The 144,179-nt window shown below is 45.5% G+C and overlaps 2 protein-coding genes, 2 long non-coding RNA genes, 2 other non-coding genes and 4 pseudogenes across 22 annotated transcripts; 2 read left to right on the forward strand and 8 right to left on the reverse strand.

Moving 5' to 3' along the window:
• Window positions 1-10,387: 10,387 nt before the first annotated feature.
• On the reverse strand, window positions 10,388-12,105 carry LOC125548080 (zinc-finger homeodomain protein 9-like; annotated as a pseudogene).
• Window positions 12,106-26,715: 14,610 nt separating this feature from the next.
• On the reverse strand, window positions 26,716-29,844 carry LOC125548081 (uncharacterized). 2 transcript variants are annotated; one of them, XR_007300893.2, is made up of 4 exons: window positions 29,528-29,844; window positions 29,126-29,222; window positions 28,309-28,397; window positions 26,716-27,462 (listed from the first exon to the last, which is right to left on the reverse strand). It is a non-coding gene; the product is annotated as an uncharacterized LOC125548081 (long non-coding RNA). The 2 variants fall into 2 exon arrangements; XR_007300891.2 differs by having other exon boundaries at window positions 29,126-29,844.
• Window positions 26,975-27,060, reverse strand: LOC125549733 (small nucleolar RNA Z102/R77). Its single transcript, XR_007301459.1, has one exon. It is a non-coding gene; the product is annotated as a small nucleolar RNA Z102/R77 (small nucleolar RNA).
• LOC125549732 (small nucleolar RNA Z101) lies at window positions 27,133-27,212 on the reverse strand (annotated as a pseudogene).
• A 23,447-nt stretch (window positions 29,845-53,291) lies between the features above and the next one.
• Window positions 53,292-58,796, reverse strand: LOC125543120 (uncharacterized). 16 transcript variants are annotated; one of them, XR_007298303.2, is made up of 6 exons: window positions 58,302-58,796; window positions 57,799-57,895; window positions 57,055-57,175; window positions 56,297-56,375; window positions 55,140-55,284; window positions 53,292-53,762 (listed from the first exon to the last, which is right to left on the reverse strand). It is a non-coding gene; the product is annotated as an uncharacterized LOC125543120 (long non-coding RNA). The 16 variants fall into 16 exon arrangements; XR_015618319.1 differs by lacking the exon at window positions 57,055-57,175 and having other exon boundaries at window positions 53,292-53,580; window positions 53,702-53,762; window positions 58,297-58,796; XR_015618317.1 differs by lacking the exon at window positions 57,055-57,175 and adding an exon at window positions 53,910-54,094 and having other exon boundaries at window positions 58,297-58,796.
• LOC125549738 (small nucleolar RNA Z102/R77) lies at window positions 54,597-54,680 on the reverse strand (annotated as a pseudogene).
• Window positions 54,793-54,878, reverse strand: LOC125549736 (small nucleolar RNA Z102/R77). Its single transcript, XR_007301460.1, has one exon. It is a non-coding gene; the product is annotated as a small nucleolar RNA Z102/R77 (small nucleolar RNA).
• Window positions 58,797-71,813: 13,017 nt separating the features above from the next.
• On the reverse strand, window positions 71,814-73,040 carry LOC125543121 (glutathione S-transferase 1). Its single transcript, XM_048706372.2, has 3 exons — window positions 72,856-73,040; window positions 72,721-72,769; window positions 71,814-72,611 (listed from the first exon to the last, which is right to left on the reverse strand). Exons 1-3 carry the CDS (start codon window positions 73,003-73,005, stop codon window positions 72,121-72,123), a joined length of 690 nt encoding a protein of 229 aa, XP_048562329.2. The 5' UTR covers window positions 73,006-73,040; the 3' UTR covers window positions 71,814-72,120.
• A 13,135-nt stretch (window positions 73,041-86,175) lies between these two features.
• On the forward strand, window positions 86,176-89,659 carry LOC147978799 (uncharacterized; annotated as a pseudogene).
• A 6,819-nt stretch (window positions 89,660-96,478) lies between these two features.
• LOC125543122 (glutathione S-transferase 1) lies at window positions 96,479-97,766 on the forward strand. The gene is given in 7 exon segments (XM_048706374.2): window positions 96,479-96,724; window positions 96,811-96,859; window positions 96,969-97,453; window positions 97,455-97,484; window positions 97,487-97,536; window positions 97,538-97,568; window positions 97,570-97,766. Coding segments are annotated over 7 exon segments (879 nt in total). The 5' UTR covers window positions 96,479-96,574; the 3' UTR covers window positions 97,654-97,766.
• The last annotated feature ends 46,413 nt before the right edge of the window (window positions 97,767-144,179 follow it).

The following is a 144,179-nucleotide window of genomic DNA, read 5'->3' on the forward strand; positions in this document are numbered from 1 at the left end:
TCATGCATTATTAATAATTAACTCATGTATAGAAATGTTTGTACTCACTAATTTTTTTAAAATTATTTAATGAACATTCTTATATAATCCATGACAAAAATTATATGCAGACTAAAAAGGACCAGAGGGAGTAGGGTAAAACCATAGCCCATAGCTGGCAATTGTTGATACCCCCGGTCCCTCGGGTACAGGGACCTGCTCCTCGGAATGGTGAGAGGGTTTCTGGAGACCCTGGGTCTCTAGACTCGCTGACTTCTGGGTAGCCGGAGTCCCCAGATCACAAGAGGATGGTTCTCTGGATAGACCGGCTCTCGAGGGCCATGAACCCATGGGTCCCTAGAGTGGGTTTTATCCTACTAGATACCAGTGGCACCCAAAGTCCCTACTCTGGGCACTCAAAGCCTCTTGTGTGATGGCGCTTTAAAGATCCTGGACACCAGGGCACATAACCTGGGCACCCAAGTTCCCCTCTAGAAGAACGATCAATTTGGCCCTCGTTCTACCAACCTCTTAACTCCAACATTTGACTTGAGCTTGCTCTACTGTTCCCAAATCATAAAAGATCGATTACTTCCTATCCCTCCACCCAAACACTTTGATTCTTTGGGGTCCGGAAAAAGTTCACTCGATATACACTTCCACAAGACCCGCTCGTGATTCCCCAACTCGTTCTTCACCAATACTTGTTACTCTTGGAGATTTGGGTTCTCATTAACTTCTTAAGTTCAAGAATATCACCTGAACAAGATTTGATCCATAAAGGTACTCATCACACGAGGTACATCATACAATTCAACTAATCATCAATGCAAAAGATCTTAATCATGGTGGCAGTTCTTACGATCAAGAAGAGATACATGACACACAACTACTAGCACAAATCGGTAGCCTTGAATAGGAACTATTCCTAGTGTTGGGGAACGTAGTAATTTCAAAAAAATTCCTACGCACACGCAAGATCATGGTGATGCATAGCAACGAGAGGGGAGAGTGTGATCTACGTACCCTTGTAGATCGACAACGGAAGCGTTAACTTGGTTGATGTAGTCGTACGTCTTCACGGCCCGACCGATCAAGCACCGAAACTACGTCACCTCCGAGTTCTAGCACACGTTCAGCTCGATGACGATCCCCGGACTCCGATCCAGCAAAGTGTCGGGGAAGAGTTCCGTCAGCACGACGGCGTGGTGACGATCTTGATGTACTACTGTCACAGGGCTTCGCCTAAGCACAGCTACAATATTATCGAGGACTATGGTGGAAGGGGGCACCGCACACGGCTAAGAATATGATCACGTGGATCAACTTGTGTCTCTAGGGGGTGCCCCTGCCTCCGTATATAAAGGTTCAAAAGGGAGGGGGGGGGGGCGGCCGGCCAAGAGGAGGCGCGCCAGGAGGAGTCCTACTCCCTCCGGGAGTAGGACTCCCCCCTTTCCTAGTTGGAATAGGATTCGCGGAGGAGGGGAAAGAGGAGAGAGAGGGGGAAGGGGGGCCGGCCCCTCTCCTTGTCCTATTCGGACCAAGGGGGGGAGGGGCGCGCGGCCCATCTCTGGCCACCTCTCCTCTCTTCCACTAAGGCCCACTAAGGCCCATATACCTCCCGGGGGGTTCCGGTAACCTCCTTGTAATCCGGTAAAATCCCGATTTCATCCGGAACACTTCCGATATCCAAACATAGGCTTCCAATATATCAATCTTTATGTCTCGACCATTTCGAGACTCCTCGTCATGTCCGTGATCACATCCGAGACTCCGAACAACCTTCGGTACATCAAAATGCATAAACTCATAATATAACTGTCATCGAAACCTTAAGCGTGCGGACCCTACGGGTTGGAGAACAATGTAGACATGACCGAGACACATCTCCGGTCAATAACCAATAGCGGGACCTGGATGCCCATATTGGTTCCTACATATTCTACGAAGATCTTTTATCGGTCAGACCGCATAACAACATACGTTGTTCCCTTTGTCATCGGTATGTTACTTGCCCGAGATTCGATCGTCGGTATCCTATACCTAGTTCAATCTTGTTACCGGCAAGTCTCTTTACTCGTTCTGTAATACATCATCCTGCAACTAACTCATTAGTTGCAATGCTTGCAAGGCTTAAGTGATGTGCATTACCGAGAGGGCCCGGAGATACCTCTCCGACAATCGGAGTGACAAATCCTAATCTCGAAATACGCCAACCCAACATGTACCTTTGGAGACACCTGTAGAGCTCCTTTATAATCACCCAGTTACGTTGTGACGTTTGGTAGCACACAAAGTGTTCCTCTGGCAAACGGGAGTTGCATAATCTCATAGTCATAGGAACATGTATAAGTCATGAAGAAAGCAATAGCAACATACTAAACGATCGGGTGCTAAGCTAATGGAATGGGTCATGTCAATCAGATCATTCAACTAATGATGTGATCCCGTTAATCAAATAACAACTCTTTGTCCATGGTTAGGAAACATAACTATCTTTGATTAACGAGCTAGTCAAGTAGAGGCATACTAGTGACACTCTGTTTGTCTATGTATTCACAGATGTATTATGTTTTCGGTTAATACAATTCTAGCATGAATTCTAAACTTTTATCATGATATAAGGAGATAAATAATAACTTTATTATTGCCTCTAGGGCATATTTCCTTCAGTCTCCCACTTGCACTAGAGTCAATAATTTAGATTACACAGTAATGATTCTAACATCTATGGAGCCTTGGTGCTGATCATGTTTTGCTCGTGGAAGAGTCTTAGTCAATGGGTCTGCAACATTCAGATCCGTATGTATCTTGCAAATCTCTATGTCTCCCACCTGGACTAGATCCCGGATGGAATTGAAGCGTCTCTTGATGTGCTTGGTTCTCTTGTGAAATCTGGATTCCTTCGCCAAGGCAATTGCACCAGTATTGTCACAAAAGATTTTCATTGGACCCGATGCACTAGGTATGACACCTAGATCGGATATGAACTCCTTCATCCAGAATCCTTCATTCGCTGCTTCCGAAGCAGCTATGTATTCCGCTTCACACGTAGATCCCGCCATGACGCTCTGTTTAGAACTGCACCAACTGACAGCTCCACCGTTTAATGTAAACACGTATCCGGTTTGTGATTTAGAATCGTCCGGATCAGTGTCAAAGCTTGCATCAACGTAACCGTTTACGATGAGCTCTTTGTCACCTCCATATACGAGAAACATATCCTTAGTCCTTTTTAGGTACTTCAGGATGTTCTTGACCGCTGTCCAGTGATCCACTCCTGGATTACTTTGGTACCTCCCTGCTAGACTTATAGCAAGGCACACATCAGGTCTGGTACACAACATTTCATACATGATAGAGCCTATGGCTGAAGCATAGGGAACATCTTTCATTTTCTCTCTATCTTCTGCAGTGGTCGGGCATTGAGTCTGACTCAACTTCACACCTTGTAACACAGGCAAGAACCCTTTCTTTGCTTGATCCATTTTGAACTTCTTCAAAATCTTGTCAAGGTATGTGCTTTGTGAAAGTCCAATTAAATGTCTTGATCTATTTCTATAGATCTTTATGCCTAATATGTAAGCAGCTTCACCGAGCTCTTTCATTGAAAAACTCTTATTCAAGTATCCCTTTATGCTATCCAGAAATTCTATATCATTTCCAATCAGTAATATGTCATCCACATATAATATCAGAAATGCTACAGAGCTCCCACTCACTTTCTTGTAAATACAGACTTCTCCAAAAGTCTGTATAAAACCAAATGCTTTGATCACACTATCAAAGCGTTTATTCCAACTCCGAGAGGCTTGCACCAGTCCATAAATGGATCGCTGGAGCTTGCACACTTTGTTAGCTCCCTTTGGATCGACAAAACCTTCCGGTTGCATCATATACAACTCTTCTTTCAGAAATCCATTCAGGAATGCAGTTTTGACATCCATCTGCCAAATTTCATAATCATAAAATGCGGCAATTGCTAACATGATTCGGACAGACTTAAGCATCGCTACGGGTGAGAAGGTTTCATCATAGTCAACCCCTTGAACTTGCCGAAACCCTTTTGCGACAAGTTGAGCTTTGTAGACAGTAATATTACCGTCGGCGTCAGTCTTCTTCTTGAAGATCCATTTATTCTCAATTGCTTGCCGATCATTGGGCAAGTCAACCAAAGTCCATACTTTGTTCTCATACATGGATCCCATCTCAGATTTCATGGCTTCAAGCCACTTTGCGGAATCTGGGCTCACCATCGCTTCTTCATAGTTCGTAGGTTCATCATGATCTAGTAGCATGACTTCCAGAACTGGATTACCGTACCACTCTGGTGCGGATCTTATTCTGGTTGATCTACGAGGTTCAGTAGTATCTTGTTCTGAAGTTTCATGATCATTATCATTAACTTCCTCACTTATTGGTGTAGGTGTCGCAGAAACAATTTTCTGTGATGTACTACTTTCCAACAAGGGAGTAGGTACAGTTACCTCGTCAAGTTCTACTTTCCTCCCACTCACTTCTTTCGAGAGAAACTCCTTCTCAAGAAAGTTTCCGAATTTAGCAACAAAAGTCTTGCCTTCGGATCTGTGATAGAAGGTGTATCCAATAGTTTCCTTTGGATATCCTATGAAGACACATTTCTCCGATTTGGGTTCGAGCTTATCAGGTTGAAGCTTTTTCACATAAGCATCGCAGCCCCAAACTTTAAGAAACGACAACTTTGGTTTCTTGCCAAACCACAGTTCATAAGGCGTCGTCTCAACGGATTTTGATGGTGCCCTATTTAACGTGAATGCGGCCGTCTCTAGAGCATAACCCCAAAATGATAGCGGTAAATCAGTAAGAGACATCATAGATCGCACCATATCTAGTAAAGTACGATTACGACGTTCGGACACACCATTACGTTGTGGTGTTCCGGGTGGCGTGAGTTGCGAAACTATTCCACAGTTTTTCAAATGTACACCAAACTCGTAACTCAAATATTCTCCTCCATGATCAGATCGTAGAAACTTTATTTTCTTGTTACGATGATTTTCAACTTCACTCTGAAATTCTTTGAACTTTTCAAACGTTTCAGACTTATATTTCATTAAGTAGATATACCCATATCTGCTTAAGTCATCTGTGAAGGTGAGAAAATAACGATATCCGCCACGAGCCTCAATATTCATCGGACCACATACATCTGTATGTATGATTTCCAACAAATCTGTTGCTCTCTCCATAGTACCGGAGAACGGCGTTTTAGTCATCTTGCCCATGAGGCACGGTGCGCAAGTACCAAGTGATTCATAATCAAGTGGTTCCAAAAGTCCATCAGTATGGAGTTTCTTTATGCGCTTTACACCGATATGACCTAAACGGCAGTGCCATAAATAAGTTGCACTATCATTATCAACTCTGAATCTTTTGGCTTTAACATTATGAATATGTGTGTCACTACTATCGAGATTCAATAAGAATAGACCATTCTTCAAGGGTGCATGACCATAAAAGATATTACTCATATAAATAGAACAACCATTATTCTCTGATTTAAATGAATAACCGTCTCGCATCAAACAAGATCCAGATATAATGTTCATGCTTAACGCTGGCATCAAATAACAATTATTTAGGTCTAATATTAATCCCGAAGGTAGATGTAGAGGTAGCACGCCGACTGCGATCACATCGACTTTGGAACCGTTTCCCACGCGCATCGTCACCTCGTCCTTAGCCAATCTTCACTTAATCCGTAGTCCCTGTTTCGAGTTGCAAATATTAGCAACAGAACCAGTATCAAATACCCAGGTGCTACTGCGAGCATTAGTAAGGTACACATCAATATCATGTATATCACATATACCTTTGTTCACCTTGCCATCCTTCTTATCCGCCAAATACTTGGTGCAGTTCCGCTTCCAGTGACCAGTCTGCTTGCAGTAGAAGCACTCAGTTTCAGGCTTCGGTCCAGACTTGGGTTTCTTCTCTCGAGCAGCAACTTGCTTGCTGTTCTTCTTGAAGTTCCCCTTCTTCTTCCCTTTGCCCTTTTTCTTGAAACTAGTGGTCTTGTTTACCATCAACACTTGATGCTCCTTCTTGATTTCTACCTCCGCAGCTTTCAGCATTGCGAAGAGCTCGGGAATAGTCTTATTCATCCCTTGCATATTATAGTTCATCACGAAGCTCTTGTACCTTGGTGGAAGTGATTGGAGAATTCTGTCAATGACGCTATCATCCGGAAGATTAACTCCCAGTTGAATCAAGTGATTACAATACCCAGACATCTTGAGTATATGCTCACTGACAGAACTGTTCTCCTCCATCTTGCAGCTATAGAACTTATTGAAGACTTCATATCTCTCAATCCGGGTATTTTCTTGAAATATTAACTTCAACTCCTGGAACATCTCATATGCTCCATGATGTTCAAAACGTCGTTGAAGTCCCGGTTCTAAGCCGTAAAGCATGGCACATTGAACTATCGAGTAGTCATCAGCTTTGCTCTGCCAGATGTTCATAACATCTGGTGTTGCTCCAGCAGCAGGCCTGACACCTAGCGGTGCTTCCAGGACGTAATTCTTCTGTGCAGCAATGAGGATAATCCTCAAGTTACGGACCCAGTCCGTGTAATTGCTACCATCATCTTTCAACTTTGCTTTCTCAAGGAACGCATTAAAATTCAACGGAACAACAGCATGGGCCATTTATCTACAATCATACATAAACAAGCAAGATACTATCAGGTACTAAGTTCATGATAAATTTAGGTTCAATTAATCATATTACTTAAAGAACTCCCACTTAGATAGACATCCCTCTAATCCTCTAAGTGATTACGTGATCCAAATCAACTAAACCATGTCCGATCATCACGTGAGATGGAGTAGTTTCATTGGTGAACATCACTATGTTGATCATATCTACTATATGATTCACGCTCAACCTTTCGGTCTCCGTGTTCCGAGGCCATATCTGTATATGCTTGGCTCGTCAAGTATAACCTGAGTATTCCGCGTGTGCAACTGTTTTGCACCCGTTGTATTTGAACGTAGAGCCTATCACACCCGATCATCACGTAGTGTCTCAGCACGAAGAACTTTCGCAACGGTGCATACTCAGGGAGAACACTTCTTGATAATTAGTGAGAGATCATCTTATAATGCTACCGTCAATCAAAGCAAGATAAGATGCATAAAAGATAAACATCACATGCAATCAATATAAGTGATATGATATGGCCATCATCATCTTGTGCTTGTGATCTCCATCTCCGAAGCACCGTCATGATCACCATCGTCACCGGCGCGACACCTTGATCTCCATCGTAGCATCATTGTCGTCTCGCCAATCTTATGCTTCCACGACTATCTCTACCGCTTAGTGATAAAGTAGAGCATTACATCGCGATTGCATTGCATACAATAAAGCGACAACCATATGGCTCCTGCCAGTTGCCGATAACTCGGTTACAAAACATGATCATCTCATACAATAAAATTTAGCATCATGTCTTGACCATATCACATCACAACATGCCCTGCAAAAACAAGTTAGACGTCCTCAACTTTGCTGTTGCATGTTTACGTGGCTGCTATGGGCTTTTAAGCAAGAACCAATCTTACCTACGCATCAAAACCACAACGATAGTTTGTCAAGTTGGTGCTGTTTTAACCTTCACAAGGACCGGGCGTAGCCACACTCGGTTCAACTAAAGTTGGAGAAACTGTCACCCGCAAGCCACCTATGTGCAAAGCACGTCGGGAGAACCGGTCTCGCGTAAGCGTACGCGTAATGTCGGTCCGGGCCGCTTCGTCCAACAATACCGCCGAACCAAAGTATGACATGCTGGTAAGCAGTATGACTTATATCGCCCACAACTCACTTGTGTTCTACTCGTGCATATAACATCAACATATAAAACCTAGGCTCGGATGCCATTGTTGGGGAACGTAGTAATTTCAAAAAAATTCCTACGCACATGCAAGATCATGGTGATGCATAGCAACGAGAGGGGAGAGTGTGATCTACGTACCCTTGTAGATCGACAACGGAAGCGTTAACTTGGTTGATGTAGTCGTACGTCTTCACGGCCCGACCGATCAAGCACCGAAACTACGGCACCTCCGAGTTCTAGCACACGTTCAGCTCGATGGCGATCCCCGGACTCCGATCCAGCAAAGTGTCGGGGAAGAGTTCCGTCAGCACGACGGCGTGGTGACGATCTTGATGTACTACTGTCGCAGGGCTTCGTCTAAGCACCGCTACAATATTATCGAGAACTATGGTGGAAGGGGGCACCGCACACGGCTAAGAATATGATCACGTGGATCAACTTGTGTCTCTAGGGGGTGCCCCTGCCTCCGTATATAAAGGTTCAAAAGGTGGGGTGGGGCCGACCAAGAGGAGGCGCGCCAGGAGGAGTCCTACTCCCTTCGGGAGTAGGACTCCCCCCCATTCCTAGTTGGAATAGGATTCGCGGAGGGGGGGAAAGAGGAGAGAGAGGTGGAAGGGGGGTCGGCCCCCTCTCCTTGTCCTATTCGGACCAAGGGGGGGAGGGGCACGCGGCCCATCTCTAGCCACCTCTCCTCTCTTCCACTAAGGCCCACTAAGGCCCATATACCTCCCGGGGGGTTCCGTAACCTCCCGGTAATCCGGTAAAATCCCGATTTCACCCGGAACACTTTCGATATCCAAACATAGGATTCCAATATATCAATCTTTATGTCTCGACCATTTCGAGACTCCTCGTCATGTCCGTGATCACATCCGGGACTCCGAACAACCTTCGGTACATCAAAATGCATAAACTCATAATATAACTGTCATCGAAACCTTAAGCGTGCGGACCCTACGGGTTGGAGAACAATGTAGACATGACCGAGACACGTCTCCGGTCAATAACCAATAGCGGGACCTGGATGCCCATATTGGTTCCTACATATTCTACGAAGATCTTTTATCGGTCAGACCGCATAACAATATACGTTGTTCCCTTTGTCATCGGTATGTTACTTGCCCGAGATTCGACCGTCGGTATCCTATACCTAGTTCAATCTTGTTACCAGCAAGTCTCTTTACTCGTTCTGTAATACATCATCCCGCAACTAACTCATTAGTTGCAATGCTTGCAAGGCTTAAGTGATGTGCATTACCGAGAGGGCCCAGAGATACCTCTCCGACAATCGGAGTGACAAATCCTAATCTCGAAATACGCCAACCCAACATGTACCTTTGGAGACACCTGTAGAGCTCCTTTATAATCACCCAGTTACGTTGTGATGTTTGGTAGCACACAAAGTGTTCCTCTGGCAAACGGGAGTTGCATAATCTCATAGTCATAGGAACATGTATAAGTCATGAAGAAAGCAATAGCAACATACTAAACGATCGGGTGCTAAGCTAATGGAATGGGTCATGTCAATCAGATCATTCAACTAATGATATGATCCCGTTAATCAAATAACAACTCTTTGTCCATGGTTAGGAAACATAACCATCTTTGATTAACGAGCTAGTCAAGTAGAGGCATACTAGTGACACTCTGTTTGTCTATGTATTCACAGATGTATTATGTTTTCGGTTAATACAATTCTAGCATGAATAATAAACTTTTATCATGATATAAGGAAATAAATAATAACTTTATTGTTGCCTCTAGGGCATATTTCCTTCACCTAGATCACCATGGGAGCAGCAATAGTTGATGTACATGTTGAAGATGAAAGTTCACCCCTCTGCAGAGTGCCAAATCAGAGAGAAAATGAAGATCGCCTCAGAAAAACGATGTGGACACACCAAAAAAATCATCGGTAATTAGGATAGGAGTTTGGAGGTATATAAAGACTATCGGGCATCGGATCCACGTGGGAGGACGCCCCAGGCTGTAGGTGCCCAGAGGCCCAGGGCACCATCGCTAGCTGCCTACACACCGGTGGAGGCCCTTGGGGCCGGGCCTTGGTTCCTAGATCTTCTTTTGATGTGAAACTGCCCGAACTATTTTTGAATTATTTTTCCTCCGATTTTTATAGGGATTTTCCTAAAAGTGAAAAAACGGCAAAAAATAACTAGCACTTGGCACTTGATTAATATGTTAGTCCAATAAAAGTTGATACAAAGTATGTACAAAGTGTATGTAATTGATAGCAATATAACATGAATCATATAAAAATTATAGATATGCTTGAAACGTATCAAGGAACAACCGACCCACGGCATTGTCGATCTGGTTTATTTTGAACTGCTTCCTCTGCCACCTCCAGGCATCCCGTCAACTCCTCGACAGTGAGTGTGTCGAGGTCGACGAGCGTCTCGATTAACATGGAAATCTGTGAGTACTTCTTAGGATCAACGCATAGGAACAGGAACTTACAGACAATGCGCTTCCCCTGGGTCGTCTCGTTGAGCTGCACCATTTGCACCATCATGCCCGTGATGCGCATGGCAAAGTTTCCACCATCTCGCAGTTGGTGAATCGGATGTTGCTGTAATGCTTGGACAATGTCGTGAGTGTGGCCTCGTAGACATGTGCCACTCCAAGGCGGATCGTCCTCAGGGTGTCCCAGGTGTCCTTGGCGTGGGCTTGGTGGTGAGTATCGTCATTATTTCTAGTGAAATACCATCGAGGACTACCTTAGGGGCTAGCCGGTCGTCGCTTTGGATGGTGGTGCCGATCTTGATTGCCTCCCAACAGCCCTCGAGCATCACTTGCATCAGGAGGGCCCAATGTTTGTAGTTGGTACAGGTGGGCATGGGACAGGGAGTGCCTCCCCCACCCTCGCACATCACCCGAGTCTTCACGATCCACCACGACTCTTCGTCGGCACTGGTCATCTTAGCTCACGGTGTTGTCGAGGGGGGTTGTATGGTCGTCTCTCATCACGCAAGAAGGCTCCGATGCCAATTGCGGCAATCTCCTCTCACACACAAACAACTCACACTCGCTCGATGAACACGGAGAACAAAGAGACACAGATAGTTTTCTGCAGCGCATGCAATTGCGACCTTTCTCATTTCTTTCACCTCCTTTTATTCTGGTACAAGGGAAACTTGTAACGCCCACGGCCTCGACAGGTTCGTGACATCTCACGAACGGATCGAGCGCGCCACAAAAATTGCTCAAAGTAGTTGAGCCTACCAGCAAAAAATATTAACATAAAAAAGGCTTGTCATGGCAGCCGAAAAACATCCCATGGAAGCGGAATGGATAAATGCTCCCATGGTAGCTCAATGTTGCCATGGCCAAGAAACTAGACGCACAGACAAGATTTATTCTAGCACTAGTGGTGTGATGGTGGTGGGGAAGACGGAGACGGGATGGTCAGACGGCGGAGGAGGCTGCAGCGGAGGCGTTGTGGCCGTTGGGCTACTTGCGCTTCTTGTTGTTCATCCAATTCCTAAAGACGTTCTTGCGGATGCTGATGTCGTGGCACCTTGCTTCGATGATGTCCTTGTCGCGCTTCTGCAGACGCCATCCCAGGTGCTCCGACAGCTCCTGCATCCGCAACTTCTGGTCAGCTGTGAACATGGTGCGAGACCGCTTCCTCTCCGACATAACCCCATGGGGCGGTGGTGCCGTCGCCGGTGAGCGCTGGGCGGTGAGCCTCTGAATCTGCAGTTCCCCTAGCGGGCGACTGTGTCGCGCAGGAGAGATGTACGCTGGCGGCTGCTGTGCCACCGGCGCCGGATGATACGCGGGTGGAGGCTGCAGTGGTCGGGACACGGAGCGCTCATCTTCATACTTCGTGCCTTCCAAGTCGTACTCTGTGGCATCCGAGTCATACTCCGTGCCATCCGAGTCGGTGTCAGAGTCGACGCCGGGAGCTGGTCCTCCAACATCTTCTCCCTGCGCTGCGGCAGGCCATGGAGCACGGTTGCCGCCATGGGCGGCGGCGGCGGCGACCTCTCCGTCATCACCTTGCGGTGAAAGTTGCGGTGGCAGCCGCAGGCCGCACACTTGTACGAAGACGTGTCGGCGGGGTTGTGGTCCCCCAGTGGCATCCACTCCCCGCAGCCGTCCACAACGTGCCCACCGCTAGCCAGCGCATGGTTTCTGCCGCACTCCATGTACGTCACCTCTTCCACACCCGGCGCCGCCTGCCTCACCTTCTTGATGGAGCCGTTGGGGCACTTGACGTCCATGGCCTCCGTGGAGTCACTCGGCTAGTGTCTAACGCTCACGGATTTAGTTAGGTCAACGAAGGAGAGGGAAGCTCGTAAGATGTGAAAGGAAGGCTTGAGGTTAGAGTATAAAAAGAGCAACGGCGACGCTAAAAACAGATATTATTAATCCTGTAATTAGAAGTGACTACGGAAAAGAGAGAATATCCAAAAATTGTGCGATAAATTAATATTGGATCATTTGAAACCGCACTGTATATCCCGCGTCGCCGCCTGGGGGTATACATGCATGGAAACCCGGCCGTTTTTGGTTTGACCTCGGTCATTTTTTAGCTGTCAATTTACTACTACATCATCAGATAGATGGACACGAAGTGTGAAGATCACTATTGTACATTTGTGGCCCGTGTATTTTTTTTAACACAGTATAGACGCAAGCGCTCATATATATACTCATACACTCACTTTTATGAATGCACGCATACACTACCCCTATGAGCACCCTCAAAAGACTGAGCCGGCATATAAATCTCACGCATGTGCAAAAAAATAGCCTAAAATATTTCCACAAGGCATAACAAATCCCACTAATGCAACACAGCGAGAAATTTTACTCGATAAGCTGAAACATACTGATAATGAAATTTTGTATGATCTCTAAAAGACCCAGGCAATGGCAATGCCCTAACATCATTATAAAAATCTTCCTTAATTTTATCATGATGAAGACTTTTGAATATCCCTCCTCGCTCAACACACCATCAAATAGTTAAACACAGCCATCGAACATCATGTTCCACAACTCGGTTTTAATGATTTTCATTGCTGAGAATGCTCTTTCAGCTATTGTCCTCATTACCGGTAGTAGCAATGCCAACTCAACGGGGCGATAAACCATAGGAAACATGATGTGTCATTCAAGTTCAACTATCTTTTAGGATTGCAATATCATGACAAGTATTCAATTTTTCTCATATGAATAATGAATAGCTCAAGGTTATCTTCTATGTGTTTGCGTTCATACTTGGAGAATACTCTTGATAAATCTCTGTGAGTCTCAAGCTTTTCCACATTGAACCTAGAAAATGAGTCTCTTGGGTCAAGGCAAGAGAAGTTCTCGACCAGCTCTGAAGATACCTCATTAAAATGATGATCAAACTTTGTGGTGATAGAGTCTATAGTAGTGATACGTCTATTTTGCATCATGTTTTCCTACTATTATTTATAGTGTTTTTATGTAATATAACAATTTATGGAGTAATTCTAATGCCTTTTCTCGCATAATATGTAAGGTTTACACAAAGGGAAGAATACCGGCAGCTGGAATTCTAGACCTGGAAAAGCTATGCCAGAGATGCCTATTCTGCACATCTCCAAATGAGATGAAATTTTACGGGGAATTATTTTGAAATATATAAAAAACATTGGAATAAAGACATACCAGAGGGGCCACCCAGGTGCCCACTAGGCACCAGGGCGCCACCCCCTCCAAGCGCGCCCTGGTGGGTAGTGGGGTGTTGGGGAACGTAGCAGAAATTCAAAAATTTCCTACGTGTCACCAAGATCTATCTATGGAGAGACTAGCAACGAGGGGAAGGAGAGTGCATCTACATACCCTTGTAGATCTTTATGCGGAAGCGTTCAAGAGAACGGGGTTAATGGAGTCGTACTCGTCGTGATCCAAATCACCGATGATCCTAGTGCCGAACGAACGACACCTCCGTGTTCAACACACGTATAGCCCGACGATGTCTCCCACGCCTTGATCCAGCAAGGAGAGAGGGAGAGGTTGAGGAAGACTCCATCCAGCAGCAGCACAACGGTGTGGTGGTGGTGGAGGAGCGTGGCAATCCTGCAGGGCTTCGCCAAGCACCACGGGAGAGGAGAAGGACTTGGGAGAGGGGAGGGCTGCACCAAAGGCAAAGGTGTGTGTTGAGAGGCCCTCCTTCCCCACTATATATAGGAAGCCCAAGGGGGGGGGTGCCGGCCCTAGGAGATCCAATCTCCTAGGGGGGCGGCGGCCAAGGGAGGTTTCCCTCCCCCCCAAGGCACCTAGGGGTGCCTTCCCCTTGTGGGACTCTTCCTTTCTTGAAACCCTAGGCGCATGGGCCTCTTGGGGCTGGTGCCCTTGGCCCATGTAGGCCAAGGCGCACCCCCTACAGCCCATGTGGCCTCCCGGGGCAGGTGGCCCCACCCAGTGGACCCCCGGGACCCTTTCGGTGGTCTCGGTACAATACCGATGACCCCGAAACTTGTCCCGATGGCCGAAACAGGATTTCCTATATATAAATCTTTACCTCCGAACCATTCCGGAACTCCTCGTGACGTCCGAGATCTCATCCGGGACTCCGAACAACATTCGGTAACCACATACAAACTTCCTTTATAACCCTAGCGTCATCGAACCTTAAGTGTGTAGACCCTACGGGTTGGGGAACCATGCAGACATGACCGAGACGTTCTCCAGTCAATAACCAACAGCGGGATCTGGATACCCATGTTGGTTCCCACATGTTCCACGATGATCTCATCGGATGAACCACGATGTCAAGGACTTAATCAATCCCGTATACAATTCCCTTTGTCTAGCGGTACGATACTTGCCCGAGATTCGATCGTCGGTATCCCGATACCTTTGTTCAATCTCGTTACCGGCAAGTCTCTTTACTCGTTCCGTAAAACATCATCCCGTGATCAACTCCTTGGTCACATTGTGCACATTATGATGATGTCCTACCGAGTGGGCCCAGAGATACCTCTCCGTCACACGGAGTGACAAATCCCAGTCTCGATTCGTGCCAACCCAACAGACACTTTCGGAGATACCCGTAGTGTACCTTTATAGCCACCTAGTTACGTTGTGACGTTTGGCACACCCAAAGCACTCCTACGGTATCCGGGAGTTGCACAATCTCATGGTCTAAGGAAATGATACTCGACATTAGAAAAGCTTTAGCACGCGAACTACACGATCTAGTGCTATGCTTAGGATTGGGTCTTGTCCATCACATCATTCTCCTAATGATGTGATCCCGTTATCAACGACATCCAATGTCCATGGTCAGGAAACCGTAACCATCTATTGATCAACGAGCTAGTCAACTAGAGGCTTACTAGGGACATGGTGTTGTCTATGTATCCACACATGTATCTGAGTTTCCTATCAATACAATTCTAGCATGGATAATAAACGATTATCATGAACAAGGAAATATAATAATAACTAATTTATTATTGCCTCTAGGGCATATTTCCAACAGTCTCCCACTTGCACTAGAGTCAATAATCTAGTTCACATCGCCATGTGATTAACACTCACAGGTCACATCGCCATGTGACCAACATCCAAAGAGTTTACTAGAGTCAATAATCTAGTTCACATTACTATGTGATTAACACTCAATGAGTTCTGGGTTTGATCATGTTGCTTGTGAGAGAGGTTTTAGCCAACGGGTCTGAACCTTTCAGATCCGTGTGTGCTTTACAAATCTCTATGTCATCTCCTAGATGCAGCTACCACGTTCTATTTGGAGCTATTCCAAATAACTGTTCTACTTGGAGCTATTCTAAATTGTTGCTCCATTATACGTATACGGTATCTCTACTCAGAGCTATCCGGATAGGTGTTAAGCTTGCATCGACGTAACTCTTTACGTCGAACTCTTTATCACCTCCATAATCGAGAAAATTCCTTAGTCCACTAGTTACTAAGGATAACTTTGACCGTTGTCTTGTGATCCATTCTTGGATCACTCTTGTACCCCTTGACTGACTCATGGCAAGGCACATTTCAGGTGCGGTACACAGCATAGCATACTGTAGAGCCTATGTCTTAAGCATAGGGGACGACCTTCGTCCTTTCTCTCTATTCTGCCGTGGTCGAGCTTTAAGTCTTAACTTCATACCTTACAACTCAGGCAAGAACTCCTTCTTTGACTGATCCATCTTGAACACCTTCAAGATCATGTCAAGGTATGTGCTCATTTGAAAGTACCATTAAGAATTTTGATCTATCCTTATAGATCTTGATGCTCAATGTTCAAGTAGCTTAATCCAGGCTTTCCATTGAAAAACACTTTCCAAATAACCCTATATGCTTTCCAGAAATTCTACGTCATTTCTGATCAACAATATGTCAACATATATTTATCAGAAATTCTATAGTGCTCCCACTCACTTCTTTGGAAATACAAGTTTCTCATAAACTTTGTATAAACCCAAAATCTTTGATCATCATCAAAGCATACATTCCAACTCCGAGATGCTTACTCCAGTCCCTAGAAGGATTGCTGGAGCTTTGCATACTTATTAGCATCTTTCAGGATTGACAAAACCTTCCGGTTTGTATCACATACAACCTTTCCTCAAAAAAAATGTCGAGGAAACAATGTTTTTTGACATCCTATCTGCAAGATTTCATAAATAATGCAGTAATCGCTAATATAATTCCAACAGACTCTTAGCATCGCTACGAGTGAGAAAGTCTCATCGTAGTCAACTCCTTGAACTTGTCGGAAAACATCTTAACGACAAGTCGAGCTTTCTTAATGGTGATACCTACCATCATTGTCCGTCTCCCTTTTAAAATCCATCTGCACTCAACAGCCTTACGACCATCGAGCTGTTCTGCCAAAGTCTACACTTTGTTTTCATACATGGATCCTCTCTCGGATTTTATGGACTTGAGCCATTTATCGGAATCCGGGCCCACCATCGCTTCTCCATAGCTCGTAGGTTCATTGTTGTCTAGCAACATGACTTCCAAGACAGGATTACGTACCACTCTGATGTAGTACGCATCCTTGTCATCCCACGAGGTTTGGTAGTGACTTGATCTGAAGTTTCATGATCACTATCATAAGCTTCCACTTCAATTGGTGTAGGTGCCACAGGAACAACTCTTTGTGCCCTGCTATACACTAGTTGAAGTGACGGTTCAATAACCTCATCAAGTCTCCACCATCCTCCCACTCAATTCCTTCGAGAGAAACTTTTCCTCGAGAAAGGACCCGATTCTAGAAACAATCCCTTATTGCTTTCGGATCTGAGACAGGAGGTATACCCAACTGTTTTGGGTGTCCTATGAAGATGCATTTATCCGCTTTGGGTTCGAGCTTATCAGCCTGAAACTTTTTCACATAAGTGTCGCAGCCCCAAACTTTTAAGAAATGACAGCTTAGGTTTCTCTAAACCATAGTTCATATGGTGTCATCTCATCGGAATTACGTGGTGCCCCTTTTAAAGTGAATGTGGTTGTCTTTAATGCCTAACACATAAACTATCGTGGTAATTCGATAAGAGACATCATGGTATGCATCATATCCAATAGGGTGCAGTTATGATGTTCGGACACACCATCACACTATGGTGTTCCAGGCTGTATTAGTTGTGAAACAATTTCCACAATGTCTTAATTCTGTGCCAAACTCGTAATTCAGATATTCATCTCTATGATCATATCATAGATATTTTATCCTCTTGTCACGATGATCTTTCAACTTCACCCTGAAATTACTTGAATCTTTCGATAATTCAGACTCGTGATTCATCAAGTAAATATACTCAACATCTACTCAAATCATCTGTGAAGTAAGAACATAACGATATCCACTACATGCCTCAGCACTCATTGGACTGCACACATCAAAATGTATTACTTCCAACAAGTTGCTTTCTAGTTCCATTTTACTGAAAACGAGGCTTTCAGTCATCTTGCCCATGTGGTATGATTTGCATGTCTCAAGTGATTCAAAATCAAGTGAGTCCAAACGCTCCATTTACATGGAGTTTCTTCATGCATATACACCAATAGCCATGGTTCGCATGCCTCAAACTTTTCAAAAACGAGTGAGCCCAAAGATCCATCAACATGGAGCTTCTTCATGCATTTTATACCGATATGACTTACGTGGCAGTGCCACAAGTAGGTGGTACTATCATTACTATCTTATATCTTTTGGCATGAACATGTGTATCACTATGATCGAGATTCAATGAACCATTCATTTTAGGTGCAAGACCATTGAAGGTATTATTCAAATAAAGAGAGTAACCATTATTCTCCTTAAATTAATAACCGTATTGCGATAGACATAATCCAGTCATGTCTATGCTCAACGCAAACACCAATCTCGATGGTAGAGGGAGCGTGCGATGCTTGATCATATCAACATTGGAAACACTTCCAACACATATCGTCAGCTCACCTTTAGCTAGTCTTCGTTCATTCGTAGCTTTTATTTCGAGTTACTAACACTTAGCAACCGAACCGGTATCTAATACCCTGGTGCTACTAGGAGTACTAGTAAAGTACACATCAACACAATGTATATCCAATATACTTCTATCGACCTTGCCAGCCCTCTCATCTACCAAGTATCTAGGGTAATTCTGCTCCAGTGGCTGTTCCCCTTATTACAGAAGCACTTAGTCTCGGGTTTGGGTTCAACCTTGGGTTTCTTCACTAGAGCAGCAGCTGAATTGCCGTTTCATGAAGTATCCCTTCTTGCCCTTGACCTTCTTGAAACTAGTGGTTTCACTAACCATCAACAATTGATGCTCCTTCTTGATTTCTACTTTCGTGGTGTCAAACATCGCGAATATCTCAAGGATCATCATATATGTCCCTGATATATTATAGTTCATCACGAAGCTCAAGCATCTTGGTGGTAATGACATCGGAGAACCATCACTATTTCATCTAGAAGATCAACTCCCACTCGATTCAAGCGACTGTTGTACTCAGACAATCTGAGCACAAGCTCAACAATTGAGCTTTTCTCCTTAGTTTGCAGGTTAAGAAAATCGTCGGAGGTCTTACACCTCTTACGTGGGCACGAGCCTGAAATTCCAATTTCAGCCCTCGAAACATCTCATATGTTTCGCGACGTTTCAAAACATCTTTGGTGCCTCAATTCTAAACCATTTAACTGAACTATCACGTAGTTATCAAAACGCGTATGTCAGATGTTCGCAACATCCACAGACGACGTTCGAGGTTCAACACACCGAGCGGTGCATTAAGGACATAAGCCTTCTATGAAGCAATGAGGACAATCCTCAGTTTACGGACCTAGTCCGCATAATTGCTACTATCAACTTTCAACTAATTTTTTTCTCTAGGAACATATCTAAACAGTAGAACTATAGCGTGAGTTACGACATAATTTGCAAAATCCTTTTGACTATGTTCAGGATAATTAAGTTCATCTTATGAACTCCCACTCAGATAGACATCCCTCTAGTCATCTAAGCGATTACATGATCCGAGTCAACTAGGCCGTGTCCGATCATCACGTGACACGGACTAGTCAACGTCGGTGAACATCTTCATGTTGATCGTATCTTCTATACGACTCATGCTCGACCTTTCGGTCTTTTGTGTTCCGAGGCCATGTCTATGCACATGCTAGGCTCGTCAAGTCAACCTAAGTGTATTGCGTGTGTAAATCTGTCTTACACCCGTTGTATGTGAACGTAAGGATCTATCACACCCGATCATCACGTGGTGCTTCGAAACGACGAACTGTAGCAACGGTGCACAGTTAGGGGAGAACACTTCTTGAAATTTTAATGAGGGATCATCTTATTTACTACCGTCGTTCTAAGCAAATAAGATGTATAAACATGATAAACATCATATGCAATCAACTAATAGTGACATGATATGGCCAATATCATATAGCTCCTTTGATCTCCATCTTGGGGCTCCATGATCATCTTTTACACGAACATGATCAATCTCATACATCACATATATCATTCATCACATCCTTTTGGCCATATCACATCACATAGCATACCCTGCAAAAACAAGTTAGACGTCCTCTAATTGTTGTTTGCATGTTTTACGTGGCTGCTATGGGTTTCTAGCAAGAACGTTTCTTACCTACACAAAACCACAACGTGATATGCCAATTGCTATTTACCCTTCATAAGGACCCTTTTCAGCGAATCCGATCCGACTAAAGTGGGAGAGACAGACACTCGCCAGCCACCTTATGCAACTAGTGCATGTTTGTCGGTGGAACCGGTCTCACGTAAGAGTACGTGTAAGGTTGGTCCGGGCCGCTTCATCCCACAATACCACCGAATCAAGATAAGACTAGTAACGGCAAGCATATTGAACAAAATCAACGCCCACAACAACTTTGTGTTCTACTCGTGCATAGAATCTACGCAATAGACCTAGCTCTGATACCACTGTTGGGGAACGTAGCAGAAATTCAAAATTTTCCTACGTATCTCCAAGATTTATCTATGGAGAAACCAGCAACGAGGGGAAGGAGAGTGCATCTACATACCCTTGTAGATCGCTATGCGGAAGCGTTCAAGTGAACGGGGTTGATGAAGTCGTACTCGTCGTGATTCAAATCACCGATGATCCTAGCGCCGAACGGACGGCACCTCCGCGTTCAACACACGTACGGAACGGAGACGTCTCCCATGCCTTGATCCAGCAAGGAGGAGAGAGAGGTTGATGGAGATCCAGCAGCACGACGGCGTGGTGGAAGTAGCGGGATTCCAACACGGCTTCGCTAAGCGCTGCGGGAGGAGGAAGATGTGTCACGGGAGGGAGAGGGAGGCGCCAGGCCTTAGATTGGTTTGCTCCTCCTTTTTCCCCACTATATATAGGGCCAAGGGAGAGGGGGAGGCGCAGCCCTTTCCCCTTCCTCCAAGGAAGGGTGCGGCCAAGGGTGGGGAGGAGTCCATCCTCCCCAAGGCACCTCGGAGGTGCCTTCCCCCTTTAGGACTCTCCCCTTTTTCTCTTCTCTTGGCGCATGGGCCTCTTGGGGCTGGTGCCCTTGGCCCATATAGGCCAAGGCACACCCCCTACAGCCCATGTGGCCCCCGGGGCAGGTGGCCCCACCCGGTGGACCCCCGGGATCCTTCCGGTGGTCCCGGTACAATACCGATGACCCCGAAACTTGTCCCGATGGCCGAAATAGCACTTCCTATATATAATTCTTTACCTCCGGACCATTCCGGAACTCCTCGTGACGTCCGGGATCTCATCCGGGACTCCGAACAACATTCGGGTTACCGCATACTAATATCTCTACAACCCTAGCGTCACCGAACCTTAAGTGTGTAGACCCTACGGGTTCGGGAGACATGCAGACATGACCGAGACGTTCTCCGGTCAATAACCAACAGCGGGATCTGGATACCCATGTTGGCTCCCACATGTTCCACGATGATCTCATCGGATGAACCACGATGTCAAGGACTTAATCAATCCCGTATACAATTCCCTTTGTCTAGCGGTATGTTACTTGCCCGAGATTCGATCGTCGGTATCCAATACCTAGTTCAATCTCATTACCGGCAAGTCTCTTTACTCGTTCCGTAACACATCATCCCATGATCAACTCCTTGGTCACATTGCGCATATGATGATGTCCTACCAAGTGGGCCCAGAAATACCTCTCCGTTTACACGGAGTGACAAATCCCAGTCTCGATTCGTGCCAACCCAACAGACACTTTCGGAGATACCTGTAATGCACCTTTATAGCCACCCAGTTACGTTGTGACGTTTGATACACCCAAAGCACTCCTACGGTATCCGGGAGTTGCACAATCTCATGGTCTAAGGAAATGATACTTGACATTAGAAAAGCTTTAGCATACGAACTATACGATCTTTGTGCTAGGCTTAGGATTAGGTCTTGTCCATCACATCATTCTCCTAATGATGTGATCCCGTTATCAATGACATTCAATGTCCATGGTCAGGAAACCGTAACCATCTATTGATCAACGAGCTAGTCAACTAGAGGCTTACTAGGGACATGGTGTTGTCTATGTATCCACACATGTATCTGAGTTTCCTATCAATACAATTATAGCATGGATAATAAACGATTATCATGAACAAGGAAATATAATAATAACTAATTTATTATTGCCTCTAGGGCATATTTCCAACAAAAGGACGGACAATATAGCATGCCAAAGCAAACGTAAAATTAAATAGAAAAAAACACTATGCATTTCATTACCTAAAGCCCGGCTACATATGCACCATATTGATGATAGCACCAAAAGACTATTCAACTGCAACAACACTAGTTACTACTCCCTCCATTCGGAAACAACTGACATGGTTGTGCATCACAACAACCAAGCTCAATGGCCAGCACCATCTCAGAGAGCAAGAGAGAATCTCCATAGGCTTCATGTTCTTAGCACATTAAGGCTATAAACTTCAGGAAAACAGTAGGCCAAAATCTCTATGATTATGGATGGATAATAAGTTGTGCAAATGTCCATGTATTGTGCCGCATCATTCAGGTTAGTGTAGTACTGACTAAACCATGTGAATAGGGTTGTGGTTTCCATACCTATGTATAAAAAAAGTTGCATTTTAAACTATGGGGTTATTTTTAGCATGCTGTGCAGCAAGCTACAATTAAGGTAGTTCAGAAGCACAAACCATACGTTCATTTTAAACTGTTTAATTTATTTCATGGAGAAAGAAAGAGGGTAATGGAAGCATGGGACCTGCATTCAGTTTAATTTCTTTCCAAAATAGAATTCGTGACATTCTGAAACTGAAGAAAGCTTAACAAAGTCAATTACTTCTCATAGAGAGCCAAGGAGGATGGTCAGATTCGGTTCAGTATTTATGCCATCATGTTGGCCCATCAAACCAATAGGGGAATTAATCATTGATGTGACGCCCCCGATTTGACCGTACACTAATCATACACGCAAACGTGTACGATCACAATCAGGGACTCACGAGAAGATATCACAACACAACTCTACAAATGAAAATAAGTCATACAAGCATCATATTACAAGCCTGGGGCCTCAAGGGCTCGAATACAAGAGCTCAATCATAGACGAGTCAGCGGAAGCAACAATATCTGAGTACAGACATAAGTTAAACAAGTTTGCCTTAAGAAGGCTAGCACAAACTGGGATACAGATCGAAAGAGGTGCAGGCCTCCTGCCTGGGATCCTCCTAAACTACTCCTGGTCGTCGTCAGCGGGCTGCACGTAGTAGTAGGCACCTCCCGAGTAGTAGTAGTCGTCGACAACGGTGGCGTCTGGCTCCTGGACTCCAACGTCTGGTCGCAACAATCGGATATAGGAAAAGAGAAAAGGGGGATAAAAGCAACCATGAGTACTCATCCAAAGTACTCGCAAGCAAGGAGCTACACTACATATGTGTGCATTGGTATCAAATGGAAAAGGGGTATCATATGTGGACTGAACTGCAGAATGCCGGAATAAGAGGGGGATAGCTAGTCTTATCGAAGACTACGCTTCTGGCCACCTCCATCTTGCAGCATGTAGAAGAGAACAGAAGGTAAGTTCACCAAGTAGCATCGTGTAGCATAATCCTATTCGATGATCCACCCCTCGTCGCCCTGTGAGAGAGCGATCACCGGTTGTATCTGGCACTTGGAAGGGTGAGTTTTATTAAGTATCCGGTTCTAGTTGTCATAAGGTCAAGGTACAACTCCAAGTCATCCTATTACCGAAGATCACGGCTATTTGAATAGATTAACTTCCCTGCAGGGGTGCACCACATAACCCAACACGCTCGATCCCATTTGGCCGGACACACTTTCCTGGGTCATGCCCGGCCTCGGAAGATCAACACGTCGCAGCCCTACCTAGGCACAATAGAGAGGTCAGCACGCCGGTCTAAATCCTATGGCGCAGGGGTCTGGGCCCATCGCCCATTGCACACCTGCATGTTGCGAGGGCGGCCGGAAGCAGAACTAGCCCCCTTAATACAAGAGCAGGCTTACGTTCCAATCCGGCACACGCCGCTCAGTCGCTGACGCCACGAAGGCTTTGGCTGATACCACGACATCGAGTGCTCATAACTGTCCCCGCGTAGATGGTTAGTGCGTATAGGCCAGTGGCCAGACTCAGATCAAATACCAAGATCTCGTTAAATGTGTTAAGTATCCGCGAACGCCGACCAGGGCCAGGCCCACCTCTCTCCTAGGTGGTCTCAACCTGCCCTGTCGCTCCGCCACAAAGTAACAGTCGGGGGCCGTCGGGAACCCAGGCCCACCTCTACCGGGATGGAGCCACCTGCCCCTTCAGCCCCCAACTCCGAACAGTACCACAGGAAATGTAACAGTGTAAAGTATATAGTATATGCCCGTGATCACCTCCCGATGTGATCACGGCCCAGTAGTATAGCATGGCAGACAGACAAGAGTGTAGGGTCACTGATGGAACACTAGCATCCTATACTAAGTATTTAGGATTGCAGGTAAAGGTATCAACAGTAGTATCAAGGACAAGCTATGCATCAGGATAGGATAACGGAAAGCAGTAACATGCTACACTACTCTAATGCAAGCAGTAGAGAGAAGAATAGGCGATATCTGGTGATCGAAGGGGGGCTTGCCTGGAAGCTCTGTTGAAAGGGAAGAAGGGTCGTCGTTGACGTAGTCGATCACAGCGGCATCGGCAGCGGTCTCGGGGTCTACCGGAGAGAAGAGGGGGAAGAAACAATAAATACAGAGCAAACAAGTGTAATACTAAACATGACAAGGCAACAAGCAGCGCTATGGGTGTTCTAACGCAGGGCTACCCGATACCGACGAAGGGGAATAACATCCGGGAATGTTTTCCCGAAGTTAGGCATTTTCGGACAGTTGAAACGGAGGGGGAAAGTTCCATGTTCACTATGATAGGGGCATGTGACACATGAACGGACCGCGTGTTTGGATTCGTCTCATCATTCCGAGCAACTTTCATGTAGAAAACTTTTTCATCCAAGTTACGGATTAATTTCTATGATTTTTCAAAGTTTTAGCAATATTCTGAAAATTCCTGAAATTTTGCTAAGTCTGAGAATTTGTTAGTTTTAAACATCTTTTAGCTGTTTTCAAAAGGCTACAACTATGAATCTGTACCTCCTATGATTATATGCCTTATATCAATTTTGAGCGTTTTTCTGTCATATACAAGATAGTAGCACTTTCGTCCAAATTAGAGTTCATTTGCTTGATCATCAACAGCTCTAAAGTAGCTATGAAAATAAAGTTGTTTTCGGGTTTTTTCACTTAACAAAACTTAGCATTTTGTGATTTTTGTAGGATTTAAACCATGCATCGAAAGGATTTGGTCCAGTGGGATAAAATGAAGTTTTTCAAGTATACTTTCTACTCATATTAATTTCACCCAAGTTAACAGCTGTTTAGACGTTGTTTAGAGGATGTCTAGAGGGTTAGTCAATGTATAATCAGAAAAGCTAGCTAGTAGCCGCTACAGTAACTAGCATCAGCAGTACAGTAAGCAACGGCGTGGCTCGGGCGCTGCAGCCGAGCGAGGCGCAACAGCAGCCACAAGCAGAGCAGCGCGGGGCACGCGAGGGCACGGGCGAAGCCACACGTAGGCAGGCACAAGCGGGAGCGGCGATGGGCGCAGGTGGCTGCAGGAGACGCGCACGAGCACGCGATGCACGCACAAGGCGAGGCCGCGACCGATGGAGCTCGCGAACGGGGCGGCCGCAGCAGCAGATGCAGAAGCAACAGCACCGCGCGTGGGACGGGAGGAGGAGTAGGGGGCGCGCTGGGGCGAGTGCAGCAGCAGAGCAAGCGGGCGGACGCGGGCAGGGCGCCGGTGAGCCCGAGTGCCCGCGAGGCGAGGCAGAGGAGAGGGCTAGGGACGACGCGGGTCGCGGCGCTCGCGACGCGTAGGCGGGCAACCACGACGGAGCAGCGGCACAGGAGCAGCACAACACGCATGCACGTACGCGTATGCGTACGCGGGGGGCTCGGATGAACTCGGGGACGGCGGCCTGCGGCGCAAGAACGGGAGGGGAGAGGAGGTGCTCACCGAGCAGGCACAAGGAGGCCCATCGAGTGGCTTAGGAGCAGCTGAGGTGGCCGGCGTCGAAGAAGGCGGCGACGATCTGGGGCGGACGGAGGTTGAGGACGGGGAGGCAGCGGGCACATGGGTGGCTTTCGGCCCGAGCTCGCCCACGTAGTCGAAGTAGGCGACGAAGGCGGTGCCCCTGGCGCGGTCTCCGGCAGCGGGGAGGGCAACGGCGATGGCTACGCCAGCGACGCGTCCATGGCGGAGCTCGGGAAGGAGGGGATCTGAGGAGGGGAGGTAGAGGGTGAGGGAGCGAAGGGGATCGAGCTAGGGTTCACAGTGGGAGAGAGGCGTCGAGGGAGGCACTTATCCACCCCGGGGACCCATGGGATGGCTGACACGGTGGCCTCGGCGGGGTGGATGTCCGCCACGCCATGCTCCTGCTCTGTAGCGAGGGAGGAGGTAGTCTAGGCGGGCTGGGTTGCACTGTATCACTGGGCTTAAAGTGCATAGCGCATAATAGTTTTAATCTTTCCCTATCTACTAAATAATATAGCTCGTTATCTCTTAATTGAGTGGGCAAATGATTTTTGTTACTGACAAAAGATGGCACTTAGATTCAAGGAAACATTTTGAGGCCACACACAAAACTTTATTTTATTTGTAAATGTTTAAATTATTGTTTATTTTAAATTCCAATTTTAAATGTTGTTGGACCACCTAAAATATCTCTAGGGTCAATTTAAGAATTCATTTGATGTGGGTTTCTTCATGACAAATACCTATTGAATATTAGTAATATTATGAACTATTTTGTTTGCATGTTTGAGGATGTAAATATTTGACTTGTACTTTAAATTTGAATTACTTGGGTTTGGATCAAAGTGATTTTTAGAAAATTAATTGCGATGACATGGCACCATTAGTGTGTGCTTACTTTAGCTTAATTATTCGGGTGTCACAATTGATCATCGTATACTGAACAAGAAAATAACCATTCATTGATAAATGAAATAACTCTACCAAATACAAAGCCGGGAAAATAATGAAATTAAGATGCAAACAAAAACAGATGCCTTTTTGTGAAAACAAGAGGATCATCAGATTCAGCTCAGTATTTGGGCCATCATATCAGCCAATCAAACCAATAATGAAATTAATTGCATTCATAATCTCATCTCTCGCACATTAAAGCCCAAAACGAAGATTTTTTGAAAGAAAGAAATTGCTAGTACAAAAGACATCCATGGTGGGGATGCATCAGATCTTCAACGTGAAAAAGAGTGGCATCACTGAAATGCCTCGGACGCAAATTACCACACGTTGCATAACCACATAACCGAACCCTAAATCATTGGCTCAATGGCCAGTATCACAACCGACTCCATGGCTGGACCATCTCAAAGCACATGGAGAGAGAGGGGAGACCAGGGACTCACCAGAACCAAGCGGCAGTCACCACTGGCACGGTTGCAGCAAAACCATTGTCGTCATGCTGTGTACGAAACCAAGGTAGTGGCTGAGGAGGTAGTCCATCAAGCGCCATAGTAGCCACTAGCCAGACATGAAGGTTGTGATGCAGCTGAACATGGCAATCACAAAAACAAGTCCGAGATTATTAACTATAAGATTTAGTTACAGAAACATGACTTTCATTTTATAATTCTGTTAGAAGGGACAGGGTTGCTCGAGAAACTCATGATGTACACACATATACAGTAGAATCATAGACTGATCTATCAAACATGTGATTGGCACTTAAAAATATTATTTTAATATCCATTAACATCTTCACATCAGGCTGTGTACAAGCAGTCAGTGCCTTGTAAAAGAAGGCAACCAGACAATACCTCCATATTAAAAATTAAGTACTCCCTCCGTAAAGAAATATAAGAGCGTTCAGATCACTAATTTTAGTGATCCAGATGCTCTTATATTTCTTTACAGAGGGAGTAATAAACATGTAAGGCACAAAAATAGTCTCAAGCAGCCCCACGCGCAATCATAAAGCAGCAAATACAGTGATACCATCAACAGAGAAATAGCCCAACTTTTTCTAAGCATGTAGATGTATACAGAGGAAAAATAGCCCTAGTAGGTACCAAACAATCATATCACTTCATAAAAGCAGACCATGGTAAGCATAAAATTCTTCAAATGGCAGCAATACAGGGAAACTGTCATAGCATGGAGTAGGCAGAGAGAGAAATTGAACACTGCCTGATAACAAGAAATCCGACCACCGGACTCCAGTGTCATCCTCATCTAGCCTGACTACCCTCTCGGTAGTTATACAATTTGAAATTCACTAGTTTTGCACCAATCGACAATGCGTATTGCAGTAAGAACTAAGAACCAAACATTACTTGTTTGTACATCATGACCATCAAACTATGTTATAGAGAGAAGGAGAATTGCTTAGCAATACCAGTAAATGGCACATACTTCCCCCACATGCTTGGCATCACCGAGCATGCATACCCGCATCTTGGGGGGCGGGACGCCGGACTGCCTTGCCTGCATATATGAGCATATAGGTTAATTAAAATAAACCATTTGATGTGGACATTTATGTGCTTAATTACTAGATGGATGTCAAAGTTAGTTCAAATCTGCTTGTTATCCAAGAAATGCTATACTGGACTGTTGAACGCATTCTGAATTCTGACTATGTAAGGGCATCGGTTGATTTGCCAGAACAGATAAACACTATCAAGTCTTAACAGTTAACAATCATAAAGAAATTCCTACACTTTTGGCCCTTAATCACAGATCAAGATCACAATTCATATGAAAAGAAAAATTGTAGTTCGGTGTAGATATCACTGCGATGTTACAAAAAGGGTAAGAATACTCAAAAGCAGAAAATGCTACTCCTTCCGTTCCATAATATAAGAGTGTTTTTTACACTAGTGTACTGTCAAAAAGACTCATATATTATGGGATGGAGGGAGTACTGGACAAGTAACAACATATGGGCTGGCACGCGTAGGAAAAAAGAGGTCAATGGGGTGTAACTGATCATCAAGTGCGACAGAGATTATAAAGCATTTTACAAGCAAATAGACATGTTGGGTTTCCCTAATCAATTTAACTTCTATCGTTGCAGGACTCAATGCGACATACTGTTGCCACGGCTCGATGGCCATGGGCACACAAAGCATAAGAGAGAGCAAAGGAACAGGAACCGAGTGGTTATGTATGCATGAGGAAGTAGTGGCTTGAGGCAACCAGTAAGAGCATACATGTGGATAAGCTCTTGGCAGACATTAGGAGCGGTAGGCGTTGGTGAGCACCACCTGGTCAACCGCCTGGCACTCATGAACCAGCTTCTGCTCCGGGCTGCAAGCACACAACTACAGAGTCATATCACCAGCTAAAGCACCAAATCACGACAGAATTCAAACATCAAAACAAGGTAAAATCTAAGGGATCAAAAGCTGAAGAAAAATATAAGATTTACCATCTTCCAGACATAGGTTGCAATCTTTGTTTCTCTCCAATTTAACAACAAATCTAATCAGTCAGCAGGATGGTATGAAAGTAGCATCCTAGCGAACTTCCAGTATTTTGCATCATATCTAATCAGTTATCACACATAAAACATAAATAAGGCAATCAACGTCTAAAGTTGGTAACAAGTTTACTTTTTTACTTCGAATGCCTTCAGACTATGCTTACAGTCTTCACCACAGCAAGATTGTTTGCTATACACACACGCATCTGATCATTAAGGGTTACAGAGATTTTCTGGTTCTCAAAGCAAATAGACATGCCGGGTTGGCCTAATTACTTTAACTTCTATATATGGTTGCAGGACTCAACCCATGACGTACTCCTGCCATGGCTCGATGGCCATGGGCACACAGAGGATAAGAGAGAGCAGAGGAAGAGGAACCGAGTGGTTATGTATGCGTGGTAGCAGCTGGAGGCAGCCAATAAAAGCATACATGTGGATGCGCTCTTGGGAGCCAATAGAAGTTGTAGGCATTGGTGAGCACCCCCAGGCCAGCCACCTGGCACTCGACAATCAGCTTCTTCGTCGGGATGCAAACACACAAGGACAGAGTCATATCACCAGCGGAAGCGCCAAATCGCGGCAGAATCCAAACATCAAGACAAAGTAAAATCTAAGGTATCACATGTTGAAGAAAAATGTAAGATTTGCAATCTTCCCGCATAACATAGGTTGCAATCTTTCTTTCTCTCCAATTTAACAAGAAATCTGGTCGGTCAAGTGGTATGAAAGTAGCATCCTACCGAAATTCCAGTATTTTCCAGCCAGCCACAACCAGTCATCACACATAATAAAACATCCCATAAATAAGACAATCAACATCTAACGTTGGTAGAGGTTTATTTGAACTATGATTGTGCCTTGAGACTATGCTTATAGTTCTCACAACAGCAGGATTGTTTGCTATACATTACACACACACATTCGACAGGAAGGGGAAGGAAGGAGAGGGGAGTGGATACCTCACCCAGGACCTGCAGCTTGTGCCAGTCGGAGATGCTGCGGGAGGCCGAGGCGACCAGCAGTCCGCCGGCAAGAGGGCGCAGGTGGAGCCCATGACGGCCCTTGTGGTCTACCTCGCCGGCTCCCTGCTCGCCGCCGTCAAGGTGTTGGGGAACGTTGCAGAAAACAAAAAATTTCCTACTCGTTTCACCAAGATCCATCTAGGAGTTCATCTAGCAACGAGTCATCGGATGCATCTACATACCTTTGTAGATCGCGTGCGGAAGCGTTCAAAGAACGGTGATGATGTAGTCGAACACGACGTGATCCAAATCACCGATGACCAAGCGCCGAACGGACGGCACCTCCGCGTTCAACACACGTACGGGACGGGAGACATCTCCTCCTTCTTGATCCAGCAAGGGGGAAGGAGAGGTTGATGAAGATCCAGCAGCACGACGGCGTGGTCGTGGATGCAGGGCGTCAGAGTAGCAGGGCTTCGCCTATACTACGAGAGAGAGACGTAACGGGGAGAGAGGGAGGCGCCAGGGGCTGGTCTATGAAGTCCCTCCTCTCCCCCACTATATATAGGCGTGCTAGGGGGGGCGCCGGCCCTAGGAGATGGAATCTCCCAGGGGGGCGGCGGCCAAGGGTGGGGGGCTTGCCCCCCAAGCAAGGGGGCGCCCCCTTTAGGGTTTCCCCTCAACCCTAGCCGCATGGGCCCTAGGGGAGTGGCGCCCCAGCCCACTTTGGGCTGGGTTCCCTCCCACTTCAGCCCATGGGGCCCCCCGGGATAGGTGGCCCCACCCGGTGGACCCCCGGGACCCTTCCGATGGTCCCGGTACAATACCGGTGACCCCGAAACTTGTCCCGATGGCCGAAACAGCACTTCCTATATATAATTCTTTACCTCCGGACCATTCCGGAACTCCTCGTGACGTCCGGGATCTCATCCGGGACTCCGAACAACATTCGGGTTACTGCATATACATATCTTCACAACCCTAGCGTCACCGAACCTTAAGTGTGTAGACCCTACGGGTTCGGGAGACAAGCAGACATGACCGAGACGACTCTCCGGTCAATAACCAACAGCGGGATCTGGATACCCATGTTGGCTCCCACATGCTCCACGATGATCTCATCGGATGAACCACGATGTCGAGGATTCAATCAACCCCGTATGCAATTCCCTTTGTCAATCGATATGTTACTTGCCTGAGATTCGATCGTCGGTATCCCAATACCTCGTTCAATCTCGTTACCAGCAAGTCACTTTACTCGTACCGTAATGCATGATCCCGTGACCAGACACTTGGTCACTTTGAGCTCATTATGATGATGCATTACCGAGTGGGCCCAGTGATACCTCTCCGTCATACGGAGTGACAAATCCCAGTCTTGATCCATGTCAACCCAACAGACACTTTCGGAGATACCCGTAGTCTACCTTTATAGTCACCCAGTTACGTTGTGACGTTTGGTATACCCAAAGCACTCCTACGGTATCCGGGAGTTACACGATCTCATGGTCTAAGGAAAAGATACTTGACATTGGAAAAACTCTAGCAAACGAACTATACGATCTTGTGCTATGTTTAGGATTGGGTCTTGTCCATCACATCATTCTCCTAATGATGTGATCTCGTTATCAATGACATCCAATGTCCATAGTCAGGAAACCATGACTATCTGTTGATCAACGAGCTAGTCAACTAGAGGCTTACTAGGGACATGTTGGTGTCTGTTATTCACACATGTATTACATTTCCGGATAACACAATTATAGCATGAATAAAGACAATTATCATGAATAAGGAAATATAATAATAATGCTTTTATTATTGCCTCTAGGGCATATTTCCAACAGTCTCCCACTTGCACTAGAGTCAATAATCTAGTTACATTGTGATGAATCGAACACCCATGGAATTCTGGTGTTGATCATGTTTTGCTCTAGGGAGAGGTTTAGTCAACGGATCTGTTACATTCAGGTCCGTATGTACTTTACAAATATCTATGTCTCCATCTTGAACATTTTCACGAATGGAGTTGAAGCGATGCTTGATGTGCCTTGTCTTCTTGTGAAACCTGGGCTCCTTGGCAAGTGCAATAGCTCCAGTGTTGTCACAGAAAAGTTTGATTGGCCCCGACGCATTGGGTATGACTCCTAGGTCGGTGATGAACTACTTCACCCATATTGCTTCATGTGCTTCCTCCGAGGCTGCCATGTACTCCGCTTCACATGTAGATCCCGCCATGACGCTCTGCTTGCAACTGCACCAGCTTACTGCCCCACCATTCAAAATATACACGTATCCGGTTTGTGACTTTGAGTCATCCAGATCTGTGTCGAAGCTAGCGTCGACGTAACCCTTTACGACGAGCTCTTCGTCACCTCCATAAACGAGAAACATTTCCTTAGTCCTTTTCAGGTACTTCAGGATATTCTTGACCGCTGTCCAGTGTTCCTTGCCAGGATTACTTTGGTACCTTCCTACCAAACTTACGGCAAGGTTTACATCAGGTCTGGTACACAGCATGGCATACATAATAGAACCTATGGCTGAGGCATAGGGGATGACACTCATCTCTTCTATATCTTCTGCCGTGGTCGGACATTGAGCTGAGCTCAATTTCACACCTTGCAACACAGGCAAGAACCCCTTCTTAGACTGATCCATATTGAACTTCTTCAATATTTTATCAAGGTATGTGCTTTGTGAAAGACCTATGAGGCGTCTTGATCTATCTCTGTAGATCTTGATGCCTAATATATAAGCAGCTTCTCCAAGGTCCTTCATTGAAAAACTCTTATTCAAGTAGGCCTTAATGTTGTCCAAGAGTTCTATATCATTTCCCATCAAAAGTATGTCATCTACATATAATATGAGAAATGCTATAGAGCTCCCACTCACTTTCTTGTAAACGCAGGCTTCTCCATAAGTCTACGTAAACCCAAACGCTTTGATCATCTCATCAAAGCGAATGTTCCAACTCCGAGATGCTTGCACCAGCCCATAAATCGAGCGTTGGAGCTTGCACACCTTGTCAGCATTCTTAGGATCGACAAAACCTTCCGGCTGCATCATATACAATTCTTCCTTAAGGAAACCATTAAGGAATGCCGTTTTGACGTCCATTTGCCATATCTCATAATCGTAGAATGCAGCAATTGCTAACATGATTCGGACGGACTTTAGCTTCGCTACCGGTGAGAAAATCTCATCGTAGTCAACCCCTTGAACTTGTCGATAACCCTTAGCGACAAGTCGAGCTTTATAGATGGTCACATTACCATCCGCGTCTGTCTTCTTCTTAAAGATCCATTTATTTTCTATGGCTCGCCGTTCAACGGGCAAGTTAGTCAAAGTCCATACTTCATTTTCATACATGGATACTATCTCGGATTTCATGGCTTCTAGCCATTTGTCGGAATCCGGGCCCGCCATCGCTTCTTCATAGTTCGAAGGTTCACCGTTGTCTAACAACATGATTTCCAAGACAGGGTTGTCGTACCACTCTGGTGCGGAACGTGTCCTTGTGGACCTTCAAATTTCAGTAGGAGCTTGATCAGAAGTATCTTGATCATTATCATTAACTTCCTCTCTAGTTGGTGCAGGCACCTCAGGAACATTTTCTTGAGTTGCGCCATTTTCCGGTTCAAGAGGTAATACTTCATCAAGTTCTACTTTCCTCCCACTTACTTCTTTCGAGAGAAACTCCTTCTCTAGAAAGGATCCATTCTTGGCAACAAAGATCTTGCCTTCGGATCTGAGGTAGAAGGTGTACCCAATAGTTTCTTTTGGGTATCCTATGAAGACGCATTTTTCCGACTTGGGTTCGAGCTTTTCAGGTTGAAGTTTCTTAACATAAGCATCGCATCCCCAAACTTTTAGAAACGACAGCTAAGGTTTCTTCCCAAACCATAATTCATACGGTGTCGTCTCAACGGATTTCGACGGAGCCCTATTTAAAGTGAATGCGGCAGTCTCTAAAGCATAGCCCCAAAAAGATAGCGGTAAATCGGTAAGAGACATCATAGATCGCACCATATCTAATAGAGTGCGATTACGACGTTCGGACACACCGTTACGCTGAGGTGTTCCAGGCGGCGTGAGTTGTGAAACTATTCCACATTTTCTTAAGTGTGTGCCAAATTCGTGACTCAAGTATTCTCCTCCACGATCTGATCGTAGAAACTTGATTTTCCTGTCACGTTGATTTTCAACCTCACTCTGAAATTCCTTGAACTTTTCAAAGGTTTCAGACTTGTGTTTCATTAAGTAGATATACCCATATCTACTTAAATCATCAGTGAGCGTGAGAACATAACGATAGCCACCACGAGCCTCAACACTCATTGGACCGCACACATCAGTATGTATGATTTCCAATAAGTTGGTTGCTCGCTCCATTGTTCCTGAGAACGGAGTCTTGGTCATCTTACCCATGAGGCATGGTTCGCACATGTCAAATGATTCATAATCAAGAGACTCTAAAAGTCCATCTGCATGGAGCTTCTTCATGCGTTTGACACCTATGTGACCAAGGCGGCAGTGCCACAAGTATGTGGGACTATCATTATCAACCTTAAATCTTTTGGTACTCACATTATGAACATGTGTAGTATTACGTTCGAGATTCATAAAGAATAAACCATTCACCATAGGAGCATGACCATAAAACATATCTTTCATATAAATAGAACAACCATTATTCTCGGATTTAAATGAGTAGCCATCTCGAATTAAACGAGATCCCGATACAATGTTCATGCTCAAAGCTGGCACTAAATAACAATTATTAAGGTTTAAAACTAATCCCGAAGGTAGATATAGAGGTAGCGTGCCGACGGCGATCACATTGACCTTGGAACCATTCCCGACGCGCATCGTCACCTCGTCCTTTGCCAGTTTCCGCTTATTCCGCAGCCCCTGCTTTGAGTTACAAATGTGAGCAACTGCACCGGTATCAAATACCCAGGAGCTACTACGGACACTAGTAAGGTACACATCAATTACATGTATATCACATATACCTTTTGTTTTGCCGGCCTTCTTGTCTACTAAGTATTTAGGGCAGTTCTGCTTCCAGTGACCGCTTCCCTTGCAATAAAAGCACTCAGTCTCGGGCTTGGGTCCATTCTTTGGCTTCTTCCCGGCAGCTTGCTTGCCGGGCGCGGCAACCTCCTTGTCGTCCTTCTTGAAGTTCTTTTTACCCTTGCCCTTCTTGAACTTAGTGGCTTTATTGACCATCAACACTTGATGTTCCTTCTTGACTTCTACCTCCGCTGATTTCAGCATCGAGAACAACTCAGGAATGGTCTTTTGCATCCCCTGCATGTTGAAGTTCATCACAAAGCTCTTGTAGCTTGGTGGAAGCGACTGGAGGATTCTGTCAATGACCGCATCATCCGGGAGATTAACTCCCAGCTGAGACAAGCGGTTATGTAACCCAGACATAGTGAGTATGTGCTCACTGACAGAACTATTTTCCTCCATCTTACAGCTGAAGAACTTATCGGAGACTTCATATCTCTCGATCCGGGCATGAGCTTGAAAAACCATTTTCAGCTCTTCGAACATCTCATATGCTCCATGTCTCTCAAAACGCTTTTGGAGCCCCGGCTCTAAGCTGTAAAGCATGCCGCACTGAACGAGGGAGTAGTCGTCAACACGTGTCTGCCAAGCGTTCATAACGTCTTGGTTCTGTGGGACGGGAGCTTCACCTAGCGGTGCTTGTAGGACATAATATTTCTTGGCAGCTATGAGGATGATCCTCAGGTTCCGGACCCAGTCCGTATAGTTGCTGCCATCGTCTTTCAGCTTGGTTTTCTCTAGGAACGCGTTGAAGTTGAGGACTACGTGGGCCATTTGATCTACAAGACATATTGTAAAATATTTTAGACTAAGTTCATGATAATTAAGTTCATCTAATCAAATTATTAATGAACTCCCACTTAGATTAGACATCCCTCTAGTCATCTAAGTATTACATGATCCGAGTTAACTAGGCCGTGTCCGATCATCACGTGAGACGGACTAGTCAACATCGGTGAACATCTTCATGTTGATCGTATCTTCTATACGACTCATGCTCGACCTTTCGGTCTTCTGTGTTCCGAGGCCATGTCTGTACATGCTAGGCTCGTCAAGTCAACCTAAGTGTTTGCATGTGTAAATCTGTCTTACACCCGTTGTATGTGAACGTCTGAATAAAACACCCGATCATCACGTGGTGTTTTGAAACAGCGAACTGTCGCAACGGTGCACAGTTAGGGGGAACACTTCTTGAAATTATTATGAGGGATCATCTTATTTACTACCGTCGTTCTAAGTAAACAAGATGCAAAACATGATAAACATCACATGCAATCAAATAATAAACGTGACATGATATGGCCAATATCACATAGCTCCTTTGATCTCCATCTTGGGGCTCCATGATCATCTTGTCACGGGCTTGACACCATGATCTCCATCATCATGATCTCCATCATCGTGTCTCCATGAAGTTGCTCGCCAACTATTACTTCTACTACTATGGCTAACGCGTTTAGCAATAAAGTAAAGTAATTTACATGGCGTTTCTCAATGACACGCAGGTCATATAAAAGAATAAAGACAACTCCTATGGCTCCTGCCGGTTGTCATACTCATCGACATGCAAGTCGTGATTTCTATTACAATAGCATGAACATCTCGTACATCACATATAGATCATTCATCATTCATCACAACTTTGGCCATATCATATCACAAACCACTTGCTGCAAAAAAACAAGTTAGACGTCCTCTAATTGATGTTGCAAGTTTTTCGTGGCTGAATTTAGGGTTCTAGCAAGAACGACTTCTTACCTACGTTAAAGCCACAACGTGATTTGTCAACTTCTATTTACCCTTCATAAGGACCCTGTTCATCGAATCCGCTCCAACTAAAGTGGGAGAGACAGACACCCGCCAGCCACCTTATGCAACTAGTGCATGTTAGTCGGTGGAACCGGTCTCACGTAAGCGTTCGTGTAAAGTTGGTCCGGGCCGCTTCATCCCACAATGCCGCTGAAGCAAGAAAAGACTAGTAGCGGCAAGAAAGTTGACAAATCTACACCCACAACAAATTGTGTTCTACTCGCGCAAGAAGAACTACGCATAGACCTAGCTCATGATGCCACTGATGGGGAACGTTGCAGAAAACAAAAATTTTCCTACTCGTTTCACCAAGATCCATCTAGGAGTTCATGTAGCAACGAATCATCGGATGCATCTACATACCTTTGTAGATCGCGTGCGGAAGCGTTCAAAGAACGGTGATGATGTAGTCGAACACGACGTGATCCAAATCACCGATGACCAAGCGCCGAACGGACGGCACCTCCGCATTCAACACACGTACGGGACGGGAGACGTCTCCTCCTTCTTGATCCAGCAAGGGGGAAGGAGAGGTTGATGAAGATCCAGCAGCACGACGGCGTGGTGGTGGATGCAGGGCGTCAGAGTAGCAGGGCTTCGCCTATACTACGAGAGAGAGACGTAACGGGGAGAGAGGGAGGCGCCAGGGGCTGGTCTATGAAGTCCCTCCTCTCCCCCACTATATATAGGGGTTCTAGGGGGAGCGCCGGCCCTAGGAGATGGAATCTCCCAGGGGGGGCGGCGGCCAAGGGTGGGGGGCTTGCCCCCCAAGCAAGGGGGCGCCCCCTTTAGGGTTTCCCCTCAACCCTAGCCGCATGGGCCCTAGGGGAGTGGCGCCCCAGCCCACTTTGGGCTGGGTTCCCTCCCACTTCAGCCCATGGGGCCCCACGGGATAGGTGGCCCCACCCGGTGGACCCCCGGGACCCTTCCGGTGGTCCCGGTACAATACCGGTGACCCCGAAACTTGTCCCGATGGCCGAAACAGCACTTCCTATATATAATTCTTTACCTCCGGACCATTCCGGAACTCCTCGTGACGTCCGGGATCTCATCCGGGACTCCGAACAACATTCGGGTTACTGCATATACATATCTTCACAACCCTAGCGTCATCGAACCTTAAGTGTGTAGACCCTACGGGTTCGGGAGACAAGCAGACATGACCGAGACGACTCTCCGGTCAATAACCAACAGCGGGATCTTGATACCCATGTTGGCTCCCACATGCTCCATGATGATCTCATCGGATGAACCACGATGTCGAGGATTCAATCAACCCCGTATGCAATTCCCTTTGTCAATCGATATGTTACTTGCCCGAGATTCGATCGTCGGTATCCCAATACCTCGTTCAATCTCGTTACCGGCAAGTCACTTTACTCGTACCGTAATGCATGATCCCGTGACCAGACACTTGGTCACTTTGAGCTCATTATGATGATGCATTACCGAGTGGGCCCAGTGATACCTCTCCGTCATACGGAGTGACAAATCCCAGTCTTGATCCATGTCAACCCAACAGACACTTTCGGAGATACCCGTAGTCTACCTTTATAGTCACCCAGTTACGTTGTGACGTTTGGTATACCCAAAGCACTCCTACGGTATCCGGGAGTTACACGATCTCATGGTCTAAGGAAAAGATACTTGACATTGGAAAAACTCTAGCAAACGAACTATACGATCTTGTGCTATGTTTAGGATTGGGTCTTGTCCATCACATCATTCTCCTAATGATGTGATCTCGTTATCAATGACATCCAATGTCCATAGTCAGGAAACCATGACTATCTGTTGATCAACGAGCTAGTCAACTAGAGGCTTACTAGGGACATGTTGGTGTCTGTTATTCACACATGTATTACGATTTCCGGATAACACAATTATAGCATGAATAAAGACAATTATCATGAATAAGGAAATATAATAATAATGCTTTTATTATTGCCTCTAGGGCATATTTCCAACACAAGGCCCACCGCAGCAGCGAGCTTTCCAGCATGCGCCGCGCCGAGAGAAGGGGGTGGATCGGGATTGAGCACGAGAGAGAAACAGAGACACCGGATCGAGCACGCGTCGATGGCCTTGCTCAGCGGTTCCTCGACGAATCGCTCCTCGCAGGTGCAGGAGGTGGGGGTGGGAGAGGGGAGAAAGTGGTTTGGATGCATGGGAGATTGCAGGAGGGGCGTGGTCGGCGAGGAGGAGGCGGAGGCAGAGGCGGAAGGGGCGCCATCGCCGGAGCGGGAGACCTGACGGCGGTGTGACGGGGAAGGAGAAGGGGAAAGGGAGGGAATAGGTTTTGCGTGGGTCGGGCCTGATTTTCTTTTTGTTTTTCTTTTTCCTATTTTGGGCCGAAATTTTTGAACAAGAGGGGCGCCATTGAAGGACGCGAACCAAAATTTCAAAAGTATTCTCGGGATTAAATTCTTTGCTTGCCTTAGATAGACTATATATAGACGCGCGTTTTCAAGACGTTAATAAAAGTCTGAATAACATTTTTATTGTTAGTATTAAAGATAAGATTTTTTAATAAAGCATTTCAAGGTGGCAAACCACTTTGTCCCGCATCATGTCGGATAATCGCAGATGAATATACCTTCTTGGGGCAAACCACTTTTCCCCGCATCGTGATGGACAACTCAAAGGCCTTCTCTCTCTCTCTCTCTCTCTCTCACGCACACACAAAATCACACAGTTGTCCTTCCAAGTCAACAGGATTGATCATGCTTTCAAAACTGACCTTGCGCCTTTGAGATTTGGTCATGCGCCACATGGTTCTGGAGCGTCATCTTCTGCTGAGGATACAGGCAAGGCACTACCTGTGCTTCCGACTTTCCCTGTAGTGCCAGCAACCACACCTTCTACATTACCTTTGGATGAGGTATGCATGATGTTGTTGCTTGATGTTCAGTTTACTTCGCATGATCTTACTGTTATACTAAATAATATTGTACTATATAAGTTTCATAGCTGAACACTCCTATCTCTGCCTTCAAAGGGAAAGGTGAGGCTCATATGCCTAAAACACCTAGGCACCAACCCCTCCTTTGTCCTTTGCTATGTTTTCTAGGCTCTCTTTCTTTACAAATGTCTAATGCACTTCCACATGTCAATCTAGCAAATCACCATGCCTCAAGAATGCCCGTCGCAAGCTCTTTGCCTCAACTTCTAAGGACAAAGCTGCTCAGCTGCCTTTCCACATGTTTTCAAAAAAGATGCTCAGCTGCCTGGTTCTGTGCCCAAGCTTTGTTGTGGCCGAAGAAACTGCATCTTCTGTAAATGTTGAAAATCATGCGTCCAAACCAAATGTAGGTGCCTACATTCATAATGTACTTTATTTCCTGCTCTGTGCGCTATCCATCCTTGGATTCATGGTTATCTCAATGCAAAAAACTAAACAGGTTACTGAGGAAGCTCTTGCTGCACCTCTTGATGATCCAAAGAATGTTGTGTCGGACCACGGTAAACCCAAGAGGTATGTGCTCATAGCCTGTGCCATTAACCAGTTTCTAGTAAAATGTATGTCTGCTTCTCCACTTGGTGTAGGAAGTGTTCTTGTTGTTGGGGAACGTAGTAATTTCAAAATTTTCCTACGCACACGCAAGATCATGGTGATGCATAGCAACGAGAGGGGAGAGTATAATCTACGTACCCTTGTAGATCACAACGGAAGCGTTGACACAACGTAGAGGAAGTAGTCGTACGTCTTCTTCCCGATCCGACCGATCCAAGCACCGTTACTCCGGCACCTCCGAGTTCTTGGCACATGTACAGCTCGATGACGCTCCCCGGGCTCCGATCCAGCAAAGCTTCGGGTATGAGTTCCGTCAGCACAACGGCGTGGTGACGATGATGATGTTCTACCGACGCAGGGCTTCGCCTAAGCACTACAACGATATGACCGAGGTGGAATATGGTGGCAGGGGGCACCGCACACGGCTGAGGAACGATCACGAGGATCAACTTCTGTGTACTAGGGTGCCCCCCTGCCTCCGTCTATAAAGGATCCAAGGGGGGTGCGGCCGGCCTAGAGGAGGGCGCAGGAGGAGTCCTACTCCTACCGGGAGTAGGACTCCCCTCCCGTTTCCTTGTCCAATTAGGAGAGAGGGGAGAGAGAGGGAAAGGGGGGGCGCCGCCCCTCCCTCCTTGTCCAATTCGGAGTAGGGGGAGAGGGGGCGCGCGGCCTGCCCTGGCAGCCCCTTCCTCTTCTCCACTTTAGGCCCATGAGGCCCATTAACCCCCCGGGGGGTTCCGGTAACCCCCCGGTGCTCCGGTTTATCCGATACTTCTCCGGAACCCTTCCGGTGTCCGAATATAGTCATCCAATATATCAATATTTATGTATCGACCATTTCGAGACTCCTCGTCATGTCCGTGATCACATCTGGGACTCCGAACTAACTTCGGTACATCAAAATGCATAAACTCATAATAACTGTCATCGTAACGTTAAGCGTGCGGACCCTACGGTTCGAGAACAATGTAGACATGACTGAGACAAATCTCCGGTCAATAGCCAATAGCGGGACCTGGATGCCCATATTGGCTCCTACATATTCTACGAAGATCTTTATCGGTCAGACCGCATAACAACATACGTTGTTCCCTTTGTCATCGGTATGTTACTTGCCCGAGATTCGATCGTCGGTATCCAATACCTAGTTCAATCTCGTTACCGGCAAGTCTCTTTACTCGTTCCGTAATACATCATCTCACAACTAACATATTAGTTGTAATGCTTGCAAGGCTTATGTGATGTGCATTACCGAGAGGGCCCAGAGATATCTCTCCGACAATCGGAGTGACAAATCCTAATCTCGAAATACGCCAACCCAACATCTACCTTTGGAGACACATGTAATGCTCCTTTATAATCACCCAGTTACGTTGTGACGTTTGGTAGCACCCAAAGTGTTCCTCCGGTAAACGGGAGTTGCATAATCTCATAGTCATAGGAACATGTATAAGTCATGAAGAAAGCAATAGCAACATACTAAACGATCGGGTGCTAAGCTAATGGAATGGGTCATGTCAATCAGATCATTCAACTAATGATGTGATCCCATTAATCAAATAACAACTACTTTGTCTATGGTTAGGAAACATAACCATCTTTGATTAATGAGCTAGTCAAGTAGAGGCATACTAGTGACACTCTGTTTGTCTATGTATTCACACATGTATTATGTTTCCGGTTAATACAATTCTAGCATGAATAATAAACATTTATCATGAAATAAGGAAATAAATAATAACTTTATTATTGCCTCTAGGGCATATTTCCTTCACTTGTTCCTTTAGCTTGTATGTTTTATACTCCAGGGCACGACCTTTTCCTTTCTCGCAATAATGATCTCATTTATCTTATGTTTTCCTACTTATAGCTAATGTATGTTGGCTGATTAGCAGCGCAATTAAATGAAGCGATATACCTTTTTTATGTTGTCTTACCAAGCTCTTATATTCATGTTTCCTTTATTCCACTTTACGCCTCTAGGTTAATTATACAAAAAACAAAAATATAGGTTGCCATGTATTTCTGCTGATAATTCTGTCTCAGGGTCAGTGCTTGTGGAAAAGGCAACACTGCTCCAAAGAAACCAAAGTGTCATGCACCACATGGTTCTGGAGCGTCATCTTCTGCTGAGGATACAGGCAAGGCACTACCTGTGCTTCCAACTTTACCTGTAGTGCCAGCAACCACACCTTCTACATTACCTTTGGATGAGGTATGCATGATGTTGTTGCTCGATGTTCAGTTTACTTCGCATGATCTAACTTTTATACTAAATAATATTGTACTATATAAGTTTCATAGCTGAACACTCCTATCTCTGCCTTCAAAGGGAAAGGTGAGGCTCATATGCCTAAAACACCCAGGCACCAACCCCTCATTTGTCCTTTGCTATGTTTTCTAGGCTCTCTTTCTTTACAAATGTCTGATGCACTTCCACATGTCAATGTAGCAAATCTCGCAATAATGATCTCATTTATCTTATGTTTTCCTACTTATAGCTAATGTATGTTGGCTGATTAGCAGCGCAATTAAATGAAGCGATATACCTTTTTTATGTTGTCTTACCAAGCTCTTATATTCATGTTTCCTTTATTCCACTTTACGCCTCTAGGTTAATTATACAAAAAACAAAAAAATATAGGTTGCCATGTATTTCTGCTGATAATTCTGTCTGAGGGTCAGTGCTTGTGGAAAAGGCAACACTGCTCCAAAGAAACCAAAGCAGTAGCACTTCTATGCCCTAGGATGGACGTGTACGTATGGTATGGTCATCACTGCCTAAGCTCTCTCTCTCTCTCTCTCTCTATATATATATATATATATATATATATATATATCATTGCTCTTTGTACTAATATATCACCTCTTTGTGGTAGAAGTTCAAAATGTTCATCTACTATGAGAGAAGTTTCTCTAAAATTGACACAATTTAGGTCGTAATCTCACCTCTCAATTGGAAAAGGCCACCACAACTCCTATCCACCCCTTATCCCTCAAACCAAACACATAAATGGCTATCTCTACCTAGTTGAGATCCATTCGAACCCCATGGGCGTTGTAGCTTGTAAGCTCTTCCTTCAAGAACCTTAGCGAGAAGAACAAGTATTGGGAATCTAAAGGTCCTTAATAAGCCCAAAATGCACAGGAAAAAGTAGAGTAAATAGAAACATACATCAAGTGCATTTGTTCCCTTGTCCATCAAATCAAGCTTAGTCAAGACGGCAAAGGTCCTTTCACCTAAGAAGAATAAAATGATCCCTCGGGCTACAAATATGGTAGGTGCATCAAACAGTTATAATTTTTTCACTGTCGGGAGCATATTCTAATCAAATATGAACTAGCCATAATGTTTGAGAAATGAAAACTAGTAGTCTAAGCCATTGGAGTGAATGTACATATGGTACATGGCTCGGTATTTATTATCGACCACAATAATCTAGAGTTAGAGCCAAACACTTGCTGAATTGTGCATGGGTTTCTCCTAAAAGATATTTTGTCACAAAAGTACATACTAATTATTTAACATCATACTGAAGGATGGTATTATCACTTATCAGATAAAAGAATTAGTACATTGCAGCAAAATAAGTGCAGAATTTTGGTTCATACCAGTTGGATCAGCATCCCGAGCAAGCTTAATGGTATCCGATGTTGCTCTATATCTTGATTAGCAGGAGATGTAGCAAGTATAATGCAGTTTGGCTACAAAAGAAGATAGGAATGTGTCACTCCATAGGTAAATATCAACATGCACATCATATCCCAGTGAGGAAATAGCAGTACCTTCTTAATGTATAAGCACATCATATTTTCAATATCCTAGGCAATGTTTTCAAGCTGCCAACTCTGAAAAAGATGGCAACGTGGTGAATGAGAATTGCTGTGAACATTGCCTAAATTAGAAAATGTGGGAAAATAGACACTCCCATACCTATCGCCACCTTAGTTAGACCCCACAGACCAATCAATGTTAAGTGGACAACTGCAAATAGTCAGCTGAATACAAAATATGACTTGTCAAGAAGATTCGGAAGTAAGGCCTCTCCAGAAGAAAAAAAATTAAGACACAAGAAGATGCAGGAGCTGCATGAATGCTATTGTCTATAAATTGAGATCTTTATATAAACACCACCATAAAAAATGAAATCAGATATACAAGGCTACTTATATAAAATGTGCAAACAACTTTGAAAAAAATGAACAAACAATGAAAGACAAACGATTAAAGTGTTCGACACAAATGGCTTGGTCCCAAATAAAAGCAGAACATGTCCCCTGCTTGGATGTTGTGGTACCCATGAAACCTAGAGCACTACTCGCCATGGAACGAGTCTTTCTTGACCCTTTCTTCACATTTTGCCTCGAAGCACACAATGTCGTCAGTCGCATAGTTGAAAAGATCCCTTGCACATCAAGGGATAATCGAGCGGCGATAAACAAAAAGATAAAAACAAACATGATTAAAAGTATCTGATAGATGACTAAACATGACTAATAAGTAATGATTGAACTGGTAACAAAGAGAATATAGACTGATCAACTAGAAAATGAAAGACTAAACACGAACATACTGATATATGAATGATGACCAGTGATCTAAATTTTTGGAAGTTGTGTTGCAAGAGAGATATTTGGTACTAACTAACACCTGAACACTGATGGATGGAAAAACATGTGGAAAGATGACTAAGAACACACACTTAATCGTAATGAGGAAAGATATTGGAGAATAGACTAAACACAAACATAGTGATAAAAGAATGATGACCAATGATCTAAAAATAATACCGAGAATGACTCTAAAGAAAAGAAATAAAACTGTAGAGAGCCCGAAGGTTTCATGTGAACAAGCATGACTCAAGGGGAAAAGTAATGATGAGTGAACAATTAATACTAAAAATAAGTTGTTGTCGTCCTACAAGAATTGTGCAGACTTAGAACCAAGGAATTAATAACTAAGAAATGAACAAGTAATATTGAATCACAGGGAAGAGAACGCATTGCCTAATAACTGAAAACAAGAGTAAAGACTGAGATACAATTATTAAAAACAATAGTAAAGACTGAGATACAATTATTAAGAATGAGTGTAGTGTTTTTGAAGGCCTCGACAAACCAAATCTTAAACGTAATACTAAAGCAAAGCAGAATGCCGTATGTAACACATGTGTTGAAACAACATTTCAGTGTAGGTCAAACATCGACTTATCAGGAACCTCTCATGTCCAGATAGTACTAGACGCTTGTTAATTACATTTAGATGAAAAAACTAGATCAAACAACAACATTGAATAGCAGTTACACTAAACCAAAAGTAAGTATATACTCTCTTAGAAGACTTCATGGCCTATTGCCTCGATTATACATATATATTACTGGAAAGATTCACCACATTTGTTACAGGTTTAAAATCAAGAGATGTGGTGATAGTAAAGCATGTTTACACATGAAAGGAAGTGTCGAACAGATGTTGATGCATATAAGTGTTTCCCACTAACCCACTTTCATCTGAACGGAACGACATGGCACAACCATCGTCTGTTGGCTGCACAATGTACTTGTAGTGGATGAAGCGATATGTTGCGTTGGGGAGAAAGGGGGAGGTGGTGGATCTTAGCCCACGCGGGAGGAGCAATGTGTGGGCGCGGTATCGAGAGGCAAGAGCACAAGGGCGGCCATTTATAGAGTCTTTCTTGACCATTTCTAAAAGTTTTGCCTCTGTACACACAGAATGTCGTCGGTCGCATAGTTGAAAAAAATCATGAGAAAAGACAATATAGCAGCGACAAACAAAAAAATCAAAGCCTAGCGGCAACAAATAAAATGAGTAAAAATATCTGATAGATGACTTAACATGACTAATAACTAATTGTTGAACCGGTAATAAAGACAATATAGACTGATCAGAAGAAGATGGAAGACTAAACACAAACACACTATCAAATGATGACCACTGATATAAAAATTTGGAAGCTGCTTTGAAAGAGAGATATTTGGTACTAAATTAAAACCTGAACACCTATGGACTGAAAAACAAGGAGAAAGATGACTAAAAAACACAGACCAACATCATAATGAGAAAAGACATTAGAGACTAGATTAAACACAAACATACTAATATAAGAATGATAACCAATGATCTAAAAATAATACCGACAATGACACTAGAGAAAAGAAATAAAACTGAAGAAAGTGAGAAGGTGTCCATACGCACAAGCAAAAATGAAGGGGAAAAAGTAATGATGAATGAACAATGAATACTGAAAATAAGTTGTTAGAACTATGCAAACATACCTCCTCTAGTTTGTAACAAAGGTAAAAAAAGCATTGCCTACCCAACAACACACTTTGTAGACGAGAGAAATAAAAGATCCCGTTGATTTGTAGTAGGAGAAGTGCATTGAAGAATATAGGGGGAAATTAATGACTAAATAATGAACAATAAACAAGAGAACAAAAAGAACACTTAAGTGATTGCTGACTGTTGTTAAATATTGACAGACTGAAAAGCAATTTCTTGCCTTGTACATGCAAAGGGTTCTTGTGGCTCCTGGCCACAAACACAAAACCCGACACAAAAATAAATATAGGTTCGTTTGCCAAGTAGAATATTTTTGGAATAACAAAAAGAAAAAGAAACTTGTAAACAACAACAAATTAGGACCATATGAACTTCTCACAGCTCATGGAAGGCGACTATCATCTCCAGCAAGTTGCCGAGGTTGGTTTCAAATGTCATGAGTACATCCTTACAAATATCGAGTCATCTTCTTGGTGGAGTAGCAATGGATCACACAACTTGATGATCTGGTCATCCTTTAGATGGACAGAGCTAGTGAGGAAGTGGTTTAAAAAGTAATGATGAGGCCATGGAATAACTTTGCAAAAATGTGTAAACAACTTTGAAAATAAAAAAAGAATAATGAACAAACCATGATAGACAAACCATCAAAGTATTCGAGAGAAATGGATTAGTGAACACAGTTCAATCCAAGGCTTCATCAAACCAGATCTTTGTCGTTGCAATTTATATATGCAAGGGACACATTTGGCGATAAATCTAGACCTAGTATGCATGCCTTGGTCTCCAATAAAAGAAGATCATGTCCACTGCTTGCATGTTGTGGTACCCAAGAAACCTATAACAATTTTCACCATGAGTACGAGTCTTTCTTGACCCTTTCTTCAGGATTTGCCTCATAGCACGCAGAATGTTGCCGGGCACGGTGTTTAAAGAATACCTTGCATATCAGGGTGAAATTTGGTGGCAACAAACAAAAAGATAAAAACAAACATGGGTAAAAGTTGATTGAAAACCCATGAGAAGTTTCCGAAAAAATGAATGTGGCAAATGTCATGGATGCTTGATGGAAAAGTAAAATGTTACCAATGATGTTATGAAGCCACGTCTTAGGGAAACATAGAATGATAAATTAAAAGGAGAGTAATGATATGGACATCATAAGGAATGCAAAAAAGCATTGATAACTGATACTGATTAATGATGCAAGACAAACAAAAAAACGAATACCAAAGAAACTGGACTAATAATCTGAACACAATGAACTAACTAAAGATATTGATAGATGACCAAACATGATCGGTACTAATGAATGAATTGTTAAGAAGGCAATATGTACTGATCAACTAGAAGATGGCAGACCGAAAATAAATACAATGATAACCTATACAATGATAGATTAAACACCAACATACTGATATCTGAATGATTACCAATGATCTAAAAATTTGGAAAGCTGCATTAAAAGAGAGATACTTGATACTAAACTGAAATCTAAAGACCGATGTACTAAAAATAGGGAGACTAAACTGAAATCTGACGAGTAAGGAAAACACACTAAATCATAACGACAAAAGACATTGGGACTAGACTAAACACAAACATACCGGTATGTGAATGATAACCAATGATCTGGAAATAATACCGAAAATGACTCTAAAGAAAAGAAGTAACACCAAAGAAACTGAGAAGGATACCATACGCACAAGCACAAATTAAGGAAATAAAGTAATGGTGAATGAGCAATAAATACTGAAAAATAAACACTTAAAGGTCAAACAAGAACTATGCAAGCTTAAAGTTCAAGGAACTGATAACTAAGACATGAACAAGTAGTCCTGAATAACTGGAAAGAAAAATCAGGTCATGTACAAGGGCATGAAAACGCACTGCCTAATAACTGAAACAAGAGTCAAGACTAAGATACAGTTATAAAAAATGAACCCAAAATAAGTACATGTCCTATTATACATATTACTGGAAAAAATCACCACGCTGTTATAAGTTTAAATCAAGAGATGTAGTGATAAAAAAGCATGTTTGCACATGAAAGGCAGCATCAAACAGATGTTGATGCATATATACATTTTATAGTAACCTGCTTTCATCTAAATCCGAACTGCATGTCACAACCTTTGGCTGTAGATGAAGTGATATGGTTGAGAAAGGAGGGGGTAGAGGATCTTAGCAGATGCAGAATGAGCAATGTGTGGGCGCGGCAGATGGAGAGGCGAGAGCAAAGGGCGGGCATTTATAGAGGAGAGCTCGTATCCTGTCTAGCAACGAGCGAGCTAGGAGCGCAGTGTAACGCCCTCGATGCGGTTATATCTCCTACGTGTCGAAGCACGACTTAGAGCATAACCGCATTGAAAGCAATGTCGCAAGTAAGGTAATCTTCACAATAACCCATGTAAATAGATAATAAGGTGAAAGGTACATAGTTGGCTTACACTCGCCACGTCACACAAAGGACATAAATAGCATTACAATCATCCAATACACTCATGGTCCGACTATGGTACCAAAATAAAAGATCAACCCCAACAAGTGATACGGTCCCGATCGCCCCAACTGGGCACCACTACTGATCATCTAGGAAAGACACATAGTAACGACGGGAGGCTTTATCGAACTCCCACTTGAGCTCAAGCGCATCATCTGGAACGGAATCAACGGGCCCTGCATCTGGTTTGGAAGTAATCTGTGAGCCACAGGGACTCAGCAATCTCGCACCCTCGCGATCAAGACTATTTAAGCTTATAGGTAAGGCAAGGTAATATGTGGAGCTGCAGCAAGCGACTAGCATATATGTTGGCTAACCTGTTCGCAAAAGAGAGCGAGAAGAGAAGGCAAAGCACGAACGAAGAACTATAGAACAACCTACGACAAACATTACTCCAACACCGTGTTCACTTCCCGGACTCCGCCGAGAAGAGACCATCACGGTTACACACACAGTTGATTCATTTTAATTAAGTTAAGGTTCAAGTTATCTACAACCGGACATTAACAAATTCCCATCTGCCCATAACCGCGGGCATGGCTTTCGAAAGTTCAAATCCCTGCAGGGGAGTCCCAACTTAGCCCATCACAAGCTCTCACGGTCAACGAAGGATAAACCTTCTCCCGAGACATTTCGATCAGACTCGGTATCCCGGTTCTACAAGACAACTTCGACAAGGGTAAAACTAAACCAGCAACACCACCCAGATGTGCCGACAAATCCCGATAGGAGCTGCACATATCTCGTTCTCAGGGCACACCGGATGAGCAAGACGTCGGGTAGGCCAGCCCAGAGTTGCCCCTGGTAGCCCCGGACATCGCTCAGTTGGACCAACACTTAGAGAAGCACTGGCCCGGGGGGGTTAAAATAAAGATGACCCTTGAGTCAGCGAAACCCAAGGGAAAAAGGCTAGGTGGCAAATGGTAAAACCAATGTTGGGCATTGCTGGAAGAGTTTTATTCAAGGTGAACTGTCAAGGGGTTCCCATTATCACCCAACCGCGTAAGGAACGCAAAATCCGGGAACATAACACCGATATGACGGAAACTAGGGCGGCAAGAGTGGAACAAAACACTAGGCAAGAAGGCTGAGCCTTCCACCCTTTACCAAGTATATAGATGCATTAAGATAACAAGATAATATAATGATATCCCAATAATAATCAATGTTCCAACAAGGAACGATCTCCAAACTTCACCTGCAATTAGCAACGCTATAAGAGGGGCTGAGCAAAGCGGTAACATAGACAATCAACCATTTGCTAGGACATGGTGGGTTAGAGGTTTGACATGGCAATTTGGGAGGCATGATAAGCAAGTGGTAGGCATTGTAGCATAGGCATAGCAAAAGAGCGAGCATCTAGCAAGCAAAGATAGAAGTGATTTCGAGGGTATGATCATCTTGCCTGCAAAGTTGTCAGAGTTGACTGGATCCTCGAAAGCAAACTCAACGGGCTCCTCGTTAGCGAACTCATCTCCCGGCTCTACCCAAACAAGACAAACAAGCAAAAGGACCACAATCAACCACGTGCAAAGCTCAAACAACATGATGCAAACATGGTATGCTATGCGGGATGCGGAAAGTGATGCATATGCAAGATTTGACAAAGAATGATTGAACCTGGCCTCAACTTGGAAATCCGAGAGTGCCACTGGAAAGATGAGGTGATTTCGGTTGAAATCGATATAAAGATCACCGGAATCGGATGCACGGTTTGGAAATGGCAAGCAAAACAAATATGGCACCGGTCTGCGATAAACAGCAAGTAGCCATCTAAATGCATCAAGATAATTATGCTACAGCACTTAAACAAGACAACAAAATACATGGCAGGGATCCACTCATAATGCTTGACAAAAGATGAACACTGAGTTACGGCCAATTCATCCATTAACAGGTTCAAACAAGCATGGCAAAAGTGCAAATGGTAAATAGGTTTCAGACTTAGTGAAATTAACACAAGCCTGGAATTTCATATCAGGTAGCACACTTTGGAGCATGAAAACTATATGCTACAAGAACTTAACATGTTAAAGCAAGGCATGGCATGGAGCTACTCAAAGAGCTTAACAAAAGTCCCTTAGTGACCTTGAGCCAAAAGGGATCATAGAATACAACTGCAAGCATGTGAACATGGCAAAAACATAATCAGATCTCAGACTTAGAGAAAAACTGGAGCATGCAAATATGTTAACGAGTAGGCATGTTAACGAGCTCGATGCACTCAGTACAGAGCATGGCATGACAATCTAAGCATACACCCATCAAGAATACACATTATATAATCTAGACATGGCAAGAACAACAAAATAGCATGCACGGATCAACAACAACATCCTCGGCAAAATCTCTAACAAGTAGACAATCTGCCAGGATTCACGAAATAGTAAAAGAAGAGCTCGATTGACTCAAGCTAGGGTGCTACATAATTGCAAACAAAGAGATGGATGGATAGAGCACCACAATATTAATAAATCATCCTTACTGATCATCCCCAAAAGAGGCACGGATCACTAGGAAACAACATGAACATATGGCATATTGATAAAAACAGATCAAGGACTTAGTGAAATTTCTAAGTCCCTGAAATCAGCATTAACGAATGCACTACTTTACAAGCTTGTGTTGGTCACCACACATATCACAAAAATACATGGCAAGCACCTCTGTAAAGATGGCATGGTATATAACAAAACTCATGTAGAGCTCAGGAGCATATCATGCACACATTAATCATGGCAAAAATGACAAATAGCTATTTGGTGCAGCAGATCTGACAATTAACTCAAATAGCTCTCTTCCAACAGCATTCCGGGTATCAATATGAGCTCAAATGAAAATGATGCAATGAGATGAAATGATGTACTCTCTGAGACGAACATTTTGATATGCTACACGCGCAAAACCGAGCTACAGATGCGGAGTTATAGCATGATGAAAACGCAAAATATTAGGGTTTCGGGAGGAAAGTCAACCCTGAGATTTTCAGATTTGGATCGGCACGTTTCCCGAGGTCGAGCTGCAGCCGATGGATCGATGAGGGTTGGATCGTACGCGGACGAACGAGGGAATAATGGAGGACGAGGCGCGTGCGTGCATGGGGCGGAGCGAATGAGCGATGGCAATTAAATGTTGCATCAGTATTGGGAGAAGATTGTGGGACTTGTCTGGTTTCAAGGAGAATTAAAGAAAAGTCTTGGAAGATGGACGTGCGCATGAAGAGTGGATTTTTCTGTTTGTGCAATTTATTAATAAGTTTACTAATAAGTGTGGCATCCCTCAAATAATGCTGGTAGTTTCCATATGTGAATTATATACCAATACCTCTTCACATTTGCTCATGTAAGATTCATATTATACTTGTATTTGTTCTACCTGGTATCTGCATCTCAAAGAAAAAAGATGCATACATACATATGAAGTTGACACGTGATAAACAACTTCCAGTTGCTTGTTATGTTCAAATTTTGTTTTGTTAGATTGGAAATTTAAAACCACATGACCCGGTAGTGTTTTGCCTGTTTTGCTTTGCAAGGGGTTATGGCGCCTCATTAGCCAGCCAGCCGATTTCACCAACAAACATTGGTACAAACATAGATACGGTACATACTACATGGCCACGTATGAGAATTTTGGTCTTGAGACACAACAGACAATGAGCAAGGGTTCATTCATGGGGAAGCAACAGACAAGAGATAACATTGATAAACAACATTCATGGAGAATAACCAAAAATACATTCATTCATTCATGGGGAAACAAGGGTTCAGCCAGCCAATCTGTCCCTACTTGTTTACATTGACTTATTCAGTTTACAATCCAAAATTTCCGACACCCTGCTGACAAACTCAACAATTTACATTCGACCTGCTGACAAACTCAACAATTTACATTCGACCTACACCCAACAGCAACAAAAAGTATTGGCACCGCCCCTACAGCACAAACTGGTACTGCCACAGCCGGATCACCGTCAAAGTCCACACAAGTTATATGGGTGGGTGTTGTCCTGCAAAGCAAAGATCGTATAAACAAACAAAGTGGCACCAGGCACCCGTCCACACCACCAGAAATCAATCGCATCAGCAGCAACCCAATTTCGACCAAGCGGCACTACAAGCTCCATTCACCTTCTCGCCCTCCTCCGCAAGATCAAACTTCACGGAGGCTCTAGGCTCTAGACCCTCCTCCCTGGGCAGATAGACAGAGAACAAGATCAATTAACAGCCAATGGATAAGGGAATACATCGCAATCCATAAAGGACACTATGCATTTCGTTAACATGCCAAAGCAAATGTAAAATTTAACAGGAAAAAGAACACTATGCATTTCGTTACCTAAAGCCCGGCTACATATGCACCACATTGATTGATGATAGCACCAACGATTATTCAACTGCAACAACATTAGTTACTACTCCCTCCGTTTGGAAATAACCGACGTGGTTGTGCATCACAGCAACCTAGCTCGACGGCCAGCACCATCTCAGAGAGCAAGAGATAATCTCCATACGCTTCATGTTCTTAGCACATTAAGGCTATAAACATCATCAGAAAATAGTAGGCCTAAATCTCTATGATTATGGACAGACAATAAGTTGTGCAAATGTCCATGTATTGTGCTGCCTCATTCAGGTTAATGTACTACTGATTAAACCATGTGAATAGGGTTGTCGTTTCCATGCCTATGTATAAAAAAAGAGTTAGCATTTTTAACTATAGGGTTATTTTTAGCATGTTGTGAACCAAGCTACAATTAAGGTAGTGTAGAAGCACAAATCAAAGAGGTCTAGTCCATGAGCAAATTAAACCTTAAATTCATTTCGTAAGCAAAAAAACTGCTTAATATATGAGCCCATGGGTCCATGCATGCATTCAGTTTAATTTCTTTCATGGAGATAGAAAGAGGGTAATGGAAACATGGGACCTGCATTCAGTTTAATTTCTTTCCAAAATAGAATTCATGACATTCTGAAACTGAAGAAAGCTTAACAAAGTCAATTACTTCTCATAGAGAACCAAGGAGGATGGTCAGATTCGGTTCAGTATTTAGGCCATCATGTTGGCCCATCAAACCAATAGGGGAATTAATAATTAATCATCGCATACTGAACAAGGAAATAACCATTCACTGGATAAATGAAATAACTCTACCAAAAACAAAGCCGGGGAAATAATGACATAGGCAAACAAAAACAGATGTCTTTTTGTGAAAACAAGAGCATCATCACATTCAGTTCACTATTTGGGCCATCATATCAGCCAATCAAACCAATAAGGAAATTAATTGCATTCATAATCTCATCTCCTGCACATTAAAGCCCAAAACGAAAGATTTTTTGAAAGAAAAAAGTGCTAACACAAAAGACATCCATGGTAGGGATGCATCAGATCTTCAACGTGAAAAAGAGTGTGGCGTCACAGAAATGCCTCAAACGCAAATTACAACACGTTGCATGACCGCATAACCGAACCCTAAATCATTGCCTCAATGGCCAGTACCACAACCGACTCCACGGCCAGACCATCTCAAAGCACATGGAGAGAGAGGGGAGACCGGAGACTCACCAGAACCAAGTTAGGGGCTGCCACCACCGCCACGGTTGCAGCAAAACCACTGTCATCATGTTGTGTGGGAAGCTGAGGTAGTGGCTGAGGAGGTAGTCCGTCAAGCCATAGTAGCCACTAGCCAGGCACGAAGGTTATGATGAAGCTGAACATGGCAACCACAAAAACAAGTCCCGAGATTATTAACTATAAGATTTTGTTACAGAAACATAACTTTTACTCCCTCCGTTCCAAATTACTCGTCATGGTTTTAGTTCAAATTTGTACTTAAACCACGACGAGTAATTTGGAACGGAGGGAGTATTTTACAATTCCGTTAGAAGGGACATGGTTGCTCGAGAAACTCATTATGAACACATATATACTGTAGAATCATAGACTGATTTATCAAACATTCGATTGGCACTTAAAAATATTATTTCAATCTCCATTAACATCTCGACATCAGGCTATGTACAAACAGTCAGTGCCTTGTAAAAGATGGCAACCAGACAATACCTCCATATTAAAAATTAAGTACTCCCTTTGTAAAGAAATATAAAAGCGTATTGATCTGAATGCTCTTATATTTCTTTATGGAGGGAGTAATAAACATGTAAGGCACAAAAATAGCCTAGAGCAGCCCCACACACAATCATAAAGCAGCAAATACAGTGATACTCCCTCCGTCCGAAAAAACTTGTCCCTCAAATGAATGTATTTAATATCAAGTTAGTGCTAGATACATCCATTCGAGGGACAAGCTTTTTCGGACAGAGGGAGTACCATTAACAGAAAATAAGCCCAACTTTTTCTAAGCATGCAGATGTATATAGAGGAAAAATTGCCCTAGTAGGTAGCAAACAGTCAAATTACTTCATAAAAGCATACCATGGTAAGCATAAAAATCTTCAAATGGCAGCAATACAGGGCAACTGTCATAGCATGCAGGTAGGCAGAGATAGAAATTGAACACTGCCTGATAACAAGAAATTCGACCACCGGATTCCAGTGTCATCCTCATCTAGCGTGACTACCTCTTGGTAGTTATACAATTTGAAATTCACTAGTTTCGCACCAATCGACAATCCGTATTGCAGTAAGAACCATACATTACTTGTTTGTACATCATGACCATCAAATATGTTATAGAGAGAAGGAGAATTGCTTAGCAGTACCAGTAAATGGCAGATACTTCCCTCACATGCTTGGCATCACCGAGCATGCAGACCGGGGCGGGAAGCGGGACTGCCTCGCCTGCATAATGAGCATATAGGTTAATTAAAATAAACCCGTTTGATGTGGACATTTCAAAGTTAGATAAATTATATTTGTTATCCAAGAAATGCCATACTGGACTGTTGAACGCATTCTGAATTCTGATTATATAAGGGCATCGGTTGATTGGCCAGATCTGATAAACACTATCAAGTCTTAACAATTAAAAATCATAAAGAAATTCCTACACTTTTGGCCTTTAATCACAGATCAATATCACAATTCATATGAAAAGAAAATTGGTAGGTCAGTGTAGATATCAATGCGATGTTACAGAAAGGGTAAGAATACTCAAAAGCAGAAAATGCTACTACTTCCGTCCCATAATATAAGAGCGTTTTTGACACTAGTATAGTGTCAAAAACATTCTAATATTACGGGACAGAGGGAGTAACAGACAAGTAACAACAGACGCGCCGGCACACGCAGGAAAAAAGAGGCCAATGCGGTGTAACTGATCATCAAGTGTGACAGATAGTATATAGCTTTACAAGCAAATAGACATGCTGGGTTTCCCTAATCAGTTTAACTTCTATCGTTGCAGGACTCAACCCGTGAGGTGCCATTGCCACAGCTCGATGGCCGTGGACACACAAAGCATAAGAGAGAGCAGAGGAAGAGGAACCGAGTGGTTATGTATGCATGAGGAGGTAGTGACCTGAGGCAGCCAGTAAGAGCATACATGAGGATGCCCTCTTGGCAGACGGTAGGAGCAATGATAGAAGGTGAGCATCACCTGGTCAGCCGCCTAGCACTCGGCAACCAGCTTCTGCTCCGTGCTGCAAGCACACAACTACAGAGTCATATCACCAGCAAAAGCGCCAAATTGCGACAGAATTCAAACATCAAGACAAGGTAAAATCTAAGGGGTCACAAGCTGAAGAAAAATATAAGATTTACCATCTTCCAGACATAGGTTGCAATCTTTGTTCCTCTCCAATTTAACAAGAAATCTAATCAGTCGGGAGGGGTATGAAAGTAGCATCCTACCGAATTTCCAGTATTTTGCATCCTATCTAATCAGTCATCCAATTCTTGCAGTCATCACACATAAAACATAAATAAGGCAATCAACGTCTAAAGTTTGTAACAAGTTTACTTTTCTACTTTGATTGCCTTGAGACTATGCTTATGGTCTTCACCACATCAAGATTGTGTGCTATGCACACACACATCTGATCATCAAGGGTTACAAAGATTTTATCGTTCTACAAGCAAATAGACATTTTGGGTTGCCCTAATTACTTTAACTTCTATATATGGTTGCAGGACTCAACCCATGACGTACTGTTGCCACGGCTCGATGGCCATGGGCACACAGAGGATAAGAGAGAGCAGAGGAAGAGGAACCTAGTGGTTATGTATGCGTGGTAGCGGCTGGAGGCAGACAGTAAGAGCATACATGTGGATGCACTCTTGGGAGCCCGTAGAAGCTGTAGGCGTTGATGAGCACCCCCGGGTCAGCCGCCTGGCACTCGGCAATCAGCTTCTTCTCCGGGCTGCAAACACACAGGGACGGAATCATGTCACCAGCGGAAGCGCCAACTCACGACAGAATCCAAACATCAAGAGAAGGTAAAATCTAAGGGATCCACAAGTTGAAAAAAAAAGATTTGCAATCTTTCTTTCTCTCTGATTTAACAAGAAATCTGGTCGGTCAGTAGGTATGACAGCAGCATCCTATCGAAATTCCAGTATTTTGCAGCCGGGCAGTGATCACACATAATAAAACATCCCATAAAATAAGACAATCAGCATCTAAAATAAGACAAGTTTATTTGAACTATGATGATTGTGCCTTGAGACTATGCTTATAGTCCTCACAACAACAGGATTGTTTGCTATACATTACACACACGCATTCGACAGGAAGGGTAAGGAAGGAGAGGGGAGTGGATACCTCACCCAGGACCTGCAGCTTGTGCCAGTCGGAGATGCCGCGGGAGTCCGAGGCGACCAGCAGTCCGCCGGCAAGAGGGCGCAGGTGGAGCCCATGACGGCCCTTGTGGTCTACCTCGCCGGCTCCCTGCTCGCCGCCGTCAAGGCCCACCGCAGCAGCGAGCTTTCCCGCATGCGCCGCGCCGAGAGAAGGGGGTGGATCGGGATCGAGTACGAGAGAGAAACAGAGACACCAGATCAAGCACGCGTCGATGGCCTTGCTCAGCGGTTCCTCGACGAATCGCTCCTCGCAGGCGCAGGAGGTGGGGGTGGGAGAGGGGAGAGAGTGGTTTGGATGCGTGGGAGATTGGAGGAGGGGCGTGGTCGGCGAGGCGGAGGCGGAGGCGGAGGCGGAAGGGGCGCCGTCGCCGCAGCGGGAGACCTGACGGCGGTGTGACGAGGAAGGGGAAGGGGAAAGGGAATAGGTTTTGCGTGGGTCGGGCCTGATTTTCTTTTTGTTTTTCTTTTTCCTATTTTGGGCCGAAATTTTTGAACAAGAGGGACGCGATTGAAGGACGCGAACCAAAATTTCAAAAGTCTTCTCGGGATTAAATTCTTTGCTTGCCTTAGATAGACTAGACGCGCGTTTTCAGGACGTTAATAAAAGTCTGGATAATATCTTTATTATTATTAAATTAAAGATAAGCTTTTTCTAATAAAGCATTTCAAGGTGGCAAATCACTTTGTCTCGCATCATGTCGGATGATCGTAGATGAATATACCTTCTTGGGGCAAACCACTTTGCCCCGCATCGTGACGGACAACTCAAAGGCCTCTTGATAGTGGTCTCGTTGACGTTATTGGACCAAAGCATGGCTTGACGTCGTTAAGTGGATGCCGACATATTTAATTCCGGATTTGAACCTAGTTTGTAGGAAATGGCACGTAATGTTCAAGGATGATCAATTCATTTGCTTGCATGTCGTCCATGCAAACTTGAGTAAAATCCCTCTTGTCGTGATCATCACCCATTACTACTCCGGACATTACATGGACTTGGAGATCTTCACCGAAGGAAGTATAGTAGTTGTGCATGTTCCAAATCTGGTGTGTTCTCAACCATATCAAATTCTCATTGTGAGGAGTTACAGTTCTTGGAGTTTCTTGTGCAAACCCTGCCATAGGTTACTTAGAGAGAATAGAGTTTCACAATGACGAGAGCAAGCACTAGAATAATTGAATAGGTGGAAGAAAATTAATCGGAAGTCAAGAATAATAATAAGCTGAATTGCGATTTGTAATTGCTGAAATCGATTTTGCCTTATAATATGAAAACAAGCCAATATTTGTAAATACTATCATTAAAAAATATAAATAATGAAGTAAGATATTTATGAAAGTCTGGTGATGATAACAAGAAAAACTAATTGGGGGGCACATGGCTCACATGGACTCGCACTGTCACCAACGACGGGATTCTACTGAACTAATTTTTTCACGTCACCATAGATGGCGCTAATATTGTCAAAAATATTAGCCCATGGGATGAATGCATGCATTGTTCCTTTGACCACATGAAATATCATCTTGTTGTAACGAAATACATCATGCATAAAAAGAAATATGGTAAGTGTGGCTAAAAGAATAGCTTCATCAGTGTCGAATGCCTGCGAAGCGGGTGGAGGCTGGCATGAAGAGGGTGTCGGAGTGGAGATGACGGTGTAGCCCTAGGCCAGCAATGGCGAGGGAGTTGTAAGTGCATCTAGTGCCACCCCTAGTTGGTTTTGGAGTATTGACGACAAACCTGGTTGAGAGACTAATGTGTTTGTGAGAATTGCAGGATAACACAGGTAGAAGTCCCTCATTGATTAGGTTTTCCTACCAGAGATGACCCTTAAAAATGTATGAATACATTGAAGTCAAAGGTGGTATGTGAAGACATTCACATTGAAGACTATGACAAGAGAAGACATCGCGTGAAGACTATGGAGCACGAAGACTTAGTGGTTTCGTCGTTCTGTGTTTTTCTTTGTTGAGTCATAGGAACCACCGTATTGTTAAGTGGGGTCCAAATGAACCAGTCAGAATGACTGAAGTGATGCTTAACCAAAATCCTATGTCTTCGAGTGAAGATTATGAGAGCAAATCTTGTCCAGAGTTGGATAAGTCAGCTTTGCTTGTAGCTCAAGTAAAGTTGTCGTGTGTGTTTGAAATCTGACCGTTGGAACACGTGTCGGTTCCTTAGTGACCAAGGGTCATTTCGGACAAATCAGGTCGGGTTGCCTAGTGGCTATAAATAGCCCACCCCCTACAACCATAAACGGTTGGCTGCTCAAAGTTAGTGCACGGCTTTTGTCGTTTGAGAGCAACCCACCTCGAAGCCTTTGAGAGAGAATTCCTTGCGAGGATAAAGCCCTAAACACCCAAAGCCAAAGAGTGTTAGGCATCACTTAAGTCTTCATGTCTGTGTGATCTGACGACTTATTACACTTGAGGACTGTGAATCCTCCAGCCGGTTAGGCGTCGCGTTCTGAGCATCCAAGAGTCATTGTGGATCGCCGGTGAACGAAGTCTGTGAAGGTTTGGAAGTCTACCTTGAAGACTTACTAGAGTGATTGGGCGAGGACTGGGTGTCCTTAGCTCAAGGGGAATAAGGTGAAGACGAGGTCTTCTGAGTTGAATCTCAGCCTCCCTAACCAGACGTACAGTTGTCACAGCAACTGGAACTGGTCCAACAAATCATTGTCTTCAACGAGTCACTGGTTTCATCCTTCCCCTCCCTTTACTTACTGTTGGTCCTTGTGAAGTCATTGTATGATTGCTTTATCTTTTGTCTTCACTGAGTGACTGCTTGTTCTGATTGACTTCACAATATCTTCCTACCTGATCTTTACTGCCTAGCTGCTATTAGTCATTGTGCTTTCACTCCATTGAATACTTGACTATGGTTTGCCTAGTGTAGTCTACCTTCCGCTGCATGGTAATAGGTTTATTTCTATCGTTTGTCTTCGAAATCTCCATGTTTTGAAGACTTTCATAAAAATCGCCTATTCACCCCCCCCCCTCTAGTCGATCACTAGCACTTTCAGGAGTTCATGGTTGCATCGAGTCTGGACAACAACATTCCTCGGAGGTAGACCTAGGCTCGCCGGTGTCGGCTCTAACCCAAAATTGAGGTTTGCAACATCGCATACAAGATGGGGGTAAGCCTCTGGAGGAAACGAGAAATATATGTGCATGTTACTGATAGAGGAATCACCTTAGAGGACGTTAAGTCATCTAAGCACATGAAAAAATTGGGAGAAGATTTTTCTAAACATAGAATATCAATTTATTATCTATAATAAGGTATAGTGCATATAATTATTATTAATTTGGAGATATTCTAGGCATTTTTCAAGCGTGGCATCCTTTGTAAAACAGAGAGTTTTATACTCGGTGACGCCGTGTTTTGCCTGAACTTGTGTCAAGTTGGACACCGGTATCACTATATAAACTAGCCAAAATAAACATCAAAAAAACTACAAGTTATTGTGGCACCAAAACTCCTTCTCTCTTTGAATTATAGGGTTTAACATGTTATCGCATGCTTTGATGGCGAGCATATGATTTTCAGTATGCCTCGCTCCATGTCCTGTGTAACTTCATCTTGCCGGCCACTCAACCCCTAACTGATGACTTGCCTCTGATATGTTTGGCTCCGTGTCTACCATTGCTTTGCGTCACCGTCTTAGTCCGACTTGCAGCCCCTAACTCACCAGTTACTCAACTTCGTGTTCAACATCACTTCCCGTTGTTGTCTGCCATGTGCTCGTTGATGCGTCTAATGGAGTTTCATGCCGATGTCCACTCCGCCTCGTGGACCTTAACTCACTACATACTCATCTCCTGTTTTCGGCATCACTTTGCGTTGCCATGGCTAAGAATTCCCATGTCCCATATTATAGTTATGCCGAAGCATGGCTAAGAATAATGTGAATATTAAATATCCCCAAAAAGGTGTGAAAACATAGAATAATAAAACTTGAATATAGGTAACAGAATAATGCTTATCAGGGGAATGATACATCTAATAACATACACTAGCTATTTTCTAGCATAAAATAATAACTTGTATCAAAAGTATTGTAGATTATTGACAAAATAAAGTCTCTAATCAATTAAATTCAAAACGGTCAAACTACTTGCCTTACAAGCAGTGGCGGAGGCAGGAATGCGTATAATCTGATGTTGGGGAGGGCCGACTGCAGGCAACAGTAAAAATATATCACTGTTCATATGCATAATACAAAGGAAATTAGGATGTTGGGGAGGGCCCGGGCCCTGGCTGGCCACCCCCTGCCTCCGCCACTGCTTACAAGGTTGGACTTGGTACTCCCTCCGTTTCTTTTTAGTCTGCATATAAGGTTTGGTCAAAGTCAAGCTTTGTAAAGTTTGACTAATTTTATATTAAAAATATAAACATTGACAATATGAAATCAATATTATCAGATGCATCACAAAATGTATTTTCATACTATATAGTTTTAATATTGTAGATGTTCATATTTTTTATATAAATCTGGTCAAACTTTATATAGTTTGACTTTGACCAAATCTTATATATAGAGTAAAAAAGAAACGGAGGGAGTACTTGCATGCCAAAGCTCGGTGTCTAAATTCCCCCCACATCGTCGTCCACTCCTTCATGTTCCCTGAGTATAGGGAAAAAAAATCTTATACGACCAGCTACGTGAGACCCGTTCCGATTCATGACACGTGTTAATACAGATCTCAAAGCACCAGTCCTCGATTACGACCGAGCCGAGCCTTGATCCTTATTCCCACCCGAAGCTGTCTAGGTTCTGCACGACCTCTGCGGCAGCGGGCGGCGGCGGCGGCGGCTGCTGCGACGGCAGCGGCGAGGCGGCGGTGGAGACGGCGGCAGCGGCTGTGACGGCAGCGGAGGCCGTGCGGCGGCGAGTACGGCGGCGGCGACAGCCGTGCGGCACGACGATGTGTTCTCCTTGCGAGCTGCCTGTTCAGATGCTCCGACACGCGGTGCAGTTAGTCACTGCGAGGAACATCAGGAACTCTTGTCGACGGCGGCCGCGCGGCATGATGGCGCTTCATCCTCGCAGCAGGCACATCGGTCACACCGTGTGGGGATTGATCTCTTTAGTGTCGTCAGTTTTACAATTTTCTGTCCTTGCAGTATATACATCAACGACTGAACAATAAGTTAACATATGGTTGCAGGCTGATAATCTGAATTCATAACTAGTATAGTATGTGATAAAATTGTTCCACAGAGGAATGTGCCTTCAATCTTTGGGAGTTTCAACTTTCGAACTCATCATTTGAACGATAAGCCACTGAAGATATTAGAACAGAGCGATTTAGAGCTCCTAAGCAAACAATAGGTCCAATTGAAAAGAGATCAAAATATGCGCTACAGGAAGCAAAGAGAGACAAGAAAAAGGTACTGCAGCAAAAGTTTTCCCATGTTATAATTTCTTATGTGCGAATAAGTAGCCAGGTTTCACCAATAATTTCTTGTCAATTGGATTTTAGATAAGGTGCCAGTACATGAAGGTTCCAGCAAGTTGGTTCCATAATGCGAGTTAGCTCGGCATGTCAGCTAATGTTGATATGTATTTCTTCTCCAACTTAAAACTACAGCGGATTATTGTGATATTCTCAAATCTTACAATTTTCTTGTTGGCAAACACAAGGTGTGTTATGTTCATGTAAGTTGTTGCTTACAAATGGCACAAGTGGGAGAATAATACTGTAAATACCACAGATTTTATTCAGTAAGTGTACAGAAAATTCATTTATACAACAAAAAGCTCCACATTCTCCAGGAGAATAAACTTCAGAAAACAACAACAAAGCATAAGTAAACTTGACTAATTACATGGTGACAAATTACAACTTCTTACACCACAATCGAGTTTACAGTGACCAGCACTGCTACCAAAATCACTGCGGCAATTATACATCAGACACATCCATCTTCACATCCATATCCCTCGATACAAAATAGATCGATACTCATAGAGTCCGATGGACGACCTGGAATTTGTAGCCATGAACAACTTTGCGGCGTCGTGGAGAGGCTGGACGGGTAGCCGACATGCCTGCTGCGAGGATGACGCGCGGCCGCCGTCGATAAGAGCTCGTGCTGTTCGTCATGACAAACTACGCTGCGTGACGGAGTATATGGACGGGCAGCCTGCGCACATGCCGCGAGGAGGACACGCCGTCGATCTTGCCGCACGGCGGCCGGCGGCCGGTGGCGGCAAGGAGAACGCGCCGTCTTGCCGCACGGCGGCCGGCGGCGGCGACCAGAGGTCGTGCAGAACCCTAGACTTACTGTGGGATTAATAATGGCCGGTTGAAAAACAGAATTAAGACTCGGCTGGGTCTAATCGGGTACTACTGCTTTGAGATAGGTACGGACATGTGTCATGAATCGGAACGGGTCTCACGTAGCGAGGCGTACGGCCTGGTCGTATAAGATTTTTTTTCCTGAGTATAGAGTGTCTCACAAACGTACCATGGCCACTATCAATATTAATCACTTAACAACCGCGTGTAAACATTAGATGCAAAAGGATTAATCACATGATGTGGTGCATAAAGAGCGGTATATTCAACCATTGCAACGAACTGCTTGAATTGAGCTCCGTGCAATGATATATTTCAAACTAGAACAATACCATGGGTACGTCTTTGAGCGAACAAAAAACACCGTTTGTTTTTTCTCGAAAAGAAAAAACATCACTAAAGTATATAAATATTGTTGTTTGCTCGCCTGCCATGTCGGACATTGTCTCGTAGACCCTAAAGCATAAATTGCCCGTCCACATGACGAAACATCACTTCACGCCTCCAACCACTCTACCTAAAGCCCCAACTAATCATATACTTTCTCCGTCCCAAAATATAAGAACGTTTTTAACACTACACTAGTATTAAAAACGTTCTTATATTTTAGGACGGAGGGAGTACCGTATACCACATCTCTATGAGTGGCAGAGTGCTCCCGATCGTGCCACATAGACCGTGATTAACTCACCACCTGCTGGTCTCTGTTCGGCGTTGCTTCGCTTGCACTAACAAGTATCCAAGGCATCAATGGTATTTCAATGGTGCGGGAAAGGAAAATCATTTGCAGGAGGTGATACATTTAGTGTCCAAAGGAAAAGCGCCTATGGATGTACCAGATAGTAGCCTCGCTATGCCAGACCTTGTTGCCAGGCAACCAGTAGCTGCCTCAGCGCCTTTGTCGATTGCACTACCATCGCCAATTCTAAAACTAAAAATTAATGCGAGGACAAAAAACATAAAAGTATCGTTCCTAACCATGTAACCATCACTAAGAAAGATGTGAGAGTGAGAAGCACATGCGATCGTATAGTGGTCACAAGGATGAAGCTAGCCCATACGTAGTGCATACGTGTCTGGGTGTGGTGCGCGTGTAGATGAGCTACACATAGACATGTCGATCATGACGCCTACCTTGGCCTTCAACCTGATACGGCGGTTACATCCGTCGGGTACGTATGCCTAGCGTACATACGTCTGACAAGAAAATCCTGAAGTTGGCGATGCAAGAGCAGCATGCATAGGGTGGCAGAAAAATAAGGTGATAGAGATTGTGTCGGTCATACTTCCTCACTAATAAGTTTTTTCTCGATACACGATATATACTCAAGTGAGCTTCCGTATTACTCACTCCGTCTCATAATATAAGAACGTTTTCGAAACTACACTAGTGTCAAAAACGCTTTTATATTATGGGACTGAGAGAGTACTTATCATTTTCTGATCATTTTACCCCGCGCCGTGTGCCTCGGGATGCAACTCCGCGATGTTGAACCGTCGGTTTTCTTTCTTTTCTCATCGTGTGGCTAGGTTAATTTCATGACCTGCCTAAATTTGAAAATTAAAATTAGAGGATGAAAATGGAACTGTTTTCACTTGAAGAATTTAGGGTAAAAAGAATGACTTAATTTAGTACTGTAGGTTTGTTATTGGAGAACTATCGAGCCCTTGATTGAATCTCAAAGGAAGAAAGACAAGGGCAGACGACCGAGAGCGGTCCATGTCGCGGGCGCAAAGGGAAAACCCGCGTCGTCAGCGACAGGGGGGCAAGCCCGAAAAAGGGTTCTTTCCGGCGGCGAACCATACGGCGGCGAGCACTAATTCGTGCTGAGGTCCGGAGAGGATCCATGGCGCGTGGGGTGGTGGTGGGATTAGGCAGAGGTGGCCCGCCGGAGCAATGGATTTCTGGAACGGAGGTCTCTACGCGCGAGGAAACAGAGGGGAGCGGCCGGAGCTGCCAAAATCAAGGACACCGTGGCGGCAGCGGCATTGAGCGGAGAGGAGAGACGCGTTCATTGCCGGCGAGGGCTAGAGCGGCGAAGCGCGGCGGGCGAGCGCGGACGCTCCACCTTGAATCGAATTGAGGAGGTGAAGGAGGAGAGAGACGGAGTCGAATCGAATTAGCTGCGCGGGGACTGGAAAAAGGGAAAATGCGCGATCTTTGTGCTCCGTACTGCAAATCTGCAATTGACGGCGGGGAGGTGCGCGAGGATTTGAGTCGCCGGAGTCGAAGGTCCCATACGTCGCGGAAGGAGAGGAGGTTGAAGAGCGGGGTTAGCGGTGGCGAAGGCCTAGTGATTGGGAGACGCTGGCCGGCGGCGGGAAGGAAAAATCGTGGTGAGTGAGCCGTGGATGTGCACGCACGCAGTCCGGGCTGGCTTTTCCGACGTGGAGACGAGGAGCACAAGGGCAGCGGCGGATTTGTGGAACTGGGTGGAGAGGGAGGATGCGAAGCGAGTCAGGCTGGTTGCCGGCGAGGGAGCAGAGCAGAGCAGAGGGCGGTTGAGGAGAGGCACTCACGCATGCATGCTGGGTTGAGCAGAGCAGAGCAGGCAGCAGGGACGGTTCTCCACTTGGTGGCGTGGCAAGGAAAGGGTAAAAGATGGCTTCTTTGTGCATGCTGAAGCAACCGACGCTGGATGAGAGAGGAGGGATTGAGTCGCCGCCGGAGAGGAAGGCCGGCGGCCTGCAAATCCGACTCCGTGGACATTCGGGGCTGCTGCTTTTCCTTGGTTAATTAGCGGTGCGGCGCGGCGTGGAAAGGAATCATAGAGAAAAATGGACTTGGTTCTGTCTTCTTGTCGTCATCATGCTAATCGTGTTTAAGCTTGGTGTCGTTGCGTTTCTTTCTTTTTCTTTGTTGGATGCGGGTGCTCCACCGACCGACCCACCCACACTCTAATCCACACATGCGAGCATCTGCTGCCGCACGTCCAGCGGAGTCCCGAATGCGTCGACGCAGCATGTACGCGCGGTTCCACTCGGTCTTCTTGCTTGCCCTCGTCTTCTCTCTGGCCTTGTTCCTCCTGCTGGTGTTCGAGCTTGCATCCCCTCACCTGTGCGAGATCATCCAAGCATACTACGCGGAGGAAGGGCACCACCAAGTGGAGATCACCGGCATCGACGCAGCGCCACAAGGCACGACGTATGGAGACCGGAATCGGAGTCACGGTTTAAATGGCAAGCGATTCAAATATGGCATCGGTCTGCGATTCACAGCAAGTAGCCATCTAAATGCAACAAGATGAATATGCTACAACACTTAAGCATAGCAACAAAATACATGGCAGAGATCCATTCATGACGCTTAACAAAAAATGAACACTGAGCTACGGCCAATTCATCCATTAACAGGTTCAAACAAGTATGGCAAAAATGCATTTGGTAAACAAATCTCAGACTTAATGAAATTAACACTTGTCTGGAATTTCAGATCAGATAGCACTCTTTGGAGCATGAACACTATATGCTACAGGACCTGAACATGGCAAAGTAAAGCATGGCATGGAGCTACTCAAAGAGCTTAACAAAAGCCCCTTAGTGACCTTGAGCCAAAAGGGATCAGAAAATACATTTGCAAGCATGTGAATATGGCAAAAACAAAATCAGTTCTCAGACTTAGTGAAAAACTGGAGCATGCAAAAACAGATATCAAGTAGGCATGTTTACGAGCTCGATGCACTCACTACAGAGCAAGTCATGACAATCTATGTATACACCCATCAAGAATATACAAAATACAAGTTAGACATGGCAAGAACAAAAACATAGCATGCACGGATCAACTACAACATCCTCGACAAAATCGCTAACAAGTAGACAATCTGCCCAGATTCACGAAATGACAAAAGTAGAGCTCGATTGACTCAAGCTTGGGTGCTCCATAATTGCAAACAAAGACATGGATGGATAGATCACTACAGGATTAACAAAACATTCTTACTAATTATCCTCAAAAGAGGCACGAATTACTAGGAAACAACATGAACATATGGCATAATGAGATAAACAGTCCAAGGACTTAGTGGAAATGCTAAGTCCCTGAAAACAGCATTAATGAATGCACCACTTTGTAAGTTTGTGCTAGTCACCACACACATCATAAAAATACATGGGTTGCACCTCTGGAAAGATGGCAAAACATATAACAAAACACATGTAGAGCTCAGGGGCATATCATGCACACAATAATCATGGCCAAAATGACAAATAACTAATTGGAGCAGCAGATCTGACAATTATCTCAAATAGCATTCTTCCAACAGCATTTTGGACATGAAGATGAACTCAAATGAAAATGATGAAATGAGATGAAATGATGTGCTCTCTGAGACGAACATTTTGATATGCTATATGTCCAAAACGGAGCTACGGATGCAAAGTTACGGCATGGTGAACAGGAGAAAAATATCTAGGGTTTGAGGCAAAAGTCAACCGAGTTTTTGGATCTGGATCCAGATCTGGCCGCACGGACTTCGAGGTTCGCCGGAGAGGGGGTTGGCCGGCCGGAGAGGGACTTGCCGGCGACGACGCGGGGAACGGCGGAGGGCGGCAGAGGCGGAGATGGCCGGAGAGGCCGGGCGGCGAGGCGCGGCCGGGGACGGTGGCGGGTCGGTGGCGCTCACCGGCGCGGTCGGTGGCCGGCCCGGTGCGGCGGCGCTTGCCGGCGCGGGGTGGCGCGGCGGCCGGCAAGGTCGGTGACGGCGGCAGGTGGCGGCTCGGGCGGCGGAAGGAACCGAGCGGCGGGGCGCGGAGCGATGGGCCCCGAGGGCCCGCGCTGGGCTCGGCGGGCCTCAAAGGCGGCGGCGGCGGTTGCCTCGTGGCGGCGGTGGGGGCGGAATGGACATGTCCGGCCGGACGTAAATTTGTCCGCCGGCGCGTGGAGACGAAGGGGACTAGGGTTTGGACGAAAGGGATCCGGAATTTGAAGGAGGGGGTCTATATATAGAGGTAGAGGGAGTTAGGAGAGTCCAAATAAGGTGCAGTTTTCGGCCACGCGATCGTGATCGAACGCTCTAGATGATGGAGAGGGTTTTGATGGGTTTTGGGCCAAAATGGAGGGGTGTTGGGCTGCAACACACACGAGGCCTTTTCGGTCCCTCGGTTAACCGTTGGAGCATCAAACGAAGTTCAAATGGTACGAAACTTGACAGGCGGTCTACCGGTAGTAAACCAAGGCCGCTTGGCAAGTCTCGGTCCAATCCGAAAATGTTTAATCCCCACACACGAAACAAAGGTAGAAATGACCACCGGAGGGGAACGAAGCACCGGAATGCAAAACGGACAACGGGGAAAATGCTCGAATGCATGAGATGAACACTTTTGCAAATACAATGCAAATGCAACGGACAACGGGGAAAATGCTCCAAATTGAATCCTACTCGTCCATCCATCGCTGACCGTGTCCTACTCCCGTTGCGCTAGTTACCAATCCATATATGCCCTCTCCAACAACCACAGAACCACACGTACGAGCCAACTTTACTTTTCGCCGTCGGAGCAAAATTCGCGCGCCGGTCATCCTAAACCCAAATCAGCGATCGCCCGGCCAGAAACTCGCCGTAGTGCCGTTCTGGTAGCGTGGAAAGAGTACTTCTGTCATGGAACCAAGTCAGCCTGAGCCTGAGGAGTTCTCGACTGCCACCGCGGGCGAGGTGCTAAAACCAATGGAGGCACCATCCGATAGTGAAGGATGCCCCATATGCTTGGGTCAAGAAGAGGTCATGGAGACCGCTTGGATGAAGACACCGTGCGGACACATCTTCCATGGATGGTGCGTGGAGAGGTGGCTCAAGATGAAGGGAAGTTGCCGCATGTGCCGGCGCCAGCTTTCGGTACCGCATGTTGATACAAAACAAGATGTTCCATTTATACATCCCTTTGAATTGATGGCGATAGAGTCAATGTGGAGGTTTCCTCACATATTCCCAGATCCAGATGGATTTTTCTCAATGTATACGCAAGATATGTTTGAAGGCCATTGAAGATGATGTTGCCATGTACATTATGCTTTCGGTAGCTCTACATATGAGACCGGTGCTAAGAATGTTATGCAAAGTATGGATATCTTCACTTTCAAACAAATAGAACACGTGCTTTCCGAATGCATCAGAACTTTCACGTGAGAATCCTGTATACTTAAAAAGTCATCCCACTATCTTTTTCTCTCTTGACAGACAGCTTATCCACATCAGCAACACTACCACATCGACACTTTATTAGGGCCTTACATGCGGGACACAGCACTATACAAAACAACCACGTTAGCTTTCAGTTACTGCCGGTAGGACCCACGAGAGAGGCTACCCATGGACGTATCCTTTCGTCATCCAACCCAACCCATCACCCCCACATTCCTCTCACTATATTCTGGTGCACCGTCCCACCCAAGATCCCGTCTCAAACCCCGTGCAGGACTGGTGGGTCGGCTCCTCTATGTCCGCTACACTCTAATTTGAAACCGATGTTTGTAGTTATTGTGTTCACTCTTATTTGATTCTTATGTCAGCTGCTTCCCTGTTGTCTGTGATTTATGTCCAGCCATCATCCCACTGTGATTTCAGAGGTGTAGATGTAAAAGATGCAACGACGCACAATAAATACTCCCCCCATTCCTAAATATAAGTCTTTTCAGACATTTCAAATGAACAACAACATACAGATGTATGTAGACACATTTTTTAGTATAGATTCACTTATTTCGTTTCGTATGTAGTCACTTGTTGGAATTTTTAAAAAGACTTATATTTGAGAACAGAGGGAGTATATAGTACAGCATGCATATGCATGGTCTCGATGAAACCGAAGTGATGCTAGAGGTACGTTGGTTTTTATCCACTACTTGGAATAAAAATCCACGAAAATACTACTAGTATCCACTGCTTACTTGTTGGAGGCGTGGAAGCGTGGGTGCGAGCCCTGCTTGGCTCGGTCCTTTGTTCGTTGGTACGGACCCGAAACACGCCCTTTAATTCTCTTTCCGGAGCGAAATTAAAATTAAACGGCAGGCAATCACGACTTGTAATAAATAAATAAACTGCTAAGCCGGCGGTTTGGAAAACGAAATCTGAATGGACGCCAAGCTTGATGGATGCATGGGCAGATTGAAAGGTGGTTTGGCGTATTTCCTACTACGATTTCACGGCTAGAGAGCCCTGCACATACACGTATCCAAGATGTAGTATATATATTTGCTTTGGATCCATTATGATCTCTAGTACTAGGACGTACGGATTAGCAGCATTGACCAGTCCGTTGTTTATTTACTAATAGTGCACAAATTAAAGCAAGGAATCCAGGCTCGCACGAACAGAAGCGCAAGCGGACTCCTCGTGCTGCTGAAACTGAAAGCGTATACTCGATTGAACTAGACGGGCAGATGATCACCCGCAGCCACGGGAGGTCTCTTCTCTTGAATGGAATCATCACCGGCACGGCACGGCACGGCACACACCCGCGCGGAGTGCATAGACATCTAGTACTGCGCACCTAGCTTAAACTCGGTAGGCATATGCTTGCAGACCCTCTGCACCGCCGGCCTGGCCATGAGCATCTCCCACCAGGCCTTCACCTTGGGGTACTCATCAAACACCTTGGCGTACGGGGTGGTCATGAAGTAGAAGGTGAACGGGATGTGGTTCAGATCGGCGAAGCTGATGGAGTCCCCGGCCAAGTAGCTGCTCTTCTCCAGCCGGGCCTCGTAGATCCCCAGCACGCCCCTCAGCCGCTCCAGGCTCTCGTCCACGACGCTCTGGTTCGGCGTCGCGCCACCGCCAGGGATGATGAAGGGAATGATGATGCACTCGAACACCACCGGCGAGATGGCCGGGTAGTACTGCTGGGCCTCCACCTCCGTCCACATGTCCACCACTGCTAATTCTTCGATTCCGCTGTTTTCTCCGAGGAGGTCCAGGCCGGCTGTCCCCCCGTACTTGCGGAGGATGTACTTGGCGATGGCGCGCGACTCTGCACTCACTCATCCATTTGTTAGACTAGAGAAACGAACCAATGGATTTTTAACATGATACTCTTAGACAGGAATGATTCGTGTGTACTGATGTGTTAGAAGGCTCACCGAACAGGACGAGATCGCCATCTTGGAACCCAGGCATCTTCGCAAACGGCTGCAAGGAAGAAAAACACGTAGCATCTCTGTCAGAAATCATCACCTGAACCTGATACGGTGACGGACTAATTGTCGTCTGCTTACGTTTAGCTGGACGTGTTGGGGCCTCTTGTGCTCGCCGGCGACGAAGTCGATGGGCACGAGCTCGTACTCGGCGCCGACCTCCTCCAGGAAGAGCAGCACCCGTGCGACGTTTGTCAACATCGGGTGCCCGAACACCTTCACCGGAGACATGTTTGTCCGTGAACGTACGTGATGGATGCTCTACAGGCAGGAGAAGGAGCAAGACTCTGCTCTGTAGCGTGCGCGTGTGTCAGTGTGTGGAGGAGGCCTTGGATGTTGATCTCCATTTATACGCAGAGCAGGGAGCACCACACCCGGCCCGCGTGGCCCAAGGAAAACTTTTTAGGTAGTGTCTAGACCTGCTTTATTTCATTTTTGTTCCGCCGCCGGCTGCTACTCCTGTCATTTTTCTCCTCGTTCAGTTGAATGCTACAAGTTCCGAGAGTTAAGCTTGCCAGCGATGAATCATTTTCCAACTTGCCAACGCCTTGCATGTCCTATAAAAAATCAACTTGCATGCTACTATTACGTCGCTAGCAGGTGGCCCATTGGTAGGCGACACATCACTTTCCATGGCTCTAATTTTTCCTGTTTGATGCTTGTGGCCTTAATAGCAAGAGAGACTTTCCACGGCTCTGGCTCTCACCAGCTAGCGAGATATTCGTCAAATAGTTCGTTTAGGTGGCTAGAGCATGGAATAACTTATTCTATTCTTAAACACAAAGTATTAAATCATTCTCTCCATATATATACTAAGAAGACTAGGCCTGTCAAGGTTCGAATTTTTTCTGGTTTTTTCGGAATTTTTTTTTCATCCCTGCCGGTTGAGCGACACGTTATGTGCCCTTGTCTATCTCCGCGTGTGCAGTGCATCCTACGGGAGAGTTCCTTTGTTTTTTTATGTTTGTTTGACTGCACGTTTTGCATGGTCAAATTGACATGCCCGTTTCAGATTTTCTGGGTTGTTTGCTCCGTTCCACGCGTCCCTGCATGGGACATGCATGTGGCTGGTCCAGTTCACATGGCCCTTTCAGATAGGCACACTAGAAAGAAGGCAGTGTGCTCGGAGGGGCCCGTTAGTTGATTCCCATTTTTTTTTCATTGAAAAGTTTGGCCATGGTCACGCATGACCCTGAGTTAGCTGGAAGTATGATGTCCATAATTGAAAATTTTAATATGTAGTCGTCAGACGTCGCCCCTTATCTACGGTCGGCCCCATCACCTTATTTTTTTAACATCAGTACAGACACAAGTGCTCATATACACGCGCATACACTCACTTTTGTGAACGTACACACGCATACCCTACCTCTATAAGCATCTTCAAAAGACTGAGCCGGTATATCATCTTAAGATTCCTCATCACCTCATTTGCATGTTCAATTTCCTTCATGCAAAAAGTCCGTCGGTTTCAACGAGAGATCACGAGCACTTTGAAAAGTTGTTCCGGATTTTTGGGGATAAGCACATGTGTACTGTTATTACAAGTCTATACTCCTACGTATATTTCCTGTTCTAGAAATTGTGGATCGCTGACGGCAGCGAGGACAACAAAGGCAGCCTGACTTTTCTTGCCATCCCATCCTTGGGTACATGCCGGGCGGGCTGCGGCGTGGCGGACTGGCGGGGACACGGCGAAAGCGAGGAGAGGTGGCAACAGCATCTGGTCCAGCATCAACCACGACGGCAATAGCTGAAGGAAAATATAGAAGGTCTCATCTGCTGTGCTCCTCATGTGGTCACAGTGCATCTCCGTGTAACATCGCCGCCGGCGGCTATGACCGGCTACGATATACGACGACAACAAGATGACTTCATGTGGCAACCCCTGCGGTCTTGCCTGACAGGAGACGACGACACTTGAGGTTCATCATCCCATCCTTTATTTTCTTTCAGGGGTTTCACCATCTCATCGTGGAGGTATACTCTCACGCATGCATTACTTTTTTTTTGCAGGGTGCATGCATTACTTTTACGCATGTAGTTCCTCGTACTAACTTATCTTCCATTGTCCATTAATCTTTTTTATCTCCCACTGACTATGGCGTATGGCAGTGTAATTTTCTTATACTCACTCAGAAAAAAATGTGTACCTTCTTAGATGAAAAAAGTGCATACATTCCTCATAAAAAAATGCAATTTCTATCCTCTTAGGAAAATGCAGTATATACTCACCCAACAAAAAAAAGGGTATTTGATCTATCATCAAAGTGCAGTATATTTATCACAAAAAATAATAATTCAAAGTGCAGTATATAACCCATCACAAAAACTATGTGCTCACTAAAAACTGTAGAATATGGTATATACCCTTTAATAAGTTTTACATATTTGTGATAATTTGTCTCATCAAAAGTAGTGTATACATGTCATATATATATATATACTTATTTGTGCTAACTCGTTTCATCAAAAGAATGTTATATACTACACGGTTGTAAGTAACAGTATATACTCCAAATTTTAGTACAACAACGTATACTTCAAACTAGTATCATGTGTACTACTTCCAATGGTTAACGAATGAAAAACAAATGATGTCCGCTATTCCAACCAGTCAAACAAATTTGAAGGACGAATGGTTGTTCCTAACTTCTAGGGTGTACCTAACGCGTCCAAAAAAGGTTGTTAGATTTTTTGACAAATTGGCTGAGTTGTTGTTATTCCTAAGGATGGGGCGTGGGAGTACATACTCTTGGGAGTATAAAAGAGGAGTCGTGTGTGTGTGCGCGCGCGCGCGTACACGGGTACAAACCATTTCTCACCTTTCATAGATAGTATAGGAACAATGGTTTAATCGGAGAGCTACCAAAATGCAAAGGAGAGAAGTGGCTTTGTATCAAAGAACTCCAAAACACACTAAACACACTTGGCTTATGTGAAGCTTAGGTATGGCAAGTGGCATGCAAATGGAACAACGGGGAACCAAGATATTGTAGTGGCAAGTAAATATCCACCATGATTACAAAGCAAAGACAAGTTTATCTTAAAGGATAGGGATTATGTTCAAGGAAACTCACATGCAAAGATAATGCAACTCGTGGTACCAAAGGAATGAGCTAAGCACCAAAGACGATGTGTACTTCCTTTTTACATATCCCTGTTTCCTATGGCATATCATTACAGGAGTATTACTATCGTCCAGTCCCGACGTATACTCCCCCTCCAATGATTAGCTCATTGTTGGTGAGGGTGTTCTTAGCACGAGTGGGAATCTGCCTTCATTTGATCTTGGTTAGGTCATAGGGACATGTGGTAACAATTATCAACCCATAATGCTCTCAAGATTCCCTCCGGTTCACCCTTCCCGGGGAGTTTCCCCTATACGTCCAGAATGTGCCTAAGTGTCGGAACCCCAAGTGTCTGAAGCCGGACACACGCGGGGGGTTCATCCTTGGATCCAGCACCATCTCACCACACTTGTGTACACACCATGTGGACACACACAAGTTTTGGGGCCATTCCCACCCTCCGAGGCTTGATTTACGACGAAACCCTAACCCGTTGACTGCGCGGTCTACCCCTTTGACTTCATCCCACCGGCGGTGCCCGGGTGGGCATATGCCTTCATTTGATCTTGGTTAGGTCATAGGGACATGTGGTAACAATTATCAGCCCATATGCTCTCAAGATTCTCTCCGGTTCAGCCCCCCCCCCCCAAGGGAGTTCACCCTATACGTCCATAATCTGCCTAAGTGTTGGAACCCCAAGTGTCTGAAACCGGACACACGCGAGGGTTCATCCTTGGTTCCAACACCATCTCACCACACTTGTGTACACACCATGTGGACACACACAAGTTTTGGGGCCATTCCCACCCTCCGAGGTGCGATTTTCGACGAAACCCTAGTTCTGTTGACCGCGCGGTCTACCCCTTTGACTTCACCCCACCGGCGGTGCCCCGGAGGCATACTTCTAAGAACAACAACCAGCTGATCCCTTTTTTTCCTGGATACATCTCTGAATCTAAGATGATGATCAGCATACATCATATAGGGATGGGATCCATAGCTTAGTGCAAGGAAATGTCTGCTTAACTTGCTCAGTTTTCTTAGAAGTATCCTTAGCATTTTCTCTGTTTTTAGTGACAATGCATACTGTGACAATGTACCTAATGTGACACTCTACTATTTATGTCAATTTGTTTCATCAAGTGTGAAGAGTGGAACAGACATGGATGTTACTGAACTTCCTCACTTGGCATATGCATATTCTGGCATCTTAAGGTTCTGTGTAGGACGTGAGTATTCAAGTTAATGCTCATTGTGTGTTAACAACATTTACTTTAGAATAGCCAGCACGCTTCCTACTACGAGCTAAACAGTAGAGTATCTAACACAAAACATGAAGTTCATGGAGTTCTTGGAGTGCATGATATATCCTGCTGTTCTGGAAATGAGTTCTTGGAGTGCATGTTATATCCTGATGATGTGCTACACCAACTATTACAAGGTAATGAATTAATTGCAGTAGAGTAACTTCCTGATGTCAATGATTGCAGATCACAGGACTGGGAGTATACTTGCATCGGGAGGAGCATTATCTTCTTCGTGTGGATCATTGTCTTCTCCGAGTGGAGTGTAGTTCAAGTCCGGAAGCACCACAGATGCTGTTTCTACTCAGTGACAAGGATGCGCTTGAGCGCGCCGACCTTGTAGTCGACGCCGAAGTGGAGCCGACATCCCCCAGGTCCCAAGCCCTTAGCAGACTAGATCACTGGCCCTGGATCGATGAGGTGACTGGATGACGAGCAGCACCTAGGCCGGCAGGTGTTGGGAGAGCAGAACCAGGGGTGGTGGCGACGCACCGACCTTCTCCCCTCACCGGCGCTCTGCTCCTTCTGGGTGGGGGTCGCCGACTGGCATTCTGCTGCAGGGTGTGAGTCGTCGGCTAGCGTGCTGCTGTTGGGACGATCGGTGAGGCCAGTCGGTGTTGTACATCGATCGGCGAGGAGATCTGAGTCCTGGGGAGATCAGTGAGGCCAGGTGTTGTTGGCCCGATCGATTGACCAGGTTCTGGGAACAGGGCCTGGCGTGATCAGTGAGGTTCTGGGGGAACTGGATCCTCTAAAGTGGAGGAGGCAAGTCAGGTATGCTACTGTTGGGGATCGTAGCAGAAATTTAAAATTTTCTATGCATCACCACGATCAATCTATGGAGTAATCTAGCAATGAGGGGAAGGGGAGTGCATCTACATACCCTTGTAGATCGCTAAGCGGAAGCGTTGCAAGAACGCAGTTGGTGGAGTCGTACACATAGCGATTCAGATCACGGTCGATTCCGATCTAAGCGCCGAACAACGGTGCCTCCACGTTCAACACACGTGCAGCCCGGTGACGTCTCCCATGCCTTGATCCAGCAAGGAGAGAGGGAGAGGTTGGGGAAGACTCCGTCCAGCAGCAGTACGACAGCGTGGTGGTGGTGGAGGAGCGCGATACTCCAGCAGGGCTTCGCCAAGCACTACGAGAGACGAGGAGGGAGAGAGGTAGGGCTGCGCCTTGGGAGAGAGAGACTCGTGTGTTGTGCAGCACCAAAACCTCCACTATATATAGGGGCAAGGGCAAGGGGAGGCGCCCTAGGGTTTCCCCTAGGGGAGCGGCGGCCAGGGCAGATGGGATCTCCCCCTTGGGTGACTTGGCCCCCAAGCCAGGAGGTGGGAACCCTAGATGGGGCGCCCCAAACCCCCTGGTCACGTGGGAATAGGTGAGGGGGGCGCACAGCCCCTTAGTGGGCTGGTTTTCCCCCTTCCCTTGGCCCATGAAGCCCCCCAACACTTGCCGGGGCTCCCGAAACACCTTTCGGTCATGCTGATCATCACCCGGTACCTCCGGAACACTTCCGGACTCCAAAACCCTTCGTCCAATATATCAATCTTCACCTCCGGACCATTCCAGAACTCCTCGTGACGTCCGGGATCTCATCCGGGACTCCGAACAACATTCGGTAACCGCGTACATACTTTCCCTATAACCCTAGCGTCATCGAACCTTAAGTGTGTAGACCCTACGGGCTCGGGAATCATGCAGACATGACCGAGACATCTCTCTGGTCAAAAATCAACAGCGGGATCTGGATACCCATGTTGGCTCCCACATGTTCCACGATGATATCATCGGATGAACCACGATGTCAAGGATTCAGTCAATCCCGTATACAATTCCCTTTGTCTACCGGTATAGTACTTGCCCGAGATTCGATCGTCGGTATCCCGATACCTTGTTCAATCTCGTTACTGGCAAGTCTCTTTACTCGTTCCGTAACACATCATCCCGTGATAAACTCCTTGGTCACATTGTGCACATTATGATGATGTCCTACCGAATGGGCCCAGAGATACCTCTCCGTTTACACGGAGTGACAAATCCCAGTCTCGATTCGTGCCAACCCAACAGACACTTTTGGAGATACCCGTAGTGCACCTTTATAGCCACCCAGTTACGTTGTGGCGTTTGGTACACCCAAAGCATTCCTACGGTATCTGGGAGTTGCACAATCTCATGGGTCTAAGGAAATGATACTTTGACATTAGAAAAGCTTTAGCAGACGAACTATACGATCTTGTGCTAGGCTTAGGATTGGGTCTTGTCCATCACATCATTCTCCTAATGATGTGATCCCGTTATCAATGACATCCAATGTCCATGGTCAGAAAACCATGACCATCTATTGATCAACGAGCTAGTCAACTAGAGGCTTACTAGGGACATGTTGTGGTCTATGTATTCACACATGTATTACGGTTTCCGGTTAATACAATTATAGCATGAACAATAGACAATTATCATGAACAAGGAAATACAATAATAATCACTTTATTATTGCCTCTAGGGCATATTTCCAACAGTCTCCCACTTGCATTAGATTCAATAATCTAGTTCACATCACTATGTGATTGTAATGAATCCAACACCCATGGGGTTTGTTCATATCTTGCTTGTGAGAGAGGTTTATCAGTCAATGGGTCTGAACCTTTCAGATCCATGTGTGCTTTACAAATCTCTATGTCATCTTGTAGATGTAGCTACCACGTGCTACTTGGAGCTATTCCAAATAACTGCTCTACTATACGAATCTGGTTTACTCCCCAGAGTAATCCGGATTAGTGTCAAAGTTTGCATCGACATAACCCTTTACGATGAACTCTTTTACCACCTCCATAATCGAGAAAATTCCTTGGTCAACTAGTTACTAAGGATAAGTTCGACCGCTGTCATGCGATTCATTCCTGAATCACTCTTGTACCCCTTGACTGACTCATGGCAAGACACACTTCAGGTGCGGTACTAAGCATCGCATACTATAGAGCCTACGTCTAAAGCATAGGGGACGACCTTCGTCCTTTCTCTCTCTTCTGCCGTCGTCAGGTCTTGAGTCTTACTCAATACTCACACCTTGTAACACAGCCAAGAACTCCTTCTTTGCTGATCTATTTTGAACTCCTTCAAAATCTTGTCACAGTATGTATTCATTTGAAAGTACTATTAAGCGTTTTTGATCTATCCTTATAGATCTTGATGCTCAATGTTCAAGTAGCTTAATCCAGGTTTTCCATCAAAAAACACTTTTCAAATAACCCTGCATGCTTTCCAGAAATTATACATCATTTTTGATCAACAATATGTTCACAACATATACTCATCAAAAATTCTATAGTGCTCCCACTCACTTCTTTGGAAATACAAGTTTCTCATAAACTTTGTATAAACCCAACATCTTTGATCATCTCATCAAAGCGTACATTCCAACTCCGAGGTGCTTACTCCAGTCCTTAGAAGGATTGCTGGAGCTTTGCATACTTGTCAGCATCTTTCAGGATTGACAAAACCTTCTGGTTGTATCACATACAACCTTTCCTCAAGAAAAATGTCGAGGAAACAACTTTTTGACATCCTATCTGCAAGATTGAAATAATGCAGTAACTTCTAACATAATTCCAACAGACTCTTAGCATCGCTACAAGTGAGAAAGTCTCATCGTAGTCAACTTCTTGAACTTGTCGGGAAACATCTTAACGACAAGTCGAGCTTTCTTAATGGTGACACTTACCATCATTGTCTGCCTTCCTTTTAAAATCCATCTGCACCCAACAGCCTTACGACCATCAAGTTGTTCTTTCAAAGTCAATACTTTGTTTTATACATGGATCCTCTCTCGGATTTTTATGGCCTCGAGCCATTCGTTGGAATCCGGGCCCACCATCGCTTCTCCATAGCTCGTAGGTTCATTGTTGTCTAGAAACATGACTTCCAAGACAGGATTACGTACCTCTCTGAAGTAGTACGCATCTTTGTCGACCTATGAGCTTTGGTAGTGACTTGATCCGAAGTTGCATGATCACTATCGTAAGCTTCCACTTCAATTGGTGTAGGTGCCACAGGAACAACTTCATGTGCCCTGCTACACACTAGTTGAAGTGACGGTTCAATAACCTCATCAAGTCTCCACCATCCTCCCACTCAATTCTTTCGAGAGAAACTTTTCCTCGAGAAAGGACCCGTTTCTAGAAACAATCACTTTTGTTTCCGGATCTGAAATAGGAGGTATACCCAACTTTTTTTGGGTATTCTATGAAGATGCATTTATCCGCTTTGGGTTCGAGCTTATCAGCCTGAAAATTTTTCACATAAGCATCGCAGCCCCAAACTTTTAAGAAACGACAGCTTAGGTTTCTCTAAACCTATAGTTCATACGGTGTCGTCTCAACGGAATTGTGTGGTGCCCTATTTAAAGTGAATGCGGTTGTCTCTAATGCCTAACCCATAAACGGTAGTGGTAATTCGATAAGAGACATCATGGTATGCACCATATCCAATAGGGCGCAGTTGTGATGTTCGGACACACCATCACACTATGGTGGTCCAGGCGGTATTAGTTGTGAAACAATTTCCACAATGTCTTAATTGTGTGCCAAACTCGTAACTCAGATATTCATCTCTATGATCATATCATAGACATTTTATCATCTTGTCACGACGATCTTCAACTTCACTCTGAAATTACTTAAACCGTTCAATAATTCAGACTTGTGTTTCATCAAGTAAATATACTCAGCATCTACTCAAATCATCTGTGAAGTAAGAACATAACGATATCCACTGCGTGCCTCAGCACTCATTGGACTGCACACATCAAAATGTATTACTTCCAACAAGTTGTTTTCTTGTTCCATCTTACTGAAAACGAGGGCTTTCAGTCATCTTGCCCATGTGGTATGATTTGCATGTCTCAAGTGATACAAAATCAAGTGAGTCCAAACGATCCATCTGCATGGAGTTTCTTCATGCATATCTATCAATAGACATGGTTCGCATGTCTCAATCTTTTCAAAAACGAGTGAGTCCAAAGATCCATCAACATGGAGCTTCTTCATGCGTTTTTATACCAATATGACTCAAATGGCAGTGCCACAAGTATGTGGTATTATCATTACTATCTTATATCTTTTGGCATGAACATGTGTATCACTACGATCGAGATTCAATAAACCATTCATTTTAGGTGCAAGACCATTGAAGGTATTATTTAAATAAACAGAGTAACCATTATTCTCCTTAAATGAATAACCGTATTGCGATAAACACAATCCAATCATGTCTATGCTCAACGCAAACACCAAATAACAATTATTTAGGTTTAACACCAATCTCGATGGTAGAGGGAGCATGCGATACTTGATCACATCAACCTTGGAAACACTTCCGACACATATCGTCATCTCACCTTCAGCTAGTCTCCGTTTATTCTGTAGTCTTTTATTTCGAGTTACTAACACTTAGCAACCGAACCGGTATTTATTACCCTAGTGCTACTAGGAGTACTAGTAAAGTACACATTAATATAACGTATTTCCAAAATACTTCTGTCGACCTTGCCAGCCTTCTCATCTACCAAGTATCTAGGGTAGTTGTGCTTCAGTGACCGTTCCCCTCATTACAGAAGCACTTAGTCTCGGGTTTGGTTCAACCTTGGGTTTCTTCACTAGAGCAGCAACTGATTTGCCGTCTCATGAAGTATCCCTTCTTTCCCTTGCCCTTCTTGAAACTAGTGGTTTTACTAACCATCAACAATTGATGCTCCTACTTGATTTCTACTTTCACGGTGTCAAACACCGAGAATTGCTCAAGGATCATCATGTCTATCCCTGATATGTTATAGTTCATCTCTAAGCTCTAATAGCTTGGTGGCAGTGACTATAGAGAACTATCACTATCTCATTTGGAAGATTAACTCCCACTTGATTCAAGCGATTGTAGTACTCAGACAATCTGAGCACATACTCAACGATTGAGCTTTTCTCCCTTAGTTTGCAGGCTTAAGAAACTTGTCAGAGGTCTCATACCTCTTGACGTGGGCACTAGTCTGAAATTCAAATTTCCGTCTTTGGAACATCTCATATGTTCTGCGACGTTTCAAAAACGTCTTTGCTGCCACAATTCTAAACCGTTAGTATTACTCACTGAACTATCACGTAGTCATCAAAACGTGTATGTCAGATGTTTCCCAACATCTACAGACGACGCTCGAGGTTCAGCACACCGAGCGGTGCATTAAGGAGATAAGCCTTTTGCGCAGCAATGAGGACAATCCTCAGTTCACGGACCCAGTCCGCATAATTGCTCCTGTCAACTCTCAACTGAATTTTCTCTAGGAAGATATCTAAAACAGTAGAATCAAAGCGTGAGCTACGACATAATTTGCAAAGACCTTTTGACTATCTTCATGATAATTAAGTTCATCTAATCAAATTATTTAATGAACTCCCACTCAGATAGACATCCCTCTAGGCATCTAAGTGATACATGATCCGAGTCAACTAGGCCGTGTCCGATCATCACATGAGACGGACTTGTCATCATCGGTGAACATCTTCATGTTGATCGTATCCACTATACGACTCATGTTTGACCTTTCGGTCTTCCGTGTTCTGAGGCCATGTCTGTACATGCTAGGCTCGTCAAGTTAACCTAAGTGTATTGCGTGTGTAAATCTGGCTTACACCCGTTGTATGCGAACGTTAGAACCTATCACACCCGATCATCACGTGGTGCTTCGGAACAACAGACCTTAGCAACGGTGCACAGTTAGGGGGAACACTTTCTTGAAATTATTGCGAGGGATCATCTTATTTATGCTACCGTCGTTCTAAACATATAAGATGTAAACATGACAAACATCACATGCAAATCATAAAGTGACATGATATGGCCAATATCATCTTGCGCCTTTGATCTCCATCTTCGAGGCGCGGCATGAACACCATCGTCACCGGCATGACACCATGATCTCCATCATCGTGTCTTCATGAAGTTGCCTCGCCAACTATTACTTCTACTACTATGGCTAACGGTTAGCAATAAAGTAAAGTAATTACATGGCGTTTTCATTGACACACAGGTCATAAATAAATTAAGACAACTCCTATGGCTCCTGCCGATTGTCATACTCATCGACATGCAAGTCGTGATTCCTATTACAAGAACATGATCAATCTCATACATCACATATATCATTCATCACATCTTTTTGGCCATATCACATCACATAGCATACCCTCCAAAAACAAGTTAGACGTCCTCTAATTATTGTTGCATGTTTTACGTGGCTGCTATGGGTTTCTAGTAAGAACGTTTCTTACCTACGCAAAACCACAACGGTGATATGCCAATTTCTATTTACCCTTCATAAGGACCCTTTTCATCGAATCCGATCCGATTAAAGTGGGAGAGACAGACACCTGCCAACCACCTTATGCATCAAGTGCATGTCAGTCGGTGGAACCTGTCTCATGTAAGTGTACGTGTAAGGTCGGTCCGGGCCGCTTCATCCCACAATGCCGTCGAATCAAGATAAGACTAGTAACGGCAAGCAAATTGAACAAATCATCGCCCACAACTACTTTGTGTTCTACTCATGCATAGAATCTACGCATAAACCTGGCTCTGATACCACTGTGGGGATCGTAGCAGAAATTTAAAATTTTCTACGCATCACCAAAATCAATCTATGGAGTAATCTAGCAACGAGGGGAAGGGGAGTGCATCTACATAACCTTGTAGATCGCTAAGCGGAAGCGTTGCAAGAACGCGGTTGGTGGAGTCGTACACGCAGCGATTCAGATCGCGGTCGATTCCGATCTAAGCGCCGATGTCAAGGTTTCAGTTAATCCCGTATACAATTCCCTTTGTCTACCGGTATAGTACTTGCCCGAGATTCGATCGTCGGTATCCCGATACCTTGTTCAATCTCGTTACTGGCAAGTCTCTTTACTCGTTTCGTAACACATCATCCCGTGATCAACTCCTTGGTCACATTGTGCATATTATGATGATGTCCTACTGAGTGGGCCCAGAGATACGTCTCTGTTTACACGGAGTCACAAATCCCAGTCTCGATTCGTGCCAACCCAACAGACACTTTCGGAGATACCCGTAGTGCACCTTTATAGCCACCCAGTTACGTTGTGGCGTTTGGTACACCCAAAGCATTCCTACGGTATCCGGGAGTTGCACAATCTCATGGTCTAAGGAAATTACTTTGACATTAGAAAAGCTTTAGCAGACGAACTATACGATCTTGTGCTAGGCTTAGGATTGGGTCTTGTCCATCATATCATTCTCCTAATGATGTGATCCCGTTATCAATGACATCCAATGTCCATGGTCAGGAAACCATGAGCATCTATTGATCAACGAGCTAGTCAACTAGAGGCTTACTAGGGACATGTTGTGGTCTATGTATTCACACATGTATTACGGTTTCCGGTTAATACAATTATAGCATGAACAATAGACAATTATCATGAACAAGGAAATACAATAATAACCATTTTATTATTGCCTCTAGGGCATATTTCCAACAGCTACAATACTCTAACTTTCCTTCTTCACATCCACATGATTCAGATTATTTTCATCTAAGTTAACTTGCAAGAAATATATGTGTGATATCCATCTACTATAATTGCTTACAATCAAAATTATAGCTAATTTTTTAGTTTAGAAGATTTATATGAACAGTAAATTTGAATGTTCTTCACATGAATGATTTAGTTTAACTTCAAATAGTTATTACTAACAGTCTTGATTGTTAGAGTATATCTCCGTGTATCGCTTATGTATAGGAATATCCCAACCTACCTGATTTTGTATGATATGGTTGTGATCTCCCTTGGCCTTCAAGGCATGTAACTCTCATGTATTTCTATATATATGTAACACGAGGGCCGCCCCATGTGTGGCGCATTGCCTAATCATTCTCGTTTACTTGGTATCAGATAGATCGATCCTCTCCTCCTAAACCTTACCACGCCGCCGCCAGCCTCCCTGCTCGCCGCCACCTCGCCATGGAAGGAATCAGCGCCTCCACCAACTCCTCCCTCACCTCTCCCTCCCTACCCGCCTCCCACTCCACCACCGCTGCCCCCCTCGTCAACACCACCATGCCCGCCTCTGCCTCGCTGCTGTGCAAGTCGCTAGCGTGCGCACCCACGTGCCCATCACACTTGATCACCACACCTCCAACTTCGCCAAGTGGCAGATGCTCATCCGCGTCCTCCTCGGCAAGTACAACTTGCTTCCCCACGTCACCACCGTCACGGCCGCGGCGGAGCACACGCCGGACTGGACCCATGCGGACTACGTCATCCGGTCCTGGCTGTACGGCTTTATCTCTGACGAGATTCTTGATATGATCATGACGGAGGATCAGACGACGCATGAGGCTTGGAATCTCATCTCCAACCTCTTTCTGGATAACCAGATGACCCGCGTGGTCTACCTCGAGGCCAAGTTTCGCGGCCTCGTACAAGGTGACCTCTCGGTCACCACGTACTGCCACCGCTTGAAGGCCCTCATCGACGCCTTCGCCGACGTCGGCACTCCGGTCACGGACCAAACCCTCGTCCTCAACTGCCTTCGCGGCCTCAACCCGTGGTTCGCCGACATCACCACGATCGTGACCATGTAGAACCTGCTCCCGACCTTCGGGCAGACGCGCTCTCTATTGGTTCTCCGCGAGACTCAGCTCGCCAACACCTCCGCCGTGGCGAACCAAACCGCCCTGTACGGCGGCCACTCCTCCCAGGGCTCCGGCCTTGGCGGCTCCAACTCCAACCGCGGCGACGGCAACCGTGGCGGTGGCAACTCCGGAGCCGGGAACTGGCGCAAGAAGCGGCAAGGCGGGCGATCCAACGGCAGCAACTCCGGCGGTGCCCGCGTCGGTGCAAGCGGCCAGCCCACGTCGGCCCATGGATCTGCTTCAACCCATACACGGGCCAGCCGCTGCAGCCTCAGGGCGCTCCCGCGCCGCGCTCGACTGGTGGAGCCGGCCTGCTTGGACCGCATCCCTCGGTGCTGCCACCGCCGAGGCGTTCACTTCCCTGGCTCCTCTCCATGGCCAAGCTTTTGGCACCAACGCTCCTTCGGTCCCCGGCTACAACCCGGCACCTCAGTGGGACTGCGCCGTGCTGATGGCCACCTTGAACAACGCCGCATCAGCCTCCAACGTCGGTGAGTGGGTCATGGACTCCGGAGCCACCTCTCACATGGCCTCCGACCCCGGTATGCTTCGCCATCTCCTTCCTGCTTCTTCCTCCTCCCTTGTCACCGTTGGCAATGGCTCTACATTACCCGTTTCTCATACTGGTGATGCTTCTATTCCTACTTCCGCTCGCACACTTTTTCTTCACAATGTTCTACTCGTCCCTCATATTGTTAAAAATCTACTATCTGTTCGTCGTTTCACTATTGATAACTTATGCTCAATCGAACTTGACCCCTTTGGCTTCTCTATGAAGGACCTTCACACCAGGGCCGTGATCCTTCGCTGCAATATCCATGGAGATCTCTACGTGTTCCCCTCCTCCGTCATCAACCATCACGCCCATGGACTCATTGCCACCACCTCCACCGAGCTTTGGCATCGCTGTCTAGGACATCCAGGTCACGACGCTATGTCGCATCTTCATAAACAGTCATATATTCCTTGTAATAAACCGGCTTCACACGTTTGTCATGCTTGCCAACTTGGCAAACATGTGCGCTTGCCGTTCACTAGCTCTACCTCGCATTGTGTCGAACCATTTCAGTTAGTACATTGTGATCTTTGGACATCTCCTGTTTTGAGCAACTCTGGTTTTAAGTATTACCTTGTTATTGTGGACGACTTCTCGCATTATATATGGACGCTTCCTCTTAGCAACAAATCCGACACCGCCGCCACACTTATTAATTTTGTCGCCTACGCCCGCACACAATTTTCCTGTCCACTAGTAGCAATGTAGGCCGACAATGGCACCGAGTTTCTCAACTCCACGATCACCACCTTCTTTGCCTCTCATGGCACTCATCTTCGTCTTTCATGCCCGTACACCTCCGCTCAAAATGGCAAGGCTGAACGTGTCATCCGCACCCTCAATGATGTTACACGCACACTTCCCTTTCAGTCCTCGATGACACCGCCCTACTGGGCGAAAGCCTTGGCCACCGCCACCCATCTCATCAACATACGACCCTCTCAGTCCATCGCATTCGCATCCCCTAGGTCCGCCTACACAATACCCTTCCCAACTATAGCATGCTCCGAGTCTTTGGATGTTTATGCTACCATAACCAATCCTCTATTGCCAAGCATAAGCTAGCGCCCCGTTCCGTCGCATGCATATTCCCTGGTTATCCCGCCAACCATAAAGGATATCGGTGTCTTGATCCTCAAACACGTCGCGTCATCATCTCTCGCCATGTCATCTTCGACGAGACGATCTTTCCCTTCTCTTCCTCTCCGGATTGCCTGTCTAACCCCCTCGCGTCGTTGGATTTCCTCCTCCGCCTCACAGCCACCGACACCACACCCGCCCTTTCTCATGTGGTTCAACCCGCTATGCATGCCACCCCTTCGCCTTCCCCCCACCCCTCTGCCCGCTTGCTCGTGAGCGCGCCTAGCCCTGCTGGACCACCTAGCCCGCCGCCCAGCTCTCCCATTCTCGCTGGCCCGTCGAGCGCGCCTGCCTCCCCGGGCCTTCGCCCGCACCTGCCTCTGGTTCGAGCGCACCTTCTCTCCCTGTCGTCGTGCACCGGCCACCCTCCCCTAGCAACACCCACACGATGCTTACTCGCACCAAGCGTGGTCTCTTTCAGCCCGTCGATCGTATGAATCTTATGGCTTTTGACTCTTCTATTTCTCCTCTTCCCAAAACATACTGGGGTGCTCTCAACGACCTACACTGGTGTCGTGCCATGCACGATGAGTTCGAGGCGCTTATCACTAACCGGACGTGGTCACTTGTTCCACGGCCACCTTGTGCTCATGTTATTTCAGGGAAGTGGATTTTCAAGCATAAGTTTCCTTCGGATGGACGGCTTGCTCGCTATAAAGCTCGGTGGGTGGTCCGCAGCTACTCTCAACAACCGGGCATCGACTTCGACGAGAAGTTCAGCCCGGTTGTCAAACCAGCCACCATCCGCATCGTCCTCACCATTGCGGTTTCCCGTGCATGGCCGATCCACCAGCTTGACGTCAAGAATGCCTTCCTCAACGACAACCTTGACGAGGAGGTTTATTGCCATCAGCCGCCTGGTTTCGTTAATGCCCGCTACCCCGACTATGTGTGCCGTCTTCACAACTCACTCTATGGCCTCAAACAGGCGCCCCGTGCATGGTACCAATGGTTCGCTCTCTACGCTCATCGCCTCGGCTTTGTTGCATCGAAATCGGACGTCTCCTTATTCATCTACCACCATGGACATCAGCTCGCGTACATCCTCTTGTACATTGATGATATTGTGATCATCGCTTCTACATCCGCGCTCCTTCAGCACTTGACACAATAGCTACACTCGGAGTTTGCCATGACAGATCTTGGAGACCTCTCATTTTTTCTCGGCATCTCGGTTACCCGGGACCCCAATGGGCATGGTTCTCTCCCAGCGAAAGTATGCCCTGGATCTTCTTCAGCATGCAGGTATGGCCGATTGTCATCCATCGCCCACTCCAGTTGACGTCAAGGTCAAACTCTCGACCACTGATGGTGCTCTGCTTGATGATGCTACTACCTATCAGAGTTATGCTGGTGCTTTGCAGTATCTCACTCTCATCCGTCCGGACATCGCCTATGTTGTGCAGCAGGCCTGCCTCTATATGCATGCTCCCCGCGAGCCGCATCTACACTTGGTCAAGCGTATTCTTCGCTACATCAAGGGTACACTCGACCTCTGCCTGCACATTCCTCGGTCGTCGTCCATGACTCTCACGGCCTACGCTGACGCTGACTGGGCGGGTTGCCCTGATACTCGACGGTCTACCTCAGATGTAACACCCCGGATGTAACCTTCCCTATTTGTACTCCAACTCTTGCCGTTTTCGGCGTTAAGTTATATTTATTTTCTCGGGTTTGGGTCTTTGTCTCCGTGTGTTGTTTTCGTTTTCATGCATCTCATATCATGTCATCATGTGCATTGCATTTGCATACGTGTTCATCTCATGCATTCGAGCATTTTCCCCGTTGTCCGTTTTGCATTCCGGCGCTTCGTTCTCCTTCGGTGGCCATTTCTAACTTTCTTTCGTGTGTGGGGATTAGACATTTCCGGATTGGACCGAGACTTGTCATGCGGCCTTGGCTTACTACCGTAGACCGCCTGTCAAGTTTCGTATCAATTGGACTTCGTTTGATACTCCAACGGTTAACCGAGGGACCGAAAAGGCCTCGTGTGTGTTGCAGCCCAACACCCCTTCAATTTGGCCCAAAACCCACCAAACTCAGCTCCATCATCTAGAGCGTTCGGTCACGATCGCGTGGCCGAAAACCGCACCTCATTTGGACTCTCCTAGCTCCACTTATGCCTATAAATAGCCCCCCCCCCCGTTTTCGGATCTCGGATCTCTCCCCGTCCAACCCTAAAAAAACAGATCCCCGCCACCGACGGACACGTCCGCCCCCGGCCGGACAGTGTCCGCCACCGCCTTCGTCCAACCGGGTCGCGCCAAGTGGCCGCGCCGCCTTCCACCGCCGCCGGGCCCGAAGGCCCAGGGCAGGCCCTCCGCCGCTCCCGCCCGGGCCGACGTCGCCCGCACCCCGCCGCCATCTCCTCCGCGCCGCCCGCCGCCCACTCCGCCCGCCGCACCGCCCGCCGCCCGCTTCGCCGACCGCCGCCGCCGACGCCAAGCCTCGCCGCCGCCACGGGAGCTCGCCGGAGCCGCCTCCCCACGCCTTCCTCCGGCCGGCCCCGGCCCCCTTCTCCTCCCCGCCGATGAGCGGCCTCGCCGGAGACCTCGGGAACCGTGCGTGCTACAGTGCAGATCTGAGATCTAAAATACCTAGGGCTGACTTTTCCCTCTCCTCCCAGTATTTTTATCCCTACTTTGACCGGTCGTATCTCCGCATCCGTAGCTCCGATTTGGGCATATAATATATCAAAATGTTCGTCTCGACGAGTACATCATTTCATTCAATTGCATCATTTTCATTTGAGCTCATCTTGATGCCCAAAATGCTGGTAGAAGGAGGCTTCGTGAGTTAATTGTCAGATCTGCTAGTTCATCTTAGACTTTTGTCATTTTTGCCATGATTATTGTGTGCATGCTATGCCTGTGAGTCCTTCATATGTTTTGTTAAGGATTTTGTATTCTTTCCAGAGGTGCAACCCATGCATTTTTAGGATGTGTGTGGTGACTTGTGCAAGCTTGCAAAGTAAGGCACCCGGTAAATCTGTTTTCAGGGACTTAGTTGTTTTCACTAAGTCTGGGATATTTTAGTTCATGATGCCATATGTTCAGCTTGTTTCCTAGTGATCCGTGCCTCTTTTGAGGATGATCAGTAAAGGAGTTTTGTTAATAATGTTATGCTCTATCCATACATGTTTTTGTTTGCAATTATGGAGCAACCTAGCTTGAGTCAATCGAGCTCTACTTTTGCTTCGTGGTGAATCTGGGCAGATCGTCAACTCGTTTGCGATTTTGCCGATGCTATTGTAGTTGATCCGTGCTTGCTATGCCATTGTTCTTGCCATGTCTAGCTAACATTTTGTGCATTCTTAATGGATGTATGCTTGCCTTGCCAGGACTTGCACTGTAGTGAGTGCATCGAGCTCGTTTACATGCCTTCGTGAGTTATATTTCAGCATGTCTCAGTTTTCACTAAGTCTGAAAACTGATTGTGCTTTTGCTATGTTCGTGTGCCCGTTAGTATATTTTGTGAACCCTTTTTGCCCCAGGTCACTTTGGGTCTTTTGTTAAGATTGTTGAGTAGCTCCATGCCATGTTCTTACTTGTCTTAATAAGGTCATGTGTCATGTTGTTTTGCTGCTCTGAAGAGGGCTTCGTGATCTGAAATTTCAGACAAGTGTTGATTTCACTAAGTCTGGAATCTGTTTTGCATTTGCGTTTTTGCCACGCTTGTTTGAACCTCATATTGGATGAATTGGCCGTAGCTCAGTGCTAGTATTTTGTTAAGAATCTTGTGTGAATCCCTGCCATGTATTTTGTTGTCATGTTTGGTGGCTGTAGCATGTTCATCTCATTGCATTTAGATGCCTACTTGCTGTAAATCGCAGACCGGTGTCATTCTTAAAACGCTTGCCATTTCCAAACCGTAACTCCGATTCCGATGATCTTTATATCGTTTTCAAGCGATTTCATCTCATATTTCCAGTGGCACCCTTGGAATTCCAAGTTGAGGACAGGTTCATGCATTTCCTGTCATATCTTGCATTTTGCATCCCGCATCGCCTTCCGCATAGCATATCATTATTTCATCATATTGCTTGGTCTTGCACGTGGTTGATTGTATACTTGTTGCTTGTTTGTCTTGTTGGGTAGAGCCGGGAGACGAGTTCACTACCGAGGAGCCCATTGAGTTTGCTTGTGAGGATCCAGTCAACTCTGACAACTGTGCAGGCAAGATGATCATACCCTCGAAATCACTACTATCTTTGCTATGCTAGTTTGCTCGCTCTTTTGCTATGACAATGCTACGATGCCTACCTTTTGCTTGTCAGCCTCCCAATTGCCATGTTGAACCTCTAACCCACCTTGTCCTAGCAAACCGTTGATTGGCTATGTTACCGCTTTGCTCAGCCCCTCCTATAGCGTTGCTAGTTGCAGGTGAAGATTGGAGGTCGTTCCTTGTGGGAACATCATTTATTTACTTGTTGGGATATCATTATATTGCTATGTTATCTTAATGCATCTATATACTTGGCAAAGGGTGGAAGGCTCGGCCTCTTGCCTAGTGTTTTGTTCCACTCTTGCCGCCCTAGTTTTCCGTCATATCGGTGTTATGTTCCTGGATTTTGCGTTCCTTACGCGGTTGGGTTATAATGGGAACCCCTTGATAGTTCGCCTTGTTTAAAGCTTTTCCAGCAATGCCCAACATTGGTCTTACCATTTGCCACCTAGCCTTTTTCTTTCCCTTGGGTTCTGCAGACTCAAGGGTCATCTTATTTTAACCCCCCCGGGCCAGTGCTCCTCTGAGTGTTGGTCCAAACTAGCGTCCTGTGCAGCGCCCCCTCGGGGAAACTCGAGGTTTGGTTTTAGTTGTATGGAGCGCTCATCTGAGTGTGCCCTGAGAAAGAGATATGTGCAGCTCCTATCGGGATTTGTCGGCACATTCGGGTGGTGTTGCTGGTCTGGTTTTAACCTTTCGAAGTGTCTTGAGTTACCGAGATACCGAGTCTGATCGGAACGTCTTGGGAGGAGGTCTATTCCTTCGTTGACCGTGAGAGCTTGTCATGGACTAAGTTGGGACTCCCCTGCAGGGATTGAACTTTCGAAAGCCGTGCCCGCGGTTATGGGCAGATGGGAATTTGTTAATGTTCGGTTGTAGATAACTTGAACCTTAATTAATTAAAATGAATCAACTGAGTGTGTTGCCGTGATGGCCTCTTCTCGACGGGGTCCGGGAAGTGGACACAGTGTTGGAGTAATGCTTGCGCATGTTGTTTTTCTAGATTCTCGCTCGCGCTTTGCCTCCTCTTCTCGCTCTCTTTTGCGTATAAGTTAGCCACCATATATGCTAGTCGCTTGCTGCAGCTCCACATATTTTTGCCTCACCCTTTCCTATAAGCTTAAATAGTCTTGATCGCGAGGGTGCGAGATTGCTGAGTCCCTGTGGCTCACAGATTACTATAACTCCAGATGCAGGTCCAGGTGATTCCGCTCCAGGTGACGATTACGAGCTCAAGTGGGAGTTCGATGAGGACTCTCAGCGTTACTATGTGTCTTTTCCTGATGATCAGTAGTGGTGCCTAGTTGGGGTTCGATTCAGGGCCTTGTCGCATGTTGGGTTATTCTTCTATTTTGGCGCCGTAGTCGGGCCATGAGTGTTTGTATGATGGATGTTATTTATGTACTTTGATGTGACGTGGCGAGTGTAAGCCAACTATGTATCTTCCCCTTTTATTATATATCTTACATGGGATGTTGTGATGATTGCCTAACTTGCGACATTGCTTTCAATGCGGTTATGTCTCTTAGTCGTGTCTCGACACGTGGGAGCTATAGCCGCATCGAGGGCGTAACATCAGATTATTGTGTCTATCTCGGTGACACCTTGGTCTCTTGGTCCTCCAAGCGACAGACCACGATTTCCCGATCGAGTGCTGAGGCGGAGTATCGTGCTGTGGCTCACGCTGTTGCAGAGTGCTGCTGGATTCGTCAGCTTCTTATAGAGCTTCATCACCCCTTGATTACTGCCACGATCATTTTTTGTGATAATGTCAGCACAGTGTACATGGCCTCCAACCCGGTGCAACACCGCCGTACCAAACACATCGAGATCGACATTCACTTTGTTCGCGAGAAGGCGTCCCTTGGTCAGGTTCGTGTGCTTCATGTGCCATCATCTCGATAGTATGCTGACATTATGATGAAAGGCTTATCCTCACAGCTCTTCTCGGAGTCCCGTTTCAGTTTGTGCATCTTGGCAGCTGACGCACAAACTGAGGGGGGATGTTAGAGTATATCTCCGTGTATCGCTTATGTATAGGAATATCCCAACCTACCTGATTTTGTATGATATGGTTGTGATTTTCCTTGGCCTCCAAGGCATGTAACTCTCATGTATTCCTATATAGTATATGTAATACGAGGGCCGCTTCATGTGTGGCGCATTGCCTAATCATTCTCGTTTACTTTGATAAAGAGATTTTTTGAAGCCAACACCAAACCTCGTGAGGTGTTTTGCCTACGGAAAGGTTGTGCTAGCTTGTAATGATTACTATTAGGATCAAAGTTGTAGGATAATGGATAAACGTAAAACCTTCTCGATGTGTCTTTTATACAACATTGTAGTTTAGTTATATATGGAGAGAATGATTTAATACTTTGTGTTTAAGAGTAGAATAAGTTATTCCACGCTCTAGCCACCTAAGCGAACTATTTGACGAATATCTCGCAAGCTGGTGAGAGCCAGAGTCGTGGAAAGTCTCTCTTGCTATTAAGGCCACAAGCATCAAACAGGAAAATTTAGAGCCATGGAAAGTGATGTGTCGCCTACCAATGGGCCACCTGCTAGCGCCGTAATAATAGCATGCAAGTTGATTTTTTATAGAACATGCAAGGCGTTGGCAAGTTGGAAAATGATTCATCCCTGGCAGGCTTAACTCTCAGAACTTGTAGCATTCAACTGAATGATGAGAACAAAGATTTAAAAAAAATACATTTCCATCGATAGTGAAAAATTATTCAATTGAGTGACAATGAAAATCATATCAGAATGTACAATTACTTGTTGATTTTGAATTTGAGGCATTTTTCTACTTTTTTAGTTAATAAGATATGCATATACCCACCCTTAGTGTTTTGGAGACAGCAAGAGGGCACATTGCTCTCGGTGCTACCATCTCTCTCAAGCCTCAAATAAGTTGTGAGGACATGATTATCTTCCCGCGTTGGAATATCGTGGCATGGTAGAGCTAGCGAAGAATCTTCCGCATTGGAACATGTCGGCAGCTGGATAGCCGCCATGCATGGGAAGTCTCTTTTACCTTTCCACTTGCTAAAGTGATACTGTATGTCGCCTAGACGCCTACCACTTGCTAAATCAACGGGCCAACTGCTAGCGACGTAATAATAGCAAGTTGATTTACAGTGTTTTGCTACAGTTTCCTGATTTTGTTTCTTCATTTTAGACTAGCTGACTACTATAGCTTACCTGACTTCCCTTTTCCACGTTAGAGGATCCAGTTCCGGTGTTGAGACCCCGACGATGGGAGGCGACGCGGGGAGGAAGGACGCGGTCGATGTGGAGTAATTTGAATTTAGAATCTATCTATCGGGGGGTATATTGGTCCTTTACCGATGTTTTGAGGGCTGTCGGAAATTGGTTCCGTGATCTACAAAAATGAACGGAGGGAGTAGTTCTTTCTCTAATCTGTACCAACGCACGTATTTCTAACTAGTACTTTCTTTACACCACAGTATGAAATAGAGGGAGTATGCGATAAACTAACAAAGATGATTACTTACTCTATCCGGTCTAAATGATTTAAGAGCTCATTTGGCACTCATCATTTCATTTTTTTTTTGATAGAAATGAAATAAAGCAGATCTATACACTAGCTAAAAAGTCGATGTAGCCTTGTTATTTCCTTGGGCCACGCGGGCCGGGTGTGGTGCTCCCTGCTCTGCGTATAAATGGAGATCAACATCCAAGGCCTCCTCCACACACTGACACACGCGCACGCTACAGAGCAGAGTCTTGCTCCTTCTCCTGCCTGTAGAGCATCCATCACGTACGTTCACGGACAAACATGTCTCCGGTGAAGGTGTTCGGGCACCCGATGTTGACAAACGTCGCACGGGTGCTGCTCTTCCTGGAGGAGGTCGGCGCCGAGTACGAGCTCGTGCCCATCGACTTCGTCGCCGGCGAGCACAAGAGGCCCCAACACGTCCAGCTAAACGTAAGCAGACGACAATTAGTCCGTCACCGTATCAGGTTCAGGTGATGATTTCTGACAGAGATGCTACGTGTTTTTCTTCCTTGCAGCCGTTTGCGAAGATGCCTGGGTTCCAAGATGGCGATCTCGTCCTGTTCGGTGAGCCTTCTAACACATCAGTACACACGAATCATTCCTGTCTAAGAGTATCATGTTAAAAATCCATTGGTTCGTTTCTCTAGTCTAACAAATGGATGAGTGAGTGCAGAGTCGCGCGCCATCGCCAAGTACATCCTCCGCAAGTACGGGGGGACAGCCGGCCTGGACCTCCTCGGAGAAAACAGCGGAATCGAAGAATTAGCAGTGGTGGACATGTGGACGGAGGTGGAGGCCCAGCAGTACTACCCGGCCATCTCGCCGGTGGTGTTCGAGTGCATCATCATTCCCTTCATCATCCCTGGCGGTGGCGCGACGCCGAACCAGAGCGTCGTGGACGAGAGCCTGGAGCGGCTGAGGGGCGTGCTGGGGATCTACGAGGCCCGGCTGGAGAAGAGCAGCTACTTGGCCGGGGACTCCATCAGCTTCGCCGATCTGAACCACATCCCGTTCACCTTCTACTTCATGACCACCCCGTACGCCAAGGTGTTTGATGAGTACCCCAAGGTGAAGGCCTGGTGGGAGATGCTCATGGCCAGGCCGGCGGTGCAGAGGGTCTGCAAGCATATGCCTACCGAGTTTAAGCTAGGTGCGCAGTACTAGATGTCTATGCACTCCGCGCGGGTGTGTGCCGTGCCGTGCCGTGCCGGTGATGATTCCATTCAAGAGAAGAGACCTCCCGTGGCTGCGGGTGATCATCTGCCCGTCTAGTTCAATCGAGTATACGCTTTCAGTTTCAGCAGCACGAGGAGTCCGCTTGCGCTTCTGTTCGTGCGAGCCTGGATTCCTTGCTTTAATTTGTGCACTATTAGTAAATAAACAACGGACTGGTCAATGCTGCTAATCCGTACGTCCTAGTACTAGAGATCATAATGGATCCAAAGCAAATATATATACTACATCTTGGATACGTGTATGTGCAGGGCTCTCTAGCCGTGAAATCGTAGTAGGAAATACGCCAAACCACCTTTCAATCTGCCCATGCATCCATCAAGCTTGGCGTCCATTCAGATTTCGTTTTCCAAACCGCCGGCTTAGCAGTTTATTTATTTATTACAAGTCGTGATTGCCTGCCGTTTAATTTTAATTTCGCTCCGGAAAGAGAATTAAAGGGCGTGTTTCGGGTCCGTACCAACGAACAAAGGACCGAGCCAAGCAGGGCTCGCACCCACGCTTCCACGCCTCCAACAAGTAAGCAGTGGATACTAGTAGTATTTTCGTGGATTTTTATTCCAAGTAGTGGATAAAAACCAACGTACCTCTAGCATCACTTCGGTTTCATCGAGACCATGCATATGCATGCTGTACTATATACTCCCTCTGTTCTCAAATATAAGTCTTTTTAAAAATTCCAACAAGTGACTACATACGAAACGAAATAAGTGAATCTATACTAAAAAATGTGTCTACATACATCTGTATGTTGTTGTTCATTTGAAATGTCTGAAAAGACTTATATTTAGGAATGGGGGGAGTATTTATTGTGCGTCGTTGCATCTTTTACATCTACACCTCTGAAATCACAGTGGGATGATGGCTGGACATAAATCACAGACAACAGGGAAGCAGCTGACATAAGAATCAAATAAGAGTGAACACAATAACTACAAACATCGGTTTCAAATTAGAGTGTAGCGGACATAGAGGAGCCGACCCACCAGTCCTGCACGGGGTTTGAGACGGGATCTTGGGTGGGACGGTGCACCAGAATATAGTGAGAGGAATGTGGGGGTGATGGGTTGGGTTGGATGACGAAAGGATACGTCCATGGGTAGCCTCTCTCGTGGGTCCTACCGGCAGTAACTGAAAGCTAACGTGGTTGTTTTGTATAGTGCTGTGTCCCGCATGTAAGGCCCTAATAAAGTGTCGATGTGGTAGTGTTGCTGATGTGGATAAGCTGTCTGTCAAGAGAGAAAAAGATAGTGGGATGACTTTTTAAGTATACAGGATTCTCACGTGAAAGTTCTGATGCATTCGGAAAGCACGTGTTCTATTTGTTTGAAAGTGAAGATATCCATACTTTGCATAACATTCTTAGCACCGGTCTCATATGTAGAGCTACCGAAAGCATAATGTACATGGCAACATCATCTTCAATGGCCTTCAAACATATCTTGCGTATACATTGAGAAAAATCCATCTGGATCTGGGAATATGTGAGGAAACCTCCACATTGACTCTATCGCCATCAATTCAAAGGGATGTATAAATGGAACATCTTGTTTTGTATCAACATGCGGTACCGAAAGCTGGCGCCGGCACATGGGGCAACTTCCCTTCATCTTGAGCCACCTCTCCACGCACCATCCATGGAAGATGTGTCCGCACGGTGTCTTCATCCAAGCGGTCTCCGTGACCTCTTCTTGACCCAAGCATATGGGGCATCCTTCACTATCGGATGGTGCCTCCATTGGTTTTAGCACCTCGCCCGCGGTGGCAGTCGAGAACTCCTCAGGCTCAGGCTGACTTGGTTCCATGACAGAAGTACTCTTTCCACGCTACCAGAACGGCACTACGGCGAGTTTCTGGCCGGGCGATCGCTGATTTGGGTTTAGGATGACCGGCGCGCAAATTTTGCTCCGACGGCGAAAAGTAAAGTTGGCTCGTACGTGTGGTTCTGTGGTTGTTGGAGAGGGCATATATGGATTGGTAACTAGCGCAACGGGAGTAGGACACGGTCAACGATGGATGGACGAGTAGGATTCAATTTGGAAGCCGATAACTGCCACACGTGTGGCGTGGAGGGCAACCCGCCCGCACGCATCGTGTGGCATGGACGGGAACCGCCCCGCACGACCCCGTCCGCGCGCACAAAAGCGCGCCCGCACGTCCGGTGCGTGGCAACCCCGCCCGCACTGCCTCGTCCGGGCCAGACGAGCCGCTGCCCGCATGACCCAGCCGTTCCCGGCCTCCGATCCGTCCCCTCTCTCGTCTGCGCCCTCGCCCCCCGCCTGTCGAACCCCGACCTCCGTCGCCGGCCATCTCTGGTTGCCATGGCAACCAGGGAGGATCTGTAGGGCGCTCCCACCGCAAACCACACCCCTTATCTCCCCCCACCCCATCCCACCCACCCAACCCCCACTCCAACAACGCCCTCCAGAGACGACCAGCTAAAAGCAGGTGAATCTCCCGATCTCCCTACTGTTTCTCATCCTCCTTCTGGGCAGAAAATTGCAAAATTACCGACGAAGTTGGCAACTAGATCCATCCTACAGGGTTAAAACACTACATACGTTGTGTGACTTCGCAGTTGCCAAGCAGAATACACTAGATCTGCCATGTAGTACGCTAGAGATAACCGTGAGTTCTCAGTAGGTTGATGCTCCTAGTTGGTGAATGAATGGATGTGCAGGAATCCATAAAAAGGGAGAGAGAATTGATAAATTTGGAATAATGGGGGGTGTGAAAATTAATTGCCATTGGTGTATAACGTCAGTTGCCACCTGTCATTGTCGTCAACTGCCACCATGTCAACTTATTGCTTGCCATCCTATTGTAGAGCCTGATGCCATCGAATCAAACGGATAGCTAGCACCCGATTTTAGAAAAGGATAGTGGATGTGCATGTCCTACTAGCCATGATATGTTGGTTGCCAACGCATGAAAATGTGATAGCACTGACGTGTTAACTTCTACATGCAAGCAGCACAATGATAAAAAAATTTGGATTGTTGATGCCTTCTTGTTCATCTAGTGATTGAGAGCACATCAGAACAGAAGCGAGACACGGAAAAGAATGAATCACGAAGATGGTGCAGATGATTGGGGTTCTCAAAGGCCAAAAACGCCGCCACCTTTCGATGCATCAGAGTACAGTCAGCTCATCTCTGCAGGGCCGTTGCTGCCGCTGCTAGAACAGTATGTAGGCGTAGGTACGATGCGTGCTAAAAAATGAAGAGAAACATTTGCCATCTTCGCGACGATGGACATGACATTCTACTTATGTCGTGCACTGTCATTTGTCTTGCAGGTTCTTATGACCAGAACACTCTTAGGGGGCCCCGTGGCAAGTGCAGTCACAAGGCGCTAACGCTGACAAATGTACGGGCAGCCAACTCCAACTAGCTAGTATGGCTAATCAAGGTAATGCAAAAATGAAAAAAGAGTACATAATGTTGTGGACATGAAAAATGAACATGAAAAAAAGATGGCAAAAGGACTCATGAGTTATCACGGGTGTAAAATGCAGAGCCTTCGTGCAGCACGTGGAATCGGGCAGCACCCATGTACCTGCCATCGACGTCGTACACAGGTGAGTCCATAAACATAGTGAAGATGCGGATGCTCAGTCAGCACAAGGAGCATAGTTGACAACTACAAAAATTGCCATGACTGGTCTTCTACGGTTGCCATGTATTAAAAAAACATTTGCCATCTCTGCACACCTGCAGTTGCCATGTAGGAAAAGCTGCAGTTGCCATTTCATGACAACTGCAATTGCCATCTAATAACAAACTGCGATTGCCCTACCGATGCAACTTCAGTTGCCATGCAAGCAAAAATGCATTTGCCACATAAGGGCAACTGCAGTTGCCGTGCTAGCACGAAATGCGTTTGCCGCGATTTGACCAACCACTACTATGATTGCAGATTATTACGCTGGCGGTGACCCGGCAAACGTCTCCTGGCAAGCTTCGCAAATTCCTGGTGGATCACGTCATTATGGTGTAACAGACCACACACGATGGTCAAATACATCACAACAAGGAGTGCCACCGCGCACGCGCTTGGAATCAGTGTCAGATGAGCGGGAATCTTCCTTGCCTAGGTTCGTCTCGGGAGTGTCCACTTCAACGCTTGCTGATGGGGTGGCATGACTCACAGCAGCATCCTTCATTGCCAGAAGGGTTGGCAGTATTTCAGCTGTCCTGGCAGATACCGACTCGTCACTCCCCGATGTACGGATGCCTGTTGTTGTAGGCTGCACATCTGCAGCCGGCGGAGATGGTCTGCCACTTGCATTAGAGTTGGTGGGAGCGGTCAACGGTGCAGCAACAGTATTGTCGACTGGTGCCTCCTGTACGTCTGAGTTGCCCCCTGTTGACAACTTTGAATGCATGCGTTCGAGCGGGTCCTTACTGATATGCTTGGACCCACGCGTAGTAGTCTTCTTCACCCTGCAAAAAAAATGAAGCGCATGAAAAAGGTATTTAAAAATGAAACAAAATTAAGTTTGCCTTGGTAGAAATCTTAAGAAAATGGAAAAACAGGTGGAAAAGCTGGCAGTTGCCATGTGTCATAACTAGCAGTTGCCATCCAGCAGCAGTTGCCATGTTAGCAACCTTGAAAGAATGATAAAAATGTCTGATCTGCCATGAATGCAATTTCAAACCTAGGCGTGGGATGAGCTCACAAGACAACGGTAAAAAGATGGCAGTTGCCATAAGGTACATTAAAGTTACCATTTGGCCTACATTCCACTTGCCATGTGAAAAACAAAAATAGAAGTTGCCACACGTTTAGAAAGTAAATAAAATATCATTTGGTAAAACAGCGGTTGCCACGTGGGGGGGCGATGACACAAGACAATGTGACAAGCTAAATGAATGCATTGGAAAATCAAAAAATATAGCGCTATGTCAATGAAAGCGGATGAAGAAACCTACTTCCTGACTGCCTTCCTCAGGTCTGGCAACACGACAGGATCCCCGGTGTTGGTTGTCATCGTGCGAGGAGATGTCCTGGTGGAAGTGGTATCACCGGCAATGGGGGCACCTTTGTTCAACCGAGCAGAAACACAGGTTGGCGTTGGCGCCTGTTTCTTCGTAATTGCTCGTCCACCAGCTGTCGGCTCGCTGCACGTATGAGATGGAGGTCAAAAAAAGAGGTGGCAATTGTCAGTCAGCAATCTCGTTGCCGCGTTTGACAGAACACAAGTGCAAAAAAGAGGATGAGTCTGTTCGAAGAAAATAGACAACGCAAAAAGCTAAGATGAAAGTCGAACCTCTTCCTGGCAGCTACAGGGTCGGTCCTAGACCTCTTGCCAGCAGAAACTTGCCCAGCACCCTCTGGAGCCATCCCCCTCTTTGATGGCAAAACCCCTTCGCCTCTCACAGCCGTGTGTTGTTTGACTTTATCCGGTTGGGGGACATCTGTTGCATCCTTGCCCTTGTTACCACCTGCGCGAACTTCAGCGTGTTCATCATCATCGGTGTCCTCTTGCACATTATCCATGACAGCATCATCATCCTTGCTGAGACCAGCGTTTCCACCTAGTTCATCTTGTGTGTCAGCGGGCTCCTGGGAACTGTTGTAGTCATACCGGCCACGGCAACCGGTTGGCCGGTGTGTACGTTCTGGGACGAATGAAGTGAATTGCCTCGCAACCGCGTCGCTGTCAGAGCCACTGAGGGACGTCCACCCCTCAACCAACTTCCCGAGCAAGCCAGTCATTCCAGATGCAAACTGCCCTATTAGCTGCTCAACAGGTGCCCTCGCCTGTACACAAAACAAAGAGGCATCAATGACAACCCCGTATTGCAATCACTTGCACGACATTGAAAAATACTCCACGGAAAACCATATATGTAGATCTTTTGATTACCTCTGAAGGACAAGACGGAGCTGAGTGCACGTCCATCCACTTTTCAAAGTTTTGAGGCCCCCCAAACACGCTGTAGTCTATAGAATGCTTGGCCATCAGCTGGGGAGAAAGAAAAAAAAGTAGCAACGATATAAGAGAGAGAATGATGAACACTGACTAGCAGTTCATGTGTTGCAAAAAAAAGCAGAACTAACCTGCAGTTTACCATATTTTCTATCAGTTACCCTGTCTGCAGCAAGCACAGCCTTGACAACATCGATAGTCCACGCAGAAACAGCAAACTTGTGCGCAGGCGGCGGGCCTCCTGTCCCAGTGAAGTCCACGGTGGACAGATCAAGGCAGTCGACGTACATGAGCTGATGTACAACAATTTTAAAAAGAAAGAAAAATCAGTTGCGATCATGGTATTTTGCGACAAATAACAGGATAAAATATATGGTATTTTACGAAGAATATGCCGTCTGCATGTGCTAGTTGCCATCATAGAGTGATGGCAGTTGCCATCATAGTATGATGGCAGTTGCCATGTTGTCATGTTGGCAGTTGCCATCACAGTATGATGGCAGTTGCCATATAGTCATGATGGCAGTTGCCACATAATCAACATGGCAGTTGCCATCTTGTTATGATCATATTGACATGCATGAATAAAGATGTGTTAAAAAATAGTGTTCACATAAAGGACCGGTAAAAAATACCATTAAATGCAGTCGACAACCCTTCTGGTACACCTTGCTTGCAAATGCATCATGCAGGAAGTCGGCAATGAACTTACACCAGTTCATGTTCTTCACATCTTTCAGTTTCGCCTGCACCGCATAAAATTCAGGACAAGGAGTTGCCGCGTCAGAATTCCAATGGAAAAAACAACAACAAAAACTGTCAGTGACTAGCTTGCACATGACATCGGAGCAAAAAAATTGAAGGAAAAATAATGTAGTAAAGATAGATCATTCACCAGGATGGGGAAGCATTTGTTGCTTGGGCGAAGAGAAGTGGTCGGCACGAAAACGGCTGAGATGAGGTGCATGAGTAGCTTCATCTTGAAAACATCTCCGTGCGTCGTCATGGCCTCCAACGAATCTGCCACTGCAGTCGTGTTCGGCATGGATTCCAACCCAGGAAACAAACGGGGGAACAGCGCTTCCTCGATCTCGTTGTTGACCTCGTACGGGACTTTGATATGTCCATGGGGCACACCCAACGTGCAGAACACAGATTCCTCATTCAGCGGTAGTCTTCCGCGTCCCGGAATCATGAATTCTCTGGAGGCAGGGTCGTAGATCTCATCAAGCCAATCGCATACAGGGTTGACAAGGTTCGTGCACCGGACATCCATCATAGACTGCATACCCATCTCAGCAGCAGCCCCCTTCTGATCGTCGCTGAATTTGTTAGTCAACACAGTCAGTCGTTCTTGGGAGGCTCTGTTGCGAATACGTTGCTTCTTCTGCAAAAAAACAGACATAAAGTGATCAGTTGTTGCCATGTTTTTACAAACAAAAACAGGATATCAGTTGTTGCCGCATTTTGCAATGTAATGAAATTTTAGTTCGTGCCAGACGATTGCGGGCTCAAAGGTGTCAACCATTAACATACATCAGGAAGAAGGGGGGTGTGTGTGAACATTTACCTCATCACCCTCTTTTCTCCGCCCAGTTGCCCGATTACGCTGTGGTGGATCCATGAAATCATCATCATCGTTTTGACGATCGCCACGAGCCATTCTGCTGAGATGGGAACATACCAAATTGTCATGGTGGAAAATGTAAATGCAAGGGGGTCAGCAAAAACACTTGCCGCATGCAACGCATACGTATGGCATCTGAAACATTTGATATGCAAATTCGGTTGCCACATTGTGCAGACATTTTTCCACACTGTCTTATATGCAGAAATGGCAGCAAGCAGTCTGTTCACACTCTATTTGCCACACTGTCTTATATGCAGAATGGCTACAGGCAGTGTGTTCGTACTCTATTTGCCATATGAATATACTACCTAGATGGCAACAAGCACACTTTAAGTGCGCAGTGGTTGCCATCTAGTGCACTTGGCTCTTGAATGCCCACTGACTACCTATTGTGGCAACTGTCACACCGTGGTTGCTGTCACATAACATTCAGAAAACACACTGGCCGCAATGGCACTTGGCTCTTGAATGCCCACTGACTACCAATTGTGGCAACTGTCACACCGTGGTTGCTGTCACATAACATTCAGAAAACACACTAGCCGCAATGAAAATAGAATGGTTGTGGCACCTAACACAGGAATTCAGCAATCTTAGTTGCCACACGGAAAAAAGAGCGTGTGTTTGGTAAATATCACATTAGTTTAGCAGAATTAGTTGCCACATGGAAGAGCGTGTGTGTGGCAAGTATCGCATTACTTCAGCAAAATTAGTTGCCATGTGCGAAAGCTAACATGTGGCAACTAACACGGTCGTTTTCAGTAATTTGTTGCCGCAAGGGGAAACACGTTTGTGGCAACTATCAAATATGTTCAGGGAGTAAGTGGTCGCGCAATCATGATAGTTAATGTAACTATCAAGTTCGCCTCATTCTGCATTTTCAAAAACCAAACTAACTAGATCTAGGGTTCAATGGTAACTACTTCGACTTCAAATTCACCCTCGAAATTCTCCCACGAACTCACTGCAAAACACAAAATCGAACCAACGCGCATCAAAAACTACCCGGAAGACACCTGCTCAATCCATATGCAAAAACTAGTGCGTGCCTCCGAACAAGCAGAACCACGCCGACGATGCCGCCGCCGCGGCCGCGACGAAACTGGCCAATGCAACCAAAAACGTCTAGCAGACGACTTCGGCGCCGGCGGGAACGCCGACGCATCGACGAATCGCCTGAATCTCTACAAATCTCGATCGAGGAATCGAACAGGGAGGGAAGGGGAGGAAATGCAGGAAGGGATTGCGAGGGGTGCATCGAGCAGTACCTTCAACCCGCAGGCACTCCGGCGAGCCGCTCCGTTCCGGCGAGCACCACCGACGGTCCCGAGCACCGTCGATTCTTCCGCCTTCACTGTCGCCTTCTCCCCTCTCCTTCTCCTTCGATAGTTGGAAATGCGAGTGGGTTCTGCCAGTAACTGCGGTGCAGAAGAGTAAATGGGAGCGTGAGGGGTGCGACGTCAACCGCAGTCGAAGCGTGGCGTGCGAGCGCATTGCAGTTCCACCGCACGACTCAGATGGCAACCGCTGACCACGGGGTGGCAACCAACGTGCGGGCGAACCTACTCGCACACCACACACGCGCCTCATCCTACGTGGCATAAAAAACCACCTGGTTTGTTCCAAGATTCGTGCACGCACCTGCCAACGGTGATGCTCGCGTGTGGTCGGGGTGGTGAACGCCCACACGTGTGGGCGTTAACATTTCCGTAAGAAAAATATATTTCTCCTCTCCGGCGCGACTTCTGGAAATTGTCTTTCTCTCCAAAGTTGTTTTTTCTCTGCCTTATAAAGGTATTTTTATTTGTTTTTTTTCTTCTTATACCTTCGTAGTTTATTATTTTTAGACTAATATGATAAAATAATTTGATTATCAATTAGTCTACGCATTTATACATTAGACCCTAGCCCGTAGCTATTTTTTCTTCCGTAAAACAGCTTGGCCCTGATTTTTCAAATAGCCATAACTTTTTACTCGTTTGTCCAAATCCAACGAAACCAATGCCCACTTCTTCGTTATGATCTCCTCTATCCAGTAATCCAACTCAAACATGTTTTTGAAAAGTTTAAAATTTAAATTAGATCAGATTTGAATTCAAACTTCGTTTGATCATAACTTGAGTTTCGTAGCTCCGTTTGAGTTGATTCTTTTTGCAAATCGAAGCTCTTGACCTAAACTATCTGATAAGACCAAATTCATATAATTTTGGTACTGTTAGAAATTGTTTTATGTTGCAAGAGTTATTTGCTTGGTTTTGATGTTTTCCGAATTGTCTTCTTCGTTCTTCCTGATCTTTTGAGTGATTGCTTATGTGTGGTTACTATTGCTTGATTACGATAGATTGACCGGAGTGTGACGAGTAGAGCTATCAAGATTTTGAGTGCGAATCATCTTCATCAACCTTGCAGGCAAGTTCACACTTTGATCATACCTCTTTCATACCCAGTCTTTATTGCATTAGATCAAACCTCCAACATTGCATGACTAGGATCTAATTAAATTGTGGGATGGGAAGTAGTTGAGGTAGTACCTATTACTTGTTTATTATCAAACCCTTGGGAGTTACTATTATGTTATGCTTAGATTGCCATGCTATGCTCATAGACGTGGATTGGGTTTTGAGAGTATTCATGACAGATGTGAGATTGTTAATTAATGGTTTACTTAAGGTGGCAACTTAAACACACATCTGGGTGGATTGAGGTACCTGGTTATTCCCGGATTGCCTGTCTAGGCACCGGGGTAGACCAGGATTGCCTGTTTTTTTTATGGCCGCCACCCAGGCCCAAAGGGATCATGAGATTTTTCATACTAGAAACTTCCGTGTGCAGCCACAAGCTATTATGGGCTCTGGCATAGTTGATTAAGTCGTGCGAACTCTTACAGGGTAGACTCGCAGATGTAGGGGAAAGTAGGTGTAACGGTCTATCCATCGTAAGGTGCTAGCGCTTCTGAAAGACTATGTCTCGGTCATCCGTCTTCTCAAACACCATGTAGTGCGAGAAACCAAACGGAGGCGATCGAGTCTTGTGGGGAAAAGTGTGCAAACCTCTGCAGAGTGTATAAACTAATCATGATTAGCCGTGTCCCCGGTTATGGACATCTTGAGTATCTAGTACCTGGATTATCATGTCAATCTCATCATGTTACTTTAAATTAAGTTTGTTGGGTTTAATGATGTTACTTAATTGGGATTGAGAATGCTGTAAACCCTAAATTCAATGTACTAACCCTTTGTGGCTGCAACGTCTCATGTTGCAGGATTTCTTACAATGAGTAAGTGATACGTTAGGGTTACGATTTCTACACTCAACTTTGCCGTTGGTGTTGATGGGAATCCACAACCTTGTTACTTCCGCTATTTGGATCGAGGTAATAGTATTTACGTTATTTTACACATGTGATTTACCTCTGTTATAAATCCTCGAGTACTGTGTATGTCAGCATACCGATCCAGGGATGACACTTAAGCACAGAGACTTGACCCATTCTGGATTGACTTTCTGGCTTGACTTTTCCTGCCCCAGCCTTGTCTTTTCCGCTCATACGTTCTTCTGCCTGGGTCAAGAACGCTGCCCTTCCCTCTGTCCTGGGATCCCACCCCATGCACGCTTCTCGTTCCCAGGATTCCGGGGCTCATAGGACTAGCTGGTTGATCTCCGCCCCCTCTTTTCAACATGCAGACGACGCTAATCAAGTGCCTGGTGGTTTAGATACCCCGTATCCCCCTCCCCTGATGATGCAGTAGGCCCCTGCCCTATCGGAGGACCTCCGTGATCGCTCTCCCAACCGTCCCCCTGATACGTCTCCAACGTATCTATAATTTTTGATTGCTCCATGCTATATTATCTACTGTTTTGAATGTTTATGGGCTATATTGTACACTTTTATATCATTTTTTTGGGACTAACCTATTAACCCAGTGCCAGTTTCTGTTTTTACCCTGTTTTAGGGTTTCGAAGAAAAGGAAAATCAAACAGAGTCCAATTGACCTGAAACTTCACGGAACTCATTTTTGGAAGGAAAGAAGCCCAGAAGACTTGGAGTGCACGTCGGGGGATCTGCGAGGAGGCCACGAGGCAGGGGGCGTGCCCACCCCCCTAGGCGCACCCTCCACCCTCGTGAGCCCCTCGTGGCCCCCCTGACGTACTTCTGTTGGGGAACATGGCATAAATTCAAAATTTTCCTACGTGTCACCAAGATCTATTTATGGAGTCATCTAGCAACGAGGGAGGAGTGGATCTACATACCCTTGTAGATTGCGCGCGGAAGCGTTCAAGAGAACGGGGTTGATGGAGTCGTACTCGTCGTGATCCAAATCACCGATGATCCTAGCGCCGAACGGACGGCACCTCCGCGTTCAACACACGTACGGAGCAGCGACGTCTCCTCCTTCTTGATCCAGCAAGGGGGGAGGAGAGGTTGATGGAGATCCAGCAGCACGACGGCGTGGTGGTGGAAGTAGCGGGATTCCAACAGGGCTTCGCCAAGCGCCGCGGGAGGAGGGAGATGTGTCATGGGAGGGAGAGGGAGGCGCCAGGGCTTAGGTTGGGCTGCCCTCCCTTCCCCCCACTATATACAGGGCCAAGGGAGAGGGGGGAGGAGTAGCCTTGGCCCTTCCTCCAAGGAAGGGTGCGGCCAGGGAGGAGTCCCACCTCCCCAAGGCACCTCAGAGGTGCCTTCCCCCTTTAGGACTCTTCCTTTTCCTTGACTCTTGGTGCATGGGCCTTTTGGGGCTGGTGCCCTTGGCCCATATAGGCCAAGGCGCACCCCCTACAGCCCATGTGGCCCCCCGGGGCAGGTGGCCCCACCCGGTGGACCCCCGGGACCCTTCCGGTGGTCCCGGTACAATACCGGTGACCCCGAAACTTGTCCCGATGGCTGAAATAGCACTTCCTATATATAATTCTTTACCTCCGGACCATTCCGGAACTCCTCGTGACGTCCGGGATCTCATCCGGCACTCCGAACAACTTTCGGGTTACCGCATACTAATATCTCTATAACCCTAGCGTCACCGAACCTTAAGTGTGTAGACCCTACGGGTTTGGGAGACATGCAGACATGACCGAGATGACTCTCCGGTCAATAACCAACAGCGGGATCTGGATACCCATGTTGGCTCCCACATGTTCCACGATGATCTCATCAGATGAACCAGGATGTCAAGGACTTAATCAATCCCGTATACAATTCCCTTTGTCTATCGGTACAACACTTGCCCGAGATTCGATCGTCGGTATCCCGATACCTTGTTCAATCTCGTTACCGGCAAGTCCCTTTACTCGTTCCGTAACACATCATCCCGTGATAAACTCCTTGATCACATTGTGCACATTATGATGATGTCCTACCGAGTGGGCCCAGAGATACCTCTCCATTTACACGGAGTGACAAATCCCAGTCTCGATTCGTGCCAACCCAACAGACACTTTCGGAGATACCTGTAGTGTACCTTTATAGCCACCCAGTTACGTTGTGATGTTTGGCACACCCAAAGCACTCCTACGGTATCCGGGGAGTTGCACAATCTCATGGTCTAAGGAAATGATACTTGACATTAGAAAAGCTTTAGCATACGAACTACATGATCTTGTGCTAGGCTTAGGATTGGGTCTTTGTCCATCACATCATTCTCCTAATGATGTGATCCCGTTATCAATGACATCCAATGTCCATGGTCAGGAAACCGTAACCATCTATTGATCAACGAGCCAGTCAACTAGAGGCTTACTAGGGACATGGTGTTGTCTATGTATCCACACATGTATCTGAGTTTCCTATCAATACAATTCTAGCATGGATAATAAACGATTATCATGAACAAGGAAACATAATAATAACTAATTTATTATTGCCTCTAGGGCATATTTCCAACAGTCTCCCACTTGCACTAGAGTCAATAATCCAGTTCACATCGATATGTGATTAACACTCAAGGTCACATCCCCATGTGACTAACACCCAAAGAGTTTACTAGAGTCAATAATCTAGTTCACATTACCATGTGATTAACACTCAATGAGTTCTGGGTTTGAACATGTTATGCTTGTGAGAGATGTTCTAGTCAATGGGTCTGAATCTTTCAGATCCGTATGTACTTCGCAAATCTCTATGTCATCTTGTAGATGCAGCTACTACGCTATATTTGGAGCCATTTCAAATAACTGTTCTACTTGGAGCTATTCTAAATTGTTGCTCCATTATACGTATCCGGTATCTCTACTCAGAGCTATCCGGATAGGTGTTAAGCTTGCATCGACGTAACTCTTTACGTCGAACTCTTTATCACCTCCATAACCGAGAAACATATCCTTATTCCTCTAAGGATAATTTAGACCGCTATCTGGTGATCTACTCCTAGATTACCTTTGTACCCTCTTGCCATATATGTGGCAAGGCACACATCAGGTGCGGTACTCAGCATGGCATACCGTATAGAGCCTATGACAAAAGCATAGGGGACGACCTTCGTCCTTCCTCTTTCTTCTGCCGTGGTCGAGCTTAACATCATACCTTACAACTCAGGCAAGAACTCCTTCTTTGACTGATCCATCTTGAACACCTTCAAGATCATGTCAAGGTATGTGCTCATTTGAAAGTACCATTAAGCGTTTTTGATCTATCCTTATAGATCTTGATGCTTAATGTTCAAGTAGCTCAATCCAGGTTTTCCATTGAAAAACACCTTTCAAATGACCCTATATGCTTTCCAGAAATCCTACGTCATTTCTGATCCACAATATGTCAACAACATATACTTATCAGAAATTCTATAGTGCTCCCACTCACTTCTTTGGAAATACAAGTTTCTCATAAACTTTGTATACACCCAAAATCTTTGATCATCTCATCAAAGCATACATTCCAACTCCGAGATGCTTACTCCAGTCCTTAGAAGGATTGTTGGAGCTTTGCATACTTATTAGCATCTTTCAGGATTGACAAAACCTTCCGGTTGTATCACATACAACCTTTCCTCAAGAAAATCGTCGAGGAAACAATGTTTTGACATCCTATCTGCAAGATTTCATAAATAATGCAGTAATTGCTAATATAATTCCAACAGACTCTTAGCATCGCTACGAGTGAGAAAGTCTCATCGTAGTCAACTCCTTGAACTTGTCGGAAAACATCTTAACGACAAGTCGAGCTTTCTTTAATGGTGACATTTACCATCATTGTCCGTCTTCCTTTTAAAATCCATCTGCACTCAACAGCCTTACGACCATCGAGCTGTTCTGCCAAAGTCTACACTTTGTTTTCATACATGGATCCTCTCTCGGATTTTATGGCCTCGAGCCATTTATCGGAATCCGGGCCCACCATCGCTTCTCCATAGCTCGTAGGTTCATTGTTGTCTAGCAACATGACTTCCAAGACAGGATTACGTACCACTCTGAAGTAGTACGCATCCTTGTCATCCCACAAGGTTTGGCAGTGACTTGATCTGAAGTTTCATGATCACTATCATAAGCTTCCACTTCAATTGGTGTAGGTGCCACAGGAACAACTTCATGTGCCCTGCCACACTCTAGTTGAAGAGACGGTTCAATAACCTCATCAAGTCTCCACCATCCTCCCACTCAATTCTTTCGAGAGAAACTTTTCCTCGAGAGAGGACCCGATTCTAGAAACAATCCCTTATTGCTTTCGGATCTGAGACAGGAGGTATACCCAACTGTTTTGGGTGTCCTATGAAGATGCATTTATCCGCTTTGGGTTCGAGCTTATTAGCCTGAAACTTTTTCACATAAGCGTCGCAGCCCCAAACTTCTAAGAAATGACAGCTTAGGTGTCATCTCATCGGAATTACGTGGTGCCCTATTTAAAGTGAATGTGGTTGTCTTTAATGCCTAACCCATAAACTATCGTGGTAATTCGATAAGAGACATCATGGTATGCATCATATCCAATAGGGTGCAGTTATGATGTTCGGACACACCATCATACTATGGTGTTCCAGGCTGTATTAGTTGTGAAACAATTTCCACAATGTCTTAATTCTTTACCAAACTCGTAATTCAGATATTCATCTCTATGATCATATCATAGATATTTTATCCTATTGTCACGACGATCTTTCAACTTCGCCCTGAAATTACTTGAACCTTTCAATAATTCAGACTCATGATTCATCAAGTAAATATACTCAACATCTACTCAAATCATCTGTGAAGTAAGAACATAACGATATCCACTACATGCCCCAGCAGTCATTGGATTGCACACATCAAAATTTATTACTTCCAACAAGTTGCTTTCTAGTTCCATTTTACTGAAAACGAGGCTTTCAGTCATCTTGCCCATGTGGTATGATTTGCATGTCTCTAGTGATTCAAAATCAAGTGAGTCCAAACGGTCCATTTGCATGGAGTTTCTTCATGCATATACACCAATAGACATGGTTCGCATGTCTCAAACCTTTCAAAACAAGTGATCCCAAAGATCCATCAACATGGAGCTTCTTCATGTGTTTTATACCGATATGACTTACGTGGCAGTGCCACAAGTAGGTGGTACTATCATTACTATCTTTTGGCATGAACATGTGTATCACTACGATCGAGATTCAATAAACCATTCATTTCAGGTGTAAGACCATTGAAGGTATTATTCAAATAAACAGAGTAACCATTATTCTCTTTAAATGAATAACCGTATTGCGATAGACATAATCCAATCATGTCTATGCTCAACGCAAACACCAATATCGATGGTAGAGGGAGCGTACGATATTTGATCAACCTTGGAAATACTTCCAACACATATCGTCATCTCACCTTTAGCTAGTCTCCGTTTATTCCGTAGCTTTTATTTCGAGTTACTAACACTTAGCAACCGAACCAGTATCTAATACCCTGGTGCTACTAGGAGTACTAGTAAAGTATACATTAACATAATACATCCAATATACTTCTATCGACGTTGCCAGCCTTCTTATCTACCAAGTATCTAGGGTAATTCTGCTCCAGTGGCTGTTCCCTTTATTACAGAAGCACTTAGTCTCGGGTTTGGGTTCAACCTTGGGTTTCTTCACTAGAGCAGCAGCTGATTTGCCGTTTCATGAAGCATCCCTTTTTTTTGCCCTTGCCCTTCTTGAAACTAGTGGTTTCACCAACCATCAACAATTGATGCTCCTTCTTGATCTCTACTTTTGTCTTGTCAAACATCGCGAATATCTCAAGGATCATCATATATGTCCCTGATATATTATAGTTCATCACGAAGCTCAAGCAGCTTGGTGGTAATGACTTCGGAGAACCATCACTATTTCATCTGGAAGATCAACTCCCACTCGATTCAAGCGATTGTTGTACTCAGACAATCTGAGCACAAGTTCAACAATTGAGCTTTTCTCCCTTAGTTTGCAGGCTAAGAAAATCGTCGGAGGTCTTATACCTCTTGACGTGGGCACGGGCCTGAAATCCCAATTTCAGCCCTCGAAACATCTCAGACGTTTCAAAACGTCTTCGGTGCCTCAACTCTAAGCCGTTTAACTGAACTATCACGTAGTTATCAAAATGTGTATGTCAGATGTTCGCAACATCCATAGACAATGTTCGAGGTTCAGCACACTGAGCGGTGCATTAAGGACATAAGCCTTCTATGAAGCAATGAGGAAAAACCTCAGTTTACGGACCTAGTCCGCATAATTACTACTATCAACTTTCAACTAAATTTTCTCTAGGAACATATCTAAACAGTAGAACTGAAGCGTGAGCTACGACATAATTTGCGAAGACCTTTTGACTATGTTCAGGATAATTAAGTTCATCTTGTGAACTCCCACTCAGATAGACATCCCTCTAGTCATCTAAGTGATTACATGATCCGAGTCAACTAGGCCGTGTCCGATCATCACGTGAGACGGACTAGTCATCATCGGTGAACATCTTCATGTTGATCGTATCTACCATACGACTCATGCTCGACCTTTCGGTCTCTTGTGTTCCGAGGCCATGTCTGTACATGCTAGGCTCGTCAAGTCAACCTAAGTGTTTCGCGTGTGTAAATCTGTCTTACACCCGTTGTATGTGAACATTAGAATCTAACACCCGATCATCACGTGGTGCTTCGAAACAACGAACTGTCACAACGGTGCACAGTTAGGGGGAACACTTTCTTGAAATTATTATGAGGGATCATCTTATTTACTACCGTCGTGCTAAGTAAACAAGATGCATAAACATGATAAACATCACATGCAATCAAATAGTGACATGATATGGCCATCATCACTTTGCTCCTCTTGATCTCCATCTTCGGGGCTCCATGATCATCATCGTCACCGGCATGACACCATGATCTCCATCATCATGATCTCTATCATTGTGTCTTCATGAAGTTGTCTCGTCAACTATTACTTCTACTACTACAGCTAACGGTTAGCAATAAAGTAAAGTAATTACATGACGTTTATGTTGACACGCAGGTCATAAATAAATTAAGACAACTCCTATGGCTCCTGCCGGTTGTCATACTCATCGACATGCAAGTCGTGATTCCTATTACAAGAACATGATCAATCTCATACATCACATATATCATTCATCACATCCTTTTGGCCATATCACATCACATAGCATACCCTGCAAAAACAAGTTAGACGTCCTCTAATTGTTGTTTGCATGTTTTACGTGGCTGCTATGGGTTTCTAGCAAGAACGTTTCTTACCTACGCAAAAACCACAACGTGATATGCCAATTGCTATTTACCCTTCATAAGGACACTTTTCACCGAATCCGATCCGACTAAAGTGGGAGAGACAGACACCCGCTAGCCACCTTATGCAACTAGTGCATGTCAGTCGGTGGAACCAGTCTCACGTAAGAGTACGTGTAATGTCGGTCCGGGCCGCTTCATCCCACAATGCCACCGAATCAAGATTGGACTAGTAACGGTAAGCATATTGTACAAAATCAACGCCCACAACTACTTTGTGTTCTACTCGTGCATAGAAACTACGCATAGACCTAGCTCATGATGCCACTGTTGGGGAACGTAGCATAAATTCAAAATTTTCCTACGTGTCACCAAGATCTATTTATGGAGTCATATAGCAATGAGGGAGGAGTGGATCTACATACCCTTGTAGATCGCGCGCAGAAGCGTTCAAGAGAACGGGGTTGATGGAGTCATACTCGTCGTGATCCAAATCACCGATAATCCTAGCGCCGAACGGACGGCACCTCCGCGTTCAACACACGTACGGAGCAGCGACGTCTCCTCCTTCTTGATCCAGCAAGGGGGGAGGAGAGGTTGATGGAGATCCAGCAGCACGACGGCGTGGTGGTGGAAGTAGCGGGATTCCAACAGGGCTTCGCCAAGCGCTGCGGGAGGAGGGAGATGTGTCATGGGAGGGAGAGGGAGGCGCCAGGGCTTAGGTTGGGCTGCCCTCCCTTCCCCCCACTATATACAGGGCCAAGGGAGAGGGGGGAGGTGCAGCCTTGGCCCTTCCTCCAAGGAAGGGTGCGGCCAGGGAGGAGTCCCACCTCCCCAAGGCACCTCGGAGGTGCCTTCCCCCTTTAGGACTCTTCCTTTTCCTTGACTCTTGGCGCATGGGCCTTTTGGGGCTGGTGCCCTTGGCCCATATAGGCCAAGGCGCACCCCCTACAGCCCATGTGGCCCCTCGGGGCAGGTGGTCCCACCCGGTGGACCCCCGGGACCCTTCCGGTGGTCCCGGTACAATACCGGTGACCCCGAAACTTGTCCCGATGGCCGAAATAGCACTTCCTATATATAATTCTTTACCTCCGGACCATTCCGGAACTCCTCGTGACGTCCGGGATCTCATCCGGGACTCCGAACAACTTTCGGGTTACCACATACTAATATCTCTATACCCCTAGCGTCACCGAACCTTAAGTGTGTAGACCCTACGGGTTTGGGAGACATGCAGACATGACCGAGATGACTCTCCGGTCAATAACCAACAGCGGGATCTGGATACCCATGTTGGCTCCCACATGTTCCACAATGATCTCATCAAATGAACCACGATGTCAAGGACTTAATCAATCCCGTATACAATTCCCTTTGTCTATCGGTACGACACTTGCCCGAGATTCGATCGTCGGTATTCCGATACCTTGTTCAATCTCGTTACCGGCAAGTCTCTTTACTCGTTCCGTAACACATCATCCCGTGATAAACTCCTTGATCACATTGTGCACATTATGATGATGTCCTACCGAGTGGGCCCAGAGATACCTCTCCATTTACACGGAGTGACAAATCCCAGTCTCGATTCGTGCCAACCCAACAGACACTTTCGGAGATACCTGTAGTGTACCTTTATAGCCACCCAGTTACGTTGTGACGTTTGGCACACCCAAAGCACTCCTACGGTATCCGGGAGTTGCACAATCTCATGGTCTAAGGAAATGATACTTGACATTAGAAAAGCTTTAGCATACGAACTACATGATCTTGTGCTAGGCTTAGGATTGGGTCTTTGTCCATCACATCATTCTCCTAATGATGTGATCCCGTTATCAATGACATCCAATGTCCATGGTCAGGAAACCGTAACCATCTATTGATCAACGAGCCATTCAACTAGAGGCTTACTAGGGACATGGTGTTGTCTATGTATCCACACATGTATCTGAGTTTCCTATCAATACAATTCTAGCATGGATAATAAACGATTATCATGAACAAGGAAATATAATAATAACTAATTTATTATTGCCTCTAGGGCATATTTCCAACAACTTCTTCCGCCTATATATCTCCATATACCCTAAAACATCCGGGAGCACAATAGATCGGGAGTTCCGCCGCCAGAAGCCTCCGTAGCCACCGAAAGCCAATCTAGACCCGTTCCGGCACCCTGCCGGAGGGGGAAATCCTTCTCCGGTGGCCATCTTCATCATCCCGGTGCTCTCCATGACGAGGAGGGAGTAGTTCTCCCTCGGGGCTGAGGGTATGTACCAGTAGCTATGTGTTTGATCTCTCTCTCTCGTGTTCTTGATTTGGCACGATCTTGATGTATCACGAGCTTTGCTATTATAGTTGGATCTTATGTTTATCCTCCCCCTCTTCTCTCTTGTAATGAATTGAGTTTCCCCTTTGAAGTAATCTTATCGGATTGAGTCTTTAAAGATTTGAGAACACTTGATGTATGTCTTGCCGTGCGTATCTGTGGTGACAATGGGATATCACGTGATTCACTTGATGTATGTTTTGGTGATCAACTTGCGGGTTCCGCCCATGAACCTATGCATAGGGGTTGGCACATGTTTTCGTCGTGATTCTCCGGTAGAACTTTGGGGCACTCTTTGAGGTTCTATGTGTTGTTTGAATAGATGAATCTGAGATTGTGTGACGCATATCATATAATCATACCCACGGATACTTGAGGTGACATTGGAGTATCTAGGTGACATTAGGGTTTTGGTTGATTTGTGTCTTAAGGTGTTGTTCTAGTATGAACTCTAGGGCTGTTTGTGACACTTATAGGAATAGCCCAACGGATTGATTGGAAAGAATAACTTTGAGGTGGTTTCGTACCCTACCATAATATCTTCATTCGTTCTCCGCTATTAGTGACTTTGGAGTGACTCTTTGTTGCATGTTGAGGGATAGTGATGTGATCCAATTATGTTATTATTGTTGAGAGGACTTGCACTAGTAAAAGTATGAACCCTAGGCCTTGTTTCCTAGCATTGCAATACCGTTTACGCTCACTTTTATCATTAGTTACCTTTCTGTTTTTATATTTTCAGATTACAAAAACCTTTATCTACAATCCATATACCACTTGTATCACCATCTCTTCGCCGAACTAGTGCACCTATACAATTTACCATTGTATTGGGTGTGTTGGGGACACAAGACACTCTTTGTTATTTGGTTGCAGGGTTGCTTGAGAGAGACCATCTTCATCCTACGCCTCCTACGGATTGATAAACCTTAGGTCATCCACTAAATTTGCTACTGTCCTACAAACCTCTGCACTTGGAGGCCCAACAACGTCTACAAGAAGAAGGTTGTGTAGTAGACATCAAGCTATTTTCTGGTGCCGTTGCCGGGGAGGTGAGTGCTTGAAAGTATATCTTTAGATCTTGCCATCAAGTCTTTTAGTTTAGAATGCTTGGCATAAAATATTTGAATGATGAGCATGATTGCAATGTTGTTAGTATGAATTCCTTGAATATCCATGATGCTAATGATATGCAAAGCCACAAGCTTGGGGAAGCTATGTTTGATGAAGATGATATTTTTTTGTTCCCCAAGTTTTGATGAGCAAATTTATTATGATGAAAGCATGCCTCCTATCTATGATGATTATTGTGATGACACATATGCTTTAAAGAATAATGATAACCATGAAACTTGTCATCTTGATCTTAATTTTCAATCACATGATAGTTATTTTGTTGAATTTGCTCCCACTATTATTCATGAGAAGAATTTTGCTTATGTGGAGAGTAATAAAATTTCTATGATTGTAGATCATGAAAAGAATGCTTTAGGTGCTGGTTATATTGTTGAATTCATTCATGATGCTACTGAAAATTATTATGAGGGATGAATATATGCTTGTAGGAATTGCAATAATATCAAGTTTCCTCTCTATGTGCTTCAAGTTTTGAAGTTATGCTTGTTTTGCTTTCCTATGCAAGTTGATTCTTGTTCCCACAAGTTGTTTGCTCACAAATTCCCTATGCATAGGAAGAGGGTTAGACTTAAATGTGCTAGTCATATTCTTCATGATGCTCTCTTTATGTCACAATTCTTATCTTTTATGTGAGCATCATTGAAATCATCATGCCTAGCTAGGGGCGTTAAACGATAGCGCTTGTTGGGAGGCAACCCAACTTTATTTTTATTCCTTGATTCTTGTTCCTGTTTATTAATAAATAATTCATCTAGCCTCTGTTTATATGTGGTTTTATGCTTTTAATTAGTGTTTGTGCCAAGTAGAACCTTTGGGAAGACTAGGGGAAAGTCTTGTTGATCATGCTGTAAAAAACAGAAACTTTAGCCCTCACGAGAATTGCTGCCATTTTTATTTGTAGAGTTCTATTTAGTTAATTATTTTTGAAGATGATTAATAAATAAATTCCTCAGGTCCATAAATTTATTTCAGAATTTTATGAGTTCCAGAAGTATACGTTTGATCCAGATTACTACAGACTGTTCTGTTTTTGACAGATTCTACTTTTCGTGTGTTGTTTGCTTATTTTGATGAATCTATGGCTAGTAAAATATTTTATAAACCATAGAGAAGTTGGAATATAGTAGTTTTAACACCAATATAAATAAATAATGAGTTCATTACAGTACCTTTAAGTGGTGTTTTATTTTCTTATACTAACGGAGCTAACGAGTTTTCTACTTTAAGTTTTGTGTTGTGAAGTTTTCAAGTTTTGGGTAAGGATTCGATGCACTATGGAATAAGGAGTGGCAAGAGCCTAAGCTTGGGTATGCCCGAGGCACCCCAAGGTAATATTCAAGGATAGCCAAGAGCCTAAGCTTGGGGGTGCCCCGGAAGGCATCCCCTCTTTCGTCTTCGTTCATCGGTAACTTTACTTGGAGCTATATTTTTATTTACCACATGATATGTGTTTTGCTTGGAGCGTCAATTTATTTTTTTAGTGTTTCTTGCTGTGAACAATGTTTTTCATCTTTTATTTCAATAAAAGTGGCATTGATAGCCTTTACTATGCCTATGTTACAAGTATACATGTTGCTGTTTGAAAACAGAAAGTTTACCGCTGTTGCAATAATTCCCTAGAAAATTCAGAATGTGATAAAATGTTGAAACCTTTTGCATATTAAGCTCTGATAAATTTAATACAGTGGGAATTTTCTTTCATAATTTTTGGAGCTAGGGAAGTATGGATTTTGCTGCATTCTTTACAGACTGTCCTCTTTAGGCAGATTGCTGTTATGTTTGCATTGTTTGCATATGTTTGCTTCTTTAATGATTCTATTTGAGGATAGGACTATTAAAAATGCAGAGGCGTTTAGTATGCGATGTTGAATAATAATTTTAGTGATTTGCTACAGTAGAGTATGATAATGTTTTTGCAATGGTTTATACTAACATATCTCACGAGTCCTTGTTGAGTTTTCTGTGGATGAAGCTTTTGAGATTTAGGGAGACCGTGATATGAGAGGAATTAAGGAGACACAAAATCTCAATCTTGGGGATGCCCAAGGCACCCCAAGATAATATTTCAAGAAGTCTCAATCATCTAAGCTTGGGGATGCCCCGGTTGGCATCCCACCTTTCTTCTTCAACAACTATCGGTTAGTTTCGGATGATCCTAAGTTTTTGCTTCTTCACATGATGTTTGCCATTCTTAGATGTCATTTTATTTTGCTTTGCTTGCTGTTTGAATAGAATACCAAGATCTTAAATTATTAAATGTTAGAGAGTCTTCACATAGTTGCATGATTATTCGACTACTCATTGATCTTCACTTATATCTTTCGCAGTAGTTTGTCATTTGCTCTAGTGCTTCACTTATATTTTTAGAGCATGGTGGTAGTTTTATTTTGCAGAAATATATGAACTCTCATGCTTCACTTAGATTATTTTGAGAGTCTTAATAGCATGGTAATTTGCTTAAAATCCTAATATGCTAGGTATTCAAGAATAATAAAATTCTCTTATGAGTGTGTTGAATACTAAGAGAAGTTTGATATTTGATGATTGTTTTGAGATATGAGGATGGCAGTATTAGAGTCATGCTAGTTGAGTAGTTGTGAATTTGAGAAATACTTGTGTTGAAGTTTGTGATTCCCGTAGCATGCACGTATGGTGAACCGTTATGTGATGAAGTCGGAGCATGATTTATTTATTGATTGCCTTCCTTATGAGTGGCGGTCGGGGACGAGCGATGGTCTTTTCCTACCAATCTATCCCCCTAGGAGCATGCGCGTAGTACTTTGTTCCGATAACTAATAGATTTTTGCAATAAGTATGTGAGTTCTTTATTACTAATATTGAGTCCATGGATTATACGCACTCTCACCCTTCCACCATTGCTAGCCTCTCTAGTACCGCGCAACTTTCGCCGGTACCATAAACCCACCATACACCTTCCTCAAAACAGCCACCATACCTACCTATTATGGCATTTCCGTAGCCATTCCGAGATATATTGCCATGCAACTTTCCACCATTCCATTATTATGACACGCTTCATCATTGTCATATTGCTTTGCATGATCATGTAGTTGACATCGTATTTGTGGCAAGGCCACTGTTCATAATTCTTTCATACATGTCACTCATGCATCATTGCACATCCCGGTACACTGCCGGAGGCATTCATATAGAGTCATATCTTGTTCTAAGTATCGAGTTGTAATTCTTGAGTTGTAAGTAAATAAAAGTGTGATGATCATCATTATTAGAGCATTGTCCCAGTGAGGAAAGGATGATGGAGACTATGATTCCCCCACAAGTCGGGATGAGACTCCGGAAGAAAATAAAAAAATAAAAGAGGCCAAAGAAGCCCAAATAAAAAAGGAAGAGAAAAGAGGCCATAAAAAAGAGAAGGCCCAAATAAAAAAATAAAAAATGAGAGAAAAAGAGAGAAGGGGCAATGCTACTATCCTTTTACCACACTTATGCTTCAAAGTAGCACCATGATCTTGATGATAGAGAGTCTCCTATGTTGTCACTTTCATATACTAGTGGAAATATTTCATTATAGAACTTGGCTTGTATATTCCAATGATGGGCTTCCTCAAAATGCTCTAGGTCTTCATGAGCAAGCAAATTGGATGCACACCCAATAGTTTCTTTTATTGAGCTTTCATACATTTATAGCTCTAGTGCATCCGTTGCATGGCAATCCCTACTCACTCACATTGATATCTATTGATGGGCATCTCCATAGCCCGTTGATACGCCTAGTTGATGTGAGACTATCTTCTCCTTTTTGTCTTCTCCACAACCACCATTCTATTCGACCTATAGTTCTATGTCCATGGCTCACGCTCATGTATTGCGTGAAGATTGAAAAAGTTTGAGAACATTAAAAGTATGAAACAATTGCTTGGCTTGTCATCGGGGTTGTGCATGATTTAAATATTTTGTGTGGTGAAGATAGAGCATAGCCAGACAATATGATTTTGTAGGGACAACTTTCTTTGGCCATGTTATTTTGAGAAGACGTGATTGCTTAGTTAGTATGCTTGAAGTATTATTATTTTTATGTCAATATGAACTTTTGTCTTGAATCTTTCAGATCTGAATATTCATACCACAATTAAGAAGAATTACATTGAAATTATGCCAAGTAGCACTCCGCATCAAAAAATCTGTTTTTTATCATTTACCTACTCGAGGACGAGCAGGAATTAAGCTTGGGGATGCTGATACGTCTCCAACGTATCTATAATTTTTGATTGCTCCATGCTATATTATCTACTGTTTTCAATGTTTATGGGCTTTATTATACACTTTTATATCATTTTTTGGGACTAACCTATTAACCCAGAGCCCAGTGCCAATTTCTGTTTTTACCCTGTTTTAGGGTTTCGAAGAAAAGGAAAATCAAACGAAGTCCAATTGACCTGAAACTTCACGAAACTCATTTTTGGAAGGAAACAAGCCCAGAAGACTTGGAGTGCACGTCGGGGGATCTGCGAGGAGGCCACGAGGCAGGGGGCGCGCCCTCCACCCTCGTGAGCCCCTCGTGGCCCCCTGACGTACTTCTTCCGCCTATATATCTCCATATACCCTAAAAACATCCAGGAGCACAATAGATCGGGAGTTCCGCCGCCAGAAGCCTCCGTAGCCACCAAAAGCCAATCTAGACCCGTTCTGGCACCCTGCCGAAGGGGGCAATCCTTCTCCGGTGGCCATCTTCATCATCCCGGTGCTCTCCATGACGAGGAGGGAGTAGTTCTCCCTCGGGGCTGAGGGTATGTACCAGTAGCTATGTGCTTGATCTCTCTCTCTTGTGTTCTTGATTTGGCACGATCTTGATGTATCGCGAGCTTTGCTATTATAGTTGGATCTTATGTTTCTCCTCCCCCTCTTCTCTCTTGTAATGAATTGAGTTTCCCCTTTGAAGTAATCTTATCGGATTGAGTCTTTAAAGATTTGAGAACACTTGATGTATGTCTTGCCGTGCGCATCTGTGGTGACAATGGGATATCACGTGATCCACTTGATGTATGTTTTGGTGATCAACTTGCGGGTTCCGGCCATGAACCTATGCATAGGGGCTGGCACACGTTTTCGTCGTGATTCTCCGGTAGAACTTTGGGGCACTTTTTGAAGTTCTATGTGTTGGTTGAATAGATGAATATGAGATTGTGTGACGCATATCGTATAATCATACCCACGGATACTTGAGGTGACATTGGAGTATCTAGGTGAAAATAGGGTTTTGGTTGATTTGTGTCTTAAGGTGTTATTCTAGTACGAACTCTAGGGCTGTTTGTGACACTTGTAGGAATAGCCCAACAGATTGATTGGAAAGAATAACTTTGAGGTGGTTTCGTACCCTACCATAATCTCTTCGTTCGTTCTCCGCTATTAGTGACTTTGGAGTGACTCTTTGTTGCATGTTGAGGTATAGTGATGTGATCCAATTATGTTATTATTGTTGAGAGGACTTGCACTAGTGAAAGTATGAACCCTAGGCCTTGTTTCCTAGCATTGCAATACCGTTTACGCTCACTTTTATCATTAGTTACCTTGCTGTTTTTATATTTTCAGATTACAAAAACCTTTATCTACAATCCATATACCACTTGTATCACCATCTCTTCGCCGAACTAGTGCACCTATACAATTTACCATTGTATTGGGTGTGTTGGGGACACAAGAGACTCTTCGTTATTTGGTTGTAGGGTTGCTTGAGAGAGACCATCTTCATCCTACGCCTCCTACGGATTGATAAACCTTAGGTCATCCACTTGAGGGAAATTTTCTACTGTCCTACAAACCTCTGCACTTGAAGGCCCAACAACGTCTACAAGAAGAAGGCTGTGTAGTAGACGTCACCCCCTACCTCCCCTGCCAGCTCGCACGCCGCCCTAATCGATAGTCCATCCTCGCTGCGCCATGCAACCTATCGGGACGCCATGCTCTCGCGTGACTCGGTGTTGCCGGAGTCATTATACGCCTCGCGGGCCGTAGCAAATTGCCTTTTTAGATATGGTAAACCTGCTGACCTTCACCGGCGCTGCTTCCGCTGCCTCTCCTACAACCATAGACGACGCGATTGTCGGGATCCTGCTGTCTGCTGGCTATGCCGGCGGATTGGCCACCTCAGCTTCCAATGCAGCATGCGCGTCTACCCGTCTAACCCTAAGCACCACTACGCTTCTACTAATACCAGCCCCTCCCCTCGCCGCCCACCACTCCTCCTATCACAGCTCCAGCTTCCTCCCCTTCGCTCGCCATCATCCCCTTCTGCCCTGACCCATCCAACCTAGCCGCCGCTGACCCTATGGAGCCTGTGATCCGAGGCCGTCCCACTGTTGGGGAACGCAGCATAAATTCAAAATTTTCCTACGTGTCACCAAGATCTATCTATGGAGTCATCTAGCAACGAGGGAGGAGTGGATCTACATACCCTTGTAGATCGCGCGCGGAAGCGTTCAAGAGAACGGGGTTGATGGAGTCGTACTCGTCGTGATCCAAATCACCGATGATCCTAGCGCCGAACGGACGGCACCTCCGCGTTCAACACACATACGGAGCAGCGACATCTCCTCCTTCTTGATCCAGCAAGGGGGAAGGAGAGGTTGAGGAAGATGGCTCCAACAGCAGCACGACGGCGTGGTGGTGGTGGAGCTGCAGTACTCCGGCAGGGCTTCGCCAAGCTCTATGGAGGAGGAGGAGGAGGTGTTAGAGAGGGAGAGGGAGGCACCAAGGCGTGTGTTGAGAGGCCCTCCTTCCTCTACTATATATAGGGAGCCTAGGGGGGGCTCCGGCCCTAGGAGATCCAATCTCCTAGGGGGGTTTGGCCAAGGGAGGAGTCCCTCCCTCCCAAGGTACCTAGGAGGTGCCTTCCCCTTCTAGGACTATTCCTTTAGGGTTTCCCCCACCCTAGGCGCATGGGCCCTAGGGGGAAGTGGCGCCCCAGCCCACTTTGGGCTGGATCCCTTCCCACTTCAGCCCATGGGGCCCTCCGGGATAGGTGGCCCCACCCGGTGGACCCCCGGGACCCTTCCGGTGGTCCCGGTACAATACCGGTGATCCCGAAACTTGTCCCGATGGCCGAAATAGCACTTCCTATATATAATTCTTTACCTCCGGACCATTCCGGAACTCCTCGTGACATCCGGGATCTCATCCGGGACTCCGAACAACATTCGGGTTACTGCATATACATATCCCTACAACCCTAGCGTCACCGAACCTTAAGTGTGCAGACCCTACGGGTTCGGGAGACATGCAGACATGACCGAGATGACTCTCCGGTCAATAACCAACAGCGGGATCTGGATACCCATGTTGGCTCCCACATGTTCCACGATGATCTCATCGGATGAACCACGATGTCAAGGACTTAATCAATCCCGTATACAATTCCCTTTGTCTATCGGTACGATACTTGCCCGAGATTCGATCGTCGGTATCCCGATACCTTGTTCAATCTCGTTACCGGAAAGTCTCCTTACTCGTTCCGTAACACATCATCCCGTGATCAACTCCTTGATCACATTGTGCACATTATGATGATGTCCTACCGAGTGGGCCCAGAGATACCTCTCCGTTTACGCGGAGTGACAAATCCCAGTCTCGATTCGTGCCAACCCAACAGACACTTTCAGAGATACCTGTAGTGTACCTTTATAGCCACCCAGTTACGTTGTGACGTTTGGCACACCCAAAGCACTCCTACGGTATCCGGGAGTTGCACAATCTCATGGTCTAAGGAAATGATACTTGACATTAGAGAAGCTTTAGCATACGAACTACATGATCTTGTGCTAGGCTTAGGATTGGGTCTTTGTCCATCACATCATTCTCCTAATGATGTGATCCCGTTATCAATGACATCCAATGTCCATGGTCAGGAAACCGTAACCATCTATTGATCAACGAGCTAGTCAACTAGAGGCTTACTAGGGACATGGTGTTGTCTATGTATCCACACATGTATCTGAGTTTCCTATCAATACAATTCTAGCATGGATAATAAACGATTATCATGAACAAGGAAATATAATAATAATCAATTTATTATTGCCTCTAGGGCATATTTCCAACAGTCTCCCACTTGCACTAGAGTCAATAATCCAGTTCACATCGATATGTGATTAACACTCAAGGTCACATCCCCATGTGACTAACACCCAAAGAGTTTACTAGAGTCAATAATCTAGTTCACATTACCATGTGATTAACACTCGATGAGATCTGGGTTTGAACATGTTATGCTTGTGAGAGATGTTATAGTCAACGGGTCTGAATCTTTCAGATCCGTATGTACTTCGCAAATCTCTATGTCATCTTGTAGATGCAGCTACTACGCTATATTTGGAGCTATTCCAAATAACTGTTCTACTATACGAATCCAGTTTACTACTCAGAATAATCTGGATTAGTGTCAAAGTTTGCATCGGCGTAACCCTTTACGACGAACTCTTTTACCACCTCCATAATCGAGAAAATTCCTTAGTCCACTAGTTACTAAGGATAACTTTGACCGCTGTCCTGTGATCCATTCTTGGATCACTCTTGTACCCCTTGACTAACTCATGGCAAGGCACACTTCAGGTGTGGTACACAGCATAGCATACTGTAGAGAGCCTATGATAAAAGCATAGGGGACGACCTTCGTCCTTCCTCTTTCTTCTGCCGTGGTCGAGCTTTAAGTCTTAACTTCATACTTTACAACTCAGGCAAGAACTCCTTCTTTGACTGATCCATCTTGAACACCTTCAAGATCATGTCAAGGTATGTGCTCATTTGAAAGTACCATTAAGCGTTTTGATCTATCCTTATAGATCTTGATGCTCAATGTTCAAGTAGCTTAATCCAGGCTTTCCATTGAAAAACACTTTCCAAATAACCCTATATGCTTTCCAGAAATTCTACGTCATTTCTGATCAACAATATGTCAACAACATATATTTATCAGAAATTCTATAGTGCTCCCACTCACTTCTTTGGAAATACAAGTTTCTCATAAACTTTGTATAAACCCAAAATCTTTGATCATCATCAAAGCATACATTCCAACTCCGAGATGCTTACTCTAGTCCCTAGAAGGATTGCTGGAGCTTTGCATACTTATTAGCATCTTTCAGGATTGACAAAACCTTCCGGTTGTATCACATACAACCTTTCCTCAAGAAAATCGTCGAGGAAACAATGTTTTGACATCCTATCTGCAAGATTTCATAAATAATGCAGTAATCGCTAATATAATTCCAACAGACTCTTAGCATCGCTACGAGTGAGAAAGTCTCATCGTAGTCAACTCTTTGAACTTGTCGGAAAACATCTTAACGACAAGTCGAGCTTTCTTAATGGTGACATTTACCATCATTGTCCGTCTTCCTTTTAAAATCCATCTGCACTCAACAGCCTTACGACCATCGAGTTGTTCTTCCAAAGTCTACACTTTGTTTTCATACATGGATCCTTTCTCGGATTATATGGCCTCGAGCCATTTTGGAATCCAGGCCCACCATCGCTTCTCCATAGCTCGTAGGTTCATTGTTGTCTAGCAACATGACTTCCAAGACAGGATTTCGTACCACTCTGAAGTAGTACGCATCCTTGTCATCCCACGAGGTTTGGTAGTGACTTGATCAGAAGTTTCATGATCACTATCATAAGCTTCCACTTCAATTGGTGTAGGTGCCACAGGAAAAACTTCATGTGCCCTGCCACACACTAGTTGAAGAGACGGTTCAATAACCTCATCAAGTCTCCACCATCCTCCCACTCAATTCTTTCGAGAGAAACTTTTCCTCGAGAACGAACCCGATTCTAGAAACAATCCCTTATTGCTTTCGAATCTGAGACAGGAGGTATACCCAACTGTTTTGGGTGTCCTATGAAGATGCATTTATCCGCTTTGGGTTCGAGCTTATCAGCCTGAAACTTTTTCACATAAGCGTCGCAGCCCCAAACTTTTAAGAAATGACAGCTTAGGTTTCCCTAAACCATAGTTCATACGGTGTCATCTCATCGGAATTACGTGGTGCCCTATTTAAAGTGAATGTGGTTGTCTTTAATGCCTAACCCATAAACTATCATGGTAATTCGATAAGAGACGTCATGGTATGCATCATATCCAATAGGGTGCAGTTATGATGTTCGGACATCACACTACGGTGTTCCAGGCTGTATTAGTTGTGAAACAATTTCCACAATGTCTTAATTCTGTGCCAAACTCGTAATTCAGATATTCATCTCTATGATCATATCATAGATCTTTTATCCTCTTGTCACGACGATCTTTCAACTTCACCCTGAAATTACTTGAACCTTTCAATAATTCAGACTCGTGATTCATCAAGTAAATGTACTCAACATCTACTCAAACCATCTGTGAAGTAAGAACATAACGATGTCCACTGCACGCCTCAGCACTCATTGGACTGCACACATCAAAATGTATTACTTCCAACAAGTTGCTTTCTAGTTCCATTTTACTGAAAAACGAGGCTTTCAGTCATCTTGCCCATGTGGTATGATTTGCATGTCTCAAGTGATTCAAAATCAAGTGAGTCCAAACGGTCCATTTGCATGGAGTTTCTTCATGCATATACACCAATAGACATGGTTCGCATGTCTCAAACCTTTCAAAAACGAGTGAGCCCAAAGATCCATCAATCATGGAGCTTCTTCATGCGTTTTATACCGATATGACTTAAGTGGCAGTGCCACAAGTAGGTGGTACTATCATTACTATCTTTTGGCATGAACATGTGTATCACTACGATCGAGATTCAATAAACCATTCATTTCAGGTGTAAGACCATTTGAAGGTATTATTCAAATAAACAGAGAAACCATTATTCTCTTTAAATGAATAACCATATTGCGATAGACATAATCCAATCATGTCTATGCTCAACGCAAACACCAAATAACAATTATTTAGGTTTTAATACCAATCTCGATGGTAGAGGGAGCGTGCGATGCTTGATCATATCAACCCTGGAAACACTTCCAACACATATCGTCAGCTCACCTTTAGCTAGTCTCCGTTTATTCCGTAGCCTTTTGTTTCGAGTTACTAACACTTAGCAACCGAACCGGTATCTAATACCCTGGTGCTACTAGGAGTACTAGTAAAGTACACATCAACACAATGTATATCCAATATACTTCTATCGACCTTGCCAGCCTTCTCATCTACCAAGTATCTAGGGTAATTCTGCTCCAGTGGCTGTTCCCCTTATTACAGAAGCACTCAGTCTCGGGTTTGGGTTCAACCTTGGGTTTCTTCACTAGAGCAGCAGCTGAATTGCCGTTTCATGAAGTGTCCCTTTTGCCCTTGCCCTCCATGAAACTAGTGGTTTCACAAACCATCAACAATTGATGCTCCTTTTTGATTTCTACTTTTGTGGTGTCAATCATCGCGAATATCTCAAGGATCATCATATATGTCCCCGATACATTATAGTTCATCACGAAGCTCAAGCAGCTTGGTGGTAATGACTTCGGAGAAACATCACTATCTCATTTGGAAGATCAACTCCCACTTGATTCAAATGATTGTTGTACTCAGACAATCTGAGCACAAGTTCAACAATTGAGCTTTTCTCCCTTAGTTTGCAGGCTAAGAAAATCATCGGAGGTCTTATACCTCTTGACGTGGGCACGAGCCTGAAATCCCAATTTCAGCCCTCGAAACATCTCATATGTTTTGCGACGTTTCAAAAACCGTCTTCGATGCCTCAATTCTAAACCGTTTAACTGAACTATCACGTAGTTATCAAAATGTGTATGTCATATGTTCGCAACATCAACAGACGACGTTCGAGGTTCAGCACACTGAGCGGTGCATTAAGGACATAAGCCTTCTATGAAGCAATGAGGACAAACCTCAGTTTACGGACCTAGTCCGCATAATTGCTACTATCAACTTTCAACTAAATTTTCTCTAGGAACATATCTAAACAGTAGAACTGAAGCGCGAGCTACGACATAATTTGCGAAGACCTTTTGACTATGTTCAGGATAATTAAGTTCATCTTATGAACTCCCACTCAGATAGACATCCCTCTAGTCATCTAAGTGATTACATGATCCGAGTCAACTAGGCCGTGTCTGATCATCACGTGAGACGGACTAGTCAACATCGGTGAACATCTTCATGTTGATCGTATCTACCATACGACTCATGCTCGACCTTTCGGTCTCTTGTGTTCCGAGGCCATGTCTGTACATGCTAGGCTCGTCAAGTCAACCTAAGTGTTTCGCGTGTGTAAATCTGGCTTACACCCGTTGTATGTGAACGTAAGAATCTATCACACCTGATCATCACGTGGTGCTTCGAAACGACGAACTTTCGCAACGGTGCACAGTTAGGGGGAACACCTTCTTGAAATTTTAGTGAGGGATCATATTATTTACTACCGTCGTTCTAAGTAAACAAGATGCAAAAACATGATAAACATCACATGCAATCAAATAATAGTGACATGATATGTCCAATATCATATAGCTCCTTTGATCTCCATCTTGGGGCTCCATGATCATCATCGTCACCGGCATGACACCATGATCTCCATCATCATGATCTCTATCATCGTGTATTCATGAAGTTGTCTCGTCAACTATTACTTATACTACTACAGCTAACGGTTAGCAATAAAGTAAAGTAATTACATGACGTTTATGTTGACACGCAGGTCATAAATAAATTAAGACAACTCCTATGGCTCCTGCCGTTTGTCATACTCATCGACATGCAAGTCGTGATTCCTATTACAAGAACATGATCAATCTCATACATCACATATATCATTCATCACATCCTTTTGGCCATATCACATCACATAGCATACCCTGCAAAAACAAGTTAGACATCCTCTAATTGTTGTTTGCATGTTTTACGTGGCTGCTATGGGTTTCTAGCAAGAACGTTTCTTACCTACGCAAAGACCACAACGTGATATGCCAATTGCTATTTACCCTTCATAAGGACCCTTTTCATCGAATCCGATCCGACAAAAGTGGGAGAGACAGACACCCGCTAGCCACCTTATGCAACTAGTGCATGTCAGTGGGTGGAACCAGTCTCACGTAAGAGTACGTGTAAGGTCGGTCTGGGCCGCTTCATCCCACAATGCCACTGAATCAAGATTGGACTAGTAACGGTAAGCATATTGAACAAAATCAACGCCCACAACTACTTTGTGTTCTACTCGTGCATAGAAACTACGCATAGACCTAGCTCATGATGCCACTGTTGGGGAACGTAGCATAAATTCAAAATTTTCTTACGTGTCACCAAGATCTATCTATGGAGTCATCTAGCAACGAGGGAGGAGTGGATCTACATACCCTTGTAGATCGCGCGCGGAAGCGTTCAAGAGAATGGGGTTGATGGAGTCGTACTCGTCGTGATCCAAATCACCGATGATCCTAGCGCCGAACGGACGGCACCTCCGCGTTCAACACACATACGGAGCAGCGACGTCTCCTCCTTCTTGATCCAGCAAGGGGGAAGGAGAGGTTGAGGAAGATGGCTCCAACAGCAGCACGACGGCGTGGTGGTGGTGGAGCTGCAGTACTCCGGCAGGGCTTCGCCAAGCTCTATGGAGGAGGAGGAGGTGTTGGAGAGGGAGAGGGAGGCACCAAGGCGTGTGTTGAGAGGCCCTCCTTCCTCTACTATATATAGGGAGCCTAGGGGAGGGCGCCGGCCCTAGGAGATCCAATCTCCTATGGGGGGTGCGGCCAAGGGAGGAGTCCCTCCCCCCAAGGTACCTAGGAGGTGCCTTCCCCTTCTAGGACTCTTCCTTTAGGGTTTCCCCCACCCTAGGCGCATGGGCCCTAGGGGGAAGTGGCGCCCCAGCCCACTTTGGGCTGGATCCCTTCCCACTTCAGCCCATGGGGCCCTCCGGGATAGGTGGCCCCACCCGGTGGACCCCCGGGACCCTTCCGGTGGTCCTGGTACAATACCGGTGACCCCGAAACTTGTCCCGATGGCCGAAATAGCACTTCATATATATAATTCTTTACCTCCGGACCATTCCGGAACTCCTCGTGACGTCCGGGATCTCATCCGGGACTCCGAACAACATTCGGGTTACTGCATATACATATCCCTACAACCCTAGCGTCACCGAACCTTAAGTGTGTAGACCCTACGGGTTCGGGAGACATGCAGACATGACCGAGATGACTCTCCGGTCAATAACCAACAGCGGGATCTGGATACCCATGTTGGCTCCCACATGTTCCACGATGATCTCATCGGATGAACCACGATGTCAAGGACTTAATCAATCCCGTATACAATTCCCTTTGTCTATCGGTACGATACTTGTCCGAGATTCGATCGTCGGTATCCCGATACCTTGTTCAATCTCGTTACCGGCAAGTCTCTTTACTCCTTCCGTAACACATCATCCCGTGATCAACTCCTTGATCACATTGTGCACATTATGATGATGTCCTACCTAGTGGGCCCAGAGATACCTCTCCGTTTACAAGGAGTGACAAATCCCAGTCTCGATTCGTGCCAACCCAACAGACACTTTCGGAGATACCTGTAGTGTACCTTTATAGCCACCCAATTACGTTGTGACGTTTGGCACACCCAAAGCACTCCTACGGTATCCGGGAGTTGCACAATCTCATGGTCTAAGGAAATGATACTTGACATTAGAGAAGCTTTAGCATACGAACTACATGATCTTGTGCTAGGCTTAGGATTGGGTCTTTGTCCATCACATCATTCTCCTAATGATGTGATCCCGTTATCAATGACATCCAATGTCCATGGTCAGGAAACCGTAACCATCTATTGATCAACGAGCTAGTCAACTAGAGGCTTACTAGGGACATGGTGTTGTCTATGTATCCACACATGTATCTAAGTTTCCTATCAATACAATTCTAGCATGGATAATAAACGATTATCATGAACAAGGAAATATAATAATAATCAATTTATTATTGCCTCTAGGGCATATTTCCAACACCCACCTCGTTGGACGTCCACTTTCCCCTCGTCTCTGACCAGAACACCCTTGTTTGCCTCGTCAACATCTCGCCACCCAAATCCAACTTTCTGCCGTGGCTCCGGCGTGTGTTCCGGCAGCGACTTAGGATCGCCGCCGTGTGCTTTGCTGGCTCTGCGGTGGGCACGGCCTTCGTCGTGTTCCAGCGTGAGTAGGAGCAGGCCGCGGCCCTCCGTGCGAGCCCAATCTATGTCGGCTCGCACACGGTCCGTATTCGGACCTCCGTGCGAGCCCAATCTATGTCGGCTCGCACACGGTCCGTATTCTCCCGCATGCAGCGGGAGATAACGCCTTCTCCTTCTCCTATCGCCACGTCGTCAGCCTGTCGCTGGAAAAGCTGCCCCTCGAGCTTTGGAACAGGTGAGGTGTCGCGGCCTCTGTTGCCAGCTTCGCGGGTCTGCTGCGGGTGGAGCATGCTTGCCTGGATGGCAACGACTTTGCCGACATCTTCGTCCTCGCCAAGGTCGAAGCCTTGCAGCACATCCCTCACCACATAGCCTTCCATCGCTTCGATGGCGCCGGCACGTACGCCGATGTGCTGATCAACGAGATTTGGGACGTGGCCCGGTCGCTTGGGTCCCCGACTACGCCTCTGCAACCCCCCTGCGCGCGTCGCCACGGTGGGGGAGGGGGTTCCGGTGCTGGCCATGCACTCCCTAGGACCCTTCCTCGCCAGGACCTCGGTCTGCCTCGGGGGCCCAATGCGGCGTCGGGTGGCCAGGTCAAGGATGACGGCATGACCACTCGAGCCTACCGCGCCTTCCTTCAGCCTCAAATCGCTTCGGACCAACACTTCATGGCCATGCTGAAGATCTCCTACAAGCCCAAGCTCATCGTGGGGGCCCCTTTCTCCCTCCCTACGATCGAGCAGCTCGCCCACGAGGATGAGCAACGGGGCTGCCTCCGCTCTTCCCTCCTTGCGGCGGCATGCGCCTGACCAAGTGCAGCAGTCTCCTTCGACCCGGAAGCCATGTCGTTCTCCTTCGAGCTTCAGCTTAGCAACTGTCGGGTTGCCAAGGGCGCCATCCAGGTGCGAGCGATCGCTCTGGACGATGGCTTCTTGCCCTGCTTCGACCTACGATCTGATACCTTGGTGCGGGAAAGCTGTCGCTCCCTTCTGTTCAAATTCTGGCCACAGGATGAGGCTGGCCTCATGTGCCCGCGCACCCTTCCCCTCCTTCCATCAGTTGATAATATGCACCCCCAAGCCTGTTGTGCCACATGGGCTTCTGCCCACCGTCGGCCCACCTCTCTCCGCTGTTGGAGGCACCATTTTCCCTGCTGAGGCCTACTTCCCAGCCTACGCGCGTGTCCAGGCCCACCATGTGCTTGCCACCCGGCCCATTTGTCCTAGGCCGCTCAAGCACGCCCCTACCTTGGGGGACGGCCTACTCAGCTGCGACCGATCCCCTGTAGCCAACACCAACCTGCTCCACGGAGCGTGCTCCTTGCTCCCCGCTCATGTCTCCACCACTTTCTGCTCCTGCCGCACTCCGCCGCCAGAGCCAAGGTCCGATGATCTCCGCCCGTTCCCGCCCACTCTTCGACTTTTCGACTACCATGCAGCCCCGCTTCAGCTCGCCTCCCCACCTCCTCCCCCTGTCGGGGCCATGGCAGGCATGGATCTAGGGCTCGGGGTTGTTCCCCCCTCCGAAGAACCGATCCCCCATGCGCCCGCGGTCGGCTCTGACGCTGGCCCCGCTGTTCAGCCCTCGGAGGCGGCTGGATTGGGCCTTCAGCAGGCAGGCCACGACTCTGTTGTCGCCCTTGCTGTCCAAGATCTGAACGCGCCGCCCTCTGCTATGCGCCACAGCCCTCGCATCAGGGAGATGTACGATGGGGAGCGCGTTGGCTCTGTCGAGCGCGCTTCCAAGCGCAAGGCGGCGACCTCCGGCTCCAACCACGGTGGCTCTAGCCGGCGACCCAACTCCGGCGCCTCCCGTAGCAGGAAGAAGACTAAGGTGGTGCCGGTCGCCAAGCTGCTGGATCTCCAGTTCGGCAGCACCCCCACGCCCATGACTAGGAGCAAGCTCAAGCAAGTCGCCAAGTGTTGCGACCTCAACGTGGATGCCATCCTCGCTCAAGCATCATCCTCCTCGACCACCGGTGCTGGCCGCTCTGGCCACTCGGACAGCTCATCCGCTTCTTCCATGGGGGCTCGTTCTGGATCAGATGTTTAGAGGTTTATCAGTTATGCTTCTGTTGCTCTCTGGGCCTGCCGACCCCTTCTATGCTTATCCCTGCATTAGTGTTTGTCCCAGAGTCGTTCTTGTTTCTATTTTTCGGTCTATGTCTCTGTCAGTTTGTACCTGTTGGTCAGTCTTGTGTTAGACCAAGTTGTAAGACCGCTGTTGCATCAATGTTATACCCTTTATGTTACTGCCTCTTGCATTCTGCTGATCATGCATATGCCTTGCTCTTTTTTCTTTCATGCACGGGCGGTTTTCACCATGATCTATGAAGCTTCTTGATTGGAATGTTAGAGGCCTGGGTGACGTGAATAAGTGTTCTTTGGTTCGCGATGTTCTAACTTCCTGTCAGCCTAGCATTGCTTGTTTTCAGGAGACAAAGCTAGAATCAGCTTCGACCTTCAAGTTGAGGAGTTTTCTTCCTGCTTACCTCGACAACCAAGCGATCATGCCTTCTACAGGCTCCTCAGGCGGCATTCTGGTTGCATGGGACACTTCTGCCTTCTCTGGGCAGGTCATTGCCTCACACAGATACCATCTTACAGTCTGGTTCTCTTCAACAGTGTCTGAGTCAATTTTTGTGGTCACCACTGTCTATGCTCCCTTCATTCATCAAGAGCGGCACTTTTTCTTTGAAGAGATCAACAATGCAGCTACTTTGATATCTGAGCCATGGATTGTTCTTGGCGATTTCAACATGTATCGGTTCACAGAAGAGAAATCACGCGGTCGAGTCAACTGGGCTATGATGGACTTGATTAATGATTTGATTCGATCTCATGGGCTAGATGATGTGGATATTTGCAACCGTAAGTTCACCTGGTCTAACAAGCGTGAGGATCCTACTATGTTTCAGCTAGACAGAGTGCTCATCAACACCAGTTGGTTGCTATCCTTCGCCCAAACTTCAACTATGGTTGTTCCATCGATCACCTCAGACCATGTTCCTCTTTTGGTCCAGTTTGGCAACACCCAGGTTAAAAGCAAGCTCTTCAGAATGGAAAATCACTGGCTATACATGGAGGAAACGCGTTCCATCATCCAAAACAGTTGGGAACAAAGTACCAGACCAATCCACTCGGCTGCTTCTCTCATAAACCTGAAGATGAGACGCATCCGTGCTGCCTTGCGTCGATGGCTTGTAGCGACCTGACCCAAAATGGTTCGAAGTCTCTGTGCTTAAGTGTCATCCCTGGATCGGTATGCTGACACACACAATACTCAAAGAATTATAACAGAGTTCAATCACACTTTCTTACATCGAGGTTCTCAAAAGAGTATTTATTACAATAATATGGCCAAAGGCCATCTAAAATAAAAATAACTGCGGAAGCTTCAAAGGTAAATGAGTCCATCCAACTCCACGGCAAACTGAGTGCAGAACAACGACCTATCGCACCTTTAATCCTCGTCAGAAAAGTCTGCAACATGAGATGTTGCAGCCGTGTAGGTCAGCACATGGAATATGCTGGCAATTTCACACCATAGAATAATAATAAATGAAAAGATTATCTCTATATGCAAAATTTAGCTGGTGGAGGCTCTAAGTTTTATTTTGCATAAAGCTAATTTTACCCTACAACAAAGGAATAATTTTTTTACTACTAAATTAAAATGCCATTATTGAGAAGGTTCCTCCAACTCAATTCCAAAATTCCCAAGTTATTAGTAACCCAATAATTTCATTAAAAAGAGTGATGAGATCAACTAATAATTCACTTCTAGATACTCAAGATGTCCGTAACCGGGGACACGGCTAATCATGATTAGTTTGTACACTCTGCAGAGGAGACTCGACCGCCTCCATGATCGGAAGATCGAGACATAGCCTTTCAGAAGCGTTTCCCCTTAACCCTGGGTAGACCAGTACACCTACTTTCCCCTACATCAGCTAGTCTACCACGGAAAAAGGTCACACAACTTACTCAACTATGCCAGAGCCCATAATGGCTTGTGGCTGCACACGGAAGTTTCTAGGCATGAAATATCTTATGATCCCTTTGAGCCTGGGTGGCGGACCTAGGGTAATCACACGGGTACTCCGGGATTCCCCTTGGGCAAGCACTGGTTTCTCCAGGTGCCCCAAACAATCCACCCAGATGTGTATTAAAGTTGCCACCTTATGTTGTCCCAAAGTTATTATCTCTCGCAACTTGCATGAATCACACATACCAATCCCCATCTACGAGCATGGCTAAGCAATATATGATATAACGAATATTCCCGAGGTGATCAAAGGTCATAGGTTCCTACCACATGAACTACAAAGCATAACCACATGTTCCCAATCCTACTAATGCAATCTTTGAGGGTGAAACTAATGCATAGTAAAAACTGGGTATTGAAAAGTATGATCAAAGTGTGAACTTGCCTTGCTGACGATCATTGAACTCTAAAAATTCGTAGTAGCAAGCCTCGCACTCCAGATGATCTAGCGTAAGCAAGCAATAACATACATAAGCATACAAGCGAAGAATCCAAAATAAAACAAAGAGAGGACTTCGGAAAACTTCAAAAACAACCAAATAAAGTTTCTGTACATAATGTAATTTTTTACAGCAAAAAAATAAATGGTTTTGGTTTTAACAGAAAGTACACGTTACGAGCTTCGATTTGCAAAAAGAATCACCTAAAACGGAGTTATGAAACTCGAGTTACGGCCTAACGAAGTTTGAATTCAGATCTGTTTGAATTCAAATTTTAAAATTTTCAAAAATATTTTTCGTTTGGTTCTCTGGATAGAGGATATTTTTATGAAGCAGTAGGAAAAAGAATCAACTAAATCGGATCTGTAGAATAAAAGATATACTACAACCAAGAATTGATATAGAATCTGAGATTGGAAAAATACTGGAAAAAGAGAAATAAATTCGGCCAGATGACAAGTGGCACTTTCTGATTGGTTGGCTGGGTGCTCACCGGACTTGTCGCCGGAGATGAGGAAGATGGTGGATCTGGTGTGCTTCGGCGAAGGATGTGTGCAGGACAGTGTAGAGGACGATGAGGCAAATCCGAGCAGCAGTGCGACGGGATAGTTCTCGTCTCCTGGCGCGGTGGAGAAGCCGCCGGAATACACAAACTCCGACGAGCAATTGGCGAGGTTAGAGAGGGGGGAAAGCTCCAGAAGGAGAGGGCTTCGGACGAGGGGAACTTGGTCGTCTCCGTGGGCTTTTATAGAGGGTCAGGGGAAGCCAGAGGAGAGTGGGGCGTTGCCGGAATTAATGTGTTTAATGGCTGCAGTATGAAGCGTTCGTGGTGGCTATTATGGCTGTCTAGGAGGCGCACCAGGGGATGGGAGGGGTCGAGGGAGGTAAGGGGAACCGGTTCCGGCAGTTATTGAGTTGGGAGAGGGAGAGGAAGGGAGGGATCGAGGTACAGGCGTCCATCGCTGTTGCTCTCTGTTCATGTTCCTCTAACGATGAGAGGAGGAAGATGGCCATCGGTTGGGCTGGAAGATATGGGCCTTAGTGGGAGAAGTTGGGCCAAGGGCAAAGGAGAAAAAAATAGATAGATGGGCTAGATAGGCTGACAGAGAGAAATCTTAACTAAAATCAATATTAGACTAGATAATCAATAAATAAATTGTTCGCTCTCTCAAAATTATTATTTAGATCTGAAGAAAAATGTTCACATAATAATATTGTTTTATATATGACCTTGTGAACATTTATCCGGCCTAAAGTGCAAATTTTTAAAAAATAAACATTTTTGCTAAACTAATAAAATAAATTGCAAATAAAACTCAACAAATATATTTTTGGTTCCAAATTCAATTTCCAATATTTTCTTTTCTGATTTTGAAAAAGTCATTTTATCTTCTCTCTTTATTTTATTTTTGATATAATGGAAATGAATTTTTTTTGTGAAACCAAATTTGATCCAAACTCCCAACTTCGAAAAAAATTTTCAAAATTGGTTTTTAGGGAAACTTCCAACTCTGTCTTTTGGTCCTTGAGTTGCTCAAAGTTCCTTGGATCAAAATCAAATAATACAAATGGGGCAGAAATGCATAAATCATGGATGCATATGAATGATCTATTTATAAACATCCAAATTGAAAATTTGGGATGTTACATGGCAGCGAACCAGAGCCAGCTTGGATCTGCTCATTTCCAATAATAAGAATGTGGTGCTCTATCTTGACGCCATCGATGAATGACGATCTCTATCGCTGCTAGAAAGGACACTGAGAACTTTTGCTGCGGACAAATCCGAGTTGCTTATTTTGTGGCAAACTGCTTCTTGGAGACGGAGGGCTAAACTCCGCTGGTGTGTTTCTGGAGATGAGAACTGCAGTTTCTTCCACGCTGCTGCTAATGGCCATGCCAGGCGGAACAAGGTCAGAGTCCTCGTAAAAGATGGAGTTGAGTTTTTTGACAACAAACACAAGCTTCAGCTGGCAACCGAGTACTACTCTGCTCTCCTGGGTCAGCCGTCCCCTTCGATACCTACAGTTCATATTGATCAACTCTATGAGCATGTCGACTTATCGTGCCTAGCAAGGGAATTCACCTGGGAGGAAATAGTTGAAGCTATCAGCCATTCACTGAACAACCGCAGCACTGGCCCAGATGGCTTCACCAACGAGTTCTTCAAAGCATTCCACAACGTTCTCAAGGCAGACTTGCAACTTTTCTTCTCCCAGCTCTATCAAAATGAGCTCGACCTGTCTGGCATTAATCTGGCTCACATTTCCCTTCTGCCCAAGAAGGAAACCCCACTCGAGCTCAAGGACTTCAGGCCAATCTCTATTATACACAGTGTGCCCAAACTTGCTAGCAAGATACTAACCAGGAGGCTTCAAACTCAAATCCCTGGCTTAATTCACTCCCTACAATCTGGCTTCATCAAGGGTCGAGCCATTGTAGAGAACTTTGCTCTGGCTGCAAACATGATCCAAACAGCACATAAAAGGAAGTTGCCCGTGGTGGCCCTCAAGTTGGATTTTCAAAAAGCTTTTGACTCTGTCAGTTGGTCTTGCCTTCTCAGCATTTTGTCTACCCAAGGCTTCCCTCAGCGTTGGATCAGTTGGGTTCAATGCTTGCTGTCCACGGCAACCTCTCGCGTCTTGTTGAATGGGGAGCTGGGTGACCCTTTTGCTAATAAGCGAGGCTTCAGATAGGGCGATTCCATATCGCCATACCTATTCATTTTAGTGGCTGATGTTCTACAATGTCTCTGCTGCTCTGCTTTTCAAGATGGCGGTTTGATTCACCCCCTCGTTTCGGACAGTTTGTTCCCAGTTCTGCAATACGCCGATGACACCTTAATCCTCTTCCATGGCAGCACGGAGCGAGCCACCATCATCAAACAGGTCATGTCTGATTTCTCTGCTTTCTCTGGGCTATAGATCAACTACCACAAGAGCACGCTCATCCTGATATGCATTGACAGCTCTACCACCGATGCGATTGTTTTCATATTTGGATGCCCGGCTTCCAGCTTCCCTTGCACTTACCTTGGCTTGCCCTATCTCTGCACAAGTTTCGGCGCGATCTACTGCTACATGTCATTCATAAGGTTGACAAGCGATTATCGGGCTGGCTAGCTACTCTCTTGTCTTGGGGTGGCAGACTCACACTGATTAATTTGATACTGGCCAGCATCCCCAGCTACCTCATGACATGCTTCCGCTGGCCGAAGGAATCCTTACACAAGCTAGAGGGCTTGTTGAGATCGTTTCTCTGGCAAGGCACGAACATAGCAAATGGGGGCCACTGTTTAGTTACCTGGCACTTCGTCACCATGGCACGGTCTGCTAGTGGCCTGGGTGTTAGGGATCTTTCGGCACACAATCAAGCCCTGCTAACCAAGTTTGCTGCTCGGGTCCTCCAACACTCAAACGTCCCTTGCTACCAATGGTTCGCCCAACAATATTGCCACAACTCTATACCAAGGACAAACTGTGCGCACGACACCGCCATCTGGAATGGTTTTAAGCAATCCATCCCCATGATTCTAGCATCTTCAAAGTGCTCTTTGGGCCCTGGGAGATCAATCTCTTTCTGGCATGACTGTTGGCTTCCACTCGGACGTCTAAGCTTTGCTCTGCCTACTTTGTAGACCTTTGCAAGAGATAAGGACTGTTCCGTGGCCTCTCAATGCCCTCAAGGTTCTTGGCACCTCCAGCTTCACCCCAACCTGTCAGCCACTGCCAACAACGATCTCCAGCTCCTTCACTCCCTCCTGGCTTCTACCACGACATCGTCTCAACGCCCAGACACCAGGCTTTCTGCCATCAATAACAAGCCCATCAATGTAGCTCACGCCTATGAGCTGCTCACCTTCAGATGTATGGCTTCTGCATATAGTTCTTGGGTTTGGGACCGAATCATCCCCCTAAAGCACCGTGTATTCTTATGGCCGCTGTTCTGGGGTCGCTTGAATACTCGGGATAACATGATGAAGAAACATTGGTCCTCGATTGTGTCAAGCCAGGATTGTGATATCTGCCCTGCTCCAGAATCTGCATCGCACGTGGTTCTACGTTGCTTTCCGGCCTCGGCAATCTGGAATGTGTTCGGCCTGACTGATCTTGCCTTCAGTTCTCTGGACCTCATCAATTTTATCGAGCAAGCTGAACAACGCTGGCCAGCCACAAGCAAGTTCCACCTTCTCTTTGCCGCCACCGCTGTCACCTCCTGGCACGCCCGAAACGACCGAGTGTTCAATTCCAAGAGATGGTCTCCGGCTTATATCAAACAGTACGTGTCACAGCTGCTTCATCTCTGGAAAAGCAGGAGCCGTGAGCAGAATGACAACGATGCTATAGACGCGTGGACGCACCACTTAACCTAGCTTAAGCTGGTTTCAGCTTTAATCCTGTTCAATTTAAGTCAGACAATTGTTTACCTCTTCCTTCTTCCCCAACCCCCCCCCCTTCCCCCCCTTTTTTTTTTCTTTTTGCTGTCTCTCTACAAACTGGCGGCTTATTGCCAGGGCACCTTGGTGCTGAAGATAAGCTTCATGTAATCGACCACTCCGGTCCTCACGCTTCTTGCCTGTTTTGAAATATATAAGGTAGACCTTACTACCTTTTCATTTCAAAAAAGGATTTCAGGAACTGCTTGAGAGTTGCAGGCGTGCTTCGGTCGCCTCTCGGGTAGCCACACGCGCGCGACCTTTTCCCCCCTTTTTTTTCTTTTTTTTCATTAAACTGGCGCTTGGACGGAAAGGCGGTTACGGCTGTGGGTCCCCCACCGCCAGGCGGCAGCCAGCTGTATGTATAACGGCAGAACGCCGTAATCGATCAGTCGTCCGCCCTCAGCCGGAAACAAACTTCTCGCCGGAAAAAAACAGAACAACTACCGCGACAGAGAGAGAAGAGGTTTGGGAGTCAGCCATGGCTTCTGGGATGCCATGGAAGCCCTTGTCTGGGAGCGGGTCAACGAGTCTTGCGACATCGCCATCGCCGCCCGCGCCCGCCTCGCCGACGCGGCCCGCCTCCTCGCCTCGCCTCTGTGCCGCGGCGGCGAGGAGGGGGGTGTCGCTTCCATGGACGCCTGCGCAAGCAACCTCGGCGAGGCGTGCAGACCCGTTAACTAAGCCTCTTCCACGAGCAAAACATGATCAGCACCAAGGCTCCATGGGTGTTAGAATCATTACTGTGTAATCTAGATTATTGACTCTAGTGCAAGTGGGAGACTGAAGGAAATATGCCCTAAAGGCAATAATAAAGTTATTATTTATTTCCTTATATCATGATAAATGTTTATTATTCATGCTAGAATTGTATTAACCGGAAACAT

Source organism: Triticum urartu, chromosome 3A (genome assembly GCF_056163025.1).
Source record: "Triticum urartu cultivar PI428250 chromosome 3A, HENAU_Tu73, whole genome shotgun sequence".
In the NCBI taxonomy this organism is placed as follows: Eukaryota; Viridiplantae; Streptophyta; class Magnoliopsida; order Poales; family Poaceae; genus Triticum; species Triticum urartu.

Excerpts from the sequence above, each read along its gene's own strand:
- LOC125543121 (XM_048706372.2), bottom strand. The coding sequence starts at position 73,005 with ATGTCTCCGGTGAAGGTGTTCGGGCACCCGATGTTGACAAACGTCGCA. Across the intron at positions 72,770-72,855 it reads CCCAACACGTCCAGCTAAAC|CCGTTTGCGAAGATGCCTGG; the intron begins GTAAGCAGACGA and ends TCTTCCTTGCAG. Across the intron at positions 72,612-72,720 it reads TGGCGATCTCGTCCTGTTCG|AGTCGCGCGCCATCGCCAAG; the intron begins GTGAGCCTTCTA and ends GAGTGAGTGCAG.